Genomic DNA, 130,558 nt, shown 5'->3' with positions numbered 1-130,558 from the left:
GGGGTGATGAATACTATGGTAGATATATTGAAAATGGACAAACACCTTGTCCATTTGGTAAGTTTCTTCAAGATCATGGGATTGTTTTCCAGTACACTATGCCAAGTTCTCCATACCAATGTGGTGTTGCTGAAAGAAGAAACCAGACCCTTCCGAATATGGTAGGAAGTATGCTAAGCAACTCTACACTTCCAAAATAATTGTGGGCTGAAGAACTTAAGACAAAAATGTATATATTAAACTATGTTCCAACCAAGGTTGTCCCTAAGACACATTTTGAATTATTCAAAGGTTGGAAACCGAGTTTACAACATATGCGTGTATGGTGATGTCCGTATGAGCTGAGGATATATAACCGACATGAAAAGAAGTTTGACCCAAAGACCACTAGTGTTTTCTTTATTAGATATGCACAATCTTCTAAGGGTTATAGGTTTTATTGTCCATCTCATACTACTAGGATAGTGGAATTAAGGAACGCTAAGTTTCATGAAGATGACTCGATGAGTGGGAGAGATCGATTTAAAGACTTAGTTCGTTCCTTCAATCATACTGGTTCTCAACCTTCTACGTCATCTAATGGGGTTGTACTTATACGTAATGCTCTTTCAGTTCCTCCTGCAGATATACAACCTACTATTGATAATCCACAAGTTGTTGAGACTCAGACTTTGGAAGAACTAGTTCAGGACTTGCAACAATTTCTTGAACCAGATTTTGAACCAATGGTTGAACCAATTCAAGATTTACAACAAATTCCTGAATCAATGCAGGCTGAGTCAATTCAAGAACTGCCCTTAATTCCTGAAGAGGTAGTTGCCCCGCAGCCTTTGCAAGGTGGTGGAGCTCCAACTTTAAGATGGTCCACTGTGATAAGATGATCAACAATTCCTAGTTAGTACGTTTTGTATCTACAAGAAAATGATATATGAGCTTAAAATGATCTTGAAACGTTCTCTCAAGCCACAGATTATGCACAGTCTGACTTATAGTTTGAAGCCATGAAGGATGAAATGAATTCCATGAAGAGCAATGGAGTTTGGGATCTGGTTGAGTTTCCTAATAGGGTTAAGACCATTGGTTGTAAATGGGTCTTTAAGAGTAAAAGATACTCATTAGGCAACATTGAGAGATATAATGCCTGACTTGTTACAAAGGGATTTACTAAAAACGAATGAATTGATTATAAGGAGACCTTTTCTCATGTATCAAAAAAAAGATTCACTTCGAGTCATTCTAGCTTTAATTGCACATTTTAATATTGAGTTGGAACAGATGGACGTAAAAATTGCTTTCCTTAAAGGTGATATAGAATATGAGGTTTATATTAAACAACCTGAAGGTTTCTCTTCTAGGGGTGGTGAGAATTTAGTATGTAAGCTTAAAAAATCAATATACGGTCTAAAACAAGCTTCCCGTCAATGGTATATCAAGTTCTATGGGGTAATTTTTTCATTTGGTTTTGTTGAAAAATCCCCTAGATCACTGTATATACCAGAAGGTGAGTGGGAGTCAAGTATGGTATCTCATGGAGAAGTGTTAAACAGTCCTTAATAGCTACTTCTACCATGGAAGCCGAGTTCGTTTCCCGTTTCGAGGTTACTTCACATGGTGTGTGGCTAAAGAATTTTATCTCTAGGCTTAGAATTATGGACTCTATATCTAAGCCATTGAAAGTCTATTGTAACAACTCAACTGCAGTCTTCCTATCTAAGAATGACAAAAGTGGAAGTTGAAGTAAGCACATCGACATCAAGTTCTTAGCCATTAGGGAGCGTGTTAAAGAAAAAATTGTGGTTATTGAGAACATTAGTACTTATTTGATGTTAGCATATCCTTTGACTAAAGGCATGCCTCCATTTAAATTCAAGAATCTGGTTCAAAAAATGGGGCTTTCACCCACTTTGTAATTTGAATATACATTCAGTTTTAATAAAATTCTTTTGCATTCAGACATTTTTCTCACTTAAGTGTGTACACCTTTATTTTGCTTTATATTACTGAGAAAATGTACTTCAGTTGGACTTGAAATGAACATAGTGTTTGTTTCATTAAGTTTGGTTTCCTAATTAAGTGCTCACGGGCAGTTTGTATTTGATCATAATGGATACAACTCATATTAAGTAAAACATATCACTATGATTGGTGTTTTTCTATTCTTGGGTTATGGTGTTTGCACCAAGTCGGAGAATGTAACGTTTTCCTATTAACTATTAATTATTATTATTATTATTATTATTATTATTATTATTATTATTATTATTATTATTATTATTATTATTATTATTATTATTATTATTATTATTATTATTATTATTATTATTATTATTACATTAGGATAAGTTATGATAATATTAAGTGTTTATTGTATGGTGCAACACTAATAGCTAGACTTCATTTATGACTAGGAGTGTAGTTAGGGTTTAGGAGGCCTAATGACATACAACTACCATATTGATGGCATGTGGTTATTTAAGGTCCCTAGTCCTCTCACTCTTGACATTCATTCCTCATACACCATCTAGAGAGAGTTGAATAGAAGTGAGAGACAAAACGAGAGATATTCACGCGAACTCCACAGGCAGTCTAGGACTACTCAATCTTCTACAACATGAAGCACTATGGCTGGAGGTTAGTGTTTATATTATGATCCTGATTGTCACGTATTTATGTTTTCATGTTGTGACACCCTGAAAATCCAATTCTTAAACAGAATTAATTGTGTAATTAATTCTAAACCTCCTTGTGAATTTTCCTTTCCAATTTCTTAATTATAAAGTCGGAGGACTTAAGTTGACCAATTCCTTGGTCAATTGGTTTAGTCAAATGAAAAGACCTTGAGCTTTATAAGTTGTACCTAGCCTTTTGAAATCTTCCTAGCCCTTTTTGAGAAAGTAAGGGTATTTTAGCCTTTTCACCCTTACTTGGCATTCAAGCTTCACCCTAGCAAGACTACACTTCATTTCCTATCTTGGAAAAGAAAACACTATACACTCTACCTTCTATCTAGAAAGTCTAGCTTTCTCTCCAAGCCAAGTAAAATCCACCTTCATCCTTGCAAGAGAACTCTCCAAGATTCCACATTTCCACCATTAAAGCACTAGGAAGGGTAAGATATTAGCTTAGTCGGTGTTTTTGAGTATCTTTACCTAGTCTTTATCTAAGTTGTGGTTTTTCTTTGTATGCTTGGTTGTGTTGAGAAGTTTTGGTTGAGGATGAACTTCAAGAAGAAGTTTAGGGGCTAAAAAGAAAGTGTATCTTGGTCTACAAAGGTAACCCATGCTTTACAAAACCTATCTTGAACTTGCTATGATGATTCTTGACATTCTATTTGATGTTCTTGTGAGATTTGATGCATAATCTTGTGTTTATGCATGTTAGAGCTTGTATCTAGGGTTCTTAAATGCTATCTTTTGAGCTATTCATGTGTTCAAGTCATTTCCTTGTTGAATGTGAGTCTTTGGGTATTTTGGACTTGAGCATGGCCTTGTTGATGTTTTTCCCCGAAGGGAATTTCTCCCCTGGGTACGTGTACCCACGGGCGGAACAGTGGGTGGCTGTCCACCCGCCGTTCCACCCGTGGGTGGTATGGTGGTGACCGGCGGGCAGAGCCGCGGGTGGAGGTCCACCCGTGGTTCCACCCGCTGGTACCTGTAAGGAGGTGTGGCGAGTGGTTGTCCACCCACTGGTACGTGATGCTTTGGCCTCCGTTGTGCACTTGTGTGTCTCCTTTGATGTTTCGTATGTCTAGAACAGTGTTCTAAGTATCCGTGATAGGATTATGAGTCTTGAATCGTGCTTATGGTCCAACATGGTGATTCGTTGGATTAATGTGAAGTCGTTGAGGTTCGGATGAACCGTTATGTTTCTCCTTTTGATCTACATGCTAGTCTTAATGTTGTTGATGCTAGTATGGGTTGTTCGTTTGTTCCTAATGAGGATTGGCAACTTGTGTTGCCAATCATGGTAGTCTTTGGATTAAAGTCTATCATTGATGTATCGTTGTTTGATGGTCTATTCATGCCTTTCATTGAAATCTATCGGGTGTATTCCTTGATGTAATCTTGTACATATGTTGTACACGTTTGTTGATACTTGATTGGGCTATTGATGAGCCTCAATCCTCTATGATGAGGACTATGTAATGATATATGATTGGTGGGCAATAATGAAAGGAGATAGACTATCACGTGATTAGTACTATTCTACATGATTATTGACACTACGATTGTCCCCGTTTGGCGGTTAAAGCTGTTGGATGCAGGCGGGGAGCGGGTCGCTCCGGAGGAATAAGGTTGGACTCGATATACAGGGTGGCACTAAGAGGTAAAGGTTGGAACTGTAATAAGGTTGGACTGGAGAGAATGGTTGGAACAGGGCATAAGGTTGGAACTTGGTGCTCATCTTTGATTGTGAATCTTGTCTCTCATGGTTTATGAGTGTGACTTATGATTGTCTCTTGATTGATTATCGCTTGATATATCTTGTTGTTGAGCATGTTGTTTCTGTCGATCTTGTTGATCATTGAGTAATTTGTTGGGATTGGTCTTTGGTTGAGAGTGACTTTATGATGAGTCTTATGTTGTTCCTTCCACTTTTTTAAAGAATTATATATTGTATTCCAAAGTCTCAAATGCTTTTCTCTATATCTATATTATATGTTACTCAACGCGTAATGGTGGGTTACCAGCTTTATTCGTTGACGGGTGTTATCCCTTATGTTTAACAGGTTTTGAGTAGACCGAGAGAGCGCGTTAGATGTGGATCGAGATAGCGTAGCTTGTCTTTTCTGTAGTTCTAGTTTTATGGATAGATTTATCTTTATGTTTAAGGTTTTAAATTTTTGCTAAAATCAGGGGTGTTACACATGTGACATAATTTGTCTCACATTGCATGCATGCACAAGGTTTAGGAAAGTGCTTAGCCTTTTCCCGTTTCGGGTCCCCCATCCCTTCGATTAAAAAAAAAAAGACTTTCTCTTAAATTTAAAATTATCATCAAATGACCCTAAAAATATGTACGAGTGAGGGGCATGACTCCCGTAGTAAGAAGGTCACGAGTTTGATTTTTGCTAACGCCCTATTGATTAAATTCGTGCACATTTTCCGACAGTGATTGTGAGTTTCCCAAATGCATATTCATAGTCTCATACAAATGATTTTAGATTAGATATTAAACACATAGGCCCTGTTTGGTAAATGGTTGTTAGCTGATACTTGTTAGAGGATATGACGAGTTGATAACATTAGTTGATTGTAAAAAGGTGTTTGGTAAATTAGTTGTTAGCTGATAGTTGATTGAGATAATTTCTTTTATAAAAAAGCTAATTGAAAAAGTTTCTTTGAGTATCTTTTTGAATTTTAACATTTTGGAATTACAAAAAGCTGATTAACCAAACACTTATAACTGGACCCGCCTGACTCGAGTTGTCTCTAGTTTTCAGAGCCTCCTTTGTATCAGCCCACTTGTTTGCCCGGTGCATGGCCTCAGCGTAAGTTTTAGGTCGATCATCACGAAAATCTTTGTATAGATTACCAGACCGGAGCGACTCTATAAAAAAAATGTAAGAGCCGTCTGGTCCCCCACTTCTTCTACGTCTGCATTTCCTTCTGCCATCTCGTCAAGTAAGCCCTCAAGGTCTCGCCCTCATCTTGATAGATACTAGATAAGTGTGTCAAGTCGCGCCTAGGCTTGATGTTTGCAGCATAGTTGGTCAGGAACTGATTGGCTAACTCCTCGAGGCTCCCGATCGATCGAGGTGGGAGTGACATGAGCCATCTCTGGGCAGACCCTTTCAGGGTCGGCAAAAAGGCTCGACATAAGATCGGGCCCTTGACCCCTAACACTTGCATTTTGGCCTAATACCCTACTACGTGCTCCCTTTGGTCTCCCGTCCTGTCAAAGGTGGATTGCTTTGGGAATTTGAACTTAGCCGGCGCCTTATAAGCCCATATTTCAGGTGTGAAAGGCATTGCGTTGAGCAAAGCGCGAGCAGGGGACTTGGATTTCTCATCCAGTCACTCCCTTAAATCTCGCACCTCGCGGGCCAGGATGGCCACTTCAACTAGATTCCCAGCCTGTTTTCCAATGGACTTGGCACTCCCCTCCCTTTGTGATTCTGCATCTCTTCTTCGCACAGTTTCTCTCCTCCGCTCTCGTATGTTCTTGGTCTCTTGTGTCAATATGGAGTCTTCAACAACCCTATCCCTTTGTCGGTTGGGGACTCGGGCAGCCCCTCGTTCACCGAGTCTTTCATGGGCTGAGCGACGAGAACCTTCCGGCCCCAACCTTGAGTGTATTGAGTTTGGTCGTTGATTTTCTCTATCTCGACCCCCATGTTCATAGGGTCTCACGCGATCGGCTCTTTACACGACTGGCATGGGAGGAACTACCTGCCCCCGAACATGGGCCTCAACTGCTTGTGCGATTACTTACATTAGGACCAGCGTTATGGGAACCGCCGCAGGTACAGCCGGAGGTCGTGGAGGTGGCGGTATCTGCTGAGTTTCTATTATCCTTTGGCTTTGCGCGGGTACCTCTTGGTGAGGTGGACTACCCACTTGCTCCCGTGAATTTTGACGGCTCAACCGATCACGCAAATCTATGTGTTCTTCCACTTGCCATTTCTTATCGTATTTTTTCTTTGCCGTGAGCTTTTCCTTAATTTTTCCGAAGTTTCCAATAGAAGAGGACACGTGACTTTTTGTCAATTTCTCCACGGACGGCGCCAGTGTTGGTTTCTAGACTTTTGGGAAGCCTACCGAAAGTCCAACACAACCGGAAAAGATGGTGGATCATCGGAATGGATAAAAATGCTTGCAACGTTGATTAAAAGTTCTCCTCTATATTTTGAAAGCTTAACCCCTTTTACAGTGCCTTGAGAGACTATTTATAGGAATCCGAGTGACGTTAGACTCAGATTCAACGTAAGTACATTTAATGAGCTAATAATGGGTATTGAATGCTTTAAATGCGCACTAATCATTGTTGGCCACCATTCCCCCCACGATTTGACTCTTTAATGGTTGTTTAACTCCTCATTAATCAGGGGTTTTAATTGATCTCAACGGTCTTCTTAGTCTTCATCTTTTGATCACTCGTCGCCGACTCCCTACGCCACTCGGTCTCGCCTCTTTGTTTAGTATTCAGATGCCTCCCTTACTTATCCCCATCAGTTCCTAGTCGCCTTCTTCACTTGAGTCCTCGGAGTCGACCTTATCAACGAGAATGACTCGTTCGGAGTTGTTGATTCTAGCAAGGTCAGTATTAATCATCTTAGGCCTTGACGATACGTATCCTTCTTCTTCTCCAGCGTTTATCTCCGTCACTGATCGACCAAATCGTCATTGCCGTCCAGCCTTCAGGGTATATATCCCATCAAGTAGTATACCCAAAAATGAACATTCAATGTACTAAAAATAAATTTTAAATATATTAAAAATGAAGTTTATGCCAATGGTCCACCATTTAAAGTAGATTATGGTCGATAATGTAATGTGTGGGTGATGGGAATCTGGAGGGTAAAAAATAGGTTAGGATTAGTTATACAGTGGACCATGGTGTTATCGTGAACCAATAGTGTATCACATTACAAATATGTATATTATCAAATGAAACTCTAATAGAATTAAAATAATGTCAATCGGGCCAGCCCGCTCGGTTTCGGGCTAGCCCTGTCGAGTTGTCGGGCTAATCGGTTATTTTATTATTTTATTCTCGGGTTCGGTTTGGCCCTAACTCTAACTTAGAGTTGTCGGGCTAATCGGGTGGGTTGAACCATCTAAACTAAAATTAGATACTGGAAGTGAGTGTCCATATTTAGAGTTATAAAAACGACCTGATTTGCCGAGTTGAGCTCATTTAGCCTTTGTTTAAGCATGTTGGGTTGTATATTTCTCTGATCCGTTCCAAATGGGTTGTCCCGTTTAGCCCCTAAGGGGTACTCGTGTTATACAAGTTGGTCTCATGGCTTATGTAACCCCCGTGGGCACACCCGTATAACCCGCCAGCCCTATTTATACTTCCATCGTAAGTTTATTTAAATATTTATTAGTTTAAATGTGTTTGTAATTTTGCATTAGAATTTAAAAATAATGTAAATGCTAAGCATTAAACTCTTAGGATCCGTTTACTAACAGAAAAATGTTATCTGTTTTCTAATTTTTCAGTTCATTCTCTGTTTTCTGTTGAGAAAACTTGTTTACTAACACTTATTTTTTCAAATGGAAAATAGCACTTTTTCCCTCTAAGTTATATACTTATAGCATTTTTTTCCCCTGAATTATTCAAATGGCAAATTTCCCCCCTGAAATATTAAATGGACATATTTACCCTTAAAATAAATATTCCATTTATTTTTCTTCTCCAACAGATTATGACCATGATTTGGTTCAAACCGAACAGACACTATAGCAACCAAACCGAAATATTCTGATTACAATTAAGATAATTGAAACCCGATATTTATAGTTTATTAAAATCACAAACCGAAACGATCGGTTCATGTTTCGAACTGAAAAAAATAAAATACATTTATTGTTGAATTTAGACTATTTTTAAAATAAAAAATCAAATTTTAAAATAAAGTTTGAACCAGAAGTTCAAACTGGATTCGGAACTGTGAACTGACAGTTCAAAATCAAAACCAAATCGCAGTCATATATACTTATATGTAAGAATCAGAATAAATGTAAAAAAATTTTTTTAAAAAAAAAAAAAAAGAAGAAGAACATACACCATTTGTAAATATTATAATTCTAATTTTAAGCTAATTCTAGTAGTTGTTCCAATTCAAACCGCCAGTTCACGGTTCAGGATCCAGTTTTTTTATTCATGATTTTAATAAACTGAAATCCAAATATTGGGTTCTGGATCTTAATTATAACCTGAAACTTTCAATTCGATTGCTATAGTGTCCAGTTCAGTTTGAACCGAACCGTGGTCATCCATATGTATAAGCAATAGTTTGTTGGAGAAGAAAATAAATAAAATGCATGCTTACTTTAAGTGTAGAAATGTCAATTTAATATAACAGGGGGAAAACTGACACTTTTAAAATAATTGAGGGGGCTAATGTGCTTACATAAATAATTCAGGGGGAAAATGTGCTATAAACATATAATTCAGGGGTAAAAAGTGTCATTTTCCCTTTTTCAAAATTATTTTTTAAGATTAATGTTATAAAATTAGCACAAGTTTAATTTCGAGTAATTTTTAGATCTTATATTCAAAATATTTTTACATATGTTTGGTTTAAATGGAATAAATTTATTTACAAAATTTATATTATCGATCCTGGAAACTTCTAGGACAATTTTTTCAACAATATTCCAACCCATGCTTGGGATGGGAATCGATCCTGGGACCTTTCATTCAAAAATCTATAATGGGCACCATCAGACCACAAGGGAGATGGTAGATAATATTAATATTTATATATTCATTTGAATGACATGTATATGAATATATAACTTTTACTTTAAATTCTATTATATGAGAGATTTCAATATCCGATATCTGGACCGAACTTGTATTACGATGTAACATAATTAAAAATATTCGAACTAATAATCTATTGAGTTCAATCAAAATCTAAAACATTATATAGAGTTTAATTCTTAATTTTGATAATGTAAATAATGTCTAACTTTAAAGTGTAAGCAAATAAGTTATGTTTAAATAAGTAAAGTAAGTAGAAAAGATAGAAGATAGTGATAAGTAAAATAAGATGATAATGAATGTAGTCATAGTAATGTGGTTATAGTGACATATAACTAAATAGATAATAAATGATTATGTTTTCCATTTAGAAAACAGTTTTTAAGAGTGTTCCAAGCAGATGGGCATGCTACTTAATTTAAGAGTCAAGGCTCCATAATTAAAGAGCCTTATACAGTTAATTATATATATATATATATATATATATATATATATATATATATATATATATATATATATATATATAATTTATTTATTTAAATATATAGTTATTGATAGATAAAAATTATAATTAATTAAATATATACATTTATATAATACATTATATTTATTAAATATAAATATTATATAATGTGCAAAGTGTATTTTTGGTATTTGTGATATAAAAGTTATTCCCAGGGGTATGGGAAGGCAAATTATATCATGCACCGCGGTGCATAATCGATTATGCACCGCGCGTCAAAACGACGTCGTTTTATTTAATGAAAAAAAGCGTCATCTGTTTCGTGCCATTCCGCAAAAAGTAACTCTGTTATTCAGTTACATTTTTATACACTGTAGTTTTATTTCGATATAACTACAGTTTCATTTCAATATAACTACAATTTCATTCGATATTATAACACCAAAATATGTGAAAATGTTATTTAATTTTATTTTATATACACCATAGTTTCATTAAAACACAACTACATGATCATTTTGATATAACTACAACTTCATTACACAATATACACTCAAAAATGTGAAATGTTATTCAGTTTAATTTTATATACACTGCAGTTTCATTTCAACACACCTACTGTTTCATTTCAATTCAATTGCAGTTTCAGTTGATAATATAAAAATAATACGTGAGGCAGTGTCAGTTTAGATACACTGTAGTTTCATTTCAACACAACTACAGTTTCACTTCAATTGAATTGCAGTTTCAGTTGATAATATATAAAATAATACGTGAGGCAGTATCAGTTTAGATATACTGTAGTGTCAGTTGATAATTAATACACCAAATATGCACTCCGTTAACTTTAACAACGCGCCATTTCTTTACTTAAAGAAACGGCGCATTTTTTATCACGGTGCACGTGCACCGCGATCCACGATATAACGACTGGTATGGGAATAGCTAATACTATGTCCCACATAGGAATAACTATTCTCCTTGCAAAGGTAATAGCTCATTCCTAGGAATGTTATTCCCATGACAAAATGACTCAATCAAACAATAGAATAGGTCTATTCCAAAGAATGTTATTCCATTCCTGACCTATTCCATGAACCAAACATGCCATAAATAAAATTAGTACGTGTAGAAAATGAAACTAAAAAACAGAACTCATGCAATAACGTTTATTGTCAAATGAAGTTATAATGTAATTAAAATAATATTTGAATATTACTATAATAAAATTAGTGCGTGTTATTCGTCCATCTGAAAAGTTAAGCCGTTAACAATGCACTACAGACAGGTAAATGGTAATACTCAGAGTGCACCAATCAATTCGGAGGGCTTGGCATGAATGGATTCACTCCCAAACGACCCATTCTCCAGCACCCAATTTTCTATCATGGCTTGAGAATTCAGTGACTGATCAGTAGGGACCAAATGCCCAGCACCCAACACCACAATATGGCTCAAATTCCCCCACTTCTGCACATATCCTGCTAGCTCCTCATTCACCCTCCAAATCTTTCTCTCCGCTGCTAAAAACTCTCCAACCCCCTCCCACTCCATCGTCTTGATCCACGCCTCGGTCGACACCACCCCATCTCTCAAGTCACACTGCCCCTGATACAACAACACCTTAGTGTTTTTCACCAAAAACTCCACCATGTACCTGTAAAATAATTGAGGTGTATAAAGTTGCAAAACAGAGGTAAGTGTGTTGAAAGTTGAAACTGTTGTAACAACTCTGAGTCTCTGATAGCAGATGCTGAACAAAAAATAAAAACCTAAGGAATATATATTGCAATAATTATGTTTTTTGTCTTGTTCATTATAACTATTATCCTAAGCCATTTATATAAGTGTGAAAGACTAGAAAGTAGGATCAAAACATTAAATTAGGATCCTTATGATGGAATATAGAATAGGAGTAGTCAACCAATCAATCAGCCTGGCATGGGAAGGTAGTCGGACCGGCACTCGAACACAACACTCGACTCGGAACTCGACCAGTCAACCTCGACGGTAAAGGAAGAAATTATAAGAGAACTGCTCAATTATGAAAGGATAGTCATGGGTCACCTAAATTACCTCTTACTCCATATATTATCATTCTCCTTCATATAATCACTTTCCAATCTCATTAATTAGTCTACTTTACTATAAATACCAAATTACCATAGGGACAACAATTATCATATACTTTACCTTTTTCTCCACTATAAAAAGACCCTAGTCAAATACAAGAGGGGGACATCTAAAAATTCTCTAAATCATTCTACCTCTCCCTAGAGAGCACCCTATTGTACCATTTGTACGTGTACCAAACTATCAAAATATAGTGGATTTCGGCTTGACACCGCCCAAAAGACCCATGATTTTTACCGTTCAGTTTTCACGTTAAAATTATCGTGTCCCTTTAATTTTACTCTCAATTACTTGTATATTTTTATTAAATTCGGTCATCTTAGGATTCTTAGCCTGCCGAATGACTACCCCGGTGATCATAAAACCAACACCTATAAAATAAAATCTTTGACTAAGGTAAAAAGAATTAATCACCAGTAAACAATAATTAATTAATAAATAACATAAAAAATTACATTTTTTGTCCTCCAGTTATATCCGTAGTACAGAGTTAGTTCCTAAATTATATGTGTGACCAGTTTTAACACCTAAGTTATGCGTGGAGTGGCGATTTTAATCCTTCAAGAACTAAATCAATCACTTTATTAAGTGATAAATTGATAGTAAAAATAGTCCACATAGCTAAAATTATAATTTTATGTATAATTTAGGGGTTAAAACAAACAGGCATATAAGTTGCAGGACAAAAATACAAATTTCCCTGAATAAATCAGAAATTTAGAATTATGTCAGTCCGAGAATACCTCACGCTCTTCATCACGTCCGAGTGGAGAGCCTGGTCGACCAAATCGCTGCAAGTCTCGAAAGTAATGGTTTCCTTGGCTTTCAATAGCCTCTTGATCTCCACGCTGCTCAGCAATTTGGCCACTAACTCATCCTCGTAGGGCGTTTGCCGTCTAAAATCGTACAAAGTTGCTAGTCCGGTCATGTTTTGCAAGGCCCTCAAGACCCCTGTCCGAGCACTCACGGCCGCGCTCCAATTCCCCCTCTCGGTTAGCCCAACCGCCACCTCTTGGAGCTTCTCCAATTGCCTCTTTTGCTTGTCATTGATCAACCCCAGATTGTAGGCGTTAATGGCGTGAGTAGCCACTTGAGCCACCGGGTGAGTCAACCCGTTCCCAATGGCAACGCCGGCCAAATTCACCCTGCTCGACTCCGCCAAATAAGCGTTCTTCTTCAGGGTATAATACCCAATCGCCGGCACATATTTTCCGGCATAACTCTCGCCGGTAATGTAAATTGGGCGCGCCTTGAACGAAGCATCCGACGCTATGAACTTCCTAATCGCGATGAAAAGATGCTTCGCAACACCCAGTTGGTCCCTCGGGATTTCTTCCGGAGTCGAGGCGACACTAAACCCAGCTCCAATGGGGTTATCCAGAAAAAGAAGCCCAAATATGCGATTCCAAGACCCAGGGTTGGGATCTAAGGAAATCTGTTCTTCTGCGTTTTTCCCCTTAGAAGAAGAAGACACTCGCCAAGGGCCCAGCTCGTAGAAGTTGGCGAGCATGGAGGAGCAGCCGGGGCCGCCTTGAAGCCAGATCAGAATCGGAGTCTTGGAGAGAGGGAAAATTGGGTTCTGGGCTTCGTAATAAGTGTAGAAAATGGCGGAGCCGGTGGTGGAGTTGACCGTAAGGTAGCCGGAGTTGGTGGGAAGGGCTTCTTGAGGGAAGGGAGTGGATGATTTGCAAGACGAGTATTCAAAAACAGTGAAGATAAGGAGGTTGAAAAAGAGTGTATGGGTAAGGGATTTGGATGCCATTGATGGATGCGGAGAAGGAAATAGGAAGCAGAGTAGTTTGGCACTAGTAGCAACTAAAATTCATAGTTTTGACTTCAAACAGTACAAGAAGACTGGGAATCGAAGATACAAAATTATTGCTGATAGAACCGAGGTTTGCCACGTGCAGACACGATTCCTATCCGTCCAAAATGCCAATCAGAAAAACTTAATTCTCAAATTTTGTCTTCGTGGCTTAGCTCACAGGTTTAATATAGAGTACCTGAAGAAAGAAATCAAGATTCAAAATTGTGTAACAGCAGTGCAGCCGTGCATGGATTATACTTAAACTGAACAGATTCAGATCCCTTATGCAATCGACGTTTGATATATCTATTGAACCACTGATTAAATTTTCCTAACTAATTTCAATTTTCTTAAATGTTTTGTCAGATCAAAATATGAAATTTTTTTAGAATAACATCTACTTTAGATTTTTGTGAGCTTTTACAAGCCATGTAAAAGAGAAAAGCATGTGAAAAGAGAAAAAAAATGCGAAAAATAAAAGGCATTAGGAGCCTTTGCCCAAAGGCACATATGCAACAATCAGTATAAGTTTTTCCTTTTCCTCTAAAGTGGAGTTCACTCAAAAATCATATTTACGAAAGAAAAATCTAGTTAAAAATTCTCATTTCTTATTAGATAAAAATCAGTTTCTAATTTTATTATTATTTAAAAAAAAATTGAGGTAAATCACTATTGTAGTTTTTTTTTTTTGAATAGGAGTTTAACCCTTTGAGAGAGAAAAGTTAATTCCTTTTTAAGACGGCATTCAAATTAAAATAAGTACTCCGTATATTTAATACATAGTACCATAATAGTTTTTAATTAAAAATTAATATTTTATTTTTCTTTTAAAAAAACAAATCGAGAAAGGGGACATGAACAAGAAACATGCGTATAATGTATTAATATAAGAAATTTTAAAATATTTTCATATAAAAAGTATCAAATAAACTATTGTACTTAGAGCATTCTTACATGAGTTATTTGTGAGCTCCAACATCCACCTCATTCTCCACTATCTCACTCAATCACAAATAACTCTTCTCCATATCAGTTTTAAGTTTTTTCTCAATTTTGTATGGATTCACCATTTTTACCCACTATATTTTAATTATTTCTTTATCTATTTTATTTATAAATTTATTTTTAATAAAAAATAGTGAAACTGCATACTGGATTTGCAAATGAAACAAAAAAGATGGATGTGAAAAATTTGTAAATAATAAAACAATAAAAAAAAATTTGTAAACAATTAAACAATTAAAAAAAAATCAAATTTGCAAATGAAAAATATTGAATGTGAAAAATTCGCAAATGAAAAATTTTAAAATTTGTGAAAATTTTAAAATATAAATAATAAAACAATAAAAACAAATTAAATTAAATGTTAAAAAAACAAAAAAGACGGATGTATGCTGCATGTCTTCCAACCAGACGAATGTGGCCGCCAGCGCCTTTATTCTTTTTTTTTTTTTTTTTTTTTCTGACATGATCCTCTCCTTTGAGGATGATTATTTCTAGAATAATTCACATTCACATCTATTGCTTTAATTTTGTAGGAGTTTTGATCTTTCTCTGTAAATAACTCCAAATTCTTTTTTGATGTGGTTGCTCTTAATATTTATACATAATTGAGTCATCAAATTTAAAAATTGTACAATCACATTTATCAAACCATCAAACAATTAAAGTATGTGTAATTATTTTTTTTTTCAATTTTTCGGTAGAATCCTATCATATTACCTATATGATATGTACTAAAAGTTGTCAAATCATTGTCATACTAGTTAGAAGTAAAACTCAAATTACATTAAAAACATTTAAAAAATATCTTACTTGCACATATTTTACTTGTTTGATAATTTGATTGCACACTTTTTAAGTTTAATGATTCAATTGCATAACATGAATGACTTTTTTGACACTTTTTCCTATTATCATCTTTTCAATTTTATTAATTGTTCTATTTAGGGAATAAGTTTCAAATTTTATGAAAACCATCCAAAAACATTTCGTGTGAGTTTTGCTTTTATAACTTTACCTGGGAAACCTCTTTGAAAGGCATAATCAGAGGCGGACCCACAGTGGGGGCAGTGGGGTCAGTTGCCCCCACTCACCCCACCCCCACCTCTTATATAACCCTTGTATGTATATGTGTATATATAGTAGAGGTTTTAGTATAAGTATTAAAAATAGAGAAATGATAACAGAATGTGACTTAGCCTAGTTGGCAGAGCGCATGGTTGGCTTAAAGGTAAGCTAGGGTTTGAATCTGTGGCTGAGCATGTGGTCTGTTTTCAATTTTTTTGACATTTTATTTCACATTTTCACCATTAACACTATCTTTTCACATTATTTCACATTTTCAATATTATTAATAGTGCATATTGCTTCAACACAATAATATAATCTTCATTGATATTAATAATGAGATGAGATGTGTAATTTATAATGGATCTTTTATTCAAATTATTTTATCAAATTGAGTATATTCATATTTTGTTATGAATATTTTTATAATGTTTTGATGTGTTTTATAATTCTCCTATATCCAACATTATTTATGGTTATACTTTTTAAGTGTTTCATTTTTTTTTTTCTAATTATCAATTTTCCTTTAATATTTTGCCCCCGCTGAAAAAAATTCCTGGGTCCGCCACTGGGCATAATCCCCCCCCCCCCCTCCTCCCTATTATTTTAAAATTAACAATGGTTTTTTAATGTAAAATTCACGTTCCTAGCCACAATACAAAACCATTAAGTGAACTACTGGTATATTTGGCAGTAATTGAATTGTTTTAATACTATATACATTAGCAGTACTACTTTCTTCTTTCTTTCTTAAAAAAAAAAAAAAAAAAAAAAAAAAAAAAAAAAAAAAAAAAAAAGCAATACTACTGCTGTTAGATGGAAAAAGTAAAACATATTAAGCATATCTAATTTGAAAAAAGATAAATGAAACATTTAAATTCCTTGTCACTGTATCAGCATCAACATCGTTCCAAAATAGTTAGAATATAATATATTACACCATCATAGCAATAAGACCATTTCTAAGTACATAGCAAAACACGAAAAGGTTGCATTTAACATCCAAACTCCAAAATACTTTTCATAAGATACTCACCATCCTAAGGCATCCAAAATTCTAGCAATACACATAAAATCTGCACTTCAATATTATAACATTATGACATTTTCAACAAAAAATCTGCACTTCAAATATGGACTTCACAGTCCCTAGCCACAACACATGTGTTCTTTCTTTCCCGATAAATTACATGTTCTCCTGATTGTTCGGGCTACATAATACAATGAATAAATCAATTTCCAAACATGTTTAGGTCATAACAATCATATTATAATATTAGAATGCTTAGTTGAAATATTTCATAGAAAATGACTTACATTAATTATGACTACTCCAGTATTAGGATTTGTGTAAATACCCAATCCACCACCAGAAGACCTAGAAGTTGATGATGTTGTGTCTGTAGTAGTAGGGGGTGGACCTTGACCTCTAGTACTTCGACAATATGTTTTGGAATGACCTTGTTGTTTGCATATAGAACATTTCATAATCCCGTCTTTTCTTGACATCTTTCCAACAAGCTCATTAGGCTCACGAGTTCTTTTCTTCTTTGGCCTACCCGTCATCGTCCTCGGTACAGGGGCTAGGATTTCTTCAGCATTAGTTTTAGGCTAACTAAGTTCTCCATTCAAATGTTGAATTGTGTAGCTATAGATTTTTTTGTAAACTTCTTTGGAATAGCAATCATTAATGAATTCTTCTGGGTCTCTACCCTTATCAAAAATTGCACACAAAGCATGAGGGCAGGGTATACCAGTTAGATCCCAACTTCTACATGAACAACTTCTTCCTTGTAACTTAACTTTAAAGTGTTATCTCCCTTTCTTGATCTCATAATCATCATATCCATTGAAGTCGACTAGCCACCCAATTCTCTCCATTATGTTTGCATTAAGTTTTTTCATCACTCTTGGTCCAAAGTTCCCTGGCCATTTCTCCAAAGCTTGTCTTTTGGTTGCAATTTTTGTCATCATGCCAACTCTTATATCCTCTAACAATGGGATGATTGGCTTTGACCTTGCTTTGACAATTGTTCCAATGAATGCTTCACACATATTATTGTCCATTGAATCACACTTTGATTATGACCAAATGAATGCATTACACCAATATTTAGCAGGATAATCAGATATTCAGTATGCATCGGGAGTAGATCTCCACATTTTTTGAAGTGATAAGAGAAACTCACGTCCACTACTAAAGAGTGTGCACTACGTAAATCCTACTTAGTGATCGAAGATAAACTAATATATATTGTTCAAATCTGATCAACTAAATTAAAAATGTCAAAATGTTGCTCCCACTGGGAGTCCCCACATTTGACTTCAGTGGTGATGGAAGATGTGCATTGAAAATTTCTGACTTTTGTCCCGTGAAGCAACTTAAAGGTCCAATAAGTTGTATAGGTTCAGATTTTAGACAATCGTTATGCTATGGACTCGTGTCCAGCCTATAGTGTGGACACGGTAACGGTGCTGTTAGTGGCACCGTTATCTTCCACTTTTTTTTTTTAAATTTCAGACTGCTTCGTTTTAGGAGCATATGTTCATAATTTTATCACTATATGTTCATAATTGTAAGTTCATAATGTCATAGTTCTGTGTTCATAATTTCATAACTGTACATTCATAATTCCATAATTGTACATTCATAATTCTGTAACTGTACATTCATAATTCCGTAACTGTAAATTCATAATTTTCGAAGCTCTATGTTCACAATTTTAGAGCTCTATGTTCATAATTGTAAGTTCATAATGTCAGAGCTCTGTGTTCATAATTTAAAAACTGTACATTCATAATTCCAGAACTGTACATTCATAATTCCATAACTGTACATTCATAACTCCATAACTGTACATTCATAATTTTCGAAGCTCTATGTTCACAATTTTAGAGCTCTATGTTCATAATTTTAGAGCTCTATGTTCATAATTTTGTCACTATATGTTCATAATTGTAAGCTCACAATGTCAGAGCTCTGTGTTCATAATTCCATAACTTCATAACTGTACATTCATAATTACATAACTGTACATTCATAACGTCATTAACTGTACATTTATAATTCCACAAACGAATAACGCCGTTAACGGCGAGACAAAATCAATTTTTTTAAAAACTGAAATGACACGTTTTTCCTGAAAACGACGTCGTTTTGGACATGTGTCCACAATGCATTGTGAACACAGGTCCAGGGCATAATTTGCGGATTTTAGAGGGATTTATCGGGAGAATATTTCTGATGTATTGTGGTATTTAAATGTTACTCCGTAAGTCCGTATATACTAGCAGCAGCAAACTATAATTTGTCAAGTTATTAAAAAAGAAAAGTTAATATTTAATAGTATTTTTTTTGTCAAATAACAACACCAACAACAATAATAATAATTTTTAGACTATTAGTATATATTTATTTATTAATAGTGTAGAATTATTTAGTATAAATTTATTTATTTATTTTTTTGGGATTACGAGGGAAATTCGCCGCCACTATCTTGAGTGTGTTTTAGATAAACTTTGCAAATCATCCATGAGAGATAAACCGCACTAGGAAGATCATGTGTACGGGTTCGAGCGTGAAAGTGTTCGCAAAAATCAAACTCGTAATCTTCTGATATGAAAATCATGTTCCACCATCTTGATCATCCATACATATCGAGTAAAAATTAATTTGTAATCTATTGCTCTTAAATCCAATCAAAGTATTTTTTATTATAAATCGTTTCTTTATAATTTATTTCAATTTCATGTACAAGTCTTTTTTACCAGGACTATGTGGTCTAATGGTATCCGGGTTGGACTTCCAAGTGGAAGGTTGTGATTTTGAGTCTCTGGAGGCGTTATTGGCTCTTTGTGTTTCAGTAGGTTGAGAAAGTATATGAACAGATACCTACAATGTAACAGAGCTAGTAGCATTCAAAAAAAATGTACGAGTCTTTTTTGTTTTTTTTTTTTTAAAAAATATCCATACATTAAAATATTATTATTGATATTATTACTTACTAAATTTTTGTAGGAAAAATAACAATTTTACTCCTCCAATTATAAGTACTAGTTAGTTTAGTTCTCCAATTTTATGGTCATCATATATAACCCCTCTATTGCCAAGACTGTCACCACATTAATCACTAATAAGGTAATTAAAATGTTAATTCTGACTCTAAATCATGGTTAAAAAAATTGTTAGACGCTCGTGTATTTTTTATTTTGTAAAAAAATATTTGTTTAAAATTTTTAAATTTTTTAAGACTTGATAATTATAAACTATTTAATATTTTAATAATTAATATTAAAATATTAAATATTAATCTAAAAAAACATCAATAGCTAATCGGTCAACTAGGCGACCTAGTCGGTGCCTAGGAGCTCTAGCAGGCATAGACGACCTAGTCGGCTGCCTAGACCACCGATTATGGTGATACGCTAGACGATTGGCTAACGCCTAGTGCCTAGGCACCGATTAATTGATGTGTAGGCTGAATTTTTATAACACTGCTCTGAACACTATAATATTTGACTTTTTAAAGTTTTTTTAATCGAAACTTTAACAATTATATATGTAATTTCTTTTTGTTTTTTTTTTTCTTTTTAAACATTACAAAGTTAGGCTCTTGACCATTTAATAGTCAAAATTATTGTTTTCGCTATCTTAAAAACTAATTTTGCCATAACTTTGATAATTAAGACCAAATGTTGTAATGTGTATTGATGGGGTTTAATTTTTCAACTATAGGGTAATCTAATAAAATAGCTCTCAATTTAGGGATATCATAGTTGATGGCCCCAAGGAGCATGACCCAAAGGATAATTAAAGTGAAGGGCGGTCTTGACCAAGGAGAGTTCAATTAGGAAAGGCGGAGGTGAGCATTTTTCTAGAAAGATGGTTAAGGGCTCGTTTGGCAGCGTGGTATAGTAATAGCGAGCGATGGGAAGAGTGGTTCGCTTGGGTCACGGGGACGCAGACTAATGCATCGGTAAGTGGCGGACCCCATGGGGCACAAATGAATTGCCAGTGACTGGCCAGTGGACCGTTCCTAAGTCTATGGCTATGTTGCCTTTTTTGCCCTGTGCCCGGTCGCCTTGGCCGTCCATCAATGACCAAATAGGTATGACCAAGGTTTCGGTTCCGGAAATGACCTAACCGGAGGTTCTAACCGTGATTTTTATTTTTATTTTTATTTGGGGTGTAAAAATCTACTCCGTATGTTTTGTTTTAAAATTGTCCAAATTCAACAATTAATTTTTTTCATCTATAATTTTTTGATAAATAATTAAATAGTTATATCAAATATTTAAACTTTAATGTTAAGCTAAAAAAATAAAAATAATTTTGGCCTTGCACTTAATTTTACCAAGACTAAGTTGTCTACGTATCTTATTGAAATTTCAATAAGAATCAAAGCCCATGTAGTTTTCTTACCTTTTTTTTTTTTGTTGTCTTTTTTAAGAGTCAATTTGTTCCCCTTCGGTTGCAGTGGTTGTTGTATCACTGGAAAAGAAATCGTTGATGATGTAGATTTATCATTTTCCTGTTGTTTAAGTATTGTCAATCCCCAATCGTCTGTGCAAACTTGAATTTTGATTGATTGCGGCGTCATTCTTGAACGAGTATCGTCCAACATGTTTCCACATGCACTAAATTCTTGTTATACTTCCACAGTAGAAGCAATGGTTCCAAAAATTTGTTTTGCAATAATAGATAAAATAGAAACTTTGTTTTCATGGTCTTTCCACCACTGCAAAACATCAAGATCACCATCATTATCCAAAAATACAAAATCAGTGTTTGAATAAATTTCTGCTGGAGATGACGATGAACATGTCCCGCTTGTCCAACGACTTTTACCCGCTCTAGCTAACATGTTAAAGCCTCGACTTCGTTGAGATGACGGCGAGCTCTGCGACCTACTTCGAGAAGACATACTAATATTCATGGAAGGACCATAAGCCTGTAAATACTCTTCACACTAACTATGAAATAAATTTGTTATTTCATTATGTACATAATTAATAGGCACAAGTGTCAAATAGCACCATCTACTACTTCGAAGTGCTCAATTCCCCCCCCCCCCCCCCCCCCCATCATCTAAAACATAATGTAATTGGACACACTTACCTCCAAAAATTTATCGATTAGCTTTTTTCGCAAGTTACATCCGGTAGAGTCTGACTTGGCCCGGTCATTGATTATGTGGCAATGATGACATGGCAATTAAATAACAAAATAAACCAAAACATGTGCCTAATTCAAAGCCCTAATTGTTTATTCCTAATTTTTGAGAATCATTTCTTCCTAAATTGTGATAACCCTAGTCGAAGGTAATTGACACCACTACAGAAGACGACGCCATTGACGCCATTGATGACAGTGGAGAAGACGATGCCATTGACGATCTTGTCTGATGGATAATCCGTAGGAAAGTGAGACGAGCAAGTAGGTTAGCTGTGTATTATCCTATGAAATTCTAGTTCAAATAACTTGTCGAATGGTTGTTGTAGTGTAAAGTGGTTGTGGTCTACTTATTGTTCTGTAAAGTGGTTGTGGTCCTTCTTTTCTTGAGAATAAATATGCTTATTGTACTGTCCGGAACTTGAAAGTGTGCTTGTTCTACTGCTTTTGTGTATAATATGTCTGGTAAAGCTCTTGTGCGGGTCTTACAAGGGGTCCTACAAAACACAAGCTTTATGTATATTGTCTGGTTGTTGTGATATAAATTCTGCATTTAATAATTGTGAAAAAATATGTGAAAAAGATGTGTTGATAGATTAGTTGTGTTTTTGTCTATTTGTGGTTTTTATATTGTGTATTTACTTATTCTATTTTAGGATGTCAGATTCTATAGAATTACTTATTCACCATGGTGGTAACTTTATTTAAAAAATAAAAAAAATAAAAAAAAAAACCTAACCTTAAGTTTGTAGGAGGAGAAGTAGAATATGTAGTAATTGACCAAGACTTTGTATGTTATCCACATCTGATGAAGTATATTAAAGAGCAAAGATATGGTAAAATTGTATCACTAACATACGAATTACCTGAAGAATCCTTTAAGGAGTTGAAGCTTTTAAATAATGATGCCAGCAGTATGCACTTAGTTTAGATTACGTTGAAAGGTAGGAAGTGTGAGATATATGTTGATCATGGGCTAGATGATCCAGAATTGGTTTATATTATGTCTTTACCTGGCCCTGAAACTACAGAAACGGAAAATAGGCCTGAAACTAGGTGTTTGAGTGACATAGAATTGGACTTTGAGGGGTTTGAATTTGGGAATGAGGCTGAATTAGAAACTGATGGTGGGGCAGAATTTGAGACTGATGTGATTATGCTCAAGAATGTCTCAACTCAAATCCAGGTAGCACTGTTGTGATTAAAACATCTAGGGTTGTTCCTGATACTCCTTGTGTATTTCAGAGAATTTATGTCTGATTTGGTGCTTGTAAAAGAGGGTTTTTAGAAGGTTGTAGGAAGGTGATTGGGTTAGATAGGTTAGGTGATTTCTTGAATTGTTTGGATTATAGGCCCCTTGATGTTGGTAGGGTTGTTGTGGTGGCCTATTATATCCAACCAAATTAATTTGCTCAATGGGGGATTTGAGAATTTGAATCATTGGGACACTCTCCTAAATTATGTCCTCCACCACACAGATCACACATTAAAACTTGAGTAGAAGGAATAGGAGGAGTAGAAACATAACTTACATCTTGATTTTTCAAAGTGGCTTGAACAAGTTTTTATACTAAAGAAGCAACATTATCCACCTTAGCTGACAAGGCGGAAATTTGTTCCACTTCATGCATTCCTCCTACAAGTTTTTTGGAGGATATGATCTCTCCGAATAACAAGTGGATCCATTCATTGGTATTTTCTCCAATAGCTCTTCGACATGTGTTGGTTCCAAAACTGTGAAGGACCCACCTGAAGAGGCATCAACCAAAATTCTTGAGTTATCAAGTAACCCTTCATAAAATGCCTTATCATTATATCCTAGCTTTGTATCCCATGGTGTGGACATTGCCTTCGAAGCTCCTTAAATCTCTCCCAATATTCAGTTAAGGACTCACTTGCCAACTATTTGAAGTTTTGAATTGCTCTTCTCATCCTTTGGGTCTTGGAAATTGGATAGAGCTTCTTCAAAAATTCCCTGTGTAATTGATCCCAAGTGTCGAAATGGTTGTCTGGAAGCGAGATGAGCCAACTATGAACCTTATGCCTTAGTGAGAAGGGAAAAAACCTGAACTTGATGGCTTCTTGAGGTACGCCATTGATTTTGAAGGTGCCACAAATACGGAGGAACTTTGTGATATGAGAATTTGGATCCTCCGTAGGTGACCCTCCAAATTGATCTGAAGTCACCAGGTGCAAGTTGACTGGCTTGATTTCGAAGTTGTTAGCCTCCACACCTAGAACATTGATGCTATCATGTTCCTCAACATCCGGAGAGATGTAATCAGACATGGATCTTGCTGCGGGTGAAGGTTGGTTGACTCCACCATCACCCCCAACATTGACTTGAATTGGTACTTGAGCCATCATTCTCTGTTTTCTAAGTAACCTGGCTTCCTTTTCGATCTCAGGGTTTAAAGGCAATAATCCTTCACATCCCGAAGATCGTGTGCGCATAAAAACCAAGCTCTTAGATCAAAACAAAACCACACTAAACAACTCGTTAACGGTTAAAAAATAAAAATGAAAATAAAAATAAAAATGGACTAGACTCCTAGAATAAAATTTCACTAATGTTAATACTAAACGCCACTTCCCCGGCAACGACGCCAATTTGATTGTTGTATATTTTCAAACAAATAATACCCGGAGTATCGGGTAATCGATCCACAGGGAAGTGGGGTATTAAGCACTAGCTACTAAATTATTCTTTGTGAAGATAATCCTAATGATTATGATGGATGGTTGCAATAAATAAATAAAGCAAAGCAAAATATCAGGGTTTTGAAAACAATAGAGAGAGAATGAGATTCCTAGGATTCAAGTATTTAATCCCCTAGCACCTATCTTAAGTGCAACACTAAATCTGGGTTCAAACTAGTGTGAGAATGCAAAGATGGTATAGAGTTACTCCCGTAATCTCTAACCCTAGTGAATATTCGCTCCCGTGATATAAACACCCAATAATAACAAGAACAGTCATTCATAATTAATTCCTAACTACTACCATCTCCCGATTCGCAATAATCAAGAATTAAACTCCCTAACATATATGCCCTCTCCCAAGGTGCAAAAGTCAAGTGCAATTGTGTGTACTCTTAATTATGGCTAACTTCCGTTATGACATAAACGAAGTAATGAAACAAGTAATCCGAGCCCTGAACTACAAGCAACATCAATAATAAACACAATTGCAAGTTTGCAACACAAGTTTAAAATCCAAATAATAATATATTAAAGAATCTGAGAGCACAGACACAGGTTCATAAACACTTTTTGCCCAAGAATCTCTAATGGAATTTAGCCAAGCATGACTAAACTATACATAGCTAAAGATAAAGAAGAAATTACAAATTATCAAAAAGAGTACAAGAATGAACTAGGCGATTTTCCCAAATCTCCCTAGCTTTCTTCTTGCTTCCCAAAACAACTTGTGGCTCTTGATTTCTCTCTTTCTTGTCTCCAAAGATCTCTGAATGATCTCTAGAGTTGAGAACTGTGGGATTTTATAATAGGTACAAAGCAGGGGGGGTGAAATTGGAATTTCTCCTCTTCAATTTGGATTTGCCGCCTTTTTATTCTTTTGGAAATCGCTGCCTTAATGAAATCAGCACCTCTCGACGCATCGAGGGCCTGCTCGACACGTCGAGCGCACGCCATTTTAAATCATAAGGCGTACTGCCTTTTTTCGACGCGTTGAAGCCTTACGTCAGAAAACTGGTGCGGTCCGCATGTTTTCGACGCGTCGAGTCTTCTAGGCTCCAACTTGTCCATTTTGGCTCCAAACTCGCACTGGGAACTTTCCTTGCTCTTTCACTTTACCTATAATGGTTCCAAAACACTAGCAAATATCGTAAAACATTCAAAACAAGTGTGAACCATAACTAAATGATGAAACAAGGGATTATGCAATTAAATTAACAAAACTATGAGCTTAAGCCTAACAAATATAATCAAACTAATACTAGAAATGTGCACAATTAGACTCACATCAGGGAAACCTATGGGATCTCATTCATGAGCCGTGTTTTGCATAATCTCAACTGAGTATTTGTGCACACTTGATCCTCAAACACTTTAATAATTCTTGGTGTTTGGTTATTGGCTTGAAAATGGGTCTTATGTGCCAAACAGATATGACTCTTGAAGCATGTTGTTTTATAGCAAGTTGGTTGGTGGTATGTTTGGTTGTGCAAGAGAGAGTAGGAGTAATTGTTATGCTTGACTTGTGATTTATTCCTTGGTTTTTGCTTGAGGACATGCAAAGGTTTAAGTTTGGGGGAGTTTGATGTGAGTCTAATTGTACATATTTCTATTATTAGTTTGAATATATTTGTTATGCTTAAGCCCATGATTTTGGTAATTTAAATGCATATTATCTTGTTCTATCATTTAGATATGGTTCACACTTATTTTGAATGTTTTATGGTGTTTGTTAGTGTTTTGGAACCATTGTAGGTTAAGAGAAAAGACAATGGAAGTTCTAGGACAAATTTGGAGTCAAAGTGGATCGAAGGACGCGTGCACAGTAAGTTCAACGCGTCGAGCCAGGGCTCGACGCGTCCAAAATTTCCAGAAGCCGAGACCGAGATGCGTCGAGCGGCTATAGCAAGGACGCGAAATTCCGACGCCACTTTCGACACATCGAGCTTTTCCAGTAAGCTCCGGATAATTGAGGACACTGACTCTACGCGTTGAGCGGGTGGGTGGCCCAGTCGCAGTTTCGGCCCATTTTGCGCGGAATTTTCCTATTCTCTCCAGAATTGGTTCCAGCTATAAAAATCCACATTCCTCAACCCTAAAGGAGGTGGAGAGATATTTGGAGACAAGAAAGAGAAGAAATCAAGAGTCACGAGTTGTCTTGGGAAGCAAGACGAAAGCTAGAGAGATTTGGGAAAATCACTTGGTTCATTCTTGTACTCTCTTTGATGATTTGTAATTTCTTTATTTTATTTGATATGTATAATTTAGTCATGCTTGGCTAAATTCCTTTAGAGATTCTTGGGTAAAAATGTTTATGAATCTATGTCCTTGTGCTCTCATATTCTTTAATATATTATTATTTGAGTTTTAAACTTGTGTTGCAATTGTGATTATATTGTTGAAGCTAGTAGTTCAGGGCCCGGATTACTTGTTCATTGTTTTGTTTATGTCATAACGGGAGTAAGGCATAATTGAGAATACACACAATTGCACTTAACTGTTGCACCTTGGGAAAGGGCATTTATGTTAGGGAGTTTAATTCTTGATTATTGCGCATCGGGAGATGGTAGTAATTAGGAATTTATTATGAATGCTTCATCTTATATTGTTGGGTGTTTATATCACGGGAGTAAATATTCACTAGGGTTAGAGATTACGGGAGTAACTCTATACCATCTTTGCATTCTCACACTAGTTTAAACCCAGATTTAATATTGCACTTATGTTAGGCACTAGGGGATTAAACACTTGAATCCTAGGAATCTCATTCTCTCTCTATTGTTTTCAAAACCCTAATATTTTGCTTTGCTTTATTTATTTTATGCAACCATCCAAGATAATCATTAGGATTAGCTTTACAAGAATAAGTTAGTAGCTAGTGCTTAATACCCCACTTCCCTGTGGATCGATAACCCTGTACTCCGAGTATTATTTGTTTGAAAATATACTACAACCAGGACACATCCATTCTCTGTAGATGTGATTTTCGTATGTGCACTTACTATAAGTTGAGTGTGCACGCAACCTAGGTGGATGTGAATGGCGGAGTTGTGCACTTGAGTTTCGTAGTGTGTGCCATAATAAGTAGAAAAAGTGTGTTTGACAAGACAGTAAACCCTGGTGTGTGCACTTATATTAGGCTGCTTGAGCCATTTTGACCCCCAAAAAAACCGGTACCACGAATTCACGAGAACCATATGGATTTTTAATAGAATGTACAAACCATTGTAGTTCATCATTCCCTAGCAACTTAGAGAAGACGTACAAAATAGCAGCACTCTTCATGCAATTGTTTGTGCACACATAGCAATATGATAGCAGCAGATTTCATGTGTGGTAGCAGTCGCCGATGATAACTTTTCTTCGTCTCTATCTGAAACCTCACGAACGGCGGTCGGCCATCCTTCACTCCCTACCGCAAACCAATCGATCTTAGAATTATATATCAATTGGACTTCTTCCTTATCTCGTCATCCAAAAATCTTGAAAAGAATCCAAATATAATATTAGTTTATAATTGATAACTAGACTAATTTACACTAATATCCTTTCTAATTAATTATGTTTAAGATCCACATCAAAATGATTAATTATCTAGACCATTGATTGAGCATATTTGGATGGCTTGGATTAATTCTTAGCTAGGTTCCTACCTAGCAAACGTTCTTACTTGAAGCCCCCCTATTATTCGGGGACGGGACGGGGCAAGAAGTGGTATCCCCGTTCCCGACAAAGAATTACATATATTCCTTGTTCCCCAAAAATTTTATCCATCCTCGTCCCCATCGGGGCAGGGAGCAAGGACCCTCGTTAGGGGCAGAGCAAATTGTCATCCCTAGTCGGGCTCTAGGCAGATTTTGACGATATTAAAAATATAAATTTGAATACTATAATAACCCACAACTATTAATGATAAATTATATTTTAAAAACAAAAATGCAATAAATTAATATTAATAAGCTACTCAAAATAGCTTTTTTCATTTTCAGCTTATTGGCATTAATATGCTAAGCCAAAAAAATTATTTACCACACACTTATTTTAACTATTTAACCAACTCAAACAACTATAATTGGTCAAACAAATCAAACTTTGAGCGGTAAGTCAATTTCCAAATACTTGATTATTTTTATATCTCATTTAGTTATGTTTAGCTTTATATTAAACTTCACATATGTTTATTCTCCATGTCACTCCTACATTTTTATACAGCGAACAATACATATTCGGAATTTAACACAAAACTAACTAGGAATGACAATTCTATCCGCATTCAATGAGTTTTTCGCATTTCTGCCCCTACGGATTTTAAAATACTCGCACAATTTGAATAATAGGTCCGGGTATGGGGGGAATTTTGTATACTCGCGCGGGTATGGGGGCGGGTGCGGGGGAGGTATCCCGCCCCGCACCTGCACTTATATATATTGTTATTAGTATTCATTTATTATATAAGTTTATGTATATTTTATAATTAAAAATGCATAATGAATTAAACTTCTTAGTTTTCTGTTAATAAAAATTGAATAGGAACAATACAAATAACGTAATGAGTAAACACTTAATACAATTTATACGACAAACACAATTTTAGTTCGAATTAAGGATTGACTCCATTGGCCCTTATTAAATTTTAGAGTTATGTTCAAACTTATAAAAAAAATCCATGTGATAATTAGAATTGTAGCATAAAATTGTTATTAGATTTAAGTGTAATATTAATAATTAGAATTTCGGGTTGGGTATTACCCGCACCAGCGGCAGTGTGGGAGTGACCTCTCAATGTGAAGGGGGCTCCTTGTGCGCAATGAGCACCGGTCTAGCCTCTGTGGTTCATGTTCAGTTGAGTCACCATGATTTACATCCTTCCAAATGCTCTGTCGGGCCGGGGTGTGGGGAACCCTTAGGGTTGGGGTTCAGCCTTTTGGAAGAATAATTAGAATTTCGGGTTGGGTATTACCTGCACCCGCAAAATTCCCGCGGGGCGAGTATGAGATAGGAATTTCATTACCCGCGCGAGTGCGAGTGCGATTGCGAGGAGTGGGTTGGAAATGCATGCGGGTGCGGGGCGGGGGCCGCACTCAGCCCGCCCCATTGCCATCACTAAAACTAACTAGTGTTATGACATGAAAAAGTAAAATAATGTTAGGCCCAAATGAGAATTGAAATCAGAATAAGAATCAAATACTTGGTAATGATAATGGGTTTTGGTGAAAGTATTTTGCATGTATGGTAGTAGGGTGAAATTGAAATGATTATCAATATTGATGTTTGGTTATGTATGATCTATAATGAGAATAAAAGTTTTAAAAATAATAAAAATAATAAATAAATAAAAGACAACTGATCACAATATAATTAAAGTTTTAAGAGGGACAGTTTCCGACGAATTGGAGACGGACGGTCAACTAAAATATGGCATCAACCTTGGCTACCTGATAAGGAGAATCCATATATTTAAACCCCAATCTCGAACACTTATGGTGAAGCTATGATTGATGCTTTAATTGATCCAGTGACATGCGACTGGAATACTAATCTGGTTTGTGAGATCTTTAGCCCAAGAGATGCGAGTTTAATCTTAAAAATTCCTGTTTCGAGTGGCATGGAGGACCGGTGGTGTTGGCGAGAGGATATACGAGGTATCTACACTGTACGTCATGGCTACCGAATGATGTTTGATAATGCATTGCCGGTTAATACTCAGTTTACAGGGATCAATGACTAGAATGTGCAGTCAACAAGCCTACATTCTCAATATGTGTCGTATTTTTTTTTGATAACAATATGTAAAACTCCTTTGGGAGTTGCGTTTTTGGTGTATATTTTTTTTTTTTCGTGTATTTCTGTAAAACGCAAGAGGTAGTTGCGTTTACGTATTCGTATACGTAAAACGCATTACGCTCTTGCGTTTTCCAACACATACGGTTTCCCCAAAACGCAACTTACTTTTGCGTTTTACGTATTATACGTAAAACGCAAAACTAAGTTGCGTTTTTGACTTTTTTTTTGTACCGGCCGTCTCCGGCGAATTTGAAGGACGGCGAGAACCACAAAACGCAAGTCGCATTAATTGTGCAAGGACTTTTTTCGCAATCACCACGCTGAACCAACTGTGCAACACCACATTATATTCTATTAATATTTGTATTTTTAAGTATACTTAAATAGCCGATGAACAGTACACAAAACGAACTACCGGCGCCGGAACCGCCTATAAAACGCAAGTGGTTTTAGCGTTTTAACGTTTTATTCAAATAACGCAATTCGGTCTTGCGTTTTTGTAAATTTCTCCGGCGAAATACGCCGATAAACACAACTCATTTTGGTCTTGCGTTTTACGTATTTTCAAGTATAATACGTAAAACGCATCTCCCAATTGCGTTTTAACGTATTCAATACGTAAGATGAAAACGCATCTGGGAGATGCGTTTTTCGTATACAATACGAAAAACGCAACTACCAGTTGTGTTTTAAGTATTTAACGAAAAGAAAATACGGATTAAATACCTTCAAAAACGCAACAGGTAATAGAGTTTTGCATATTTTTGTCAAAAAAAAAGTCAGCACACATTTTGGCAATTTCTCACCCCATTCTACACATTCTAGTCATTGATCCCAGTTTATAGCATGGAAGAATTTATGGGGATCCAAACTACCTCCGAAGGTCAAGAATTTTGCATGGCGTTGTGCGAGAGCTATTTTACCTACTGTTGTTTCCTTGGTAGTCCTGAAACTATGGAACATGCATTCTTGGAATGCCCAGCAGCTGTGGATGTTTAGAGAAATCTGGAAAATTTTGTACAGCATACTACAACTAATTTTGAAGTTTGGTTATCAGATCTTTTTAAGCAAACTGATAAGGACAAACTACGGAATTACCTTGCTGTTTGCTGGTGCTTGTGGAAGAGAAGAAATGATTGGGTGTGGGGTAGAAAAGCTTGGACTCTACAAGGGATAAAGGTGATGATTGAGAACTGTGTGGTTGATTGGCAAATTTCTGAAGATAATTGGGCTGCTATTTCCTCTCATGAGCAGAATGTGGTGGAACATAATATTCAAATCCCAGAAACGACTTTTGTTGTTGAAGTTGACACCTCCATTCCACAGACCACAAATTCTGAATTCTATGGTGTTGTTGTATTATCAATAATGGTAATTTTGTGGTTGCAAAATCTGGTCCCATTCGATGCTTAAATAATCCCCATCTTGCGGAGGCAATGGCAATGAAGGAGGCTCTTTCATGGATTCTTGTGTAAGGTTGGCGTAATATGATAGTTCGTTCAGATTGATATCAGATGGTGTGTAAACTTCTCAACTAGGACTGTCCGGATTATTCATATGCAGGTTGTGTTGTAAGGCCAGGCATTGTCAGAATCTCAAACGACACTTTGAATCAGTGTCTATCAAGTATGTTTCTCGATCAGTGAACAAGTGTGCTCATGCTTTAGCCAGGTCTGCGAGTTCACAGCCTGGTCATATTAGTTGGTTTTCATCTATTCCTACTTATATTGAACGTTTTATTTCATGATAATAATACTATTGCTTTGGTTTTCAAAAAAAAAAAAAAAAAAAAAAAAAAATCCAAAGCACCAATATAAACAAAACAAAAATCTAAAAGCACTAATCCATATTTAAAAATCATACTACCAATAAGATGGAATGATACCATTTTTTAATTAAGAAATAAGATTTTTAATTGAAGGGGTAATCAAATCTCAACAAATTATTCCGTGGGCCTGGGTCCAAAGATATACTTCGTACAATTTACATACTAAGGGTGTGTTTGGTTCGCACATGGAAATCAGAATCGAAATGGGTATCAAATACTTGGTAATGGTAATGGGTTTTGGTGAAAGTATTTAACATGTTTGGTAGTAGGGTGGAATGGGAATGATTACTAATAGTAGCGCTTGAGAATGAATAAGGGAATGAAACCCTTATTTTATTTAGGTATGCGTTTTTTAATTGATGGGGTATTTGAAACCCATAATAGTGTTCTAAAAACCTATCAACCAAACAATAACAATCACTTTCATCAATCGTTATGCTGTGCATCCGTATGCACCATGCATGGTGCATACGGATGCCAAAACGACGTCGTTTTATTAAAAAACGCGCGCCTCCCCTTTTAAAAAAATTCAGGTTCGATTCCCAGCAACAACATTATATTGTTCATTCATTCTGGAATTTTAGTTCATAGATTATGGAATTATAGTTCATTGATTATGGAATTATAGTTCATCGATTATGAAATTGTAGTTCATCGATTCTGAAATTTTAGTTTATAGATTATGGAATTTTAGTTCATTCATTCTGGAATTTTTAGTTCATAGATTAGATTATGGAATTATAGTTCATTGATTATGGAATTATAGTTCATCGATTATGGAATTTTAGTTCATATGTTTTGCTGGAAATCGAGCCTGATTTTTTTTTTTTTAAGGTGAGACGCGTGTTTTATTAAAATGACGTCGTTTTTGCATCCGTATGCACCATGCATGGTGCATACAGATGCACAGCATAATTTGCCCCCTTTCATACCCATTCCTATGGGCAAAACCCATCAACCAAACACACCCTAAATGTTCACAAATTACCTTTTAAAAATTCACAATTTATGACAATCCTGTATTGTATTAACAAATTTCTAAAACTTAGAAGCACAATTTATATTCTAGAAATTCACAATTCCAATACTAAAAATACACCATTTAGGACCATGGTCCACCTTGCAACTGTCAAATCTCATAATTGTGTTTTTAAAAGTTGGCAACCAAACACTAATTATGATTTTGATTCACATTCTTAATATGTAAACCCCATGAACCAAACACACCCTTAGTTTAAGATAGAATTAAAAATGACATTTACAGCGCAATATAATATAAAGTAAATTGTTACTACTTTCCTATCAACTAAAAGTGAAATTTACTACATAACCAACAATACTATATAATGGCAAGAACTTCCCCTTATAGGATCACATTTAACATCATAAAGACTGGTATTTGTTGCAAGCACCACTTTTATTTACAAAGAGACCAAACAAGCTCAGATCATGTCCACAACACTCACTTGGTTGATTGGCATTAAGCAGAGTTTCCATTATCATAGAAATGATGTCGGAAGTTTCTGAAAACTTCCTCATACGTTTGCCTTTTGTATTCAACTACCTGTTATTTGGTCCCATTGGGTTCCAGCTTAGTGCATGCTTTGACAAATATATCACAAAATCTTCTTAAGTTATCTATCTATTAAATATTAATCTTTACTGAGTACCTTTTCAATGACTTCTTCAGGACTTGCCCATTTCCACTCTGAGAATTCTGGCTTTGCTTCACCTGTTGCTAAGTTAATCTCGCTCTCATCTTTAACAAGCCTCATAAGAAACCTATCTTTGGCAAAAAGCAGAAGCCTTTACTGAACAAATCATGGGTTTCCGTTAAATTTCTGACTTCAGAAAATAAAATCTCAACACAAGTGTTTGTTAATCACTTACAGCACAAAAGGGGAAAAGACAACCACTATCCCTCAAGGAATCAGTCCTATATCTCTTTCTTCCCTATTTCTACATTTGTATGCACAGCTCAAACACTAGGGAACCAAATGTTACATAAGTGTCATTTGAATCCAAGTAAACAGATCCACTTAAAGATTAACTAGGAATGTTATCATTTGGACATTTTCAGTCAACTATCTCTCTTTTACCTGCACAACTTTTAGTGTCCTCAAGTGGCATTTATTTGTAAGTAATAGCTCAAATATAAGAAGTTCTAATTAGCACACGGCTAATTTAGTCTTTCGTTTAACACTAGAAGCAGGGTTAACTTTTGACTTGTTTGATCATGATTCATGATTCAACTTTCAAAAGAAAAAGGTGATGGCTTTTCTATTAAGCTTGTGTGACATGGGAAAGGAGGAAAGAAGTCAAGGATGGGGTATATATGAGGATCGGGAGTAAGAAAGCAAGCAGGTAAACAATCAATACAGTAGCACAAAATGTTCTATTTGATGCAAGAATATTACCTAGTTTATCTTACTCATTATTATAGAAAGTGCCGTAGACAATTGTAGTGGCCTGGGTAAATTATGAGCAATGAAATTACTTAAAGAGTGAAGGTACAGAATGGCCAGTCCAGTTTGAGGGAAACCCGACTAGAACATATGTGAAGTGTCAGATATGAATAGCGTAACAGGATAACTAGTATTGTATAACAAGAGATCACTTCCATAATTTTCAAAAACAATAAAAGATAGCTAAATGCCACATAGCTCACTCGCCTTGCCTTTACAAGAAAAGAGTAGCAATCTTGTGATTCTGTACACATGTATTAAAGAGAGGAAGCATACCATTTCTGTGCCTGCCCATCCCATTCTTTGCCCCAAAGACGACTCACCTTGGCTTTCACAGCAGGTGGGAAGTCATAGTGCAACCACTGTGGAACCTGACAAGTCAAAAACACCTTCAAAATCAATGTATCCATCCTTTCAATTCCAATAGAATTTTCAAGGCGTCACTTATTATGACCAATGGAATAATCATCTGACGACCCCATGTTACAAGCTTCTTGAAGAGTGAAAAAGAGGACACCAGACTCATTTTGTTGGGGGAGGAGAAGGCATCAAATAGTTTTGACAATTTCAAACCCGCTCATTCAGATGACCTATGTTATTGCAAAAGAATTTCTGAAAAATGTGATCTAAATCCAACTGACACTGCATATGTATTTATGTACAGGAAGGGGAGAGGGAGATGTGATTGGAGAAATACAGAAACTTCAGTGACCTCTGCAATCACTTCAGCTGACACTACTCCAGTTTCTTCACGCAATTCTCTAATCGCAGCAGATTGTGGATCTTCTCCATCTTCAATGCCTCCCTAATAACAATAACAATATAGATACTAGATGACATAGCAGATATAATTAACTCAAATAAAATGATTTTAAAATTAGAAAATGAATCTGACAATACTTCAGAACATGTATGGCATAGCTGAAGACCTGAAGTCCTTCAAAACTCAGGTCTAACCATCTAACAGAATTACTTTAGTGATCAACTGAATGGAATTTTGAAGATTTTTCCAATCAGTTACTCAAAGAGGCTACAAGAGCTTGCAACTTTATGATGAGAACATCGCTCCATAGTATAAAAAAATGCAAAGTCACTGGATTGAAATGCTTTTGTATACTGTTGGAATATGAGCAGCCTAAACTATGTGTCTATGGAAGGGACATAAAAGGTCTAAAACTATTCCACTCCCCAAAGACTTAAAAGCATAATAATAAGAGTAGGCTGCTCATATTTCATATTCCAACATATACGAACCAGCTTGGTTGGCGTGAGTGACCGTGCACTCTCGTCCCTTAAGAGAGGTCGAGAGTTCGAACCCCCTCTGTTATGGAAAAACCAATCTGGCCAGCACTTTGCCCCTTAATTGGGCCGGCTTGGCGGGAACGGTGATTAGTCTGAGTATGGTACGAGCTTAAAGGTACCTCCTAAAGTTAGGGCATGCTCAGGACATCTAGTGGTCTGACAAAAAAAATGCTTGTGTACACACACACAGACACATTTCAAGCATAAATAACAAAGTAATCAGCTGAATGTTGAATGTATGAGAAAAGTTTAACAGTAGTCTCACCTGTGGCATTTGCCATGATCCATGAGCATTCAATCTTGAAGCCACAAACACCTGCAAGCATATCTCAAAGGATCACCATCACTTCAATGACCTAATACCATTTTAAAATCACAACATTTATTAAAGTGATGTTTATAATCACTCCTTACCTGCCATCCTCTTTCATCTCTCAAAAGAAAGGAGGAAAATGGAAAAGATCTATTAAAACTGTCACTAGCGAGGAAAGGTGAAGTTATGCTTATTACATGTACGAGCGAGTTCCAACTACAGCCTTTCCCCAGCCCTATTTATCTTCAAATTATTCCTTTTATTTACATCTACATCTATTTAATTCCATATGTATAAAACGCATAACAGTATAATATCTTGAGCTACGAATAACAAAAAAAAAAATTAATTAATTAATTAAAATGCTCATAAATCCAGATAACTACAACAGAGCGAAAAAATATTTTGAAAACGTATGCGTTTACCAGATTATCATCGTTGATTAGACAGATTCCAACGTTGGGACGGTAACCCGAGGGTAGACCCTCCAATCCCATTCAAAGCTACTCAAAATAGCTCAGGAAACTCAGGAAAATAGTTTAGGGAAAGAAATTTTGAAGATTATTGTCGACTCAAAAGGTTTTGTCAAATATTATGTGCAAAGGAAAACCAATTCTATAAGGAATGTTAATCTTTAATACTAGGTTGATTAGGAGTAACATTGTTTTTCACGTTTCGGATTAGGTCCTATAAGTAGAAGCAGCCATCTATCTCAGAGTTTACGACTTTGAGTCTCTAATTGTGTGAGGTCCGAGAATCATTCAGAGAGAGCTTCTAAATTTTCTTAAGAAGTAGTGTGTGTGTTTAGGTTACAATAGTACAATAAGAAGTATTATCTATTATGTAATTTCTAATTCTAAAACAATGTATTTTTAATGAGTTAATTTCAGGAATGGTTCTCTGACTATGTTGATTTTCCACAATTGGTCTTTGACTTTTAATTTGGACAATTTAGACACTTGACTTTCAAAATCTTTCCAATGTTAGTCCTTCCATCAATTGATGGTTAAATGGATGTTAGTTTGAGGGGTAAGGTTGTCATTTCACGTGCTTGGTATAATTCACCATCCCTTTCCTTGTATTCTTTCAGACCCAAACTATGTACCTCGCGTTCATCGCCGGCGAATTTGAATTCGAATAAATCGAGGACACCGGCGAAAGAGGAGATATCGAAGAACAGTGCTGATAAGTTCGAGGCTTAACGTTCCGAAGATAAAGCCCTAGCGCCCCTTGCCACTGTTGCTGGAGGAATTGCAGTTGCTGCTGCTGTTGAAACTCCACCAGCGACCTTTTCCCGATCATATCGGACCTCAATGGGTGATCTGAGAAGCCGGGTCAGACATAATTCTTGGGAGCTGAGATCCATAAGGAACGTGCACTCCCCCCTACATAAGATTCCCGATATTATTGCCCGCGGGGACAGATCTTCCGTTGGGGTTGCTGTAAAATTCCTGAACGCTGCCGGGAAACCCAGACGACATTTTTTTGTCTTCGGCGAATAACCTCCAGCCATTCACACTCCAGTCGAATGCTCCGCCGGATATTGGGATTTGCGGATAGTGGTGCTTGTGCTTGTTTTGGCGCTCCTGCTGGTGGTGGTGGAGGAGGAAACACTGGGGCAGGAGGAGCAATGGACTCGACAACAATAGAGAAATGGTCCTGCTGGAACGTTGTGCATATGTTGTCGGATAACACAATGCTGAAATTAACAGAACCTTTTAAATCAATTGAAACACACTTTGCATAGATCCACAGGCATTGATTTCACGTCTAGAAACCTTATAGAGATGGGCTTATCAGATGCCATAATATTCCACTCCTGCAAGTTCGTGGCTGACCGGTTTGTTGCATCATAACCAAGAAGACCAAGAATGGGAGCTAAATACATGTACCCAGATAAAGGATAATACTTCATAGACAAATTGCCCAAGTTTTGATAGACCAAGACAAGCTTCTTAACATAAGGTTGCACTCTGACTTCAACAGATATTTCAAACTCGTTATAGGTGACACCTTTACTCCTTAAGCTGCCACTCCTAAGCCTCAATGCAGAGACCTTAACAATGAGATTCCGCCGCCGCCGGCGAAGAGCAGCACGACAGTTCTCTTGGACCATTTCACTCTGTTCACCTAGGATTCATAGAACGCTAAACTTGGAGGGTGAAACGAAGTGGGATAAGGAATCGTTGTTTCTTGCCAAGGGTAAGTTCGGGCTCGTTAATGCCCTTAAATTGTAAAACTCCGCCAATTCAAGAAACGAGGTTCCGAAAACACGCGGGTCGTTAGTCACCAGCTGCCTGAAATCCCAGATTTCTTGTCCACACGGAGGGCGAACCTACGCAGCAATGTAATCACACAAATCCACGCCGTGGTGAAAGCTACTGTTGGCTTCGAGGCCGAAGAGGTAGCGGAGGCTGTCGCCGATCGCCGCGTCCAGTTCAAATCCTGACCTCCGGACCTCCGCCGCCGTCGGCGATTCTGTTGCGGACATAGTCGCTAGGGTTCGTTGTCAGCCACGCTGATTGCAATCTCCTGCTCGTGGAACAAGCTCCCGGCGACGGAGAGGGCGAGGCCGAAACGGAAGGACTGCTTTAAAAATAAATTATACTTCGTATCGTTTTAAAAATAAATTTATTTTTAATAATATAAAATTTTTGTTTTAAAAGACTGTTTTAGCCCTCATTTTAACATTCACTTAACCCTCTTGAAATGGAAGGACCAACATTGGAAACATTTTGATAGTCAAGTGTCTAAATTGTCCAAATTAAAAGTCAAGGACCAATTGTGGAAATTTATGATAGTCAGAGGACCAATGCCGGAATTAACTCTATTTTTAATATTGAGCTTTTAGTGGATTTAAACAAATTCTCGATTTGAGAAGTGTCTCGCATATTAGGGTTATTGTCCGAACTACGTTACAACTTCAGTTACAACATTACTATGTGTTGCGTTTAAAATTTTCAATTGGTATCAGAGTCAAACTGCTCAAGTTATTAGCCGAATTACGATGAAATTTCCAAGAGAAAGTCTGTCAAACAACAGACCACCTGCTCTAATAGGAACCAATTTCTCCTACTGGAAAGCTAGAATGAAAATTTATATTTTGGCACAAGGAGAAGGAGTGTGGAATGCTATAGAGAACGAGCAGAAAAACCTAGTTGATGACAAAGGAAATCAAAAACCTAAAATAAACTGTGACGAAGATGAACGAAGGGAGTACGACTTCAACTCAAAAGCTATGAATGCCATCTATGGTGCCGTGAGTGAAGATAGCTTCAAACTGATTGCCACTACGGATATAGCAAAGATTGCATGGGATATATTATGTAATCATCACGAAGGAAACACATCTGTCAAGCAATCCAAGCTACAAATGATTCAAACACAATTTGAGAACTTAAAAATGGAAGAAGATGAAAATGTTACACAGTTCAGTGCAAGGGTTTTAGGGATCGCTGGAGATGCGTTTAACCTGGGTGAACCCATTCCTGAACATTGGCTTGTCAAAAAGGTCTTACGGTCACTACTGGAGAGATTCATGATAAAAGTTACTGCTATCCAAGAAACCAGAGATTTAAACACTTACAAACTTAGTGATTTAATGGGAAATCTCCAAACTTATGAGCTTGAGATGCTACAGAACAAGAAAAGTAACGGCAAGGGTATATCATTCCAATCTAAAGAAGAATAGAGCTCAGAGACTGATGCAAAAACCATGGAACAATCAATTGCTGTGTTAACAAAGAACTTCAATTGAGTTCTCAAAAAATTCAACAAATTTATAAATAAAAACTCTTCAAATGGTCAAGAAAATTTTCCAACTGGTCAGAAATCACTAAATACAAAAATGAGGGACATTTAAGATATTGAAGGAATACAGTGCTACGAGTGCAAAGGGTTTGGACACATCCAGTCAGAATGTCCAATATACTTAAAAAGGAAGAACAAAACCTATGTGACAACTCTAAGCGACGACTTAGACAACGAAGAAGATACCAACACTAATTTCGTAGCATTCACTGCAAATCAAGAGAATGACAACGGAAATGAGAATGATATACAAGAACTGTTAAAGTCATATACCCAACTGCATGCTAAGTGGGAACAAATCATCAAAGTAAATCTGGAGCTCATGCAAGAGAATCAGTTTCTAAAGAATGAAAAAGAAAGAGAAGAAAAACGTCTCAAAGTAACTCAAACTGAATTAACAAAATCTCAAGACAGAGAGGCCAAACTGTTACAAGAAATCAAGGTACTCACTGAAAGGCCTAATTCTCCAAATTCAGCTTCTGGTGAAAGTCATACAACTGAAAATCCTGAAGTGTCACTGATGTGAGCCTAATTGTGCACATTTCTATTATTAATTTGATTATATTTCTTAAGCTTAAGTTCATAGTTTTGGTAATTTAATTACTTAATCTCTTATTTTATCATTTAGTTATGGTTCACACTCGTTTTGAATGTTTTACGGTGTTTGTTAATGTTTTGGAACCATTATAGGTCAAGTACAAGAGCAAGGAAAGTTCTAGGGCGAGTTTGAAACCAAAATGAACAAGATTGGAGCTTAGAAGACTCGACGCGTCGAAAATAGGCAAAATGCCATCTGACTTCGAACTAATTACGTTCTAGTCTCGACGCGTCGAAATCGAGCTACGTTAATGTGACACCTCGTAAATTCAAATGCTAATCAAGGATTAATTAAATAATTAATCCAAGCCTCTTTGCTAATCTATTCCTAAAAATCCAGAAATTTAATAGTCGAGGGACTAGATTTTGACTTGTCACTTAAGCCAAAGGATTGTACCTTGTGCTTCTCGAGTTGTACCCTTGTTCGCTTGTCTTTCCAACATTAGTAAGGGTAGGAATGTCTTTCTACCTAAGGTTTGTGATTCAAGCTAACCTATCAATACTCTTTCATTTCATTCACCCTTAAATCTAAACACAAAAAACCTCTAACCTCTCTCTTGAATGGTTTAGCTTCTTCTCCAAGCTAGAATTTGAGCATCCAAGTCTTGCAAGTTTGTCTCCCAAGATTCCTACTTTCTTCATCTTGAACATAGGGGAGGGTAAGATCCTTGGTCTTTTGGTGTTTTTAACCTCCTTTAGGTGTCTTTTTCTAAAGATAGGATCTTTGTTGTGTTTTGGTTTGTCTATGAAGTTGGTGTGGAAGAGGAGCTCTAGGAAAGGCTTTCTAAGGGTGAAAAGAGGAAGTTAATAGGCTACAAAGGTAACTCATGCTTTACAAAACCTATTTTCTTACTTATATGATGATTCTTGGCTTCTACTTGTGATTCTTGTGTTGATTTGTAAGATTTGATGCATTGTCTTGTGGTGATGCATGTTTAGAGCTTGTTCTTGGGGTTCTTGAATGCCATTGCTTGGCTATTTCTTAGGTTCAAGTCATATTATTGTTGTGTCTGAGCTTTTGGGTGTTTTGGACTTGAATTTGGACTTGTTGAAAATCCCCGAAGGGATAATTTTGGTGTACAGGGTGTACCCACAGGCGGAACGGCGGGCAGTGCCCTACCCGCCGCCCCACCCGGCGGGAACCAGGCTCGTGGGTGTATGTACCTGCGGGTGGTTGTCCACCCGTGGCTCCACCCGCGGGGTACACAGTTGGTGATGTGCGGGGATTTGTTCCCCATGATTCTTTTGCCTCGGTATTGATGTTTTGACCTCCCAATGTTGTTTTATTGGGCTATTTGTGAGTCTTCTTGATGTTTCGTATGTCTAGAACGGTATGTTAGGAATCCATGTAGGATTTGGTGTCTTGAATCGTGCCAAGGGTCCAACCTTGTGATTCGTTGGGCTAATTGTGAGTCTTGAATGTTCTTTGGAACTACCTTTGGTTTACCCGTTTGATAAGCATGCTAGTTTGATGTTGATATACTAGTGTGTGTGGTTTGTTCCTTCGTATTGAGATTGCCAACTTGTGTTGACAATCATTTGGTGTTGGATTGTGATCCTTTGTTGTTGAGTATGGTCTCATGTCCTTATTGTGATCTCTTGATTGATTCCTATGATATGATCGTATGTTAATCGTTGCACCTTTGTTGATATTTGATTGAGGCTATTGTTGAGCCTTAGTCTTCTTGGTAATGATGATGACATTGTGTGACTATGATTGAGATTGATGGTTTGTTACTTGAGCTTTGCTCACGAGATTGACGGTTTTGTGATATGATATTTAATGGTACCCTCGTGTATTGAGAGATCAGTGGTGAATAAGAGTGTCGGCGGTGGGGGCGACGGTCCCCGAAGGCAAAAGGTTGGACTCAGAAGTACAGGGTGGCACTAGGAGGGAAAGTTTGGAACCGAAATAAGGTCGGGGGTAGCCATAAGGTTGGAACAGGGCATAAGGTTGGAACTATGATACTTGTGACATGTAGTTGTCACTGTGGCATGTAGTTGCCACTGTGTGAATGTGAATTCTTTGCTTATGAGCATGTCTTGATGTATTCTACTTTGTGATCAGTAGAATGCATCCTGAGTTGTTTGTCTTTCATGTTTGTTGTCTGGTTGTTGTTGTGAGGATGGTGATTCCTCTTCCTTTTGAGAGTGTTTGATGAGTCTTTGAAGTTGACTTCTCTCTTGGAATTTGAAATGATATATACTGTATTCCGTTTCAAAATGGTTTTGTTTATACTTATCTATATATGTTATTTAACACGTATTGATGGGTTACCAGCAATATTCGCTGATCGGGTGTTATCCCCATGTTATTTTCCTTGTTCTACAGGTTTTGAGTAGATGTCGGAGAGCGCTAGACGTGGATCGCTAGATAGATTAGCTGTCCTGTGTAGACGTTATGTTCTTGTTGGCCTGTGAGACTAGTGTAGCGGCCTGTGAACCTAGATACTTATCTTTTGTTGAATTGTTAGATTTTTCCGCCTGTGCACCTATATCTGAGATATGTGTGCCATAACTCGCCCCGATTTTATTTAGCTTCCGTTGCTTTTTGTCTTGATGATTAGATGTTTTCCTATGCTTTTAAGTTTTCAAATGTGATAAAAATCGAGGGTGTTACAGTTAATCACAAAAGGCGCGACATTTTTCCAAACGAAATCAAGCAGCGCATAACTTCAAAACCAAAAGGGGCATTGTTTTCTAAATATTGTTGCAATTATATTCCAAATAAAAAAATAAAAAAAAAAGGAAGGCACAAAATTTTAGAAAGGGGAATTGATTGCAAGAAATAAAAGGCGGCAAATCCAAAATTAATAAGAGAATTACGATTTCGTCCCGAATTAACTCCTGCTATAAAATCTCGCCTTGGCTCAACTTTAAGATTCATTCAGAGATCTTTGGAGACAAGAATGAGAGAAATCAAGAGTCACAAGTTGTCTTAGGAAGCAAGAAGAAAGCTAGGGAGATTTGAGAAAATTGTCTGGTTCAATCTTTTACTTTCTTTGATGATTTGTAATTCCTTTATTATATTTGCTATGTATAATTTAGTCATGCTTGACTAAATTCCATTAGAGATTCTTGGGTAAAAAGTGTTTATGAACATATGTGCCCGTGCTCTCAGATTCTTTAATATATTATTATTTGGGTTTTAAATTTGTGTTGCAATTGTGTTTATTATTGTCGTTGCGAGTAGTTCAGGGCCCGAATTACTTGTTTCATTGCTTTGTTTATGTCATAACAGGAGTTAAGCATAATTGAAAGTTCACACAATTGCACTTAACTTTTGCACATTGGGAAATGACATATTTGTTAGGGAGTTTAATTCTTGATTATTGCACATCGGGAGATGGTAGTGTTTAGGGATTATTTATGAATGCTTGTTCTTGTTCTTGTTCTTATTGGGTGTTTATACCAAGTGAGTGGATATTCACTAGTGTTAGTGACTACGGGAGTAGCTCTATACAACCTTGCATCCTCACACTCGTTTAGACCCAGATTTAATATTACATTAGGTTAGGCACTAGGGGATTAAAACACTTGAGTCCCATGAATCTCAATCTCTCTCTATTGTTTTCAAACTCTGAATCATTGCTTTATTTTATTTATTTAATGCAACCATCCAAGTCAATTATTAGGATTAGCTTCATAGAATAAATTAGTAGCTAGTGCTTAATACAACCACTTCCTTATGGATCGATAACCTGATACTTCAGGTATTTATTTGGTTCAAAATATACTTCAATCAAATTGGCGTCGTTGCTGGGGAAGTGGCGTTTTGTATTGACATTAGTAAAAGTTTTATTCTAGGAGTCTAATCCATCGTTCTTTTATTTATTTGTTTTTATTTTTATTAACAATTTTCTTTAGTTTATAGATGGATATGAATTTCAAGGAGCTATGCCACTGTTCTACCCTCCTTCCCAAGGTTATGAGATATGTTGGAATACGAATCAAGAATATGGAGGAATGGAACAACAATTCCTTTTCTCAAATTTTGCCAACTCAAGTCAAGGATATTTTCAAGAAAGCTCATCTCAAGCATTCATATCACAACCCCAATGGTGCTCATTTTGTGGTGAGAATCACTTTGTGAAAAATTGTTATATGTTGTTCAACCCCACCAACCATATTCCTCAACAATACTCAAAGATTTTGTACCAACACGAGTCAAGCCACTTATCAAGAATGCATATCACCAACTTCGCAACTTCGCAACGCTTATGCATATCCCTAAAAGTGGGAGTGTGCACTTTCCAACCTTGGAAAGATAATAATGCAAGGTCGGAAATGAATAATCTTTTGCTGAGGTATGGAGCAAAAGGTGGGCCTTGTGGTAAAAATTGAAAAAAGTCCTAAATAAAAAAAATAGGAGTGAAAGAAGAAGGGGATTACAAGAGAAAAAGGCAAGACCAAGAATGGCTGCCCAACAAAAAAAAATGAGTGAAAAGAGGGAGTCATTGCTTATGTCGATGATAAGCCTCAAAATATGCTAGTTACTAGGAAACTTTTATAGGAGTTTTGTGCGTATTTTCATATAAAAGTCTTGCGCTTTAGAGTAGAATATCCTAAAAGTACAGTTTAGCACGGAAATACATTCCCGATTGTATTTTATATGTTTTCAGGTATTTTTTGAACAAAAAACGTGGTAAAAAGGTCAAAATGAGCAAAGCCGAAAAAAGCGCGCGATCGAGGACCGAACACACCGGGACTACGCACGAGAGAAGGACAGAATGAGAGTTATTTCCCATTCACGCCCCTCTTCACGGTGTGAGAGGCCGTGTGAACGGGAAATAGAGGGCCGGACAAAGCCTCAACACGGAAAGGATTATTCCCTATTCACGTCGGCCTCACGGCGTGAGGCCGTGCGTGAATAGGGTGCCGAATGGAAGTTCTCCATTTAAGGCAAAAATGCTAATTTTTGAGGTAGATTGGAGAGTTCAACATTTTCTAGAAAGAAGTTTTCTTAGGAAGTTTTTAGATTAGGGTTAGCTTTTATTTTCTCTTTCTAGGGTTTTAGCCAAGATCCATTTGCTTTGTGAAAGAGATTGGAAGATTTGGAGTGCCTTGTAGCTTGGATTTTCATTTCCTACCAACTATTGAAGAAATCTAGCTTGGATTTGTGTAAAAAACTACTCTTGTTCTTCTTTGATGATATCTTGTTTTACCTATTTTGCCATTGCTTGATCTTGGTGTGACAATCAAAAATTTAATTTTATAAATTCGGTATTAAGAAATTTCAAAATAGTCATTTTTCACTCTATAAAAATTTTTATGAACAAATTGGTGTTTGAATAAATTATTTTGAGCCAATTTAAAATAAATTCAACACCGGGACTTGTTTTAAATCTAAAATCCTAAATTTTCGGGTACATCGCGTACCAGGATTTTGACCCAAAAGTCAATCTGAGTGAAACCGGGGGAAATCTGATGAACCTAAATTAAGTGGTTGTCTAGAAAGTATTTTTGGAAAAATACATTTTGACCCCAAATCTATTTTAAACTATGATTCTATACTTGGTCCATGAAGCTTGGTGGACCACAAGCATTAAACCCTTTTGTCTAATATTTTAGAAACAACCACCAATTTACCACTTTACCCTCCACCAATCATTGTTGATTTTCCTAGGGTTTAGTGCCACTATATAAGGTAATGTTTCCAGCCTTTGCCTCTTGATTCCCACCCTTGTCTTCCCCATCCCAAAGCTTGGTAGGAGAAACCAAAGAATCAAGTAGGTATCTTCATCATTCATCCATTTCTCTTCTAGTCTCCTTGAGTTCTAGCTTCCATCTTCGAGTATCTAGCTCTAAAGGCTTGTTGTATGGTTTGTTTGAGGGTTATAGGTGGTGAAGGGGGTTGTAGCTGACCTTGGGAAGAAGGAGGAATCCCAACAAGAGGAGGAAACAACAAAGGTATAACCCATGGATTTCCATCTCTTTTGATAGACTTTGTGAAGTCAAGTTGTTTTTTAAAATGTGTAAAAATGCTAGATTATTGATATGATTGAGCTATTAAGTGATATATTATTGATCTATGATGTGTTGTTGAGGATTTGGGAGTGTTTGGATTGCTTGAAGTTGCTTAACAGGTGAAGAAGACCTCACTGGTGCACAAACAATGTGCACCAGATGAAGTCACGGGACTAGCCAACGGTCCTAGGCAAGGAGCGTGAAGGGACGGCCCTAGGGCACTGCTCACTAGGGGTGTACAAACTTCGGATAATTTTCGGTTAACCGATCGATCTGACAAAGTTCGATTAACCATTTTCGAACCGAACTTTTTCGGTCCGGTTAATGGTTAAAGGAATTTTAAAACTTCGGTTAACGGTTAATTCGGTTCGAAAGGCGGTTAACCGAAATTTTTAATATATATAAAAATAATAATATAAATATAAATACTAATTTGAAGTTATGGATATTTGGAGTTTATAATTCATGTTTTTTATATTTTGTTATGAATTTATTATGATATGTATTTTATTTTAATTGAATTTATTATTTTAGGTGTTATTTTTAGAATTTTAAATTTTAACTTTAAAAAGTTCGGTTAATCGGTTAATCGAAAAAAATTTTATTTCGGTGAATTCGGTAGAGCAAACTTCGGTTCGGTTAACGGTTAAAGAAAAAAAACTTTGGTTAATTCGATTCGGTTAAAACGGTTCGGTTAATCGAATGGTTAACCGATTGAACACCTCTACGGCTCATGGCATGAGCCGTGGCCCTAGGCCGCTGCTTGGCGGAGGCCAAGTAGCGGGGCTTCTCAAGCCTCGCCGCAAGCCCCGCCAGGCTATATCTGTGTAGTGGCCGGGCCCTTGTGGCTCAGCTACGTGTTGTTTCGGACCGGGACTCGCGGGCCCTTGAGGCTCGGACACTTGGGATCGTCACGACGCACGAGTAGAATTTGATTTCATTGAATTTGGAGTAGAAATGAGTACTTTGCAATAGAATTTGTGATGTTTTATGCTATAGAAGTTGTCTGGAAACAATTGCAGAGAATGAAAATGTGAAGTATTTAGTCTTAGCTATTTGTATGAGAAGCATGACAAGTATTTGATTGTTGGATTAAGAAGAATGATCATTATTTGCCAAAGTTTGCTTGATTAGCATGCCTAAGTATCCATTGTGGGTATTTGAGAAATTTTGCCAAGAAAATGAAATTGTAGCATGCACAGAGCTTGATTTCTATTCACTGTGATTAAGTTCATGAATTATATTTTGAGTTTAAAGAGCATGAATAATATTTGCTAAGTGTTTGCTAAGAAGTTTTGCTAAGTATTAAAGTGATGAGTATGAAGTAGCATAATATTTGCTTGGCTATTAATTAAAGAGAATTTGAGATATTTCTTATAACAAAGAGCATGTTTAGCATATCATGAACTAAAGTGCATTAGTGGCTCTAAGTAAGCCTAAGTATTCTTTCAAAACCTATATTTATTTTTTTTGGGAAAATCATTATCTAGTTGCATTGAGAAGTTGCATGATATTTGATTTCCAATTTGGGAGAAAAGGGAAGTTGTTGAGAAGCTATGTGCATAAGTCTGCATAAGTAAAGTTGTTGCATGAGATTGAAATGCATGAATTATATCTATATGTATCTACTGTGAGTAATCTGAAGTTTTGGAGGCCCGTTAGGACTATGTCCTTTCGGAAGAAAGAGAAAGTAAAGAAAGAAAATGGACATTGCGATCCGATGTGAAGTACCGAGGCGTATTCCCACGTTACAAGGTAGGATACTACCCGCCGAGCTTGGAATCCCGGTCAGGGGGTGTTCACACTGACAAGTACGATACCTGATTCCATAGAGTTTGAGAATAGAACCAAGAGAGTGGTTCTGTGGTAGAGATGAGTATTAGGCCGGCTAGATACCGAGCCCAGATAGGTCCATTCACATTATGGTGAAGTTCCTACCTTGTCCACAAGTATAAGTAAAGAGAGAAAGTGAGTCATTGCGACTCTAGAGAAAACGAGTCGTTGCGACTCTAAAGAAAGCAAGTCATTGCGACTCTAAAGAAAGCGAGTCATGTGACTCTAGATAAAGTAAAGAAAGGCAAGTCATTGTGACTCTAAGAAACCTCCGTTGAACAAGTGTTCCTTGTTACCAAAGAAAGAATGTATATGTATACCTATATATACTTATACTAAGCATCATGTTCATCTTATTGCATGATTAAAATGATTTGCACGCATTGTATGAAAGTAAGAAAAGAAGCATGACATTATAATATTGTACTTATTGAGTATATGATAGCACGAGATTGCTTATTGAATTATTTGATAGCATAATATTGCTTGTTGAGTTATATGATGATATGAGATTGTTGTTAAGATATATGTTAGCATGAGATTGCTTGTTAAAGCTTAAGTATTTTATTAACAATCAGTTTGAGTAAAATTAGTGTATAATGCCATAATAAGAAATGTATGTGAAAGCATGAGATTGTTGATAAGTTAATTAATTGAGAAAGTATGCCTAATTGTTATTAGGTTGCAAGCATATAGAAGTTATGTTGAGCATATTTGAATGTAGCTTAAGTGATTGAGAATGCTTGATCTAAATATATGAAACAAATGTTTTCCAAAAGTATATGCTATAGTATTTTATAGGGTTGAGTGGCGTTATACGTAGCTTCGTGCTAACGGATTGCTTTCTGCATGTTTGTTTGTTAACCCCTTTCAGGTGGGCCCAGTTTATGAGAGCGTTCGAGTTAGACTAGATTAGCTTAGTACGTTAGTTGTAGTTTAAACTCTTACTTCAGTTATGTTATTTTGAGACTTTGGTTGTAGACTTATTTAGTTGTTTTGATGGTGCTGGACACCGGAGTTAGCTAGTTGGCAAGTTCACTCTCATCTTCGCCATCCAAGTCTAGCAGCGCTGGTCGATGGCCCCCCAGCCAGAGCAGTTGGATCAGTAGCCAAGCCTAAGAATTTCACGTCAAACAAAATCTGCTGACCACCTTCCTGTCCGGTCGCCTGATGGTCCAGGTCGACTACCCCCTGGTCATGTACGGGGGTAGCTGGGTTCGCCGTGTAGCCCGTTAGGGCAGCTGGGAACCCATAGCGATGAGGGCTGAAGTCGCTATACCTCCTCTGGAGAACGGTGTAGATCTCCTTCTGGACGTTCGTCATCCCAAGCTGATAGTTTTCAGTGCCCGCATCTGCCAGATAATCATGACCGGCTGCTGTAGCTAGCCATTCCATCGCGATCCCTTCAGCGTTGGCCCGAGCATGTTCCGTGACCTCTCTCTGAAACTCGGGCGACTACTGATAGGCGGTCAGGACCATATCTCGGGCATTCTTAAGCTCGACCACTAGCTGGTGATTCCTTCTATGCTCTGCCTCCAAGGACGAGGCATGCTTCAAATTGAGGTCATCCACCTGTTGTGGTTATCCCAGATGGCAGAGAGGTCCTTCAGCTCAGCAAACATGACCTTTTGGCGGTGGCGCAGAGCAAGCTGGCATATGAGAGCCTGCAAGAAGATCAGATATTAGTAAAAGCTAAGCCTAGAAGGGGCAGGCAATCAATTTATGGAGCAACAGATTACCTGATAAGAGCGGAAGGCGACCCCGTCGAGTAGCAAGTCGGCATTGCTCCCCTCCACGAACTCGAGATGACGATCTTCTCCAGCCATTCGCGTGACACCCCAAAAATTCAAATTCAATTCATGGATTAATTGAGTAATTAATCCTATTTTATTTGAGGAATTAATTCCTAAAATCCTGATTTTTAATACTCAAGGACTAGAATTTGACTAGTCAACCTTTATGTTGTGTTGTACCTTGTGCTTTGAGGAGAGTTCCCTTGTTCCTTACACTTTCTAAGGGTTAGTAAGGGTATTCTTGTCTTTTCACCAAGAGTTAGTATTGTAACCTAACCTAGAAGACTTCTTCATTTCATTCCCTACAATTCTTAAGAAATAGTTCTACCTTCTCTCTAGAAAAGAAGTGTAGCTTATTCTCCAAGCCAAGTTGAGACCCTTGTCAAGATTCCAAGATTTGCTTCCAAGATTCAACCTTTCACCTATTTGGGCATCTAGGAGGGTAAGATCTAAGTTTATCTTGTCTTTTTGGTTCCATCTTAGTTGTTTTTTTCTTAAAGGTAGGATCTTTATGACCTTTTGGTTTAATCTTGAAGTGGGTTTGGAAAGTAAGCCTTGTGGAGAGCTTGTTGTTGTGTAAAGTGAAGTCTTTTGGTCTTCAAGAGGTAACTCATGCTCTACAAAACCTATTTTGCTTACCTATATGTGATTTCTTGAATTCTACATGTGTTTTGCTATGAAATGTGAGGGTTTATGCATTTGTCTTGTGATATTGCATATCTAGAGCTTGTGTTTAGGGTTCCTTTGTGCCATTGCTTGGCATTTTCCATGGTTCAAGTCATTTTGTTGTATTTGGTGAGATTTGGCATGTGTTGGACTTGAATTTGTGTTTGGAGAAGAAAATCCCCGAAAGGATTATTTTGCACAGGTAGATGTACCCGCGGGCGGAACGACGGGTCGAGCTCCACCCGCCGTCCACCCGCGGGGAACATAAGCCTCGTGGGTAGTGTACCCGCGGGCGGAACCACGGGTGGGAGCCTACCCGTGGGTCCACCCGCGGGGAACACGATGGTGTTGAGATGGGATTTGTTCCCCGTGATTTGTTTGACTCGGTATTTGGTCTTTTGGCTTCCCGTTGTTCTTTTGTGGAACTATTTGAGTGTCTTCTTGATGTTTCGTACGTCTAGAACTATATGGTAGGTACCCATGTAGGACTTTGGTGTCTTGAATCGTGCTAAGTGTTCAACATTGTGTTTCGTTGGACCAAGAGGTGTCTTGTGTGTTCCTCGGAACTATCTTGAGTTTCCCCGTTGATAAGCATGCTAGTTTGTTGTCTTAATGCTAGCGTGTGTGTTGTTTGTACCTTTCGTTTGGTTGATGATAACTTGTGTTATCCATCGTTGTTGTTGTTGGGCTGTGACCCGTTCCTTGATTGAGTATGTTTCATACCTTTGTTGTGATCCGTTGTTTGACTCTTGTTGAGTTGTGGTGCGTGTGTGGATCTACTTGAATTGCACGATTAGTGGTATGGGACACTAGTCACCAAGGTATTACAGCGGTCCTCGTGGTGGCCGTGACGTGATTATGGAGTTGTGGCCTGAGTGATGGGTCCACGTTTTTGGGGGATAACATGTGTTATCCGGGCATGTGTTGCCGTGATTGGTGGTTTTCGTTGGTGGTTGTTGGTGGGGACGACGGTCCCGGGGGAATAAGGTTGGACTAAGAAGTACAGGGGTCCTGGAGGTAATGGTTGGAAAGAAGGTACAAGGTTGGGGGTAGCCATAAGGTTGGAACAGGGCATAAGGAAGGCATACCAACTCGTGATGGGTGATGTTGCGAGGGCTTGTAAAGCCGGCGTTGTGTGATCTTCTCTCGTGACGTGTGTAGTCACGGAGGCTTGTGTTGTGCTGGCATGTGTTGCCGTTGGGTGAGTCTTTATCCTTGCATGTGGTTAACCTTTGTGGTTTGGGATGTGTTCCCGTGTTATCCTTGAGAGTGTTGAGTCTTGTGTTGATAGTTGATCTTGGTTTTGACTTATATATATATATATATATGTATTCCGTTTCCAAAATGGTTTTTATGACTTATATCTATCTATTTATGATACTTAACGGTATTGGTGGGTTACCAGCATTATTCGCTGACCGGGCGTCGTCCCAATGTTTATCTTTGTATCTTTCAGGTGATGTTTAGAGCGCGATGTCTAGAGCCTGGTAGCTTAGTACCTTTATCCTTGCTTTTGTGGCCTGTGCGCCGATGTAGTTAGAATGATGTTTTGGGATAGATGTACACACTTGCAGATTGTTTGCCGTAGCGTTTACCGTGTTTGGTAGACGTGGCGTGACACCCTGTTGGATTTCTTTTTATCCAGTTTCGTTTTTATCTTCCGCTGTGCTAGTTTTGTCGCTTAATCTGCATGTGTTAAGGCTTTTATATATGTCTTGTTTGGGGGGTGTTACAATTCACCCACGGGGTACTTGCCATTATGGATGGCCTCAGTCTCGTTTGTCTCTAAGCCGACCAGTATCCTCTTGGCAGTCGAGGTTTCAACGTGAGTCTCCCCCGGTCGCTTAAGCCCTGACCAGCGGGGAGATGGAGTATCAGTTGGGCTAGTAAGAGTGGCCGACCCTCTTTGCCTAATATTTGCGACGGGCGAGGCTGAACTAGTCGGTGAACATCCGATGACCAGAGGACCCGAGCTATGGACAACTTACGGTGGGGTGGAGTTGGCTGAGGTAGCCACGCCTTTGCCTTTATCCAACGGCAGTCAAGCAGGCGCGGCCAGAGGCCTGGAGTATCGATCGATAGTCTGCAATTGGCTCCATTAAAGTTCCCTCGGACGGAGCGGCGTTGTCAGAGCTAAGTTCAACAATTGGCCGGGGGATCGTATAGTGCGCGACCAGCGTGTCCTCATCGTCCTGCTTATCCTCCTCTAAGGACGACTCAGTATCGTTGTTTCCTGTAAAGAAAAATATGAGGGTTAATCCAAGTGTTTTACCCAGTAAGTAGTCATGCTGTAACACCCCCCCCCCCCCCCCCCCCCCCCCCCCCCCCTCCCCCCCCCCCCCCCCCCCCCAAAAAAAACAAGACTACTTAAAACGAGTCTTAACACCTGCAGATCAAGCACAAAACTAGCACAACGGAAGATAAAAAGATAACTGGATAAAAGGAATCCCAAAACGGGGTGTTATGCCACGTATACCACACTAGGTATACGCTACGGCGACAATCTGCAAGTGTAACACTATCCCAAAAACAACCAAACTAGAACAATCTAAAGACATTGGCACACAGGCCTCAACAACACTGTCTAAAGATACAGGTGCTAAGCTACCGGCTCTAGACATCGCGCTCGACTACGCATCACCTGAAAGATACAAAGATAAACATCGGGGCGACGCCCGGTCAGCGAAAGATGCTGGTAACCCACCAATACCGTTAAGTATCATAAATAGGTAGATATATAATATGAAAACCATTTTCGAAACGGAATACATATATATAAGTCAAAAGCCAAGATCAAAAGACAACACAAGACTCACCACTCACAAGGACAAAACCGGGAACACATCCCAAACCACAAAGGTTAACCACACCCAAGGATAAAGACTCACCCAACGGCAACACATGCCAAAACACACCACAAGCCTCCGTGACTACACACGTCACGAGAGAAGAGAACTCACCACAACAACGGCTTCACAAGCCCTCGTGACATCACCCATCACGAGTTGATATGCCTTCCTTATGCCTTGTTCCAACCTTATGGCTACCCCCAACCTTGTACCTTCGGTGCCAACCATTACCTCCAGAAAGCCCCTGTACAGCCAAGTCCAACCTTATTCCTCCGGGACCGTCGTCCGCCACCTATAACCACCAACGAAAACCCACCAATTCACGGCAACACATGCCCGGATAACACAATGTTATCCCCCAAACACGTGGACTCAGCCACAACTCCATGAAATCACGTCACGGCCACCACGAGGACCGCTGCAATACCTTGGTGACTAGCGTCCCATACCACTAATCGTGCAATCCAGGTAAAGCCACACACGCACCACCACTCACACGAAACAAGCAACGGATTGCAACAGAGGTACGAAACATACTCAATCAAGAGACAGGTCACCATCCATCGACACAACGACGCTAGCATTAGGATAATAACTAGCAAGCTCAACAACGAAGAAACTCAAGATAGTTCCGAGGAACACACAAGACACCACACGGTTCAACGAAACACAATGTTGAACACTTAGCACGATACACAACACCAAAGATCCTACATGGATACCTACCAAAAGCTCTAGATATACGAAACATCAAGAAAACGCTCAAATAGTTCCACAAAAAAACAACGGGAGGCCAAAAGATCAAACACCGAGACAAACGAAACACGGGGAACAAATCCCACTCCAACATCACTGTGTTCCCCGCGGGTAGACCCACGGGTAGTGCCCCACCCGTGGTCCCGCCCGCGGGTACAACACCCACAAGGCATACGTTCCCGCGGGTAGGCCGGCGGGTGGTGCCCCGCCCGCGGGTACGTCCCTGTACCACAACAAATCCCTTCGGGGATTTTCTCCTCCAAACACAAATTCAAGTCCAAAACATGCCAAATCTCACCAAGCACAACAAAATGACTTGAACCAAGGAAAATGCTAAGCAATGGCACAAAGGAAACCTAAACACAAGCTCTAGATATGCAATATCACAAGATAAATGCATAAACTCTCACATTTCATAGCAAAACACAAGTAGAAGCCAAGAAATCATATATAGGTAAGCAAAATAGGTTTTGTAGAGCATGGGTTACCTCTTGAAGACCAAAAGACTCTTCTTACACCACAACAAGCTCTCCACTAAGCTCACTAGCCAAACCCACTTCAAGATCAAACTAAAAGATCATAAAGATCCAACCTTTAAGAAAAGACAACTAAGATGGAACCAAAAAGACTAGACAAGCTTAGATCTTACCCTTCTAGATGCCAAAATAGAGGAAAGATTGAATCTTGGAAGCAAAACTTGGAATCTTGACAAAGGCTTCTTTTGGCTTGAAGAACAAGCTACTCTTGTTTTCTAGAGAGAAGGTAGAGATATTTTCTAGGAAATGTAAGGGAATGAAATGAAGAAGTCTTCTAGGTTTAGGTTACAAAACAAGCTCTTGGTGAAAAGACAAGGATACCCTTACTAACTCTTAGAAAGTGTAAGGAACAAGGGAACCCCTCTCAAAGCACAAGGTACAACACCACTTAAAGATTGACTAGTCAAATACTAGTCCTTGAGTATCAAAAATCAGGATTTTAGGAATCAATTCCTCAAAAGAAATAGAATTAATTACTCAATTAATTCATGGTTTGGAGTGTGGATTTTTGGGGTGTCACATCTTCTCCCCCTTCAAAGAAGTTTCGTCCCCGAAACTTGGGTACAACGAATTAAGAACGAAAGGTAACAAGGAAACAAAATTGTGACAAGAAGTCCAAGAATATCCCTTTTGGTCAAAAACTCCAAAAGTTCTCACAAGGTTCCAAGGCAAAGAGAAAGACATTACGAATTCAAGGATAGGCAAGAGGTCAACAAACGGATAGATTGGCATCAAGAACTCTAACCTCAACACAACAACCAACTTCTAGACAACAACCAAGAACTAAACTACTAACCCAAACACCAACTAACACACTAGCTAAACAACAAGGCAACAAACAAAGCAAGCAAGCACACAAAGCACACAACAACCAAACACCAAGCTACAAAGGCTAAGAAGCAACAAAGAAAGATACGAACGGGGTTACCACAACACAACTAGAACTCTTCACTCTCCGACTCTTCGGCCTCTTAAGACTCTTCTTCTTCGGCTTCAACTCTGTGGCTAGAACTAGCTTCAAACCGATCAAGCCTCTGATGCACTGCGGCAAACTGCGACCTCACAAACGCAAAACCCTCGGCGATCAAACTGTTCTGCTGACGAAGCAAAGAGGCGACATCCTGCCCTCTCTTGGTGCGAACTTCTTCCCTTCTACGGCGTTCCTCACCGTCTGATTCACTTACTTCAGCGGTCTCCGGTGCCCCTTCTTCTTCTTCCTGATCCGCTTCTTCCTCAACTTCTTCGTCACCACCCAAACTCTGGACAGCAAGGCTCAACTTCCCGGCATGAATCTCAAGCTCAGCAGCTAACTCTGCTCTCTCAACAGGTGCTTTCCTAGCAACCTCTTCAAGCGTGATGTACTCACCACTATCCAACAGAAAAAGATTACAACTTCGGAGATTGGCGGTATCCAACACCATCTTTCCCACAGCCTTCGAGGGACAACCATCCACACTAACACCTTTCTTAACCAAAATCCAACTTAACACCATGCCATACGGCAAACTCTTCCGGTTGTGATCCCGGCAAAACACCATGTGTTGCATCATCAAAGCAGGCAGATTGAACTTAACCATATTCTTCAAACAGAAAGCAAAGGTACACTCCAACTTACCCAACAAACTGCTCTTGTTGTTGTTAGGCAACAAACAATCTGACACCAACATAACCAAGATCCTTTGTTCCGCAGACAACCACTTCTTTTCCGGCCTCGAAGCTTGAGTGAAACCACTCATACGGCCAAACAGATAACTCAAATAGTCACGGTACCCCATGGTATCCGTACTAATCCAAGAATGACCACTGTACTGAGCCACTCCGGCAGCAGACAAACTCAACAACTGAGCTAACCTCTTCTCAGACAACACAACCTTCACACCTCTCACCTTAGAGGTGATCTCAAGCCTTTCACCTTCCTTCGTCACCACCATGTGACGGTAAAACTCTTTCACCAAACTCGGGTAAGTCTCGGCCCTTATGGCGAGAAAACCATCCAACAAACCTTGAAACTTAAGCAAATCCAACAAGGAACTTGGAAAAGATTCCGGATCAAAAGCTTTACCTTCAAGCACAAGGTAGTGTGCATCCACCCATTCCGCTTTTCTAGCCAAACTTGACCTTCTAGGCATGGTGAAAGATGATCCAAAGCTCAACAAACAAAGCCCACAACTTCTTCTTCTTCTACCACACTCTCGCGGCTCTCTCTCTCTCTCGCGGCTGCTCGGCGACACGGCTACAACGGATCGGCGGCGGCGGCGGGACGGCGAACTCCGGCGACGAGGCGGCGGCGAACGGCGACGGGCAGGTGGTGCTAGGCGACGGGGTGGGGTGGCTTCGGGTAGCTCACGGGTAGGGAGAAGGAAAAAGATGAAGAGAATTTTGGGGAAAGAAATTAGGGATTTGGGTGAGATTGGGGAAAAAGATGATTAAATTTGGGGATTTTGAACAAAGTGAGATTTAAGGTTTAGAAAGAATTAAAATTGGTTAGGTTTCAAGAAAGATAATTGGCTCAAGTGATTTAGAGGTTGGGTAGAAAAGAAATTGGCTAAGGTTCAAAACTCAAAGGCTACAAAGAAACATTAGGCTCAACTTTTAGGCTACACAAGAAAAGATTTTGGTAGGGATTGGCTATTTTCCAAATCCAAGAATACTTGGAAAATTTAGGGAAAAGCTCACGGAATTGTTGTAAGAACAACCAAGTCCAAAGGTGAAAGAATCAAGGATAGATGGCTACCACAAACAAGATGCCAACTAAAGAGAACACTTAGCAAGAAAAGAGTCTATACTAAGCACCTCAACGAAAAACAAGCAAGGGAAACAAACCAAGGATTGCCAAACAAAGACAATTGCGAAACACAACTTCAACGAAAAACAAGCAAGGGAAACAAACCAAGGATTGCCAAACAAAGACCACTGCGAAACACAAGATAACACCCAAGGCAACAAAGGACACAAAGACAACTACGAAACACAAGATAACACCGAAGGCAACAAAGAACACAAAGCTCTCGGGGACACAAGGATAGGCTCAAAACAAGGGTTACCTGCTAGCTCCTCCTCCACCAGACCCTCCGACTCCGCCTGCGAACGCGCCATCACAAAAACTCTCCCCGGCGGCCTAACTCCAACAGCTCCATGACTCGAACTCACTCTTGGTGCTCCTCCAACTCCCGGGGGTGCGCGGCAACACTCTCTGACCAACAAGCTGAGGACACTCTGCAACTCTATGACCAACAACCCCACAGCGAAAACACTTAAACGCCTGGCCAGAGCAAACTTGACCCGGATGCACCTTCCCACACTTGCGACAACCAACCGACTTAGCTTGAACCTGAGGCTCCACCCTAACTGGTCCTTGAGAAGAAGATGACACAACTCTAGCCGGAAAACTCGGTCGGGGCTTCTTGAAAGCAAAAGAACCACCACTCTCAACTCTCTTCCTAGCCAACTCAAGCGAACTCTTCTGAAGCTACTGAACATGAAACAGATCCGCGGCACACAGATACGCATCCTTGAGGGAACTGGGTCTACTCACTGTCAACGCTTTTCGTGCCTCATAATTCAGACCGGCAACGAAACGCTCAACTTTGGCAAGCTCTGTAGGCACCAACACCCTCGCGAAGCGCGCCAACTCTAGGAACTTCTTGTGGTACTCCACCACAGACAGGGGTCCTTGCTGCAGATGAAGGAACTCATCAAACATGGCGGCTCGCACATGCGCTGGGTAGAACCTTTCGCGCACCCTGTCCTTGAGCGCGGTCCAATCAAACCCAGGCTCTTCAAGAAAGGCCGGACTCTCGTGAACCCACCACAGATCAGCTTCTTGGCAGAAGTAGAACGTTGCCAGTTCTACTCTCTTCTCTTCGGGACAACCCACCACGGTAAAGATCTTATTAAACACCCGTAGCCACTCTTCAAGGACTACAGGGTCTTCTTCACCAGCAAAGGAAGGCGGCCGATGTCTAGACACAAGGCGACCTACATCGCGGTGCCTAACAGGAGGCGGAGGCGGCACAGCTTGATTGTTGTTCAACAGAGCTTCACTGAGAGACTGCATCGTCTGCGTCAACTGATGGGAGATTCTGGGCGAGCAGCTCGTTGGTCGGGGTCTCTGGGGAGCGGGCGCGAGGACGAGGAGGCATCGCACTTCTGCTACAACAACAAGGTTACCACAAAAAGCAAGCAAGCAAGGCAGAAAACAACACACATCTCACCGCGCAACCTAGAGTCCAAAGCCTAACACTTAGCTCCTTAAGGTCGCTTAGAGGTCTCAAAACACACTTAAACACTTAGAAAGTCTAGACTCAACTCCTCCTAGGCTCTAAACCAAGGTTCAAACCTAGGCTCTGATACCAACTGTAACACCCCCCCCAAAAACAAGACTACTTAAAACGAGTCTTAACACCTGCAGATCAAGCACAAAACTAGCACAGCGGAAGATAAAAAGATAACTGGATAAAAGGAATCCCAAAACGGGGTGTTATGCCACGTATACCACACTAGGTATACGCTACGGCGACAATCTGCAAGTGTAACACTATCCCAAAAACAACCAAACTAGAACAATCTAAAGACATTGGCACACAGGCCTCAACAACACTGTCTAAAGATACAGGTGCTAAGCTACCGGCTCTAGACATCGCGCTCGACTACACATCACCTGAAAGATACAAAGATAAACATCGGGGCGACGCCCGGTCAGCGAAAGATGCTGGTAACCCACCAATACCGTTAAGTATCATAAATAGGTAGATATATAATATGAAAACCATTTTCGAAACGGAATACATATATATAAGTCAAAAGCCAAGATCAAAAGACAACACAAGACTCACCACTCACAAGGACAAAACCGGGAACACATCCCAAACCACAAAGGTTAACCACACCCAAGGATAAAGACTCACCCAACGGCAACACATGCCAAAACACACCACAAGCCTCCGTGACTACACACGTCACGAGAGAAGAGAACTCACCACAACAACGGCTTCACAAGCCCTCGTGACATCACCCATCACGAGTTGATATGCCTTCCTTATGCCTTGTTCCAACCTTATGGCTACCCCCAACCTTGTACCTTCGGTGCCAACCATTACCTCCAGAAAGCCCCTGTACAGCTAAGTCCAACCTTATTCCTCCGGGACCGTCGTCCGCCACCTATAACCACCAACGAAAACCCACCAATTCACGGCAACACATGCCCGGATAACACAATGTTATCCCCCAAACACGTGGACTCAGCCACAACTCCATGAAATCACGTCACGGCCACCACGAGGACCGCTGCAATACCTTGGTGACTAGCGTCCCATACCACTAATCGTGCAATCCAGGTAAAGCCACACACGCACCACCACTCACACGAAACAAGCAACGGATTGCAACAGAGGTACGAAACATACTCAATCAAGAGACAGGTCACCATCCATCGACACAACGACGCTAGCATTAGGATAATAACTAGCAAGCTCAACAACGAAGAAACTCAAGATAGTTCCGAGGAACACACAAGACACCACACGGTTCAACGAAACACAATGTTGAACACTTAGCACGATACACAACACCAAAGATCCTACATGGATACCTACCAAAAGCTCTAGACCTACGAAACATCAAGAAGACGCTCAAATAGTTCCACAAAAGAACAACGGGAGGCCAAAAGATCAAACACCGAGACAAACGAAACACGGGGAACAAATCCCACTCCAACATCACTGTGTTCCCCGCGGGTGGACCCACGGGTAGTGCCCCACCCGTGGTCCCGCCCGCGGGTACAACACCCACAAGGCATACGTTCCCGCGGGTAGGCCGGCGGGTGGTGCCCCGCCCGCGGGTACGTCCCTGTACCACAACAAATCCCTTCGGGGATTTTCTCCTCCAAACACAAATTCAAGTCCAAAACATGCCAAATCTCACCAAGCACAACAAAATGACTTGAACCAAGGAAAATGCCAAGCAATGGCACAAAGGAAACCTAAACACAAGCTCTAGATATGCAATATCACAAGATAAATGCATAAACTCTCACATTTCATAGCAAAACACAAGTAGAAGCCAAGAAATCATATATAGGTAAGCAAAATAGGTTTTGTAGAGCATGGGTTACCTCTTGAAGACCAAAAGACTCTTCTTACACCACAACAAGCTCTCCACTAAGCTCACTAGCCAAACCCACTTCAAGATCAAACCAAAAGATCATAAAGATCCAACCTTTAAGAAAAGACAACTAAGATGGAACCAAAAAGACTAGACAAGCTTAGATCTTACCCTTCTAGATGCCAAAATAGAGGAAAGATTGAATCTTGGAAACAAAACTTGGAATCTTGACAAAGGCTTCTTTTGGCTTGAAGAACAAGCTACTCTTGTTTTCTAGAGAGAAGGTAGAGATATTTTCTAGGAAATGTAAGGGAATGAAATGAAGAAGTCTTCTAGGTTTAGGTTACAAAACAAGCTCTTGGTGAAAAGACAAGGATACCCTTACTAACTCTTAGAAAGTGTAAGGAACAAGGGAACTCCTCTCAAAGCACAAGGTACAACACCACTTAAAGATTGACTAGTCAAATACTAGTCCTTGAGTATCAAAAATCAGGATTTTAGGAATCAATTCCTCAAAAGAAATAGAATTAATTACTCAATTAATTCATGGTTTGGAGTGTGGATTTTTGGGGTGTCACACAGGCAGCATGGAAAAAGCAGACATGTCCTGGAGGCGCCTTCCAGCAAGATACCGACCTTTATCTTGGCCCCCAGTCACGACCAACGTTGGGCCGAGATAAGCTCACCCTCGGTGATCCGCTTGACCAGATCAAACAGGTCGTCTGGGCAGGGTACCCTCTTCTCAAAGCGAAAGTACGATGACTGCTAGGCAGTGTGGGATGGCAGTCAGCCGGGCGGATGAAGATGAGCTCCTCCTTCCAACCCTTATGAGAGATTCCAACTTATCCAAAAACTTGCGGCCATCTTGAGCAGCCGAACCGACCGCAATCAGTCAAAAAAGCTGGTGGAAGAGAGGCAAGGCGGCCGACACCTCAAGGCGATGACAGTAGGTCAGGAAGGAGACTAGAAGGCGGTAGGAGTTAGGTACCAACTGACCAGGGACAATGCCATAATATCGGAGTAGGAGGGAGTGAAACGGAAAAACCAGAACTCAAAAGCCACAACGGACTGACTGGTAGTAGATCCCCACGTATCCACCTTTTGGGGGATCACTCACAAGCGGGTTGCCTAGGCGGCGAGTTACCGCCGGCGAACCCAGTAGCCGGCGGGCGTGTAAGAAGTTAACCTCGTATATGGTGGAGCGGCGGCCGACTGACCACTCTAAGTTCTCAAAGTAGCCCAGCTCCCTGTCTATCGGAGGGTTCACCGGAGCTACGGACGTGGGGCCTTAGGCCGTTGCCTGCAAAGTGGTAGTGGCCAGAGGGTTAGAAGTCTGGCCTTGACGGGCGCCGGAAGTAAAGGGAATTGGCGGTTGTGATAAAGACATGGTGGTGGCGTAAAGAAAGCAAATGAAGAAGGAAATAAAGGCTAACCTTAAAATGCGACGGCCGGAGGAGACGGTGGAATTGACTCGGGAAAGGAAAGAACGCCGGGCGCTAGAAAAGGGAGTAAAAGGCTGGGAAAAGGAGGTTAACGCCAGAGATTTTAGAGAGATAAGAGTAGAGAAGTGCGGAAGAAGAGAAGAGAGGACGACTTGGGTATTTATAGGTATGGTCGGCTGACCAGATCGTGCCACGCGTACCCAATTTAGCGGCTGGGGGAGTGACGTAACTCTGACAAGACGGTTACGAAAATGCATGTCTTAAGACTATAATCGGCGAATAAGGAGGGGTTGCCATAATTACATGTCAGCGACTGTACCAATTCTTGAAACCAGTCGGTGTGAACTCATGTGCTCGATTGAGTGCTGATTTAGCTTGGAGCAGGATGGTTGCCAGGCAGTCGGGCTCCTAGGCGCGCATGCGATTATTTCTTATACTTTCTTGAGTCGTCACTTGGTTGGACCCCAGAAAAGTGAGGGACTGGTGATAGATACCCTTAATCGGGCACTTAGCCTAGGAGTGTGAAGAATGGTCAGGCCCGACTAAAGAATAGGCTGAATAGCACTTGGCAATTCAAGAGGAAGCGCCTCTCTCGTTAGCAACAGCAGCGCAAACACCCGGGAGACCAAGTTGACCAGTGGGTGAGTTCCCTATCAGGGCTCTGGCTGGCTTAGATGGGTGATCAGGCTCGATAGTCGGAGTGTCCTCATCCAAGCTCCCCAAAGGATATGGGTGGGCGACTAAGCTCGGCAGTTGGTGTATCCCTATCTGGGTGCCTTAGCCGCCCCGGCCAGGGGACCCAGCTAGGCAGTCAGTGTGTCCCCGAACGAGTGCGCGCTCCACATGCGGTTAATGGCGGATTTTGCGGAGATTCCTGTCTTTGTCGAGCAAGTAGTTTCCTTTCCTCAGTTTAGTAAGTTACCACATTAATTATGGTAGATTCCAAAGCTTGTTTAGTTATTTTTTCTCCTTTCTTACCTTATAAAAGATCTATTCTCTTGTATAAATAGTAAATACCCTTCCTGGGTCACCGTGTAAAAGATCGAATTCTTTAATAACATCATGTTACTCAGCCTCTTATTCGGCATCAATTACTTTGTTTTATTAACCTAGTATTTTACGGTAGTGTTAGCCACCGATCGGCTGCCCTAAGTCGTAAAACCAATATATATATATATATATATATATATATATATATATATATATATATATATATATATATATATATATATATATTCTCCAATTAGTAAACGGGACCTATATTTTTTTATTTTAAAAAGACTCGAAAAAATGTGGACCATTTTTAGACTCATATTTGAGTTAATACCTAATTTAGTCATTGATTGTAGTGATTTTTCTTGATTTAGTCGTAAACAATTTTTTGTGCTTAATTATGTCATCGACTTTGATGATTTTTACTCAATTGAGTTCCTCTGTTTAAATAACTTGGTAATTTTACATCTATTAATGCCAATTTAGTCATTAACTATAGTAGTTTTACCCAATTTAATCTTCGATTCTAGTAGTTTTACCCAATTTAGTTATCGACTATTGTGATTTTTTTCCAATTTAGTCATTGATTCTACCAGTCAAGGACTCAATTGGGTAAACCCATCAAAGTTGATGACTTAATTAAGCACAAAAAGTTGTTTATGACTAAATCGAAAAAAATCACTATAGTCGAAGGCGAAATTGGATAGAGTTAATTCCAGGAATAGTCTCTTGACTATTGACATTTACCAATTTTTATCATTCAACTTTCAATTGGACCATAAATGGTCCATTGACTATTGATTTTTACCAATTTTCGTCATTGACTTTCAATTTGACCATAAATGGTCCATTGACTATTGATTTTTTCTAAATTTGGTCCTCTAATTAAATATCATTTTATTAAATATTAAATTTAAGGGTAATAATGTAAAAATTTTAGTTCTTCACAATGATGAACTCAATTTGTCCTCAACAACAAGCTAATTTTTACATTATTATTCTTAAATTTAATGTTTATTAAATGAATATTTAATTGAAAGATCAAATTTAGAACAAAATAAATAGTCAAGGGACCATTTATGATCCTACTAAAAGTCGATGACGAAAATTGGTAAAGATCAATAGTCAAGGGACTATTTATGGTCTCATTAAAAATTGAAAACAAAAATTGGTAAAAATCAATAGTCATACAAAATATTTATGGTCCAATTGAAAATCAAAAATAAAAATTGGTAAATGTTGGAATTAACTCTAATTGGATGTTAACTTCTTTGATCGCAAAAAATTGAAAAGTGAAGACGTGAAGAATATATTGAGAGTAAAAAATTTAGCGAAGGAATTACTTTCCAGTTTTCATCAAGAAGCTTTCCTTTTTTTTTTTTTCCCTCTTTTGCGTCTTCCTCTTTCAAGTTTTAACTCTTCCAACTTTCTTGCATTTCTTGAAGACTCTTCTTACAGCTTACAAGCAACAACAAAACGGGGCGGTTTGAATGCAGAATTACGCTAACAAATATATATACTCCCACCCTGAAAGCAATCAAAGATTCCTTCTGCTTTCTCTCTCCTAAATCGATCAAATTCAACTCATTTAAGATAATATAATAGTGCAAATATTCGTACAAAATTGATATACGCACACGGAAAGCTCGAAATTAAGCAGAGGTATGGACGATGAAGTGGTTCAGCGGGTTTTCCAAGAAGGTGGCCGCGATTTCTACCAGCAGCAGCCCTCTACTTCCTCTTCTTCTTCCTCCATTCTTCAATCACTTCCTCTTCATGTTGTATGTGACCTTTTCCTTCTCTCTATCTATTTTTGTACTTGAGGGACAGCTTTTCTATTTCTTTTTCCTGATATTATCGGTTTCTTATTTTTGATATGATTGAAAATACATAAATATGAAATGGGTATACGTTTTTGTGGTTATTATGGCGTTTTTTAAGGGCGGTTTTATGGAAATTTTTTTCTTTTTGCATTTTATTTTGGGACCGAATCTCTTATACTTTATTTACTTGAATGCATTTCATTTTGGATTTGGAACTAGAACCATTATTTGTTGGTAAAAGATCAATTAGTCTAGAAAATGGGATTGGTAATGATCTGAACTTGGAGGGAGGGGGTCAGGGTGGTTATTGAAATGTATGCAATTTTTTGTGCTGACAATATTATATAAAAGTCCTGACATTATTTTCCCCTGAAATTTGCAGTCTTTTGATCATGGTTATTATTTGATGGTAAAATCTATACAAGAACTTAGATCAAAGAAAGATGGCTTGGTAATGGTTGGTATTGGAGGGCCTAGTGGTTCTGGGAAATCGAGGTAACATTCCTTTTTACACAGTACTTTTTATTTTTACTTTTTCTTGGATAGAAATTAAAGATAAGGGAATGTAATTGTGTTATAAAGGTTTATTTATCATTTATTTTTATTATTTATAAATTTTTATTTTAATTATTACTTCATGTTATATTAGACTTCACTTCTGGAGATCAATTTTCTAATCTATAAAGTGGATTTAAACTCAAATAAGAGTTCATAAAGCAAATTCAATGGTTTCTGAAGCTTAGCAGAGAAAGTAGCATCTGTGATTGGTTGTGCTGTCATATCAATGGAGAACTATCGCACTGGGATTGACGAAGGCAATGATTTGGATTTAATAGACTTTGATCTTCTGGTCCAGCATCTTGAGGTATGCTGTTAAGCTTGTGTGACACTTTCTCTTGAAGTTGTAATAACTTGTATCACACATCTGTTACTGTAAAGTACCCAAAATAGGTGGATTTGTCTTTGTAAGTACTTAGTACTCTATAATTATAATTTCAGCTTCTATGGCAATTATTTACAGCTTTGAGGGTTTGGTATATGCTTCCTATGTAATATATGAGATTTTTGCATGCAGGGATAGTTGCTTACAATTCATTAATACTGTCATCTATTATTTGCACTTTTATAACTTCTTTACATTTTCTATAGGATCTGATAAATGGCCATGATGTATATACCCCAGTGTTTGATTTTCAAGGACGAAAACGAATCGGTACCAAAGAAATAAAAAGTAGTTCATTTGGAGTGGTGAGAATGCTTGCTACTTGCTCTTTTGCTTTAAACTTTAAAGCTTTTAAATTGTTCCATGCTGTAAGTTTCCTTGTAGGTTATAGTTGATGGTGCTTATGCTCTGCATGCAAGACTACGCTCCTTGCTAGATATACGAGTTGCTGTGGTAATGAAAAATTCTTCACATTTTTATTTTAAATTGCTCTTATTAGTTTGATATGAATTATATCACATGTCATTCTTAGGTTGGTGGCGTTCACTTTAGTCTTCTTTCCAAAGTGCAATATGATATTGGGGATTCTTGTTCACTGGATTCTCTGATTGACAGCATCTTCCCACTGTTTAGAAAACATATTGAACCGGACCTTCATCATGCACAGGTAAAGTTTCATGTGTCCAATGAACCAGTGCTACACTTTTATGTTACTTTTCCCTAATGGTTATAATTGATTTTCTGCATGTTTTGACAGATTAGAATTAACAACAGCTTTATTTCATCATTTCGAGAGCCAATCTACAAGCTAAAATGCAAAAGTGAGGTGCAAGAACTGAGAAATCAATGCCATTTAATTTTCAATTTGAATTTCTGAACCATTCATCTTTTTGTATGGAAATTGTTTCTTTTAATGATAGAATTTGTTCCGTGTCATTACGTATTAAAGTAGCATGTAAAATGATTCTTGCTGTTCAATATGACATTTTTCTCCTTTTTGTTTGGCATTATCTGGCTATAAATTTATTTGGCTGCTTGAAATGATATTGTAGAATATTGTTCTCTTTATCCCCACAGCTTGTTATTTTGTAATTGTTTTAAGTTTTTCTTGATGAGGCTTGATTCAGAGAAATCTATGAGCAGTCTTTCTACTTTTATGGATAAGGTAAATGTTAAGATGTAGGAGCTCCAAGTTTTTCAACGTTTGTAGCAGATAAATAAATCCTGCAGAAGCAGATTATCTGTTGGTTGTGCTGAGGTATTTTGTTGGACACATGAATGGTGGTTATATGAAGAGTTCAAGTGTTACCATGCTTCTATGAGTCAAAGATTTTTCTAGTAACATGAAATTTTATGAATATAGATTACTTTCTGATGATCAAGATGATGAAATCATATTATCACAAACATAATTTGTTTTCCCTAAATTATAATTGGATGGCTACATGGTACTGTATGATTCAGTTGTGTCATGTGTGACTACTGGCACCATGCTTTTCTCTTAATATTGCCATCTGCATGATCCAAGATAATGTATGGCCCATTTCAACAGGCTTGTTGTGATCTTGTATGTTTAATGCTATAACGTAATGATAATCCTCTATCCTGGCTAAGTTTACCTTCATTTCTACACGTTACAGTCTGAAGATGAACTTGTGTTGCATATTTTTGGGGGAAAGGATGCTCAAGTAGATAAGTATGTTCTGTACTAAATCTTCTTTCTAATTATTAGGGGTGATCAATTATTTTTTTTTAGTTTTATTCTTCTATTTTTAGTGTAAAGATGACCACTTTTGGGAGTTTCCTTTCAGCTTCATTGAGATGTACCTTAGACCTCCAGCTGCAAATGAAGAAGCAAGAATAAATGATTGGATTAAGGTGCGACAATCGGGTATTAGATACTATCTGTCTCTAGGCGACCAAAGAATTGTTGACAAAAATTTCATTATACGGCCAAAAGCAGAATTTGAGGTTAGATATCTCTAGACAATTTATTTTAATCTTGCTTTTAGATAAAAATATTTTGTGTACATTTTATATCAACTAAATACTAATCATTATGAGATACTTATTCATCATTTCTGCTGCTTTGAAATTGCTAGTATTCTCATCTTTCGTGCCTCTGTTTCTGGTTTTTAAAGGAACATCTGGTTTTGAAATTGCTGTTTTTCAGTTTGTTATTTTTAACTTAGTTTCTCATCATTTCTATGTGAGTGCTTCAAATTCAAAAAAGGTGTTTCATACACCTTATAGGTAATATGCTTAAAGACCTGATGTTTGAGATTTAACATTCTGGGTTAGCACAACAGAATTTGTTCTTTTTACAGGTACAGTTTGATATTATTTTTCTTTTGTGGTTTTGCACTGTCTGAAGTAACTTTAAATGGGGCATGTGTTGGTGACACAAATTTTTATTGAGTTGGGTGGCAATGGTGGCTCAATGCAGTGCTGGTGTTGAATTTATAAGCTAAATGACTAACATGTGTTGCACTGTCTCCTAATATGAATTTAATAAAGCTATGGTGTTGCAGCTTCTCTGCTGATTTTTTTATGCATCACACTATAACAGGCTTTGCTGCTGGTTCAAAGACCTTTTTTTTTCTCCCACAGAAATCATAAAAAATTTGGCTTTAGCATTTGGGAACCAGCAGATTGAATTGGTTTAATGTAACAGGAGAGTCTATTATAGTATTGTGTACTTGCAATTACTTGTTTACTGAGCATCAAACATTTATTCATTTATTTTTCTACCTTGGCGAAGATTTTTCTGTTTATATCTTTAGTCAGGTTATTGATTTAACAACTACTTGTTGACCCCCATCCCCTCTCCCTACCCCCACCTACCCATTTATATTTCTCTTTGATGTCCAAAATCCTCCCTCCTTTTTTATCTTTTTGGACATTGACTGATGGCAAACTAAATTGAGCACAAAATCATTGTGTTTGACTTGCCTTGTTTGTCTTTTGCTGATCCTTTTGCAATTATAAAAGGTTGGACGGATGACTCTGGGTGGATTGCTTGCCCTGGGGTATACTGTTGTAGTCAGTTATAAACGAGCATCAACCTCTGTCAGTGAGGGCAGTTTTTCTGTTTCATTGGAAACAATTGATACTCTTGGGGAGGCATACATGGTCTTGAGAGGGACAGATAGAAAGGTACAGACTTGTTTGCCTTGCTCTTAATGAATTTCTACCAGCTCTCTTATTCCTTGCTAATTCTTTTTGTTAGAAACTAAGGTTGTGCTCGGGTCACTCAATTGAATCCAACCAATTAGCTATTCTAACCCATGGCCTTATAAATAAACCCATATATTCTCTCTTATTTTCAATGTGGGACTCTTAACACCCCCCCTCAAGTGGACAACCGGGCCATTTTGAATCTAACCGGTTGACCACTTGAAATTGGACGGGACCCTCCCCTGAAACGAAAGCTTTGGACACCACCAAAGTGGACCGAACAAGCGGGCTTACGAAAGCTTAGACGCCACCAATACCCATAACTGGGTGAACACAAAGTGGATTGAATAGGCTTTGATACCAGGTTAGAAACTAAGATTGGGCTTGGGTCACTCAATTGGGCTATAATGCACATGGGCCAAACCACACTAAAAGATTGAGTCCAACCAATTAGCTAATCTAACCCATGGCCTTATAAATCCATATATTCTCTCTTATTTTATTAATGTGAGACTCTTAACACTTTTCACAAGACAGTAAAGATAATATCTTCTCTCCTCCTTTCTGGAGGGAACCTTTTATTTCTATTTTTCCTTATGCATTTTTGTTTAGTACTCCATATACGAACAAAAATTGCTCAAAAGTTGTCATGCAAGAGCTTTGCTAATGCATCAAAAGCCGAAACCACCCGCCTTCTGTTCCTTAGTGACTCTACAAACTGTCAACATATCAGTGCATTGATCATGGTATTAACCTAGTTATTCCCCAACAGAAGAAAACACATATGCTAGATATCAGCTCCCATTACCAAGTGAAAAAACAGATGGGTTTTCCACTCATTACCAGAACCTTATCCCTTCTCTGTAGGTTGTCTTTATTCAGATCTGACTAATGTCTAATAAGCTACTGTCCATGTTGAAAATGATAACCTTGGGTGACCCTCCTTTTCCATATTCCTTCTGTGTTTAAGCTTATTTGTTGCCTGGGACTATGAGCTTGTAGAAACATTTGACAGAGAATTCATCATTCTTGTCATCCAATCAAAATAATTCTTTTGGGGGTTCAGCCAAAGTTCACAGAACAGTGAAGCTTAAGCTTTAAAGAGAAGATTGAGCAGAAGCATTTTGAATAAATAAACTCTCATTATATGGAAACTATATGTGTGGGTGGGATCTCGTGAGAATGGTGTCTCCTATGAGAAATGGGAATAAATTTTGTTCGTCCATTGCAAAAGAATAGATGGATGAGATCTATACTTAAATGAAATATGTGGTGACATTTTTCGTAAATATGTAAACTTTCATTGCATCGTTTAAGGGAAAAACAGTATTGTTTTGGGGAAAAAATGGGTTTAGTTAAAACCTATTAACATATGCAGAAGTTTAAATTAAAGATGCGGTGATATTTTTGTAGATATGTGGGAGTTTTTTCCTGCCATCATTTTGAAGAAAATCCGGATTGTTTTAGCCTAAATATGCACAGATAGATCAGGAAGCCTAAACACACATCACTTTGTGATACACATGGTTTTTTTTGCCTGCATTATTTTAGACTAAATACATACGTCTAAACACATTGTTTCAGTCAAAAGATGTACTGTTTTGGCATAAATACACATGGGTAGAAAGAAATCTAAACATGCATCGTTTTGGGACAAATATGTATATGATTTATTTATTCAAAATTTTGCTTATTTATAAAAATGCCACTGCCTTTTTTTAAGCATAGATTTTTGTCCTTTTATTTTTTTGTGATGGATGGATGAGATTTATTCTCACTTCTCACAAAAAGCAATTATTCTCGCATGATCCTTTTCCAAAATATATGTTGGCCGCATTATGTGCTGTAGCTGACTAACTGGTGACGGTGAGCTCATTTTTCTTGTTCATGAACATGGTCATTTTGTGTGAGGGCTACACCATTGGCATACCTTTCTTTTGCAGATGGTTGGAGCTAAAGCATCAAGGATGGGTGTTAGTGGACCTTGGATTACTAAATCCTATCTTGAACTGATTATGGAGAGAAAAGGTGATATTTGAAAGCAACACTTATGACATTGTTTTATTTTTTGTCTTATTACATTGAGCCAGAATATTGGCATTTCTTTTCCCATAGTTAATTGAAGAATCCATCTTTTCTTATTCATTTTAAACAACAGTTTTTTTTAGTTGCCCTTGTCAGGGCTGACTAGTAATTATCTGGTTGGACTACCAACACCCTAGAATCTTGATCTATGCTATTAATGCTGAGATGCCATTAGGTAAGAACTAGCAACAAGTTTGTAAAAATTGGCACCTTCTGCTTTAGTGAATGGATCTTTTTCATCTTGAGGGTTTTCAGAGTTTCTTCGTTAGATTTAATTCCATATATCCTTGTCCTAAGCTGTCCATATATTTGATTACTATGTTGGACTGTTGGACTGTAAAGTATAAAAAAGTTTTGGAGTTGGTTTCTCACCTTGTTTGTTTACTATTTTTTCATGAACCATAATTGTGCGCAACATGTTCCTGTGGATAAAATATGCAAAGCATCACCAAAAAACATTCAGAAAAAAATTCATTAACCAAAGTTTGTAACTCCATGCATTAATAATGTGTGAAGTACTGAAGTCCATCTCCATCTTTCATAAAGTAATTATTAATTATGTAGCACCAATGAATGATCAATTACATATCCTTGTGTTGTGTACTGTTCTAATTATTTTGTAGCATCATATACTTTGGATAATTTGAGACCTTGTAGTTTTCTCTGACTAGAGTGGCATTGAAGCTTAATTTAGTTGAGTTCTCACTTCCATTTACTTCTCAAATTTGCTTAAGGTGATAGCCATTAGTTTTGGTCCAAAACATTAACTATTATTGCTTGAGGGCAAAAGAAAATTTTATTGTTGGGACAAGAAATAGATACAAGAATTTAGGGATGAGAAGTCATCTGAAAGAATGAGGAAAAGAGTAGGAAATCATATAAATATTTCAATCTCTTTGGAGTTTGTGTGGAAAATCATCGTAAGGAATTTGTAAATGATAATTCTAATCCAATATTAGTAGCTTAAGCTCTTTTTCCCACTTTAAGGATGCATCTAGTATTACCTCACTAACATTCAGCAGTTAAATGGTATTCACATGCAGAAGATGCTAAATGACAATACTATTTCACATGTTATCTCCATTATGAATGAATACCTTTCCTCAATGTTCCTACATGCATCTAGTACGCCCTGTGGGTATTAAGTTTTTATTTATATGCATATGTATTTACAAATATATATGCTTGCATATATATATGTACACACACACACACACCTGTCATATATCTATTTTCATTGAGATAATCTAATCCACTTCTGTAGGTGTTCCTCGACTTAATACACCCCCTCTTTTGGCTGATGGATCTAATGCTATTTTAACTAGCAACCAAGAAAGGCTGATCATTGCTCCAAAACCACTTCATGTTACCCCTAACCTCGATAACAGGCTTGAGGATTTGTCTCAGCCTTGGACTCGGTCTCCAACCAAGTCGAAAATGGAACCTGTCTTGGCAACATGGCATTTCATCGCACCAGATCCTCCACTTACTCATGGCTCACTTGTTGGTGTGTATGCAGCATACAAAACTAGAACAGTCTTCAATTTAATGCATTACCAATATTCTATGTTTTTCCAAGTCCTCTCTTGAAACAGCCACAGATTCATCTTGTTCCAGGGATGCTCTGCAGCTTGCTCCAATGCCTGATTCATATGATTTAGATAGAGGGCTACTTCTTTCTGTTCAGGCAATACAGGTTAGGACTACATCTGTGCAATCAGAAGTCAATATTGAAGAGTCTGCCATTTTGTTTGAATAATAAACATAAACTTTGGCTTGTTTCAGGCTTTATTGGAGAACAAGGGTCTCCCTGTCATAGTTGGAATTGGTAGAATATGCATCACACTCTTCATCTCTAAACCCTATACATTCTTTCTTTGCACCTACCTCCCCAAATAGTATTTCAATTTTCAAGTGCTTTAATTTTTAAGTTATCATTATAATTTTTAAGAATAAGTTTTGTTCAAGCCTCTTTTCATTCTCTTTCTTCCCTTGAACATGGTTCTTTTCATATTTTTTTTAAAGGAAGGGTAAAATGTTTGTTGAAAAATAAGGATTTGAAGAACTTAGCCACCACCCGCTGGAGAGGTGGAAGCTAAAATATTAAAGCAAGTTAAGAGAGAACTTAGTCTTTGCATTTATTGAAGAGAAAAGACTCCTAGGTTGATACACTCTAGATTGATTTACTCTAGGTTGGGATGGTAACTGTCCAACTTTTAGAGAATGAAATACATATGTAATCTGCTGCACCTTGCAATAGCCATACCAGCTATGACCAATTAATGGGATCTTGATGTTACTAAGGTCAACAATTCTCTATTTTCTGGACATTTACTATGTTTCTTACTACTCCGTAATATTTAATGCTTCGGCATGGGGATATGGCATATGAACAGATGCTTTAGGGGGAGCACAAAATGCAATTAACATTTGTGCAACATTTTTCCGTGAGTACAATTTTGCTAGCAAGTCATTGATGACTAACTATGCAAATGAAAAACTAAATTATAGGCCTGCTTCATGAATTGTTTCAAGTCCTCTCTGCCTAATTTTTAGTATCTTGACAGTACTTTATGTGATGATATAGTATCTTGAGTGCTGATTTAAAGTACAAGAGGAATATGGATGTATTAAGTAGGACCCCCTGCTGAAAGACGAGTTTTTACTTGCTTTAAAATTGTGGTTAAAATTATAGTATGGAATTGCTTTTGCATATACTTTGTATAATTAGGCGAATTTTATAATAATTCTTGTGCATGGTTTCTGTTTCTTGTTGTCCATTTAGGTGGTCCTAGTGGATCTGGAAAAACAAGTTTGGCTCGTAAGATGGCTAATATTATTGGTTGTGAAGTTGTTTCCCTTGAAAGTTATTACAAAACAGAAGAAGTAAAGGACTTCAAGTATGACAATTTTAGCACTCTTGATCTTGCTCTTTTGTCAAAGGTAAGTATTATTTATCTTGTGCCCTTATGATCATATCTCCTGCTTCATAGCTATATCTTTTTGTGTGTGTGTGAATGAAGATGGAAAGTCAAACACTGTATAACTGGGATGATTATGCTGTGCAACCGTGTGCACCTAGCATTGGATTCATAATTTCTATATTATAGATTCATAATTTCTATACTATAGATTCATAATTTCTATACTGTAGATTCATAAAATCTATATTGTAGATTCATAATTTCTAAACTGTAGATTCATAATTTAAATACAGTAGATTCATAATTTCTATACAGTAGATTCATAATTTCTATATTGCAGATCCATAATATCTGTACTGTAGATTCATAATGTTTGTATTGTAGATTCATAATTTCTAAATTGTATAGTTATCAAATTATGAACATATAATTCTATGATTTGTGAATACAAAGTTCAACAATTCGGAATATGAACATAGAGTTCTGTAATTGTGAATATAGAGTTCAATAATTATGAATATGAAGTTCAAAAATTATGAATATATAGCTTTATAATTATAAACATATAGTTCGGTAATATGAACATAGAGCATGGTGCACACGGTTGCACAGCATAATTTGCCCTATAACTAGGAGATGGATACTATTAAAAGCAACAATGTAATATATTAACCATCTATGCAAGTTATATGTGGACCAAGGTCCACCTTGCATTGTGGACCTTGGTCCAAAAACGATATTCATATTATGTATCTATAGTTAACATATTATGGGGTTAGACACCAGGAATGAGAATGAAAGTCATACACATTGTTTGGTTGACAACTTTTTAAAATACGGATATAGGATTTGATTACCCGTATAATTACAAAACTCATAACCTAATTTAAATCAGGTATCATTCCATTAATTTAACCTTATCCTTCCTCATTTCATCGCCTCCTCACTGCATTGCCTACTCATTTTATTGCCACTTTTAAGATCAATTGCTTTGATTTTTTGTCTTTATATTTTTAAAACCTTTATTCCGATTATTATAGAGTCATACATAACTAAATTTCAATATCGGCAATCATTCTAATTTCACCCTACTACTAAACATGCAAAATACTTTCACCAAAATCCATTCCAATTACCAAGTATTTGATTTCCATTCCGATTCCCATGTTTGAACCAAACATACCCATAATCTTGACATGGTCCATCATGTGTATGGTGGGTCCACAATATATCAATTGCTCAAGTACAATGCGATATTTACATATGTAATAAGGTATAGTAGCTTGCCAAATCTTCGGTATCTACATGGATTGAATAGAGGCCCCCCTTGTCTTGGAAGAAGCTTAACATTTGGATCTATGGGTGTGTCAACTGGCTTGCAGTTTGTCATACTTGTTTCTTCAAGAATGTCTAAACATATTTTCGTTGGGACACATAGATACCTTCAATACCAAGAAAATATTTTAATTTCCTAAGGTCTTTTGTCTCAAAATGTTGACACAAATATTTCTTGAGTTGTTTTATTCCTTTTGTATCATCTCCTGTGATGACATTGTCGTCAACATAAACCACAAGATATATGCTTTTTCCAAGAAGATGTTTATAGAAGACAGAATGGTCGGCTTTGCTTTGTATCATGCCAAATTGTTTGACCACGTCACTGAATCTCCCAAACCAAGCACGTGGAGATTGCTTCAACCTGTTGAGTTTGGAAGATGGAATGGCCTGGCGGGTGGAGAATAACACCACCCGCCAGTTAAGCGGAAGCAATGATGAAGAATCAAGGAATAGAAAATGTATATAAGATTGAAATATATTAGTATTATCTGTATTATCTGTGTGTTTCTAACAAAGAAACATAGTACATATATATATATATATATATATATATATATATATATATATATATATATATATATATATATATATATATATATATATTCAAATACATAACTGTAAGTAACTACCCATAACTAACACCTATTCATAAACAGACACAACCCTATAGATAAACCTAACTCTTTTTTTTCACACAACCCATAGAGAGACCGTTTGAGATGACAAACAAGATTTGCTCCTGTCTTAGCCACAAAGCTAGGGGGCTGCTCCATATATACTTCCTCATTCAAATCACAATGTAAGAAAGCATTTTTGATATCCAACTGATATAATGGCCAGTGACAATTGGCTGCCATTGAGAGAAGAGGCGGATAGAGATGATTTTGGCTACAGGTGAAAAAGTGTCTATGTAGTCAATGCCAAATACTTGTGTGTCCTTTAGCAACAAGTTGAGCTTTAAGTCTATCAACTTGTCCATCTGGACCGACCTTCACATTATACACCCATCTACAACCAACCACAGTTTTTCCTGTAGGTAAAGAAACTAACTCCTAAGTTCCCAAAGAATCAAGTGTTTCCATTTCATCAATCATTGCTTGCTTCCATCCTGAATGAGGTAATGCCTCCTTGACATTCTTTGGAACAGAAACAATAGACAAACTAGTAATGAAAGCACATTACGATAGAGACAGTTGTTTTTGTGTGAGGAAATTATATATAGGATAAGGATTTCAAGTGAATCTTTTACCTATTCGACTGGCAATGTGAGAGTCTGTTTGTGTTGTGGTTTGGGCTGTGTTCATGGGAAGCAAAGATGTAGGACATGAATCAATTGGATGCCCATCCTCTTGGGAGTTTTGACGATTGCGTCGTTGATAGGTGTACATAAAATGGTGAAACATGTCCTTCCTCTTGAATGGTTGGATTTTGGTGTTGTTCTTTCAGGAATCGGTATAGTTCTTTTAGGAACAGTGTGAGATACAGGCTCTGAAAAAGTAGGAACAGGGAGAATTTCTGTTACCTCAGTGGGTTCCCCTAGGAAATCAGACTAAATGGAGGTGAAAGAGAAAAAAGGTGTTGTTTCAGAGAATGTAACATCAAAGGAAGTATAGAAATAGTGTGTTTTAGGGCAGTAACACCTAAAGCCTTTTTGGAGGCGAGAATATCCAATGAATACACACTTTATTGCCTTAGCATCAACTTTGTCACGTCCTGTGGAAGAGTCATGAACGAAACAATTACACCCAATTACCCAAAGATCCGTAATGGGAGCTTATGGAGAGGTTCCTGTGTGCGCAAGATGTGAAGAAGAATTTTTCCTTGCAAAATTAAAGAAAGCATTCGATTTATAAGATAGCAAGAGTGAAAGTGTAAGTGTTAGAAAAATACTCTCTTGTATTATCACTGCGTAAGATTTTGAGAGATACCCCAAATTGATTCATAATTTCATTGTAGAATTTCTGAAACACATCAAATAATTCAAAATGGTTCTTTATTAAAAAGACCCAAGTGCATTGAAAGAAATCATCAATGAAGACAACAAAATTTGAGAAACCCAAAGTGGATGAAACCCGACATGGTCCCCTAACATCGGAGTGAACTAGAGAGAATGGGGTATTAGCCCTCCTAGTCACTAGGATATGAGGCTCTTGAGTGTTTCCCAAGTTGACATGATTCACACTCTATGACTTTTAGACTTGACAAACTTGGAACAAGTTGTTTTAATTTATTGAGATGAGATCAGGATGTCCTGTTGAAATTGAGGGATTGAAAGGCCTGGCGGGCACCACCCGCCAGTTAGGCGGAAGCAAAATATGTGAGAAAACCATAGAAGAAGAAAATAGAAAGAGTATATTATAATGAAAGATTATAATAGATTGTGTCTGTGTGTGCTCTATACTTCTATGTACGTCTATATATACTAAACTATATACTAAATCAATCCTAATAGGAATAGGAAACTAAGCCCACTCCTACCAAGAGTTTCTTAATATTCAATAAAGGTTTCCTAATATTCAACATGTCCTAAGCGACAATGGTTAAGGAGAGGTGAAACACTAGCAGTGCAAGCTATTTTGGTATTGGTATGACATAAAAGTGGTAGAGACCTCGTGATTCATTTCCTACACCAATTGTCTCCTTTGTTTGATGGTTCTGAATAATTATGGAATCAGAGGAAAAGGTAACTAGACAATTAAGAGAGTAAGTTGATTAATTGAGATCAAATTGAAGGGACAACTGGTAATGTAAAAGACATTAGATAAAGATAAAGAATGAATGGTGACTTTTCCAATTCCTATAGCCTTTCCTTTTGACCCATCACCAAATGTAACAGCATGAAGAGAGTCTAAGAAATTAATATGGGCGAAAAAGGAAGGGTTACCAGAGATGTGATCAGTGGCTCACTGGCTCCAGAATCCTTGACCCGAACTGATTCAGATCTTAATGCAAGGGTAGTATGAGAGATAGTGGTATTGGCAGCCTTCAATGCACTGTTCAAAATGTTATGTTTTGCCATAATCATTGGAAAAATATGAGAAAAACACCGTAGGGTCGCAGAAAAGGAGCAGACTGATCTGGAAAATTTGGCCGGAAAATGTCGTCGGAAAAAGCCTCACTCGCCGGCGCGTGGCGTCGGAGGTCTGCCTGCAAGGTGGCATGTGAGAGCGCGTATGGTGATGATAGGCGGCCGGAAAAGATGGGCAAGGTCGCCGGAGTTCCTGTTGGAGGGTTGTGGTACCACCTTTGTGAACAAAGCTCCCAGTATTGAATAATATAGAAAAAGGGATGATGAATCTGGAGTTTATCCGTAATAGGAATTTCACTGTTCATCCGTGAGAATTTAGCCCAAGGAGTGGCTCTGATACCATGTTAAAACAATAGAGGGAAGAGGAAGAAGTGATACTTTATTTCATTCTGTATGTTCCAAGTTCTCCATATTACAACCATAAATGCTAAAAACTACTCTTCTCAAGGCTACAACTTCCTAGATTAGAGTAAATATGGCTGCCTATTTCCAACAGCGCTGACCGGCTATATCAATCCTTATGGCGGATGGCTGATGGCCTTCTCTTCCATCATGACAAAATATTCATTCCTCTTAGAGTCAGAGATTGTACAACGTATATTGCAAGAGACTCACAACAATAGTCACAATGGAGTACAGAAAATAATCCCATTGCATATGGCATGACTTCCATTGGCTAGGATTAAATCGTCTGGTGTGAGATTTTTTCTCCAACTGCTCAACATGCCAAAGAAATAAATGGGAGAATTTACATCTAGCAGGGGTGTTGCAACCGCTGCCCATTCCAGCTCATGTATGGACAAATATCTCCATAGATTTTGTCGAGGGACTTCCAAAAATTGGAGGAGAATTGGTGATTTTTTTGGGTGGTGGATAGATTCTTGAAATATGCTCATTTTTTGATGTTACAACATCCATTCACGGCTGTCATAGTGGCACATCATTTTTACACTTACATCTTCAAACTACCTGGGTTACCTAGATCAATAATTAGTGATTGTGCTGTGGTATGTTAATGTATGAGCACCTGGAGAGACTTACTTTGAGCGGGACAAAGTTGAATTTCTCTTTAGCTTACCATCCACCATCTGATGGAACAGCCTATGCAGTATGCACACATTTAATAATGGCTCCCTATACAGTGACACTTATGGTCAAATAACCTTAGAAGTGGAATACATTTAAAAATCTGTTTTGGCTGCTAAAAATCTAGCATCTGATGCCTGCTAGTTTTTGGATAAATTTAATGTGTTAATTTTTTGCAGAACATTTACCTATCATTGCACTAATTCATTTTGTTTCACCTGCTTCTATAGAATATTGATGATATAAGAAAGTCTTGTAGAACAAAAGTACCCATCTTTGACCTGGAAACTGGTGCTCGTAGTGGCTTGAAGGAGATTGAAGTTTCTGAAGAGTGTGGAGTGGTATGTGCATAGAATTTCTGTCTCTTTACTCTGTTCTTACAGTTGCACAATATCAACAAAAAAAATGATTCAGATCTTGATGTTTTTCAACTGACTGCAGAGTTTAAATCTTAGATTGGCTATTGGATTGGCCTGTTTATCCTTGTTTGATTGTAATTCCTAATTGGTATGTAAATTCTACTTTTGTTGTCTAGGTAATTTTTGAAGGCGTTTATGCTCTGCACCCTAACATTAGGAACTCATTGGACTTGTGGATTGCTGTTGTAAGTATGATTCATGCTATTTCTTTACTAGGGGAGAGTGAATGTTTGCTGACACTTCAGTTTTGTCTGGATTTGCAGTTAACACAATAACATCCTTTAATCTAATTTATTGTTCTGATACAGGTTGGGGGTGTTCATTCACATCTCATTTCTAGAGTTCAAAGGGATAAAAGTAGAGTTGGATACTTCATGTCTCAAAATGAGATTATGACAACAGTTTTTCCAATGTTCCAGCAGCACATTGAACCACATCTTGTTCATGCACATGTTAGCTTAAAAAAAACTTTCTCTAGTTTCTTATTTTCTTCTGTATTGAATAATTCAACTTATCCTCTATATCAGTTCTGGGCAATTTAATGCTAATGAAACCAAAATCACTTGTAACTTCCAAAAGTATATTTACATGTCCCTACTCCCAATTTTCTGAGTTGGATATTGTTTTTCTGTGTTCGCATGTTGACCACTGAGACTTGAGTAAAATGGTAGAGACGTGTCCACTTTAAACATGTTTTGGGGCACACAGATGAGTGAAAACATTGCGTAACTTCTGAATGAGCCAAAGAAGGGTCTCAATATTAGATGTCAGATTTTATTCAATGAAACTTCATCAAGTGTTGTACTTGATCATTATAGGGAGGGAGGGAGGAAATGTATGCTTTTCCATGTCCTATGCTGTTTAGTGTCTGTGATGTATATTGGCTTTACACTGTGAATTCGGTGGTAGCTATTGTGCTCTAGATTTGTAGAATCAAATTGAAGCTAAAACTTTGCTACAATGTGGACACCACAAAGAAGTATCGTGAAGGAATATAATATAAACATAGTTTTGGTTTGAGAATTCAGAAATGCTGTTTTCTGTGTCCATTCTAGATGTTAGTTGTAAGTGGTAGTTATGCTGTTCTAAATTCTTTATTCTATATTGCAGCTAAAAATTAGAAATGATTTTGACCCTGTGCTTTCCCCTGAGAGCTCGTTGTTTGTGTTGAAAAGTAATAAGCAGGCAAGTAAAATTAGTTTCTGTTTCCGCCATGAATCTGTATTTACTTATTGTTTCTTAAGGGAGGACCTTCTTGACAGGTGGCATATCAAGATATTCTGAAAATTCTTGAACCTACCAAGATATGCAGTTCTGTTCAGAGTTTTATTGATATATATTTACGTCTTCCTGGAATACCTAATGGCCTGCTAACAGAAAGTGATTGCATAAGAGTCAGAATATGTGAGGGAAGATTTGCATTGTTAATACGCGAGGTTTGTGTCTTTAATCGAATTTGTGACACATTCTTTTTTTGTAAAGTACTCTGATAAATGCATGATGGGCATTCTCTCATGACTTCTTTTCCATTTATTTTCTTTTGAATTTTTCCTTCTAAAGCCTATAAGAGAAGGGAGCTTCATTGTTCAGCCAAAAGTGGACTTTGATATCAGCATTAGCACTGTTGCTGGCCTTCTTAACCTCGGGTATTGAGTTCTATCTTGGTGTTGTTCTTCACTGTCTTACTTGTTTGTCCTTTTTGGTTATGCACCTCATTGTTTATATGGATGGAAAGATTGGAAACATTTCCAATTATTGTGCACATAATTTCTGCTATTGGTAGTTCTTTTCTTTGTGTTTTTTTTTTTTTTTTTTTTTTTTTTCCTGATTTTTAATTCTTGTTCAGATGTATTTAGATGATAATTGGTAAGCGAGACAGCGAGTCCATTGCTAGATTGTAGTATACCTTGTTGTGACTTGAATGCCTTTTGTAATGAATTAAAGAAGAATAAGATCCAAACATGATATGTGACTGGCTTAGAAGTGTATTTAATGGGACATTTTTTGAAATGTGCTATATGCAATTATGTCTCTAAATCAGTGATTTTCATTTATTTAGATTTATAGGCCTACTGAACTACTGAAGTGCAGGTTCATTAAATTTGAGTGAAGATTACCATTATGCAGTGTTTGAAGGTTTTATTTCATTATTCTTAAATGGATTCTGAATAGTTGACAAGATGCCTTTTTCACCTAATATAATCTTGCTCTATATTATCTCAACTGTGGTTATACTTTAAGCTTTATCTGATTCGGCATATTGCCATCAATTTTTTTTTTTTTTTGTGTGTGGGTAACTTGCGGATTTATTTTCTTTTGATTGGAATTTTTTTATGATTGATCTTCAATGAATCAGGTATCAAGCAGTAGCATATATTGAAGCATCTGCATATATCTACCAAGATGGAAAGGTAAGATCACTATTGTGTAAGTTTTAAGAATTGGGATTGTTTATCTAAATTCTATATCTTTTACATTGTCTATATTAGTCATATCAATTATATCTTCATTCTATCTATCAGTAAGTGGGAACTGTAATGTCATTGGCTTTATAATTCCTCCTTTAGGAAGGTAAGGTCACTATTGTGGATTGCAGGCATGTTCATACTCGACAATAAACTTCTCTGAATTTGAATAGTTCATCTAACCAAATTTGGCAAAATTTGGGACTATAATGAAGTGACATTTGAGAGATTTAGTGTTGTGATGGGTTATATTTTTTTGTTTGAGAAAATATTCCACTATTGAGGGTGGAAGCCTCCAAAAGAGAAATATAGAGGGGGAAGCAGAGTATTAAGAGTTCAGATAGAGCAGATTGAAAATTCAGGGTGATGCCCTTACTTTTACTAACGACAGTATATATAGTGATTCCCATACAACTATTTCCTTGAAAGTATACTATTTATTTGGCACTTCCTGCACTATCTACAACGGCTACAACGGAAATAAAATAACAAAGAATTAGTCTGCATGGCCTGAAATTTAGGAGACTCAGCTGCAAATGTAATCATGAAGTCTAAGTGGAATTGAGACTTGTCTCTTGGCCCTCTCACCACCTTTAGCATGCTGCGTAACATTACCCGCCTCATCAAAAGAAGCCTTGTCCTCAAGGCTAATTGGGTGCGTGGAAGGTGTCCCAAAATTGCCAAGTGGCTTCTGCAGGTGATGTACGATCCCACTGAACAAGAACCTGTAGCATCTTCTTCTTATCCACCTTAACAACTTTGAAATGAAAGTTGAGTGAAGAGAGTAAAGAGGATTTTTGGAAAATTTGTTCACTCTTTTACAGTCTTACTCTCGTAGAAAGGAGAATACACAGCTCATATATATGCATGCTAGTCAAATCCCTATCATATTCCTATGGTTTCATCTGCCATTTGGTTTCATATGCCATAACACTCCCCCTCAAGCTGGAGAGTATAAATCATACACTCCAAGCTTGTTTGGTACAAATATACCCAACTCTAGGAGTTCTAAGGGATTTTGTCAAGATATCAGCTAACTGATCTGCAGAATTGACGAAGCTAGTTTTAATTCACTCTGACACGATCTTCTCCCTGATGAAGTGGCAATCAACCTCGATATGTTTGGTCATCTCATGATAAATTGGATTTGAGCAATGTGTAGAGCTGCTTGGTTGTCACATATCAGTGTCATTTGAGCAACATTGCCACATTGCAACTCTTGAAGTAAGTGCTTCAACCACTTGAGCTCACACGTGGCAAGGGCCATAGCCCGGTATTCAGCTTCAACCATAGTTATCATGGCGTCGCCTAGGCGACGCCTTGGCGTCCTGTCGGTGGAGACAGGACGCCTGGAGGCTTCGCCTCGCCTGAAAATGGTGAGGCGAGCTCCGGCGTCGCCTTTGCATCCTAGACGATGCCAAGGACGCCGATTCGGCGTCCAAACCCATAAACCCTACCCATTTTTAACTTTATCTTTTAAAAAAAATGGTATGAGAAGAAGAAAGCCAACCCAGTGACCCACAGCCACCGACGACGCCGTCCCACCGCCGTGGGTCGTCATCGGTGCTTCTTTCTTCTCCCACCGCTGTCGTCGACTGCCATTCTTGATTTTTTTTCTTCCTTTTCCTTCTTTCTTTCTTCTTGGCTTCTTTGTTCAGACTTATTTACTTTATATTTACTTTATTACTCCTAGAAAGTTGTAGCCTTGAGAAAATGAATAGTTTTCTGCTTCTGTTTTGTAATGAAAGCTACTGCAGCTACAACTTCCTAGAATATAATAAATAAGGCTGCCTATTTCCACTGCCTATTTCCACATATATTATATATAATTCTTCCCAATATATATTCTCATATTATTATTATTATTATATTTATATAATATATATAATATATAAAATATGCTGGCAGTAATTGTTGTATAATATGAGAATATATATATATATATTACTCTTCGCCTAGGCGTCGCCTAAGCGGGCGCCTAGTCGCCTAGGCGACAAGGCGGTCGGGGAGCGCCGCGACTTAAAAGGGCGCCGTGATAACTATGGCTTCAACATTGGACCTTGCGACCACATCCTGTTTTTTACTCTTCCAAGATATAAGATTACCACCAATGAGTACACAATAACTTGAAGTAGAGCGCATGTCAAACAGACAACCGGCCCAATCTGCATCAGGATACCCAACAACTTGAGCATGTCCTTTATCTTCATATAGTAAACCTTGCCCCGGTGCTTTCTTGATATACCTTAGAATCCGAACATCAGCATCCCAATGAGTATCACAAGGGTTCTCAAGAAACTGACTTAATACACTAATTGCAAAAGAGATATTTGGACGTGTGATTGTGAGATAATTCAATTTTTCAATTCATCTCATGTATCGTTCTCGGTCAAGCAATGGCTCCCCCTGTCTTGGTAGAAGTTTAACATTCGGATCCGTTGGATTATCCACAAGTCTACAATCCAACATACCGGTTTCTTCTAAAATCTCCAAGGCATACTTTCTTTGAGAAATGACTATACCACTGCTAGATTGTGCCACTTCAATTCCGAGAAAATACTTTAGCTTGCCCAAATCCTCGGTTTGGAATCGACTGAAGAGATACTCTTTCAATTGAAATATACCCTCTTGATCACTACCTGTAATAACAATGTCGTTCACATACACTACATGGTATATGCATTTCCCATTGTTAGAATGGCGATAAAATACAGAATGATCAACTTCACTTCGAATCATACCAAACTCACAAATTATAGAGCTAAATCTCTCAAACCAAGTCTGTGGAGACTGCTTTTAGCCAAATAAGGAGCAATTAAGTTTACATACCAAACCAGACTCCCTTTGAGCAACAAACCCAGGTGGTTGCTCCCAGGTGAGTGAATCGGGTCCGACGGTATAGTACATGGATATGTTTGTACATGTAAATGTTTAGGGTTGCATATAAATATGATGCCCTTGGATGTTTTATCATCACAATTAATAAAAGAACAACTTCGTTCCTGTGGACGTAGACACTTTGTCGAACCACGTAAATCTTGTCTTCTTTACTCTCTTGACGTAAAGATTTATTTACTTGGATCAAAGTTCTCATCATTCACCTTTTATGCTTTCCCAGCCACAAAATTGGTTCTCTCTCCACCTTCTCCCTTTTCCCTCATTTAATTTACTTTTCCTTGTTTCTCTAAGAAATTATCCGGTTTCTGAGTCTAAAATATTCACTTGCTTGTATCTTGGATGTTTGATAGCTCTATTACATTTATTAAGGCTTCAATGTCTTTCATGCATAAATTACTTAATATAAGCTGCTTCTGAAAATTAAGAATATTATCTTTAGATTCTTATTGAGGTTGATCATCTACAAGATGTGCCTACTCCTTACATACAAATTAAAGGGGTAAATAAGGAGATCGTGGCAGCTGCTGGTTGTGCACTTAAGCTGGATGGTTCATACACAACAAAGGTTTTGATCCTTATGTCCTTTGCCTTCTTAATTGGAAGTGCTATTATTCTCAATCTGCACTTAACTGTTCAGTGATATTCTACTTTTTTTCAGAGTTATCTTCAAATAGTTCTAGAAAGACTACCAGCGCATGAGGGGAGTTCAAGTGGGATTCCTTCTCGACAAGCTGCTAAGTTGCAAGAACTAGTAGAATATATACAATCTCAGGTAATCTTGCTTTGTGATAAGTTGACTTGTTTACATTTCATGATGAGTTAAATAATAGATTTAATGGCTGTGAGATTGGTGTAGAAAGCAGCTTTAGTAGCTTTCACTAGATTGCAAGGTTTAATTTAGATGGTGTTTGGTTGGGAACTTTTGCACCTTACTATGGATTTTGATACCATTACCATGTTCGTTTGTCTACTTTTGTTATCCTACTGTTGGATTCAAATCCTTTAGTAATTACAAAACCCATTACTCTTTTAGGGTGTGTTTGGTTCACACATAGGAATCGGAATCGGAATGGGTATCAAATACTTGGTAATGGTAATGGGTTTTGGTGAAAGTATTTAACATGTTTGGTAGTAGGGTGGAATGGGAATAGTTACTAATAGTAGTGCTTGAAAATAAATAAGGGAATGAAACCCTTATTGTATTTGGGTATGGGTTTTTCAATTGATGGGGTATTCGAAACCCATAGTAGTGTTCTAAAAACCTATCAACCAAACAACAACAATCACTTTCATACCCATTCCTATGGGCAAAACCCACCAACCAAACACACCCTTAGTCTTTTTCTCCTCTAGTTTTGAACAATGAAATCAAATATGAGAAAAAAATTGAAAAAAATAAAAAAAGTTATTGTCCATGCATTAAATATAGAATTTTAATATATATACATATATATGTATTATATATTATATATTTATTTCTTTTTATTTTAATTAATTAATTTATTTATTTATTTTGATTCCAATTCCTACTACCAAATAAAGTGACTCATTCTCTCTAAACACATTACCATTACCAAGTATTTGATTTCTATGGCCATTCCGATTCCAATGTTTGAACTAAATACACCCTTAGTTTCCCTGATGCAACCAAACAATGTTGGGGGACTGGTTATATACTATTAATATTTTGCCAATGGCGTGAGCCATTTGGTATTAGAAATCGACTCTAATAGCTTTCACCAAATTGCGGGTTAGGGACTTGGGGGTAAAGATTGAAACCTTTAGTTTTTATTGATGCAACTGAAATATTAAGGGCTGACTGATTATATAGATTAATGTTCTGCCAATTGTCTTAGTCAGTCGTTTAGTATTAGGAAGCAGCTCTAATAGATTTCACCAGATTGCAGGTGGGGAGGAAAGCTTGAGACCTTTAGCTCGCTGTCAATAACTAGTTCTCTTGATATACTTTTTAACCTGATACGAGTAATATATGAGGTTGATATTGTTACAAATAAAAAAATAAATAACTAAATAAAAGGGCAAGCTAGCTTTTTTAGATATACCTTTAGGGATCAATTTCACTTTCTGCGATTGATGTAGCTAATAATAGAAGCTGACTGTTCCATTCCAAGTTTTTTTTTTTTTTTTTTTTTTAATAATATTTATGCTAAAGCCTTCTCCGTTCATATACTCTACTAGTCATTACCAATCTCTCAAATGCTAGTTTTTAAAATTGATTCATATTTTCTCCAAAAAAAAATAAAAAATAAAAAAATTGATTCATGTTGGAATTTCATGCCTGGAAAGCAGGGTAGCAGTTCATCATCAGAGTCGTCACCGAGCAGGGAGGTTTCTCCATTAAATGGCGTAATTGAAGACATGCAGTCTAGAATCAAGAGACTCGAAAGATGGCATATTATCAATACTGTTTGTCCATTACTCTCCACTCAAAGTTTCTTTACTTTGATTATACCTCTATTTCCTTAGCCATTTTATTCCTCGACTTGAATATGTTTTACTCACCAGCTCAATCATTTTTAACAGGTGCTATGGACATTTTTTATGTCCGCGTTTGTTGGTTATTCGCTTTACCAGAGAAAACGCCAGTAATGTTCAGTGGTATAACTAACGGTTGATGTAAGTTAAAAAAAACACTATTCTTTCATGTCACTGATGGCTTCTTCTCTCTTCAATCATCACATTTATTTATCCTGAGTGACTTGGAAGATGTTTTTGTTCTTGGATATATTACTGGAACTTGATAACTGAATGTTACTTTTAGAATAGTCTTATAGTCTCATACATCATACATAAAAGAAAAAATCAATGGACCGAGTAGTCTATGGACCAGACCAATTTGGCTACAATAGAGAAAAAGAAACTCCACTTACAGCTCAGAATTGAACATAGATCTCTTTTATTGCTTAGTTTCAGAATTTCTTGTGACAAAGTGACTATAGAAAACTGTTTTTTTATGTTTATTTTTATTGGTGTTTCTTAATGAAGTACAATGATGCTTGAATGCTTGATGACAAACACTGAAAGCCATGTTTGTATGAAAGTTTAGGACCACAAATTTCAGCCCGGACTGCTTTTGGTTTGCTCTCTCCCTAATAATTATACCTTCTATCCATCTTTTCAAAATTAAACAATAAAGGATAGAAATTACATTTAGAAGGCGTTTAGTAGGTAAGAAAGTTTAAACTTTTTTAGAAATTTGAAATGTGAGAAAATTATTCCCACATTTGGTATAATCTTAGACTTAAGGAAATTCTACTTCAATGAGAATTAATTTCATGATGTAATCTTACTTGGGGGAGGTATGACTCTTTCTTGGGTGGCTGAAAATCTACCAAATTTATTCAGTTACGTATTTTTCCTTTTTAGCATAATGTTAAAAGTCTTCTAAATATAAGAAGTTTGTCCCTCTCACCATTACAATTAATAGCAACACTATTTATGGAATAAATTTGTTTCTCAATACTTTTTAATTTTTTTTAATTTTTTTTATACATATGTACTGTTTTGAAATTTGAATATTTTTGTTGTATATATTAGAATCTTTTGGCATACGATTTATTAATTTAAAGTGAAGTGATTTATTAAACTCTTAATTATTTGTTATGTTTTTTTTTTTCTTTTTAATGTTTGTATATAACAAGGGTATATTACCTTTTTTGTGGTCTAATGACACTCAGGTTGGACTCTCATGTGGGAGGTTGTGATTTCGAGCCTCTCTTTGTGTTTCAGTAGGTTGAGAAAGTAGTTATGAACATATACTACATTGTAATAGAGTCAATAGCATTCAAAAAAAAAATAAAAATTCATAGGAAAGCTTAAACGAACTAAACATCTTAATTAAGTGATTTAATTCTTATGTTTCTGGGTAACTTCAAATATTATTCCTACAAAGTTATTCCCATAAAATACATACATTTATTACATAAGATGTGTGCTAATTTCACTCGTCTATCTAGGAGAGAACTTGAGCATTTGAAAGGATCCTGTGAGAATAGTACGATAAGAGAGAAATAAGAATCAATTTTAGCTTTACATTTGTAAAAATTTGATGGATCTGATAAAAATTTTTTTTTTTTTAAATGCGGTGACATTTTCGTAATTATCATCAACTTCACTATGCAAACTTGAACACTTAAATATGTAATCTTTAACAATTAAATATGTAAATTGGTAAATTTTATAAAATGAGTAAAAAAGTTAAAATTTAAATCTAAACCGTAAATGTTAGATTTTAAGCAATAAAAAATAACTACTAAATCAAATAAAACAAAAAATACAGTTATAAATTCTAAAATTGAAATCCTAAGGGCGTTTGGTTCACAGAATGTTATATTACTCCAGGAAATATTAGATTGTTGGGGATGTTAGATTACTAGGAATATTAGAATTTTGTATTTTGTTTAAAACTAAGGTATGTAATATAAATCTGTTTAGTTGAAGAGTTAATTATTTTTTTATGGTATGATGATTATTTTTACTTGAATATTGTTAATCTATTTTTATGTATTTTAAAAAATTTAAAATTAAAATAAATCAATAAGACAATGGTAAAATATAGAAGTAAATGATTTAAAATTAACTAAAATTTGAACAATAATTAATAAGGCATTAAAATGACAAAATTAGCAATAAGACAAGGGAATGTGAGAATACTTAAGAAATGGGAGAGTATCTCACATTCCCTTGCAATAGCTAAAAACATTATGCAGAGATTCTGTTACATTCTCGGGGGAAATTACATAACTTGAACCAAACATGTGAATCTTATATTCCTAAGCAAATGTAATTTTGGTTATATTATATAACCTGAACCAAACGCCCTTAAGTGCAATGTTTTTTTCGCATTTTTGTAATTGTAATCTTTTAATACTAAATAGAGTTAATTCCAAAGGTCCCTTGTCTCTGGTAGCAATTTCAATTTTAGTCTCAGACTATTATTTTTGTCATTTTACATCCCAGATTGTTGTTTTTTGGACACTTTTAATCCTTCTAATTTTTTTTTTTCAATAAAGATCCTATTTTTAGTAAGGATATTTTAGTCACTTCATTTTTTTTTTTAATTTTACCGATTTTCACCGGTTTAATAATTGAATTGAATTATCCTAACAGAACCGGCTCTTCTAATTTGTAGGATTCAATCGCACAAATCCTTTCAAATCCCTAACTCAACTTCATCTCTTTCAGTTCAATCGACAAAATCCTTAATTGTTGCCCTAAATCTATAGTCCCAAATCTCTAAATTAGAAGTCAGTGCCAATTTCTGCATCAATGTCACTGTCAGTTTGCTTCATTAATTCCAGCGATGCTTGGACCTCCAATTCCTTCTAAGACGCTTCTATGTTCGTTTGCTTCGTTGTAACAGATTCTGAAATTTTTGGACTATTTTTTGTTGTTTCTACAATCGATTGTGTCATGGTAGCCTTTTCCGAACCTCCTGAACATTTTGGAAATTTTCTAGTAGCAATTGCAGCATGTTGCACCAATTCTGGATTGGTTTCCAAGTAGTTGCTGTTGATCTGCGTGTTTTCTGAAAATTCTGGAAGGAAATGCCTTTTTAAATTTGAGCTGTTTATATATATATATATATATATATATATATATATATATATATATATATATATATATATATATATATATATATATATATATATATATATATATATATATAAAATGAGAACTAGTAGTTTTTTGAGAACATGTGTGCTAGTTTTACCCGTCTATCTAAGATGATTAAGGATTAAAAAAGAATATGGTGACATTCATATAATTATGATGCTACATTTGTTGACAATGTACTCAGAATCTATAAGTCTATAACAGCGCACTCACATGTGTACACTATTAATTACATACCACATAATATGGGTCTACATTTCCAAAATCATTATCATGTTATTTTCAAGTTGTCCTTGAAGAACAAGACTCCAATTTGTGTCAGTTGCATTCAGAAAATGTAGTAAACTCTTACCTTTTCTATTTTATTGCTGAGTTTAAGAATTTCTTGAGACAGAATGTGACAATAGGAAACTATTGCTTTTTTATTTTTATTTTTTTCTTTTTGGTGTTTCTTAGTGAAGTACTGAAAGCCATGTTCATATAAAAGTGAAGGACCACGAAATTTTAGCCCGGAGTGCATTTTGGGTTGCTCTTCCTCTGTCTAATGATTCTTCTATCCATCTTGAAACCTTTCTTCATAAATGCATGTAAAAAGATAGATCATGGCAATGAAACATAGTCAAGTCTGACTAGTGTAAGAGTCTCACCTAATGTGGTGAGGTCTTTGTGCGATTAGGACACCAGACACTAGTCCTTTTAATTAATAAGTCGTTGAGTCACAGTGATTTATTCATCCATTATTTTGTCGGGTTGAGATATGTGGATTTGGGACGAAAGAATTTCGCCCTTGTAGGCAAGATGGATGATAAAAGTGACACATTTTAGTTGACTTTTGATGTATATGATATTTTTAATGAAGACACAAAATTAAGAGGCTTTAAATTTACTTTAAATGTGTTTTAGTAGTAAAAGAGTAGACACTGCTCACTTATGAATAACAAGTTGCAAATGTACTTGAGAGGTTTTATGTGGCTCTGGGACGAAGGAATTTCACCCTTGTAGAGTTGTAGGCGAGATGGATGATAAAAGGGACACATTTTAGTTGACTTTTGACGTGTATGATATATTTAATGAAGACATGAAATTAAGAGGCTTTAAATTTATTTAAATGTGTTTTAGTAGTAAAAGAGTAGACACTGCTAGTTTATGAATAACAAGTTGCAAATGTACTTGAGAGGTTTTATGTGGTTCTGGGATGAAGGAATTTCTCCCGTGTAGGCGAGATGGATGATAAAAGGGACACATTTTAGTTGACTTTTGATGTATATGATATATTTAATGAAGACACAAAATTAAGAGCCTTTGTTACCAGGACTATGTGGTCCAATGGTACCCGGGTTGGACTTCCATTTGGAAGGTTGTAAGTTCGAGCCTCAGTGGAGGCGTTATTAGCTCTTTGTGTTTCAGTAGGTTGAGAAAGTATATGAACAGATACTACAATGTAATAGAGCTAGTAGCATTCAAAAAAAAAGAGCCTTTGTTAAGTAGCTTGTAGTCTAATGACACCTATGTGACTCTTAAAAAAATGAATGAAAGATCATAGGTTCAAATCTCAATGTGTGCATTGATTTTTTTATTTTTTTATTTTTCCTTTTCCTTTCACCACTGGGGTTTAAAACATTTGATCACTGAGAAAATGCAGTCTTTTATGAGATGTTACATATAATAGTTATATAAGTCTTTTACAATTTTAAATTCAATAAGTTAGAAAAAAGTGCTGCTTGGAGTAGCGTTTTAAATTTCAATTGATTGGTGCTAAACAATTTCTATTTTAACTTATTGACCAAGTTAATCAGACAAAGCTAGTCAAACCAACTAGAGAAGGTCTGATCTACAAAGCTAGTTATGTTGTAGTTTACTTTCTCAACCTATTGAGGCACAAAGAGTAATATCGCATGAACTTATGACCTCACATTTGGGAGAGTCACTTCATGCCACTTGACCACAATGTCATTCGCCAGTTATGTTGTAATTAATTAGCTTTTAACAAATAAGCAAACAAACAAATGCTTCATGTTTTGAAAAAAGGTCATAAATAATACATAAGAGTAACCACACATGTGGTTTTTTTTTTTTTTTTTTTTTTTTTTTGAGTTTTTTTGCAGGGAAAAATTTGCTAAACAAGAAGACAATTGATGTGGAGCATGGTTTTTGAACAAATTTTTCTCCTCCAAATTCATGAATTTTGCAAGAGAAGAAAAAAATAACACCACATGGAGCGCGTTTGAAGCGCACTTCACGCCCATAGGGGCGCTTCAGAGTGGCCGCCAACTAACGCCCACTCTGACTTAACCATTGCTTACCTTTTTTCTTTTTTAAAAAAGTAATTGTCAAAAATTGTTTTTTTTTTCCCTTTTCTTTTTCTCTCCCATTTTTGTCTCTCTCTTACATAGCATTCTTAAAAATTGTGCAAAAACTCAACTATTATGGATGCTCTAAGTATGCATAGGCTGCTTTGTACTAGTTAGTAGTGTTGTTGGATTTAAGAGATAGTGGTTTAGAACTAATTAATTTCTTTAAATCATAAATATTATCATTTTGATTTTAAAAAAAAAAAAAAAAAAAAAAAAAGCCGCTGAGAAAGAAAAATAGGGGATTGTAGCTGAAATTATCTCATAATTCATAGTACTTTCAAAAAGATCAAACACTTGCAAAGCTGGCCAGAACATAACTGCTTGTACAATTATGCTATATATTGAATATGAGAATATCTAGAAATCCAGTTCAAAGTTCATTTCTGATATTTAATTGAGGATTTTATCCAAATAATTTAAGGCAGGCACAACTTTAAGGGTATAAAGATGAGAAAAATACAATTAAGTAGGAGATTACACTAAGTGCAATAATAGATGAATCATACATGATCTGCTGGCACTTGAAACTTGATGGTTGATGAAAGTGCAGAAACAGCTTCTCCAACAGTCAAAAACAGAGAATCTGATTTCACAATATCTTTGGTTTCTTCTGCTCTCTGTAACTTTTCCAGGACTTCACCAAGTGGATTTACCAACACAAGCTGCATGTCATGTATGTTCAAGGCATCCAATTAAATAAAGTCAAAATAGTAAAATTTGGCATTTCAATTTGGCAAAAATTTGTGTGAGACCATCGAATCCCTGTCTGTGAGACGAGTCGGATACTTATACTGAAAAATGTAATACTACTCATGAATTTGTTTCTTACTTATAAAGGAATATCTAATACTTTGACATTTTGAATTAAAAGTATTACACTTTCCTTTTATAAGTAATAAGTACTTTATTCCTGATTAGTATTATATTTTTCAGTATAAGTATTACATTTCTATATTGACCCGACCCATCTTACGGATAAGGATTTGTGAGATGGTCATACCACGAGGTGTCCTGAGCAGACCTTAACTGTAGGAAGCACCTTTAAAAACCCGTACCATACTCAGACTAATCCCCGTTCGCACTGGGCCGGCCCAATTAAGTAGCAAAGTGCTAGCCAGATTGGTTTTTCCATACGATAGGGGATTCGAGCTCCCGACCTCTCTTAAGGGACGAGAGTGAACGGTCACTCACGCTAACCAAGCCGGTTAATTTTGGGGGTCTTTAATCCAGCCTCTAACTTATTTGTACAAATGCTAAAATAAAATTACAAGAGCATATGGATGCTTGCCTCAACACCCTTCTTTTCCAGTGTCATTCTCAAGTCCTTGAAAAATGAGATTCCACTTGTATCAATAGCACTGATAGCTGACAATTTCAACAAACTTTTAGCTCCTTATAAACAGCAATTTAACAAAAGCATTCCTTTTATGTTTTCCTAATAAGAAATCTCATTATTCCATTTAAAATGTCTTTTACTTGTACTAACTAAGGTGCTCTAAGGAAGATCCAAATTGTCAATACCTTAATGAAAACAAGAATCTGTATTACTTTGCTATAAATGCTATTTTAACCTAGAGTTGGACACATACTCTATATTATGGTTTTGCCAACATAGGTTTGCTAATTTTTTGTAACTTTTCAGTACTTTCAATTTTGAACCATAAAATTAGTCAAGGAAAACGTCTCAATCTTAATTGTTATCCCACAATTTCTTACATAATTAATGTGAAATTGTGTACTAGTTAATTTTTTGTGGTTTCATCTCTTTTCATTAAAAAAGTTGGTTTAATATATAATAAAGTTGTGTGTACTAATAGGTAGAGCATTTTTTGTACCAACTTTCTTATAAAGTTAACAAACGTAGTCCTTATTTCCTTTTTTATTTTTATTTTCTTTTAATGTTTGAGTGTAGGAATCTCTTGAATAAAAAAGTGACAATAGAGAAGTGTCCAAAATTTGTGTGTGTTTCTTAGTGAAGTACAATTGCAACTAAGGTTGATGCCAATAATGCAGAAAACCATGTTTCTAAAAAGCTTACCAGACATATCAAGAACCACAAATCTCAGGTCAGATTGTTTTTTGGTTTGCTCTTCCTCTGCCTCATATTCTTCTATCCACCTTGAAATCCTTTTTGTAAGGACAAAAAAACAAGAAAAAGGGTAAGGAAAAGAATACAGGAACAAAAAAAGAAACAGAAGATCAAAGTGAAAGATGACAAACTTTATTTACATATATAATTGAGGGATGAGAAACTAACCTTTCTTTGAGATAAGTTGTATTGACAAAATTGACCGGAGCTTCAATGCTTAAGATCAAGAAGCCAGGAGTTGTAATGGCTTCCTTGTAATGATCGAGGTCACGATAGATTCCTGTCCCAGGAATATTTCCCAACATCATTGTTTTAGGCCTAGTGATTTGCAACAACACCTTGAAGATGGATATCCCAACCTGAATCCATGATGTTGGTTAGACAGAGCGGCAATGCATGTGAAATTGTGAAGTAAAAATATTATTAGGTGGACGTCGGTAAATGCTAAGTCTAGCACCTGGTTGCCGGGAATTGTTGGACAGAAGCCTGTAAAGGATTTAAAGTGCCAAATCCAACACTTGGCCTCGTTTGGTTCGCGAAAAATATTTAAAGAGAAATAGAACTGAAATTTTATGAAAAAGAAATTACCCGAAAGATTAATTACATTGTTTGGTTGGTAGAATATTGATTACTGGGAATATTGATTCCATTGTTGGGTTGAATTTGGAATTGTAAGGAATAATGACTATAATGACAATTATACCCCTACATAATAATAACAACAATAATAATGGTAATTAAGAAACGTTGGTGAGAGCATAATTGTCTTACTTGTTTTCTATGGAAAACAAAATAACAAGGGGGGCCCATAAAAATTGTTTTCCTCATTTTTGAAGAAAATTTTTTCCAGGAAAATGTTTAAAAAAAAATATTTTTCATGAACCAAATACGCCCTTAGCATCTCAAAAATTTTTGGTTGTATAAAGAAATAAAGTTGTGTCTTCATTACTAGCTTATAGCGTAGTGGTAAGCGCTTGATCCTATGGTATCAAAGCCAGGAGTTGGGAACAGGAATTGTTGAGCGGGGTCTAGTAAAGGCCAAGTCTAGCACCTGGTGGTTGGGGATTGTTAGGCGGAGGCCAGTAAAGGGCTTAACTCCGCCCAACAAACCCCCAATCCTCCCAGCCTCTCGAAAATGTGTGATGGTATAACAAAATAAAGTTACGCCTTTGCTATTAGCTATAACTTTTGGTCGAAACAAGTATAATGGATAAGGGGCACGTACTGCGATGGCAAGACCATTTTGGACAGAGATGAATGTGACGCCAAAAAAGGCACATAACAGGACGATGAAATCGAACTTGTCGACTTTCCAGATGGAATACGCGGCGGGGATGTCGATCAGTCCAACCACTGCAGTGACGATGATTGCCCCGAGGATCACATTGGGGGTGTACTGGAAGAGCGGCATGAGGAAGAGGAGCGTGACCATCACCGTCACGGCCATTACAATGTTGGAAACCGCTGTTTTGCACCCTGCATTGTGGTTCACTGCAGATCTAGAGAAAGCCCCTGAAAATTCAATTGAACTGCCCATTTTAATTTGCATTACATTAAATCATTCATATACCAACACAAACCTACTATGTTAGTCATATAAACTATTCGACGGAGGTCAGTAAAGACCCAAGTCTAGCACCCGGTGACTGGGGATGGTCACAAAGACGGGTAAAGGGCTTAAGGAGCCAAGTCCAATACCCAATTTAAAAATGTGTGGCGGTATAAGAAAATAAAGTTACGCATTCGCTACAACTCTACAAGCTATAGTTTTTGGCGTACTGGTATCAGAGCCAAGTCCCCTAACAATCAATTAAGACTAGTTGGTTGGTGCTGGAAGGGGGATTTGTCCGTTTAAAGTCGGTAAAGGCCAAGTCTATTACCAGATGGCGGGGAGATTGTTAGGCGGAGGCCCTGCGTCTCGAAATCCTAACATACTCACCTGTTGTGACATAGCACGAAGTGGAGGAACCTACGACGTTCATGATCCCGATAGCCATCATTTCCTTGTTGCCATCAACCTGGTAGTTCTTTAGGGCAGCAAAAGTTCTCCCCACTGCAATTCCTTCCTGTATATATGCATGTTTCAACACAATTTTTTTAAATTTTACACCAATCCAATTTTATTTCTAGGTCATTAATTCTTGGAGTTTTTTTATTTTAATAAATAAAATATTATAAGATCCACTTACAGTGAGTGAAATGATACCAGTGACAATCCCAGTTTTAATGACTAGCCCCAAGTGGGTCCCATGGAAACGTAGCATGTTCCAAGAAGGAGGGTTCAATCCTTCTTGCAGTTTTCCAATCTAAATTGACCAATATTTTTAAAATTAAATAAGTAATAATTGTGAGGGTTAGTGATAAATGAAAAAAAAAAAAAAGAAAAAGAAACACATGTAAATCCGGTTGGAGACAACAGTCAACAGGAACTTACGACACTAATGCCATGTTTTTCGGCTTTGAAGGCAAAGACTAGAAGAGTGGATATAATCACAGAGAGAAGAGGGGCCCCTGCTGATATCCAGAATAGCTTTGGTCTTCTAATGCCCTATATTCCCCAAACCAGTTTTTATCAACAATCAAGATTATGTAACAAAAAAAAAAAATCAATTTTAAAGTCGTTAGAGCAACCTCAATAGTTGTAGATTTTTGTGAGTTTTACAAGTCACGTAGGAGAGAGAAGCAAGTGAGAAGAGCGAAAACAGGGAAACAATAAATTTTTATAGAAAAGAAAACTGAAGGCTTTACGCACCCAAAGACTGGGCACGTAGATTGCTGCACACGCGTAGCAATCTGCCCAAGTTTTTCTCTTTCTCTCAAAAGTGGACTCACTCAAAAATTCATATTTGCAGGAGAAAAATCTGATCAAAACCTCTCTTTCCCATTAGATAAAAACTAATTTCTAGGATAAAAACTATTGTGGTTGCTCTTATAATTTTGCCTATCAATATATTTAGTCATGATCGCATTTCACGAAAATTTGAATGTATGAAGAATTCATATTTGATTATTTTATTGGTTTTTAACAAATAAATATTTATTTTAATTTTTAATTTTATTATAATTTATAAACCAGACATATATTAAGAAAGTAGCTACAAGATTTAGTGAATTAAAAAAAAACGTAACACAAAGATGATGACACTTTTATACATCTGAAAAGTTAAAAAAATTGTAACTTTATATTTTAAAGTCGCAAAGTTAATCTACTCAATTACAAAATCATTTGTATAAAGATGGAATATTGAATATGTATACTTATTATTAGTACTAAGAAATGCTTGTTTTATGTGAGCTAATTAATGCTTTATTGCAATTGAAGCAATGAAATTTTATTATGTTTTATTGATGTGATGTTGATTATTTTATTTTATTTTAATTTAGTTTAAGGATAAACATTGCATTTAAAGATATTTTTTGGGAAAGAAAGTGAATAAAAAGGGTAGAAAATGTTACATACAATGTGTCTTGTGAATAGGAGGAAGAGCAAGAAGCAAACTCCCATTAGAATAGTTTGCCACGACCACTGCAGAAAGCCATCAACATAAATAAATAAATAATTGTTATGTTAGGCAGAAGAAATTAAAACACATATGAAAATATCTGATTATTTTATTATTAGTATATTTATTTAAGTATATGATATATCATTCTTTATTAATTATCATCTAAAATACATTGGTAAATGGAAAACAGACTTAAATTGGGAATGTCAAAGTTTGGTGGAAAGTAGAATCATATTATATCGAAATCCAAAAACCACTACATGACTACACAAATGCCAAACTTCTGCACTTTTATGGAGTTAAAGAACACAAACTTTTTCAGAACATAATCCTTAATTTTAAGATTTTCCCCTGTTTGTACATCAATTTATAGATCTCGATTTTTCACATGATTGCACAATGACAAACCAGGAGTCAAAAAAGTTGTTCCATCCCAGCATGTGAACTTAATTGGTTTTTATTGGCAACAAAAAAAAAAATGAAATACTTTATAAGGAAAAATTATATTAGTGAAGTAGTTGGTATCAATCAGAATTCAAGGATGTGTTCCGCCTTATGCTTTGATATAACTACAGTGTGGTGACACCTCTGTTACCCTTTTAGCTGAAAAATTTTATTTATGATGAAACAATTATCAAATAAATTTGAAAAATCAAGTGACATAAAACTTGCATGTAGGCTAAAATTTTATTCAATAAAATTCATTATTATCATTATGCTAAAAAACTTAGGAGATCATGTTCATTTTCTTAGTCCATGTAGGCAAATTAAGAAATATGATCTAAACTCTAAAGTTTACATCATATAATTAAACTTAATGATAAAATTGAAAATTATTTACAAATAACCATAGAGTAAATAAATTGATTTATTTCTATCATCACTGGAAAAACTACTAAACTACATTTCGATACATAATTGCCTGTGGGCTAAATTATGACTGTAGTCCAGTATTTCATCCTGATTAATTACACTTCTGTTACCCTTTCAAATGGGTGGTAGAGTCTCAAGTAACACGTGGACCATAGTCTAGTGCATTCCAAGTCAACGAAATGTCAAAATTTATGCCATTGTAGTGTGACGCCTATTGTTACCATTTCAAATGGATGATCATAGGATCGAACACAACATAGTGCACTTTAATTATTCTGTTTTCCAATGATGAAAAGAATATTGATATACTAACCTCATTTGTCTGGTGGAAAACGGAAGTGAGAACAGGGACAAGTCCCATTTGTTGTGTGAAATGTGTGATCCCCAGAAGACTCTTTAGTTGCTGGAGTGAAACTATAATGGCAGCTCCCGCCATGAATCCAACAAGCGTTGCTCGAGATAGAAAATCAATGATAAATCCAAGCCTACAATTATATATATGTTGCCAGCCATTTAACTTTAACTTTCACCCAAAATTATTATTAACTTTAATTTCTACATTAAAAAAACATTAAAAAAAATTACTGCTTTGCTCAATATATTAAAAAAGAAAAAAAAAAAGATGTGTAGATTGTGATAATTAGTACCTGAAAATGCCGAGAGAAGCTTGGAAAAGACCAGCAAAGAAAGTGGAAGAAAAGGCAAGTTGGAGGAACAAATTTGGGTCACCAGAAGGAGAAACTTCTTGTCTGAGCATTGAGCCAAGAATCAGAGAAGCAATTGAAACTGGGCCCACAGCAAGATCCCTTGAACTTCCAAGAACAGCATAAACAAGTGGAGGAACAAAGCTTGAATCTGCAAAAACAATCTTCATGGATCAAGAAAACAGTTTTTTTTTTTACAAAAGAAAAAAAAAAAAAAAAAAAAAAAAAGAAAGGAACTCACAAAGACCAACTATGGGAGGCAAATTTGCAAGCTTGGCATAACTTATACCCTGCAGATGAGAGAGGGGGGGGGGTGTAAAACTGTCCCTTAGTAGATTAAATATATAATTATATATATATACCTGAGGAATGGCAAGGCTGGCAATGGTGAGTCCAGAAATAACATCAGACTTGAACAATCTGAAGCTATATTGAGGACCCCATTGAAGAATTGGGAAGAAGAACTGGGCACCCAGAATGAACTTGTGTTTAAGAGGCTGGCCTTTGAATTGGCGCAAAGGGTCATCTGGGAAGAAGGTTTCTTTGAGCCTGCCCTTCAGTTTCTGCCATGTGCTCCTCTGGGGTGGCTCCTCCACCCTGTGGATTACCTCCACCCTCCCTATCTCCACTCTCAAACCATTGCTTCCATTATCTTCCATTTCTCACCTCACTCAACACATACAACTCTCTCTATATATGCTGCTTTTTCTCTGTTCACACCCACACCATCAAATCAATTAACTTTCAAATAATAACAATAATAAATACTTGTTGGCGGAGGCCGGTAAAGGCCAAGTCTAGCACCCAGTAACTGAGAGTTTGTTGAGCGGAGATCAATAAGACCAAACCCAGCACCATGTGGTTAGGAGGATTGTTGGGCAGAGGCCCGTAAAGGCCAGTCTAGCACCCAGTAACTGGGGTTGTTAGGCTAAGGCTAGTAAGGCCAAATCCAACACTATGTGGCTAAGAGGATTGTTAGGCAAGCACCCTGACTCTCCAAAATGTGTGGCAGTGCTCTGAGTTATAGTGTTTTGGCGTAAGTGGTAAGCGTTTGATCCTAACAATAGTAAAAAGATATATGCAAGTATATTGAAAGTGAATGGGTTGAAATTAAATCATACCTTGAAGATGAAGAGAGGGGAAAAAGTTGGGGGGAAATGGATGGGTGTGTAGGTCTAGGAAGATGAGTTATTATGAGCGCACAAACATACAGGCTAATAATAATGGTGAGGTGCACTTCTCTAAGTTGGTTATGGAATTGATACGTGCAGTGTATATATAGAGAGAGAGAGGGGATGAGGGGAGGAGGGGAGTTGAAATGTTAAAATCATAAATGAAGGAAGCTCAGGCTTCAGAAGGGGACAGAGATGGAAGACAAGAGGCGGAGGCGGTTATGTACAGAATTGAAGTCGGTAAATGGTTTGGCCCTTTATGGCGCCAATTCACTGTCAGGGATTTTAATTTTTCTCCTGTGAAATTGACTATTACCGTAAAAATAAATATAAAAAATTATCAGTCATATTGTAATCTAGTGATACGAAATGACTCTCTAATATAAGAGGTCTCGTCTTAGTGGGACAATATTAACTCTTTGTGGAGGTTATAAAATTGGCCTCAGTTGAAATGATATTGACTCTTTGTACTTTAGTAGATTGAGAAAGAGAGTAATACAAAAAAAAAAAAAAAATTGATTATATAATAATAATAATCGTAATAATTCACAAATGCTAATCCACTATTACCGAGTCTTGCACAAGCTTACTATAGGACAATAGGAGAATAGGCTAAAGCCACCTCAAAGGTCTTGGACCTCCCTACTCAGAGCCGGGCCATTGTTTGCTTCTACGCGCGAGCTTTTGACACCTCAACACATCCCCCCCCCCCCACGCGCACACACATATATATATTTATGAACTCATGAAAACACACTCTAGAAGAAAATTAAGAATCAATATCAGTTTTACGTTTATAAAAATCAGACGAATCAAATCATATTTTAATAACAAGTGCGATGACATTTTCGTAATTATCGTCAACTTTACTTTACAAACGTGAACACTTAAATATGCAATTTGTAACAACTAAATATACAAACTTAGATAATTTTAAAAAAATCAATGAAAACTACTAAATCGAACCGGTCCGGTGCGAATGTGGATTAGTCTGAGTATGGTACGGGCTTAAATCGGTTATTATACTGTGGACCATGACCATGCAGGGTCCGAAAACGGCACTGTTTCTTTAAGTCAAGAAACGGTTGCCGTTATATTTTAACAGATCCCGTATTTTTTGTGTGTTCATAACAAAATGAAACTACAGTATATTTAAAATGAAAATGTCTTGCATATTGTGTTTATATTATCAAATGAAATTGTAATTGAATTGAAATGATACTTTAGTTGTGTTGAAATGAAACTGCAGTATGTATAAAATGAAATTGAATAATATGTTTCACATAATGAGTGTATATTGTCAAATAGAACTGTAGTTGAATAGAAATGATTCTATAGTTGTGGTGTAATGAAACTACATTGTATATAAAATGAAACTGATGAATAACAGTTTCACATATTTGAGTATATATTGTCCAATGAAACCGTAGTTGAATTAGAATTATAATTAATTTAATGATATTGTAGTAAGATTATAGTGTGTATAAAATGAAATTCAATAACATGTCTGACTGTAATAAGACTATTGTATGTATAATGTCGAATGAAACTGTAGTTGGAACAAAATAAAACTATAGTTGTGCTAAAATGAAACTACAATGTATATAAAATAAAACTAAATATGTTATACAAGTAGAACTACTTACGCGGAAACTGTGTGGAACGGGTGCCGTTTCTTTTCATTAAAAGAAACGGCACCATTTTAGACCATGGTCCATAATATAATTTTCCTTTTACAGTTAGGTTTTGCTCAGGACACCTCATGGTCTGACCCTAAAAATATGCAATTTTAACAACTAAATATACAAACTTGGATAATTTTTAAAAAATCAATGAAAAAACTAAATTTTAAATCTAAATCGTAATTAAATGCTAGACCCTAAGTAGTAAAAAGTGAACTCCAAAATCAAATAAAAACAAAACACTCAATCATAAACTCTAAGGGGGCGTTTGGTTCAGGTCATCTTAGATTACCTAGGTAATCTGAGTCTGGTAATGTTATATTACCTTGTTTGGTTCAAGTTATAAGATTACCTGGTAATGTTATATTACCTGAAAGCTGATGTGGCGGTAATGTTTCAAGGTAATGTGATTACCCCCATTTTTTTTTAGGTAATCTTAAATTACCTTGAATTATTCCAACTTTGCCCTTGTTAACTAATCCTTATATAATAATAATAATAATAATAATAATAATAATAATAATAATAATAATAATAATAATAATAATAATAATGAAATTAATATATGTTTATATAATCAAATATACATGTGTATATTTATATATTTAGTTTTTTAAATATTTAAGCATTGATAGCCATTCATACACATAAATAAATAAATACACACACATTATATATATATATATATATATATATATATATATATATATATATATATATATATAGGGACATTATTGTAAATTGATCCATATAACCTAAAATATAACTTTGAACCAAACAAGGTAATATTATATTACACCATCCAAACCAAACATACAAAGTAATCTTACATTCCCAACATCTCACATTACCTTCCTGAAGGTAATCCTATTACCTGGGGTAATCCAAGATTCCGTGAACCAAACGCCCCCTTAGTGCAATGTACTTTCACATTTTTGCAAGTGAAATTTTTTAATACTAAATGTACATTTTGTAACAACTAAATGTGCAAACATAAAAAATTATGAAAAATATAAATTTTAATGTTCAAGTTTTCATAGTAAAGTTGGTGATAATTACTAAAATGTCACTATATTTTTTTTAAATATAATATGATCAGTATGATTTTTCAAGATGTAAGACTGAGATTGATTCTTAATTTTTTTCCTAAGGACACACACACACACACACACACACACACACACACACACACACACACACACACACACACACACACACACACACACACACACACACACACATATATATATATATATATATATATATATATATATATATATAGAGGATCATATGAGGTCATGTTCCCACATGAGATTTAAGGTCAAAATCTGGCCTTTGATTGTGCGTTGATCTATGGTTGTTGTTTTTTCGGATTTTTATTTTGTCTTTATTTTTTCTTTTGCCGCGTGAGTGTGTAAGGGCTTTTTTGTCTTTGTATTTTTCTTTCCTATTTATTGGGTGTGTTTGTCGGCTAAGTTGCTAGTTTTAAGGAGTTTAATACATGGTAATTAAATATTGTGAGCATTTATAATCTGATGTAGCGATCAACTTTATACACTTTCTAGTTTTTGTGATTTTTCCTTGCATCGTTTCATAGTTATTCAATTTTTTCATATTTCTCTGCTTGAAGGCTTATGGATTCTCCAGGTTAGTGTTTTCGTTTGTTTCTTGTATATTTTAATTGAGCATCGGTTGGTATTTGGTTTGTGTAGAAGTATGTGTCCATTTGTATGACATGCATTTTAGGGGTTGTGGTTTGATGTTGTTTATGGAGTTTTAATTTTTATATTTCAGTCGTGGGTCTTGGATTAGTGATTGTTTATTTGGTTTGATTTTATGTCGTAGTTGTATTTGTGATTTTCGTTTTTTAATAAGTGCCATTGACATATGTTTTTCGTTATAAATTGTTTTGCTAATTTATGCATTGCGGTATTTGTTTGACATTATGGCTTATGTGTCCTGGGTTTTTGTTCGCTGTTAGGATATTGCCCAAGTAGTTTGTGGATTTCGGTGTACATGGTATTTTGCATTTTATATTGGTTTGAAGGTTTTTGTTTTGTGGGGGGTGGGTGGTTACTTCGTAAAGTGCATATTTTGGTATTTGATTTGTGCATGTTTTCGTTTTTTAATAAGTGTCATTGGCATATGTGTTTCGTTATAGACTGTTCTGCTAATTTATGGATTTCGGTGGTGGTCTGACTACATGGCTTGTGTGTGCTGGGTTTTTGTTCGCTGTTAGGATATTATGTTGTTAGTTTTGTGCATTTCGGTGTACATGGCATTTGCATTTTATATTGGTTTTGAAGGTTTTTGGTTTGTAGGGGGTAGGGGTTTACTTCGTAAAGTGCATGCTTTGTTATTTGATATGTGCAAGCAGCGTGTTTTTTTTTTTTTTTTTTTGGAATGTTGTGCATGTCGATTTTATTTGACTGGTTTTGTGTTTGTGTGTATATTTCTGTTTGATGTTTGTGCAGTACGGTCGGAATCGCTGCAAGGGTGTGTTATGGACGTGTCCCCCGATGGGACTAAGTTTTGGACGCCTTCGTATGATGATGCGGTTGAGCCTTTTGAGGGGCTGACCCTATTGCGAAGGAAAATTTTTCAGCTTTTGGAGATGTGGTGTCGTTTGATGCAACTTATGGGACTAATAGGTCAAGTTGATGTTCGTCCTCCTCCAATCTCTAATAACAAGGGTGGTGGTAAACGTTACAAAAGTACAAGGGAATTAGCTATTGAAAAGTCGGGTCGTCGTCAACGCCAATGCCAAACTTGTGAAAAGTATGGGCATAATAGTCGTACCTGCCCGATGCGCAACGTTGATGTATGACGAAGGGGGTCGTATTGCTCTTTGGATTAAATTTAAATTTAAACACATTGCTATGTTTTTTATTTCACTAATGACTTGGTTTTATTCGGCATTTGGTGGTGGGTTTCAATAATGGATTTGTTGTGTCTTGTTATTTGGATTTTGTATTTCTATGCCGTGGAATAATTTTATATTATCCGTTTTTTATATAAGTTGGTTGTGGTATTATTTCATTCCTTTTTCTCCTATTCCGAAACCACCCCCTACTTGCACAGTATAGGTTACTGCCGTTGCACATGGTCTCTGGAATTTTGTGCGAATTTGCACGAATCCCTCCTTCGATGTTGCACAAATATCCATATGTCTTGTAACCGACTATACGCGTTTGTTGTTTTTTTTTATTTTTTTTTTATTTTGCTTCCTCTCTTGGTTAACACCCGCCTAATGAACGGTTTATGTTAGGTACTGGGATATTATATCTGTTTTTGAGTGGTGTCTTGCACATTCGGTCACTTTGATGTACCATATTATTTCGACTAAATGGTGTCATGCAAACATGCCTGTTATTAAATCTTCAATGTTAAGTTGCTTTATTTCCGGTGCACCGACCACTCACCTACCGAGTGTCATGCAGCACATCCCACTTGCACACTACTGTTCGTTGTCGGTGCACAAGGTGACTGGATTTTTGTGCACTTCTGCACGTATGCTTCCATCAATGTTGCACAACAATTCATATGTACTATAGATGACTATATGCGTTTGTCTGCTTTATTTTTTATTCCCCTTTTTGTTAACTTCCCCCCAACGCACAGTTTAGGTTAGGTGTGTCATTCAGTTCCTTCGATTTACCATATTATTTCGAATAACGGGTGTCTTGCGAACATGCATTTTAATATAACTTCAAAGTTAAGTTGGTTTATTACCGTCGCGGGGATGCCCCCTACCGTGTGGCATTTTATATTTCTGTTTGGGTGCACATCACCTGAACGTGTCTTAATCTATTTAGCGTTCTACGGGTTATTATTTGTTGCCATTTATCATTGCATTCATACAGTAGCCGGCGATGCACATACTGATTCATCCAGATGTAACGCCTTTGCACACTGGTGTACTCCACTACAAATTGGCTCAGAATAATAACACAAACAGGCAGAAAAACATCATCCCTACCTCTCATTATATACTCTTTACACTGCATAAGTTTTATAAACCCCTTTCATCACAGTTTCAAAAACAACCAATTTCATACAATTCACAACACGTTTTTGATTTGTGCATTATAACATACCACCACCGTGCTTCTACACAAACGGGCAACTAAACAGCCATGTTTTCCACTGATGGTAGTCATAAAAAAAAAAAACAGAAAACAGAAAAAAAAAAAAAAACAGAACAACCATCGTCTATCGTACAGAGGTTCTCACCGGAAACTACACAATAATATACCCCTATTCACGTTTATTTCTCCCCAACCCTGCCGGTATTTCAGATTCCGACTGAATCGCCGACTTCAACAACTACACGCACAGTTTTTTTTTTTTTTTTTTTTTTCCCCAAATCAAACCCACCATTCTCTGGTTCCCTAACTCATAATCAACTAACACATACATGCAATTGCATTTTGCACTCAATCGCTCCTAAAAAATCAGAGTGTTTAAAAAAAAAACACAAAAAAAAAAAAAAAACAAAACTTACGAAGTTTGCTCGTTGCGTCGATCGACACACGCCAGGTGTTCCGCCTTGGGGTTCCGTATGTCATTGATTCCGTTGTTGAAGTCGCCGGTCGGAGTTCGTGTTTGGCGCTGTCGGTTCGTCTGCTCCAAGTCTCTCCAGTGTGCAAAACCGTCAGTCTCCTTATTATTAGCAACTTTGAACCCTACACTGTCAAGACCCGTAAACAAAGGGATTTCCTTCTTTGTCTTGCACAATTAACAGTATAATTACTTGTTTACCCCCAACTTAATTACATATTAAGTAACAAGGCAGCGTACGTGGCGTTTGAATTCCATCTAGCCATCATTTTTGGGCCGTTAGATCGTCTCATCTTAGGGTGGAATTTTGACCTCAAACCTCACCTAACACATAAACCTCACTAGAACCCCACCCTATATATATATATATATATATATATATATATATATATATATATATATATATATATATATATATATATATATATAGAACAAATTGCACTTTTGGTCCAGTGAGTATTAGGGTACTGGCAATTTGAGTACGTGACTTTCAAAACTCCCAATTTAAACCTTTAACTATGCAATTTTTGACACTTTTGGTCCTCCGGGCCAAATTGCCGGCCAATTTTGACCGGAAAATGATTTAATGCTTCGAATTATTTTCTGTTGAGGGTAAAATTGTCATTTCACTATCTTCTTCTTCATTCTCCCCCTTCTTCTTCTTCGTTCTTCGCCGTTGACCTTCTTGAACAGACAATCCCGTACGCCCCTCTACCTATGGGCTTGATCGGAATGTACTTAGTATCCACTTCAAACACTGTTTGCCACATTCTGTAATAATGCTTTCCCGGCGCCCAAATTCCGTTCGGTGGCTCCGCCGCCGTCGCCATTCCGCCTGCAATTTTCGGTCACAAATTCCCAATCAATCCTAACTAACTGTAATTCACAGACAACCCTAAGTAATCCTTCTCCTGATTAAGATGGGATTGCGAAAAGGAGAGAGAATAGAAGTAAAATTATTCGCTCACAATAATAAATAACAGAGTAAAGGGGCTGGGAATCGATGCTTACTTTCCGGCAATTCGATCTCGGGCGATCTTCTGTTCTTTCCCTTTTTCAGTCTCCCGAATGTGCACTTTTCCTTATCCTCAACTAAGCCACTACTTGTCTGCATTACGTGTGTTCCCATCATCTCAAAAAGCAAACCCAAAAACTTTAAAATTTTTCTTGTCTGCATTACGTGTGTTCCCATCATCTCAAGAAGAACGAAGAAGAAAGGGAGAATGAAGAAGAAGGGAGTGAAATGACAATTTTACCCTCAACACAAAATAATTCGAAGCATTAAATCATTTTCCGGTCAAAATTGGTCGGCAATTTGGCCCGGAGGACCAAAAGTGCCAAAAATTGCATAGTTAAAGGTTTAAATTGGGAGTTTTGAAAGTCACGTACTCAAATTGCCAGTACCCTAATACTCACAGGACCAAAAGTGTAATTTGTTCTATATATATATATATATATGTCACCAAGTTCATTTTTAAATACAAGATGCACAATTATAATTATAGAAATGCCACCGCGTTACTGTTTGGAGAATGTCATTATATTACATTTTGTTTTTATTTTTTTCCTTATTTTTCCTTATTTTCAGCCCTTAGTCAACTTAAACACTAAATAGACAAATGAGATTACTTTGCATTTTTGTTTATAGGAAGTATTGTTCTCACCTCGCATATGATTATTAGAGAATGATTAATTTACTAAAAACATAATTTATTTTTATAAGGACAAACGATTACGAGAGTTGATTGAATGATTAAAATTGTAATTTTGTTTAACATTTATGACAATCAATATAAATAAGTGAATTACCATGCAAATTTCTATTTCTTCCAAAAGGTTGAATCCCCAACCTTAACAGGGCGTTTGATTGAAGGGAATTTAAGTTTCATTCCTACTTAATTCCCACATAATTCTAAAGGCCACAAAATTTCCTTGTTTGGTTGAAAGGAATTGCAATTCCTGCAATTTTCCCATTTTCATGGAATTAAAATTTCATGTCCCCATGAGATTTTAATTCTTGAGATTTTAGAAAGAAATTTTTTTAGTGATGAGTCAAAATTACCCCTTCCTTTTTTAACCTAAAATTAATGTCTAACAACAACAATGGATATTTTTGACTTTATACTACTTATTCCCTTTCAATTCCCATGTATACCAAATATTGAAATTGAAATTCCCAGTAATTCTATTCCTGTAAACCAAACATTGAAATTTAAATTCTCCATTTATTCTCCGTAATTCATCTCCTATAGAATTGCAATTCCTTTCCCACGTAATTCCCCCTCTCCAACCAAACGCCCTGTAAGTGTCTCCACACTCCGGTCCAACAGAGCATTTGGGAGGATGTAAATCATGATAACTCAATGGCTCAGCAGACATGATCAAATGCCGGTGCGCATAAAGAATCTGCCCACTTTGGACATAATCCCACAGTACCGCTGCTAAGGTTCAAACCTTAGTTTCATATCCCAAATACTGTCTATAATGCAAAATTCTAAATTAAACAACCTTCATTTATAATTTATAAGGAGAACTGAAGTAAAGATCTCTATCACAGTCAAACGCTTATAAGTTAGTTACGTCGATGATAAAGAAAATTATATTCGAGGAGCTATAAAAGGCGGGTAAGAGTATTTACACCCTGCTCGCACAAGCTTAGTTCATTGATTTTAGTAGCAAGTATTTGAGAGAAGAGATCAATGTTTGAACTTCGGTAGCGGTAATGTGGGGATTATGTTCAAAGTGAGTATATCATTTGTACGCACAAATATTTGACCTTGTTTGCTAAGCCATTAAGTCACCATAATTTATATTTTTCTCAAATTGTATGTCAGGTCAGGATGTATGAGTCTTTGGAATTGAAGATTCAGCCTTTTGGGAAGAGTATTTACACTCCGGGAGAAGAAGAAGAAAAGTATTTACACTCCAATGCATGTCCATTATTTTTGCAGCTTTCTACCGAAAGGTTTTCAAGCATTAATTAAGGTTGACCATCCTACATTTGATGACATTAGTACATTACTAAACGTGCAACATTTAAGAAGATGCTTGATTGGAAGGTTTGCTGACGTAATGAGAATAAAATGTTCAAATTATATTAATTCCATATTGATTTTGATACATACTCATATTGCATCAAACAATAACATAAAGAGGTAACTTAAGTGGCAAATAAACTTCTTTACAAGGATAATCCTCAAAATATAACTCAAGTTCAATTCTCAAAAGTGATAATTTCTTTTGGGCTAACTCTGTCTTATGCTTCTCAAAGTGAACAAGGATAGTCGGGTGAACCTAAACCTTAAGACGGACATATATCGACCCATAACACCTCAGTTTTTACACAAAAAAAGAAGAATATATTACATTAAACACTCTCTTAATATTTATTGTTTGGTAGTTAAAATAAAATTAATTAAATGATGTACACTCTACACACTTAAATACTATTTATTTAAAAAATCACTAAGAGAGAGGCTGAGAGGGAAGAATTGATGACATATTTGTATCAAATTTAATAAAAATTAACCAAGTCTTGCATGAAAGATTTTTTATTTTTTTTCTCAATTCGAAAAATTAACTTACAAATAAGAAGTGGTTTTTTTTTTTTTTTTTTTTTTTTTAAAGGTTGAAAATTAACAATGATAAAAGTTAGAGACAAAGCATAATCAGCCAAAATATATAGGCAACATATATAATAGGCTTTATGATAAACGTATAGTAGTAAAATGGAAGCACCTATATATCTGCATGATTTAATTTTAATTTAACCCTACAACCTTCAATAGTGTTCTAGAAAGTCCAAGCAATTTCCATCCAAATTTTATCAAAACGCACAGATTCCTACTGACTGTCAGAGAAATCAGTTCGCTTACACCAATCCAACGCAATTTCTCTGCTAATTATCAAGTAACTTTAAGTTGATAAGACTAAAAGTGAAAACAATAATATTGAAGTTTTATATAAAAAAACAAAAAAATAAAAATACTAGGATCTCTTTTACAAAGCAGTTTATGATGATTAAAATTTGATTGACAATACTCCGCTTGTTTAATTTGACCGTTCTTATTCAAACTAAGTATAAGAAATGATAAGAAAGTCTTGTTCCGATCACTTTTGGTATCCGAAAAAATCTTTGTTGCTATTTACGATCACTTTTTGCTTTCGACTTGATTTAAGATCACTTTCAGGTGGTCGAAAATTCAATAATTTCCAGTAGTGAATATTATTATTTATTTATTTTTTTTTAAAAACGCTCACTATCTGAATTATCTGAATTACTTTATGATATTATTGCAAGATCAGAGGAATGTGGAGCATAATATAGTCAAAACTTATATATTGCTATTACAACGGATAAGAGAGATGACTAGGTGGATTGGTAGAACATAATTAATGCCTTGTTTGGTAACTAGTTTGAGCTTAATTGTCTCTTAGACTTGGTAAAAGTCCAAAACAACTAGTTCTTGATCTCCAAGTGAATTGGGTTGATTAGGCTTCAATTCATTAATGTGTTGGATTGACCACAACTTGACTTGAGTCCTGAATATGTATATCACTTCTTCTTCATCCGAAAAGGTTGAATTTCAAATCCTAAGGGTACTCTATATATCTCGTTCCGACATAGCATTTGAGAGGATGTAAATCACGGTGACTCAATGACTCATCAGAAAAGACAAAATACCAAAATGCCAGTACGCACAAGTGATCTACCCACTTTGGGCATAATTTCCTCACTACTGCTACCAAGGTTCGAACCTTAGTCTCTTCTCCCAAATACTACATACTAAACCGTTGAGTTAAACCCGTGCGGACCTGTATATCACTTCTTCTCTAGTTAATTTTTTACCTTAAATCCTATCCGCAAGAAAAAATAATTATTAATCGAATATATTATTGTTCGTGTTCAATTCGTATAATGTAAATTTAAAATAAAAACGATAACATATTCTTGATGAGTAGTAGACGGAAGGAACAAAAAAATGGATAAATTTATGCACCACAAAATGGTCAAATAAATCATAAGCACAAATACGTTTTAGTGCACTTTTGCATCAAACATCTAATCTTACCAAGAAAATTAAAAGTTAGGTGGCAGAGGGAAAGAAGAGCACGTACGCAATTATCGTAGACGTGAGAATTTGTAAGTGTGCGTAAGTGTGGAAAACAAAAAATAAATCACAGAAACCAAATTAAAAGGTTTGGCTCCAAATTAAACCCACATGCCACAGATTCTTGATGCCTTGTACCTATATGAACTTGCCTATATATCCAAATTAAATTTATGCCACCATATTTGGCACTACTATGCTTCCACGCAATCATACCTATTAGGTCGGTGTAGTCCTTTTATTTTATTTTATTTTAAAATATCAAATATGCCACTGAACTTTTCACTTTGTGAAATTGAATCATCTAATAAAAAATACACAATTAAACCATTAAACAAATAAATAGGGAGACAACCATGGCTGCCCCCACCTTTGTCTGTTGTGGATGAAGGGAGAGGCAGCCATGGCTGCCCTCACCTTCGTCTGGACGAGGATGGAGACAGCCATAATTGTCCCCTCCTTTAATTTGTCCGATCTAGATGAAAGAGGGAGTAGCCATGACTGCCACCCCCTACATCCACAATGAACGAAGGTGGAGGTAGTCACTGCCTCAACCTTCTTCAATTCTACAATTTAAAAAAAATATTTTTTTTCTTTTAATTGTTTTTTTTTAAATAATTAAAATAATATATATATATAATTTGACATTATGACATAATATTTAACGGAAACTTGGAAGTAACTTGTAAAAAAATGTTATTTGTATGATTTTTGAGTTTTTAATGGTCCAATTGCATACTTTTTTTTGTTTGATGATTTAATTACACAAAGTGTAAAAATTTAGTAGCCTATTTGACATTTTTTCTAATTTTAAACTTGAAAGAAAAATCTCTATTATAATGTATATATGAGTCATGTAAATGTTATTACATTTCATTAAAAATGAATATAATTATTATAATTGGAGATGATAGACGACTTAAAGCTAAGAAAATTACTCTGTTCGTTACCTTTATAAAATTTGTGATTGATCAAATAAGGATAAATTAACGATATGACAAATTTAATAATGCATGCAATGCACCAAATAAAAGTTAAAACAAAAGAAAAGAAATTCATTGGTTTTCTTTGATTTCTTTATGTTTTTTTCACACTCTCTTTTGCCAACTTGTCTTTGCTTTAATAATGATAAGAATGTTTACATCATTTATGTTTTCTTCATTATTGGAAAGACGCTAAAGATAGCCTAAGGTAGAAAATTGTTAATTATACTCTTACAGAGTATTACTCTTATTATTTCATGTTTTAATTCTATGAAAGGTAGAAAATTACTCTGTTCGTTACCTTTTTTTTTTTTTTTTTTTTTTTTTTTTTTTTTTTTTTTTTTTTTTTTAAGTTGACGCTCTTTAATTTTTTTTTTTCGATCAATTTAAGCGGAATATGTTAGTGTGAAGTAAAAAGTGGAAGTATAATGTTACATGTGTTATAAATATTTCAATTAGTGGCCATTAATCTTGAGACTCTTCATTTGCCTTCTACTTAATATCTTGTTTATGATAAGTATGTGAAAGGTTGTAATGGTCCCTATAAATTGAGAGTGAAGGCTTAATGAAAAGATAGTCTTATGAAATTGTGTTCTATACATTGTGTTCTTCATCTCCCTTTTACTTATCTATTCTATATACTCATATACATACAATCAAGAAGCAGTACCGTGCAAACATCACGCGAGAACTGAGCTAGTTGATAGGCCAAATTACAACACGTTATCAGCACGAGTCTCTATTGTAATCTCCGGTGAACGGTACTATTGGTTCATTTTCCTGTGCATTTTGTTTTTTTTTTTTTTTAATCATATGCCATTGTTTATATATAAATATTATGTGTATATATGACTATGAGTTTGGTTTGGAACCTTCAATTATTGTTTCTATAAAATGAGTGATTATTCTTCTGGTTTGTTAACAACTTTTGAGTGATGAACCCCTCATCAAGACATTGTTAAGAATTTGGGTAAATACATGAATTTGTAAATACATATTATTTTTATTTATTCTCTCAATTCTTGTATATGAGTTAGGCTCTATATAAACCACGAATCCATGGTGCTTTGAGATGGTAAATACATGTAGTTATATGCCAAATTGTATGTATATGTATCCATGTATGTTCTATGACTATGGATATCGAATGCATAATCGGTCCTTATTATATGTTTGCATCGGATTGCTGTGTTTGTATTAGAATGCTAAGAAACATGTATGCATATTTATGTAAAAGATGTTTCTTCATCCATTGCTTGAACATGTATTCAAAATATTGATTTTTTTTCCAAGTTGTCATATTGCTTCCTAAAGTTGCATCAAATGATGATCTTGTAGATCATGCCTTTCATAGAAAATTGTGAATGATTTTTAATTAAGATTGTTAAAGTTTATTTTGTGGAAGCTTAAGAGTGAGTAAGACTTTAAAGTTTAATTGATGACTTGGGAGCACCAATTCGGTGTATTGGAGAATGAAACACCACTCGTTGCCTGTAGCGCGAGTTGATGCTATAAAACGAGTTGATGCTTGCTGCATCAATTCGGTGTTTTCGCACCGATTCGTGCCTTGTTGCTTGTAGCACGAGTTGATGATATAAACACTAGTCGATGCTTGTTGCATCAATTTGGTGTTTGCCTCACCAATTCGTGTTGCACCATTTCGGTTTTTGTGTATATTCGAAAGATCAATTTGTTTTCTGATTTTATCTTTTGACTTCATCTCGGAAAGTTCATTTTGCATCTAGAAGATGTTAAATTCCTTATTTTGCTATAAACATGTGATATTATGAATGTATATGAGAACATATGATATATGTTTTGTAGATTACGTATTCAATTGTCAAATGTGAATTTATTGAACTCGCTTATGAAGGAAGCAATTGTTGGGTTCTAGATATTGAAATTTATTTGGCATCCAAAGAATTGAGCCAAGCTTTTGTTGCTAAGTCACAGAGCACAGATGCCCAGAAGGCACAAGCTCTCATTTTCATATGTCACCACTTGAACCACGATCTTAAAAATGAGTATTTGATTGAAAAAGAACCCCTTGCATTAATGGAAGTCTCTGAAGGACTATTCCGACCAAAAGTCATCAAATGTTCTTCCCCAAGACACATTTTTACTAGTTTAATCTCATGTTTAATTTTGAGATTATAATGTAAGTCAATGATTAACTATAATTCAGCTATGCACAAAATAGTCTCGCAATTGAAACTCTAAACAAGAAGTTTCAGATAAATATTTAATTGGAAAGACATTGCCAACTTTTCATGCGAGTAATTTGTACTCCAGCAGTAGTACAAGACAACAAATTATGCGAAGTATCCTAAGTTGATTTTAGCACTCCTTGTGGCTAAGAATCATAACTAGTTGTTGATGAAGGATCAAAAGGGCATGTCTGGTTGATTTTGCACAGGTGCTTGAAGCACATAATGTTACCTAGTTGAGTAACTTTATAAGGGGTTGCAGTCGAGATTATAATCGGTGTGGTATGACTTTCGAGCTTAGAATAAGAAACAAAGTGATCAAGATATTCAAGGACGACCAAACCCATCGAGGCAAAATCCTAGCCAGAAGCAGGTTTGCTAACAATTGGGTTTGAAGGGCATTGATCCCTACGTGTCGCGCATCAAAGCATTTGGTCATCGGAGAATGAACCTCATCTTGATGATTCTAGCTAATTTGCCTGAAGCAAATATTGCGATAAATGAAGATAATGAAATGACGAGGTATTGATGAAGAAATGATTGGTGTCATGATAATGTTTTGAACAATGCATGAAAATATATTCATGGCCAAAAAAAAGTTAGTTCATGCCTGAAGCATGAAGTATCCGAGTAGTTAGCTCATGCTTGAAGCATCCGAGAAGTTAGCTTATGCTTGAAGCATCCGAGAAGTTAGTTTATGCCTGAAGCATCCGAAAAGTTAATTCATGACCGCAATATTCGGAAAGTTAAGTTATTTTTGGACGCAAATTATTATGAATGCAAAGTTATTTTACTTTGCTGTTTTTCACTTTTTCCCTGCTAATTTTACTACTCGAAGTGACTATTCGGAAAGTTTACTTCTATAAGCTTAACTTTCTAATCTTACTTCTTGAAATTTAACTTTTCGAATGTTTTTTACTTTCTGGAACTTTATTTTTCGGAGGAAGTTTACTTCTCGGAGTTACTCCTCTTAGTTTGCATGCTTATTTATGAAAATTTTTTCTCATGCATGCAACATGATTTTCGTATGAAATTGACTGGTTGCTAATTCAAAATTGAATTATTATCAATCCCAGAAGGATTGCTATTATCAATAAATTATGATAATAATCTTTTGACTAAATTTAAGATGTCAAAATGTCGAATCCATCTCCGAGTATGGCTTAGTGCAATTTTGTGTTATTTAAGGGGGTGTATACTATACCCCTTTATAAAAATGATCCTTGACTTATGCCTTACATGATATGATTGATTTATATGTTATTAATTTGAAAGATAGAAGAAAATGATATCATATCAGTTTGCCCGAAGCAAACGAAGGAATAAATCATTTCATGTTAGTTTGCCCGAAGCAAATGGGGGAGTGAATTATATCATGTGAATTTGCACAAAGCAATTTCCAAACCAGTGAGTGAACTAATGTAAAGTTGAGGATAAGGATTTTTGGGAGATCTTGAAGATCTATTTTATTTGACAAGCTTCATAGCTTCCCTATGATTGTTGTGTACCCTTATAATATCATTTGATATGTATGCTTTCATATCTGATTATATATTTTCTTGTTGGGGACATCAGTTTTATATGCTATTGTGGTTATCACAATCTCACCTACTGCATATCATAATTATTCCCCTAGAACCTAGTACGTGGTATAAAACCAAACATTTCCCATCTGCGTTTTATTCACAGTGTGCAGTCTTTTTCCTATATCACCACCATAGCGTACCTTTGTGGGCATGTATATGTTGATTATAAACCTCCGTCTGTTATTTAAATTCTTAGAGCCCATGATAAGGGATCAATATATAAATTAGGTACGCTGACTGCACACTTTATGAAGATCATTTCACGGCATTAGGGGGGGATAAGAGCTCAAATTTCATAGAATGCCGGGAAATTCTATGAATGATTGATCTTCAATATTTGAATCCACGTACTAGGTAGACTGAACTAGAAGTTCATAAGAAGTAAACTGAACTGGAAGTTCAGAAGATAATTAATTTGCCAATATATATATTGATCATAAAAAGAGTGACTAGGTCTTATAATTTTCCCCAACTTGGACCATATGTATCTACCGATGCTCCTTGACGCTAGAAGCGTGGAGACATGTTGGTATAATCCGCGGAAAGCTAAATCTAGTAGAAAATGGTGTCATTCTTGAAATCGCTTAAAGAAGTATGTCTTGAAGACATTCGTTCAGAAGGCGAAAACCCCAGTAAAATTTTAGGTGCACCCAAAATCATAATACTGGGGATGCGGAACGACCAGATAAAAATATCTTTGGGAAATGTCTAGAGTCTGGTTAAATTAGAAATTGCCATTATTTTATATATATGGGAGAGATTTATGAAAAATGTTATAGTTGTCGACAACAGAATTGCCTTTACAAATTGTTCTCGTTATATGAGAATCTGGATCCAGAGCTAGGCACCAGTTGTGCCTTGGTATTTTTTATGTATAACGGAGCAATTAAGGCATGTATAGCTCAGCTCGCTAAACCTGTATTCTCTTTATAACACGTACACCATTTAATGTTAACCCTGTAGGTTACAAATGGGTGTTTGTACGAAAGAGAAATACAAACAATATGGTGGTATGATATAAAGCGAGACTAGTAGCTTAAGGGTTTACGCAGAGACCCTGAATTGATTTTGATCAAATATTATCTCCCACAACATATGGCATTACGTTCCGCATATTAACACTATTGGCAGTGAATTATAAATTTAAATATGCAGTTGATGAACGTCATGACCGCAAACTTATGGGTCATTAGACGCTAATATTTATTTGTAAATCCCTGATGGATTGAACACTTCTGAAATAAGGAAAGTGAAAATCGCAACGTGTACCATTAAACTACCAAGTCTTTGTATGACTTGAATATTATTGACTGAGTGTTTTCCTCCCGAAGAAGGAATATGCGAATAATATGTACCATTATGTGTTCGTTAACGAATTGCTAATGGAGTTATTTATTTATCACCTCAGATCAGTCGATATTGATGTTTTAAATATCAATGAAACACATAGAGAGCTTGGTGATATAAGCTCATGCCGAAAGATGGAGTTTTGAAATAAAAGACTTGGGAAACCCAAGTATTGTCTCGACGTGAAGATCGAGCTTTTCTTTGAAGATGTTTTATACACCAGTCAGCCTACTTGAAAAATGTCTTGAAGATGTTTTATATGGATAAGTATTATTTACTTATCACACTAACGGTTGTCCAATAATCTCTTGAAGTAGATAAAGGACAATTTAGACTCGAAGATGATAATGAGGATATTTTGGGACTGGAAGTCCATTACTTGATATTTTTATTGGAGCACTATTATAGAACTAGAAGTTCTATAGTCGCATCAGGCCTGATATTGAATTTGCGATGAAATTGCTAGCAACGTTTAGTGCTCCCTCTACAATGAAATATTGAAATTGTGTTTAACATATCCTCCAGCATTTTCGAGGTATAAAGATTTTGACGTTTATGTGAGAAACCAACATGTGGTTTTGATGGCTACTTGGGTACTGGCTCTTTTATTTGATCCCTATGATTCCAAGTCCCAATCTGGTTATGCTATATTTTTACCCCCAATGTCCCATATGAGGACAAATAAGATTGTGTTGCACAAGCAAGTAATAATTTTGTTAAGGAGAACCTTACAAAACATGTTGCACCTAAATCCTTCTACACACATGAACTCTAGAAGAGTTGTAAAATTCTTGTTGAGAATGTTTTCCCCACTGAACAATCTTGCAGATATGTTCACTAAGTCTCTGCCTACATCCACTTTTGAGTAATATGTTCATAAAATTGGGATGCGTGGGCTTAGAAGATTGTTATCTTCAGGGGGAGCGACAACCCCTAATTGCACTGGAATGGACAATCTAGAAGGTTTTTGAAATCCTGAAGATTATGCTCTGAAAGCATATAGTTGTACTCTTTTTTCCCTAGCTAAGTTTTTCCCCACAGGATTTTCTTAGGCTAAGGTTTTTAATGAGGCAATCGATGTTGGTGCACTTGAGTGGATAGTCCTGAAGGCCCTTGAAATCTTAAAGATTATGCCCGGAAGGCTTATGGTTGTACTCTTTTCCTTAGCTAAGTTTTTTTCCCACTGGGTTTTCTTAGGCTAAGGTTTTTAATGAGGCAACCGGTGCAACAAAATGGTTTAATATATTTCGTGTACTCTTTTCCTCGTCTAGTTTTTCCCACTGGGTTTTCTAGCGAGGTTTTTAACGAGGCATGAGTATAGTTATTTAATGGCCAAGGGGGAGTGTTATAAATATTTCAATTAGTGGCCATTAATCTTGAGACTCTTCATTTGCCTTCTACTTAATATCTTGTTTATGATAAGTATGTGAAAGGTTGTAATGACCCCTATAAATTGAGGGTGAAGGCTTAATGAAACGATAGTCTTATGAAATTGTGTTCTATACATTGTGTTCTTCATCTCCCTTTTACTTATCTATTCTATATACTCATATACATACAATCAAGAAGCAGTACCGTGCAAACATCACGCGAGAACTGAGCTAGTTGATAGGCCAAATTACAACAACATGCTGTTTGTATCACTTGATCGATCAATTAAGGTTTAAATTAAATAAGTTTATGAAAAATTTGGAAAATTTCCTATGGTCCATTTTGATGGCGGAGGAGAGATCTTGATGAAATTGGGCAAGATTTATGGCTTGGGATGTGATTTTAACGAAATTTGGTTTTAGATTTTGCCTCAGTTTCTTGTGCCTGTGGTACATTAATTTCTGGCCAAGTTTCAATAGGTGATGGTGCACCAAGTAGTGGTACAAGAATAAAATCAGTAATAATTAGCTTTCAGACAACGATATACGTATATCATTCACCACACGTACAATGCACAATCCATGTTCATAAACAACCAACTCATGATCCTTAAAAAAAATAGTTATTAAATACAATGATGTATTTGGAAGGTTGTAAGTTCGAGCCTCAGTGGAGGCGTTATTAGCTCTTTGTGTTTCAGTAGGTTGAGAAAGTATATGAACAGATACTACAATGTAATAGAGCTAGTAGCGTTCAAAAAAAAAAAAAAAATACAATGATGTAATTATTTTAAATTAATATAAATTGTGATTATTATAAAGCATTAAATAATTCTGATCAATTTTTCAAAATGTGATGATTAGAAAAAAATTGATTTTCATCCATCAATTTTGTAGCAAAATTTGTTTTAGTCCACATCTTCTTTCAACTATTGCATAATATCCCTTTAACTTTACAAAACAAGTTACGTTTTAAGTATTTAAACCAATGGAACCATGCAACAAAGCTAGGGGATTAGTTGATTAATTGCAATTGTTATATTCTGGATTAGGGTCTACAGTGCATTGTGTGTTGATTGTTGGTGATAATGAACCAAAATCGATTTAATATCGTAAAATAATATTTATATATACACACACAAGTATATAAAATATTATTTGATATTTATCCGAAATATATATATATACACACAAATATATATAAAATAGATCCAATGGTTATGTATATATATGTATATCTACGAAAAAGATATACCAATATATATCAACCAAAAAGGAACAAATAATCCTAAGATTATAGGTCCAATCCAACGGCAAAACAAATATGGAGAACGGATTTTGCTTAGAAGCATAATCCAAAACCGAGAGAAGGAAATGATGGTCGTGTTTGGGTAAGGGTTTTTAGCGTGAGTCAAGAGACCATTCTTTCCTTAAAACCTTATTTGCCACCTCCCAAAAGTTCTAGGAGCGCCGTGGCCTAGGTTTCCAGGATAAAACGCGCTACGGTTCGACGTTTGAGCACCCAAACGAACGAACCTGACGAACTAGAGCAACAGCCTTGAACACAATTAGGCAAATAAAGGAGTAGAAGCAGAAGTGTTTTGTAGCTTGAAAACAAATTTCGTATAGAGCTCTGTGCTTTCTTGGTGTGTAAAAGCTTCTGCCTTCTACCCTTCTTATATAGGGATGGAGTACTTTATAGCATTAAACAAAGCCATTAACCTTAGCTTTGTAACATCTGAAACAGCAAACCGTTACATGGGATTTAAATTCAAAATTGAAATTGGAATTAATCCAAAATTAATTCTGTAGTTGAAGAATTTAATCCCACGTTCAGCCTTCAGTTGAAGAATTTAATCCCACGTTCAGTCTTCCAAAGCCGAAACTTTCGGCCTTGTAAAGTCTCGGCCCCAGGCCGAGACATTAGACCAAGTCTCGGCCGGACATTAGACCAAGTCTCGGCCCCAGGCCGAGACATTAGACCAAGTCTCGACCCCAGGCCGAGACATCAGTTTCGGCCATTAGGCCAAGTCTCGGCCCCAGGTCGAGACATTAGTTTCGGCCATTAGGCCAAGTCTCGGCCCCAGGCCGAGACATTAGTTTCGGCCCCCAAGGCCGAAACAAATGCTGCTGCTCAGTTTCGGTCTCACAAGCCGAAACCATAGTCCAGTTTGGCCTGGACCGAGCTCGTCTCGGTCTTGGCGCGTTGGAAAAACTGATACCGAAAGTTGGCATGACACGTTGGAAAAACTGATACCGAAAGGCCAGCCAATTTTCGGACGACATTCGTGCCCGTGCACACGAGCTCGGGCTTGAATCAAGCCTTTTTCAATCTCGTCTAGTTGGAATTTGATTTGCACCCCCCCCCCTCTGCACGCGAGAAAACCTCTATGCTATACAATTCTACAAGCTTTAAAAAAAGCTCTTGTATAAAAGGGGGGTCAAATCCTCTTTCCAAACCAATGTGGGACAAAAGCTCACTTTTTCCCTTCATTTTTCCAACTCAATGGGTCTACTTTGAGAATCAATATCTCATTCACCCATTATCTGTTTTGAGCGTACAATATATCAATCTCTTCGTCTCACTACGAAGAACCCGAATCCACTTTGACCCGACCCAAATCGGAAGTGGACCCCACTGATAATTGTACCACAAAATAGCCACTTAAAATGTCATTTTAATGCTATTTTCCAACATTGTGAACTTTGGTCCTAGAAGACATAGTTTTGAATTTTAATTTTGATGGTGACCGTATCGTTTGTTGTTCAATTCATGTTACATGATTTTTTTTTGTTTTGTTTTTTGTTTTACTGTAAAGCCTGTGTATATGTGTGTCTTGTATTATGCGTTTTTATGACACATGTTATGCAATTCTGTACCTTAAACGTATGGATTATGTACCTGAAATAAAGTAAATATAACATGCACTTTTGTATCTTGTGTTATGTGTTTTTTTGTCTTGTGCTATGCATTTTTGTGTCTTATGTTAAGCAATTCTGTACCTGAACTAAAGTAAATATAAAACATGTGTGTGTCTTGTGGTATGCGTTTCTGTGTATCATGTTATGCAATTCTGTACGTTAAGCATATGGATTCTGTAACATAAATAGATTATTAGTTGTGTAACACACAACATATTGTGTGTCTTATTTTACGAATTTATGTCTTGTATTATGATTATGTGCTTATAGGACATATACTATCTACATAAATCAAATTTGAGAATAAGTAAATATATAACATGTGTATGTGTAACACCCTTAATTTTTAAAACATTTAAAGCCTATGAAATAAAGACAAATCTATCATTATTCATCCAAACAAAGCGGAACTAACAACATAAGTATCGGGGTGCTATGCCACATCTAGGTTCGAGGACCTAGATGCACATGCTAAACTAATTAACTAAACAGACATAAACTATAATTAATATCCATAACACAATCCAAGACTCACAGGCCATCTAACTAATACTAAACTATCTAAGTTAGGTCCTCGGGTCCATCTAGCGCACTCTGCAGCTACTGATCTGCACCTGAAAAACATACGGTGTAACAACCGTCAGCGAATAATGCTGGTAACTCACTCCCACGCGTTAAGTACAATATAGGTAGATATAAGAAAACCATTTTGAGACTGGAATACATATATAATCCTAAGCAAACTCTAGCTTTAAAACCAAGATCAAGACTCAAGACTCAAGACACAACAACAGGTTTAGCATTACGAATCATCATAAAGATACTAGCATGCGTCTTACTCGCAAGATAAGATAATCACAAAGCTTAGCAATAACAAAAAATAACAACAACAAGACACAACAACAAGCAAACGCAACAACGACAACAATATCACAATCCAACCTTATGCCAAGTTCCAACCTTTACTCATCCCCATCCTTATATTAGTTCCAACTTGTACCTCTAGGCCACCCTTATAACGCCACCCCCTTATCCCTCCGGAGCACTTCATGGCTCCCCTCCAACATATCTCCAACATACCACCGATCTGATAGCTTCGCTGTACCATTCACATGACCCGTGACTCTAGCACCACTATTAAGGGGTTAGCGCATATAGCTCTGACATGGCACCGCAACGCTTATAACTTGACCCATGCCTTTAGCAAGCAAGTCAAGGTGGTCCGTGCCTTCAGCACGATAACCGAATGGTCTGTGCCTTTAGCACAATAATCGGACACTCGTTGTGCCAAACTCCAACAATCTTTTTCCACCAATCACATCCCTTTCTCATCAGGTACAATCAATCAATCAACACACGCAACAACAACAGTGGTCACCGCTCAATAACAACAACAACCAATACACATCAACACATAGCAAGTGGTAGTCAAAGGGAAGGCACAACAATCACATCAACAAGTGACATCAACATAAACACGCAACCCACAAGATACATCCTAAACTCTACTTCCCAAGATAATGTGACAACCACAAGATACACACGGGATCATACAAATCTCATCCTAGGTCGACGAGATACCAAATTAAGTCACATGCAATAATCACGACTCATAACTCCTAAAACGGTACCCAAAATATCAAACGAGACTCATAAACATCAAACGGGGCACGGGGAAACAACAAACGGGGTAAAACGTCACAACACACCACCCCGTTCCAGCGGGTGTATGGCGGGTGGTTAACCACCCGCCGGGGGGCGGCTATGTACCAGCAGGTACACGGTGGGTGGTCAACCACCCGCCGGCCGCTCGCTGGTACATAAGCGTGTACTCGCGGGTGGTCAGGTGGGGGTTTGTCCCCCCATCGACCTCCCACTGGTACGATAGTAATCCGGTATTTTTCCCTTTCTGGAATTTCATCCGTTAAATCCAAAATCAAGTCCAAATACATCCCAATACACAACAACGATATGGACTCGAACCACAATAATTAAACCAAGGAACCAACACAATTAAATCGCAAATACAAGCACCAATCATGCCACGAATCAAGAATAAATGCACAATAATTCAAGAACCTCAAGAACTCAATCATACCATGCTTCAACGACAAACCCTAAATCTAGAATAACACCCGAGCATGCATAAACCCACCCAAGAATGCCAAGAACATTATCAATAACAAGATTCACCGTACGAATCCTAAAGACAAGCTCTAAACACAATTAAATACAAGAACATACCAAGACCACACAGGGCCACCAAGAATATCAGGAATAACAATAATCCATATCATAGACTCCTAAAGACAAGCTCTAACAAGGCACAAATACCAAATCACACATTCAATCATTCAACGGAGCCAATCAATAAACAATAACATGGAAAATAGGATTTGTAAGACATGGGTTACCTCTTAGCCTTAATTAATCCTCCCTTGGCTATTAAGGTTCTTTCCAAGATTTCCTCTCGATTGATTTCCCTAGGCTCGGTGGTGGGGAATTCCTTTGGCTAGGTTCCCTGGACAATTCGTGTATTCATAGTTATGAGAGGTGAGAGGGTTCTAATTGCTTTCTAATCCCCTATTTATAGAGTCATGAATCCTAACTAGAGTTTGGATAGCAGAAGGTCTATTTTCTTTATTCCTATCGGGTTTGTAGTCTTTAATATGGGTAAGGGTCCACGATCCATCGTGGACCACATAAATTAATTAAGGGAATCCTAACCAATTTAAGTCCTTTTTAATTATTTAGTAACATGATTAATTCAATAATTAATCCGGGTTTTAAGGCCGTAACACGGTGTGTTACGGTATGTGTCTTGTGTTGTGAGTTTTTGTGGTTCGTGTTATGAAATTCTGTACCTTAAGAGTAGATTCTATACCTAGAATAAATTAAATTTTTTGTTGAAACATGAGAAACGGAAAACTACAGAATCTGTTAAAGCTTAAATATCAAAATGACATAGTTTTGAACAATGATCTACAATGCTTTGTTGACTCTGGTCCACGATATAAATTGCCATTGAATTGGGTTCTTTTAGTAGTTTTACTTACCTTCCTATATAATTGTCATTATTAGTAATTATGAAATTTCACCTACCTACTTATATAATTGTCATTATCATTATTATTATTAGAGAAAAGGGTCAAATAGGCCCCTAAACATTTGACTAAAGGTCAATTAACCCCACAAACTTTTAAAAAGGTCAATTGAACACATGAACACACAATTTTGAGTCACTTAACCCCATTAACCAGTAACTTTTCCCTGAAGAACCGGTAATTGACCATGTGGCGCCACGTTAGTTTTTTTTTTTTTTTTTTTTTTTTTTTTTTTTTTTTTATATTTTTTTATATTTTAAATTGCAACATAAGAATTATATATATAAAAAAATAAATTAAAAGATGATTTAAATCACACCTACACTCTAATTCTCAGTAAACAACTCAACTTCTTCTTCTAAATCTTATCTTCATCTTTCTTTTAAAATCTTATGCTTCTTCTTTCTTCGAAATCTGCTTCTTCTTTCTTCTACGCCATCTGCTTCTTGTTCTTTCTTCTACCGGAAGAGGAATTCTGTCTAGGATAAACTAAGAACCCTTGTAAACTACCCTTTTAGCAGAATCACTTACTTAGTTCGATTATTTAGAGTTCTCATACTTTTAAATAAAAGACGAAGTTAATTAGTTCAATCAGTTTAAAGCCCTCTTGCTCCACCCCTCGGATTAATTAAAGAATTAAATTCGTGCCCCTACAAACTATGAATCTCGAAACCAACATTCGGCAAGGTCAATAGGTGCAACTAGAAAGCCTAAACGGGACTCCCCCACCCTAGGACAAACGAATAATAGAAAAGCCCTCAAAGGCATAAAAAGAGTGCACCAAAAGGGCTAATGTAAACAATGAGAATTAAACCCTAAACCTCCCACTTACAAGACTAAGTTCCTGACCACTAAACCACAAGTGTTTCTTAAAACCTTAAGGGAACCCAACCTTCTTAAACACCTCCAAATCCCTAAAACCCACAAAATCCCCAAATCAAAAACCCTTTTACTTCTTCCTCCCACTTTCTCTCTCCCTCTCCCTTCTCCATCTCGACCAAACGCCGCAGCTCACCACCCAGGGTCCCCAGCCACCCGTCGTGCCGCCACCGACCACCCAGCAACCGCCCTGCCAACGCCCACCGGAGACCCGCTGCTTCCCCACCGCGACGCCGGCCACATGGGTAGAACACCGCCACCGCCACCGCTGTCGTACCATGCCAAGCCGCGAGCACCACCGCCCCCACCGTAGCTACAAGCGAGCGTCGCACCTCTACCACCCCTCCGAACCGGCGTGACCCCGAAGCCCCGCTGTGACAACCCAAAACTTTAATTTTATAAATCTGATTTTAAGAAAATCCGAAATAGCCATTTTCACTCCGTAAAAATTTTTGCGATGAAATCAGTGATGAATGAATTATTTTGAGCCACTTTTAAGTAAACTCAACACCAAGACTTATTTTAAATCTAAAATCCTAGATTCTCGGGTACATTGCGTACCAAGTTTTCGATCCAAAAGTCAATCTGAGTGAAACCAGAAAGGAACATCTGAAACTTGAACCAAGTGTTTTAATTAGAACTATCTTTTAGAAAATCTATTTTGACCCCAAGTTATTCAAAAATCATCTTTCTAGCCTTGGTTCATGATATAAGGTGAACCTTGACTATTCCAACAAAACAAAGCATTTGATGAGATATTTTAAAGCAAGCAATTACATTTTTACCCCTCAATCCTAGCAACAAAAGAACACTATTCTACCCTAACCCTTGTTCATTTTCTTCATTTTCTTCATATCCCTTGGCAGCCCTCTCTCCCTCTCTCGTGAATCTCTCTCTCTCTCTCTCTCTCATATATCCTCCTTCACCTTTGAAGTTTCATCTTCCAAAATAAAAAAATCTAGGTCCAATACTTGGTAAGATTTCTGATTGCTATAATCTGCAAGCACACAGAGTCAATCAGAGTATAAATTCCTGGAGTATTTCAGGGTCGATCCCACAAAGAACACTATTAACTATTATCTTAAATAATCAATTTGTTGATAAGGGAAAACACAAATAAATAGAATTAATGTAATTAAAAAGAATATTTTACGAATTTAATGCAAAACAAATTCCAATTGAAAGAAGACTAGGGATTTGGGTTCACCTATTAGATAATTAACTAATTCCTAAGTATTGATCCTTATGAGTATAGTGACGATTGCTCCATATATATCCTAATACACTGTCGAGCTACTAAGTTGTATCCAATTAATTGTGATCATCCGTCGATATTATTAGGACTCTATGTATATGAGTCTGTTTAGAACTTCTTATCCTTGTCACACTGTGACTCTCTACTTCTTATCATTGTCACACTGTGACTCTCTATTCTATATATTCACATCATCTGATCTCATTGTAATTAAGTTCAGAAAATATAATACAATCAGTTCTCATCTGGTATCAATTAGCTAGGGTTTTGTGATTCATAAAATTAAGAAGATGCAGCACTGCGATGGCAACCTTAATTACCGTGGAGGTCAGCAACGTGGCTTCGATGATCCGTGTCAAATCTGTAAAGGTTTCGGCCACACAGGAGTCAATTGTTTTTGGCGCTATGATGATCCGTGTCAAATTTGTAAACGTTTTGGTCACACGGGAGCCAATTGTTTTTGGCGCTATGATGATCCGTGTCAAATTTGTAAACGTTTTGGTCACACGGGAGCCAATTGTTTTTGGCGCTATAATGATCCGTGTCAAATTTGCAAAAGTTTCGGTCACACGGGAGTCAACTGTTTTCGGCGATATTCAGGGGCTTCGGGTTCTCAGGCTAATTTGGTGTTTCAGAATGGTTTAGTTGCTAAAACCTCGTCAAATTCTCATACTTGGGTTCCGGACACTGGAGTCACAAATCATGCAACTCCGAACATCGCTGCCCTTTCTACATCGGAGAAGTACACTGGTAATGACACTTTACGTGTCGGTGACGGTATGGGTTTATCTATTAGTCATGTTGGCCATGCCTCTTTTAATACCACTTCTAGATCATTTACATTGTCTGATATACTTCACGTTCCGCGTTTGTCTAATTCTTTATTATCTGTTCAAAAGTTTGCATCCGATAATAAAGTCTTTTTTGAGTTTCACCCCTCCTTTTTTGTTGTAAAAGATATCAATACCAAGGAAATACTTCTTCGGGGCAATAGTTCGGGGGGACTATACACACTTTCATTACCTAGTTCGTCTCCGTCAGCGTTTATTTCCGCTCGTGCCTCGGCTTCCACTTGGCACAATCGTCTAGGTCATCCTCATAACCGTGTTCTTAGCCATATACTTCGTTCTTGTTTGGTTAGTGGGTCTCGTGATAATATTCGTTGTCATAATTCTTTATGCAATGCATGTCAATTAGGCAAATCTGCCCGTT

General features: G+C 36.7%; 6 protein-coding genes across 13 annotated transcripts; 1 reads left to right on the top strand and 5 right to left on the bottom strand.

Annotated features, from left to right (window-relative positions):
• Window positions 1–11,122: 11,122 nt before the first annotated feature.
• LOC109163360 (serine carboxypeptidase-like 50) lies at window positions 11,123–13,905 on the bottom strand. Its single transcript, XM_019312121.1, has 2 exons — window positions 12,778–13,905; window positions 11,123–11,558 (listed from the first exon to the last, which is right to left on the bottom strand). Exons 1-2 carry the CDS (start codon window positions 13,794–13,796, stop codon window positions 11,204–11,206), a joined length of 1,374 nt encoding a protein of 457 aa, XP_019167666.1. The 5' UTR covers window positions 13,797–13,905; the 3' UTR covers window positions 11,123–11,203.
• Window positions 13,906–23,648: 9,743 nt separating this feature from the next.
• Window positions 23,649–24,447, bottom strand: LOC109163339. The gene is made up of 3 exons (XM_019312091.1): window positions 24,121–24,447; window positions 23,979–24,058; window positions 23,649–23,832 (listed from the first exon to the last, which is right to left on the bottom strand). Exons 1-3 carry the CDS (start codon window positions 24,445–24,447, stop codon window positions 23,649–23,651), a joined length of 591 nt encoding a protein of 196 aa, XP_019167636.1.
• A 9,161-nt stretch (window positions 24,448–33,608) lies between these two features.
• Window positions 33,609–37,112, bottom strand: LOC109163316 (nudix hydrolase 25-like). Of its 2 annotated transcripts, XM_019312071.1 has the most exons (7): window positions 36,901–37,112; window positions 36,428–36,478; window positions 35,558–35,665; window positions 35,137–35,231; window positions 34,066–34,177; window positions 33,919–33,959; window positions 33,609–33,867 (listed from the first exon to the last, which is right to left on the bottom strand). In XM_019312071.1, exons 1-7 carry the CDS (start codon window positions 36,970–36,972, stop codon window positions 33,858–33,860), a joined length of 489 nt encoding a protein of 162 aa, XP_019167616.1. In that variant the 5' UTR covers window positions 36,973–37,112; the 3' UTR covers window positions 33,609–33,857. The 2 variants fall into 2 exon arrangements, with proteins under 2 accessions (XP_019167616.1, XP_019167615.1); XM_019312070.1 differs by having other exon boundaries at window positions 33,609–33,959; window positions 36,901–37,107.
• A 28,137-nt stretch (window positions 37,113–65,249) lies between these two features.
• On the top strand, window positions 65,250–93,852 carry LOC109163351. 6 transcript variants are annotated; one of them, XM_019312106.1, is made up of 28 exons: window positions 65,250–65,600; window positions 66,025–66,137; window positions 66,381–66,507; window positions 66,792–66,890; window positions 66,970–67,038; window positions 67,118–67,252; window positions 67,343–67,411; window positions 67,799–67,843; window positions 68,226–68,281; window positions 68,397–68,556; window positions 69,577–69,741; window positions 71,706–71,790; window positions 73,112–73,354; window positions 73,443–73,543; window positions 73,633–73,675; window positions 74,633–74,790; window positions 80,454–80,564; window positions 80,759–80,827; window positions 80,951–81,094; window positions 81,753–81,827; window positions 81,905–82,078; window positions 82,203–82,288; window positions 82,999–83,053; window positions 86,445–86,570; window positions 86,664–86,777; window positions 88,316–88,432; window positions 88,550–88,642; window positions 93,748–93,852. In XM_019312106.1, exons 1-27 carry the CDS (start codon window positions 65,484–65,486, stop codon window positions 88,613–88,615), a joined length of 2,922 nt encoding a protein of 973 aa, XP_019167651.1. In that variant the 5' UTR covers window positions 65,250–65,483; the 3' UTR covers window positions 88,616–88,642; window positions 93,748–93,852. The 6 variants fall into 6 exon arrangements, with proteins under 6 accessions (XP_019167651.1, XP_019167652.1, XP_019167649.1 ...); XM_019312107.1 differs by lacking the exon at window positions 93,748–93,852 and having other exon boundaries at window positions 65,251–65,600; window positions 73,449–73,543; window positions 88,550–89,006; XM_019312104.1 differs by lacking the exon at window positions 93,748–93,852 and having other exon boundaries at window positions 65,251–65,600; window positions 88,550–89,006.
• A 389-nt stretch (window positions 93,853–94,241) lies between these two features.
• On the bottom strand, window positions 94,242–102,640 carry LOC109163352 (probable sulfate transporter 3.3). 2 transcript variants are annotated; one of them, XM_019312112.1, is made up of 14 exons: window positions 102,625–102,640; window positions 101,531–101,871; window positions 101,410–101,458; window positions 101,112–101,319; window positions 100,778–100,949; window positions 99,546–99,611; window positions 98,520–98,633; window positions 98,275–98,391; window positions 98,025–98,151; window positions 97,311–97,597; window positions 96,254–96,444; window positions 96,035–96,123; window positions 95,285–95,361; window positions 94,242–94,658 (listed from the first exon to the last, which is right to left on the bottom strand). In XM_019312112.1, the coding sequence occupies exons 2-14, from the start codon at window positions 101,825–101,827 to the stop codon at window positions 94,497–94,499; spliced, it is 1,956 nt and encodes a 651-aa protein (XP_019167657.1). In that variant the 5' UTR covers window positions 101,828–101,871; window positions 102,625–102,640; the 3' UTR covers window positions 94,242–94,496. The 2 variants fall into 2 exon arrangements, with proteins under 2 accessions (XP_019167657.1, XP_019167656.1); XM_019312111.1 differs by lacking the exon at window positions 102,625–102,640 and adding an exon at window positions 102,290–102,562 and having other exon boundaries at window positions 101,531–101,878.
• A 6,448-nt stretch (window positions 102,641–109,088) lies between these two features.
• On the bottom strand, window positions 109,089–109,747 carry LOC109163346 (mitogen-activated protein kinase homolog NTF3-like). Its single transcript, XM_019312096.1, has 2 exons — window positions 109,594–109,747; window positions 109,089–109,417 (listed from the first exon to the last, which is right to left on the bottom strand). The coding sequence occupies exons 1-2, from the start codon at window positions 109,712–109,714 to the stop codon at window positions 109,224–109,226; spliced, it is 315 nt and encodes a 104-aa protein (XP_019167641.1). The 5' UTR covers window positions 109,715–109,747; the 3' UTR covers window positions 109,089–109,223.
• Window positions 109,748–130,558: the final 20,811 nt, after the last annotated feature.

The sequence above is a fragment of the Ipomoea nil genome, unplaced genomic scaffold, assembly GCF_001879475.1.
Source record: "Ipomoea nil cultivar Tokyo-kokei standard unplaced genomic scaffold, Asagao_1.1 scaffold3017, whole genome shotgun sequence".
In the NCBI taxonomy this organism is placed as follows: Eukaryota; Viridiplantae; Streptophyta; class Magnoliopsida; order Solanales; family Convolvulaceae; genus Ipomoea; species Ipomoea nil.
This window is presented reverse-complemented; position numbering and strand designations above follow the sequence as displayed.

Excerpts from the sequence above, each read along its gene's own strand:
- LOC109163360 (XM_019312121.1), bottom strand. The coding sequence starts at position 13,796 with ATGGCATCCAAATCCCTTACCCATACACTCTTTTTCAACCTCCTTATC. Across the intron at positions 11,559-12,777 it reads GACGTGATGAAGAGCGTGAG|GTACATGGTGGAGTTTTTGG; the intron begins GTATTCTCGGAC and ends ATTATTTTACAG.
- LOC109163339 (XM_019312091.1), bottom strand. The coding sequence starts at position 24,447 with ATGGCTCAAGTACCAATTCAAGTCAATGTTGGGGGTGATGGTGGAGTC. Across the intron at positions 24,059-24,120 it reads CCTTCTCACTAAGGCATAAG|GGAATTTTTGAAGAAGCTCT; the intron begins GTTCATAGTTGG and ends TCAATTACACAG. Across the intron at positions 23,833-23,978 it reads AAACTTCAAATAGTTGGCAA|GTGGGTCCTTCACAGTTTTG; the intron begins GTGAGTCCTTAA and ends ATGCCTCTTCAG.
- LOC109163316 (XM_019312070.1), bottom strand. The coding sequence starts at position 36,972 with ATGGGATTGGAGGGTCTACCCTCGGGTTACCGTCCCAACGTTGGAATC. Across the intron at positions 36,479-36,900 it reads TAATCAACGATGATAATCTG|GTGTTTGTGGCTTCAAGATT; the intron begins GTAAACGCATAC and ends ATATGCTTGCAG. Across the intron at positions 35,666-36,427 it reads GATCATGGCAAATGCCACAG|GGAGGCATTGAAGATGGAGA; the intron begins GTGAGACTACTG and ends TATTGTTATTAG.
- LOC109163351 (XM_019312106.1), top strand. The coding sequence starts at position 65,484 with ATGGACGATGAAGTGGTTCAGCGGGTTTTCCAAGAAGGTGGCCGCGAT. Across the intron at positions 73,355-73,442 it reads TACTCATGGCTCACTTGTTG|CCACAGATTCATCTTGTTCC; the intron begins GTGTGTATGCAG and ends CTCTTGAAACAG. Across the intron at positions 82,079-82,202 it reads TTGCATTGTTAATACGCGAG|CCTATAAGAGAAGGGAGCTT; the intron begins GTTTGTGTCTTT and ends TTCCTTCTAAAG.
- LOC109163352 (XM_019312112.1), bottom strand. The coding sequence starts at position 101,827 with ATGGAAGATAATGGAAGCAATGGTTTGAGAGTGGAGATAGGGAGGGTG. Across the intron at positions 98,634-99,545 it reads TCCTATTCACAAGACACATT|GGCATTAGAAGACCAAAGCT; the intron begins GTATGTAACATT and ends TGGGGAATATAG. Across the intron at positions 98,392-98,519 it reads AAAAACATGGCATTAGTGTC|ATTGGAAAACTGCAAGAAGG; the intron begins GTAAGTTCCTGT and ends TGGTCAATTTAG.
- LOC109163346 (XM_019312096.1), bottom strand. The coding sequence starts at position 109,714 with ATGATGGGAACACACGTAATGCAGACAAGTAGTGGCTTAGTTGAGGAT. Across the intron at positions 109,418-109,593 it reads CGAGATCGAATTGCCGGAAA|GCGGAATGGCGACGGCGGCG; the intron begins GTAAGCATCGAT and ends CGAAAATTGCAG.